This window comes from Rosa chinensis, chromosome 5 (assembly GCF_002994745.2).
Source record: "Rosa chinensis cultivar Old Blush chromosome 5, RchiOBHm-V2, whole genome shotgun sequence".
Taxonomy (NCBI): domain Eukaryota; kingdom Viridiplantae; phylum Streptophyta; class Magnoliopsida; order Rosales; family Rosaceae; genus Rosa; species Rosa chinensis.
The window spans coordinates 6,998,029-7,140,130 of record NC_037092.1 but is presented as its reverse complement, the minus strand read 5'-3'; the positions used below and the strand labels follow the sequence as shown (position 1 = coordinate 7,140,130).

At 36.7% G+C, this 142,102-nt stretch overlaps 18 protein-coding genes, 2 non-coding genes and 2 pseudogenes across 26 annotated transcripts; 6 read left to right on the top strand and 16 right to left on the bottom strand.

Moving 5' to 3' along the window:
- The first annotated feature begins 5,107 nt into the window (after positions 1-5,107).
- Positions 5,108-9,138, top strand: LOC112165241 (annotated as a pseudogene).
- Positions 9,139-9,745: 607 nt separating this feature from the next.
- LOC112167947 lies at positions 9,746-14,544 on the top strand (annotated as a pseudogene).
- A 1,553-nt stretch (positions 14,545-16,097) lies between these two features.
- LOC112166543 (protein LIGHT-DEPENDENT SHORT HYPOCOTYLS 10) lies at positions 16,098-19,559 on the bottom strand. The gene is made up of 2 exons (XM_024303416.2): positions 18,760-19,559; positions 16,098-16,327 (listed from the first exon to the last, which is right to left on the bottom strand). The coding sequence occupies exon 1, from the start codon at positions 19,348-19,350 to the stop codon at positions 18,793-18,795; it is 558 nt and encodes a 185-aa protein (XP_024159184.1). The 5' UTR covers positions 19,351-19,559; the 3' UTR covers positions 16,098-16,327; positions 18,760-18,792.
- A 14,094-nt stretch (positions 19,560-33,653) lies between these two features.
- On the top strand, positions 33,654-40,142 carry LOC112164618 (protein SCAR3). 2 transcript variants are annotated; one of them, XM_024300872.2, is made up of 9 exons: positions 33,654-34,064; positions 35,384-35,547; positions 35,796-35,919; positions 36,051-36,183; positions 36,403-36,470; positions 36,594-39,021; positions 39,136-39,234; positions 39,601-39,711; positions 39,802-40,142. In XM_024300872.2, the coding sequence occupies exons 1-9, from the start codon at positions 33,910-33,912 to the stop codon at positions 39,853-39,855; spliced, it is 3,336 nt and encodes a 1,111-aa protein (XP_024156640.1). In that variant the 5' UTR covers positions 33,654-33,909; the 3' UTR covers positions 39,856-40,142. The 2 variants fall into 2 exon arrangements, with proteins under 2 accessions (XP_024156640.1, XP_024156641.1); XM_024300873.2 differs by having other exon boundaries at positions 33,655-34,064; positions 39,139-39,234.
- Positions 40,143-43,261: 3,119 nt separating this feature from the next.
- LOC112166835 (dof zinc finger protein DOF1.5) lies at positions 43,262-44,012 on the top strand. Its single transcript, XM_024303760.2, has one exon. The coding sequence runs from the start codon at positions 43,355-43,357 to the stop codon at positions 43,874-43,876; it is 522 nt and encodes a 173-aa protein (XP_024159528.1). The 5' UTR covers positions 43,262-43,354; the 3' UTR covers positions 43,877-44,012.
- Positions 44,013-44,475: 463 nt separating this feature from the next.
- LOC112168465 (dihydroorotate dehydrogenase (quinone), mitochondrial) lies at positions 44,476-48,752 on the bottom strand. The gene is made up of 11 exons (XM_024305584.2): positions 48,394-48,752; positions 48,091-48,170; positions 47,193-47,516; positions 46,738-46,993; positions 46,278-46,358; positions 46,084-46,191; positions 45,972-46,001; positions 45,347-45,484; positions 45,160-45,197; positions 44,944-45,043; positions 44,476-44,866 (listed from the first exon to the last, which is right to left on the bottom strand). The coding sequence occupies exons 1-11, from the start codon at positions 48,538-48,540 to the stop codon at positions 44,792-44,794; spliced, it is 1,377 nt and encodes a 458-aa protein (XP_024161352.1). The 5' UTR covers positions 48,541-48,752; the 3' UTR covers positions 44,476-44,791.
- Positions 48,753-56,071: 7,319 nt separating this feature from the next.
- On the bottom strand, positions 56,072-57,032 carry LOC112203030 (olee1-like protein). The gene is made up of 2 exons (XM_024344060.2): positions 56,786-57,032; positions 56,072-56,704 (listed from the first exon to the last, which is right to left on the bottom strand). The coding sequence occupies exons 1-2, from the start codon at positions 56,946-56,948 to the stop codon at positions 56,358-56,360; spliced, it is 510 nt and encodes a 169-aa protein (XP_024199828.1). The 5' UTR covers positions 56,949-57,032; the 3' UTR covers positions 56,072-56,357.
- A 1,810-nt stretch (positions 57,033-58,842) lies between these two features.
- Positions 58,843-62,719, bottom strand: LOC112202546 (14-3-3-like protein D). Its single transcript, XM_024343555.2, has 7 exons — positions 62,551-62,719; positions 61,924-62,230; positions 61,753-61,840; positions 60,943-61,052; positions 60,651-60,799; positions 59,262-59,317; positions 58,843-59,146 (listed from the first exon to the last, which is right to left on the bottom strand). Exons 1-7 carry the CDS (start codon positions 62,612-62,614, stop codon positions 59,144-59,146), a joined length of 777 nt encoding a protein of 258 aa, XP_024199323.1. The 5' UTR covers positions 62,615-62,719; the 3' UTR covers positions 58,843-59,143.
- A 1,198-nt stretch (positions 62,720-63,917) lies between these two features.
- On the bottom strand, positions 63,918-68,315 carry LOC112202545 (putative lipase YDL109C). 4 transcript variants are annotated; one of them, XM_024343552.2, is made up of 12 exons: positions 67,983-68,315; positions 67,736-67,880; positions 67,344-67,411; positions 66,971-67,041; positions 66,603-66,845; positions 65,980-66,143; positions 65,839-65,894; positions 65,674-65,726; positions 65,311-65,479; positions 65,111-65,208; positions 64,913-65,027; positions 63,918-64,308 (listed from the first exon to the last, which is right to left on the bottom strand). In XM_024343552.2, exons 1-11 carry the CDS (start codon positions 68,146-68,148, stop codon positions 64,926-64,928), a joined length of 1,335 nt encoding a protein of 444 aa, XP_024199320.1. In that variant the 5' UTR covers positions 68,149-68,315; the 3' UTR covers positions 63,918-64,308; positions 64,913-64,925. The 4 variants fall into 4 exon arrangements, with proteins under 4 accessions (XP_024199320.1, XP_040361501.1, XP_024199319.1 ...); XM_040505567.1 differs by having other exon boundaries at positions 64,917-65,027; XM_024343551.2 differs by lacking the exon at positions 63,918-64,308 and having other exon boundaries at positions 64,788-65,027.
- Positions 68,316-69,715: 1,400 nt separating this feature from the next.
- LOC112202547 (heavy metal-associated isoprenylated plant protein 29) lies at positions 69,716-71,154 on the bottom strand. Its single transcript, XM_024343556.2, has 3 exons — positions 71,065-71,154; positions 70,791-70,866; positions 69,716-70,449 (listed from the first exon to the last, which is right to left on the bottom strand). Exons 1-3 carry the CDS (start codon positions 71,068-71,070, stop codon positions 70,031-70,033), a joined length of 501 nt encoding a protein of 166 aa, XP_024199324.1. The 5' UTR covers positions 71,071-71,154; the 3' UTR covers positions 69,716-70,030.
- A 9,262-nt stretch (positions 71,155-80,416) lies between these two features.
- LOC112203029 lies at positions 80,417-80,827 on the top strand. Its single transcript, XM_024344059.1, has one exon. The coding sequence runs from the start codon at positions 80,417-80,419 to the stop codon at positions 80,825-80,827; it is 411 nt and encodes a 136-aa protein (XP_024199827.1).
- A 1,246-nt stretch (positions 80,828-82,073) lies between these two features.
- On the bottom strand, positions 82,074-83,972 carry LOC112201821 (plant-specific TFIIB-related protein PTF2). Its single transcript, XM_024342741.2, has one exon. It carries the CDS (start codon positions 83,889-83,891, stop codon positions 82,335-82,337), a length of 1,557 nt encoding a protein of 518 aa, XP_024198509.1. The 5' UTR covers positions 83,892-83,972; the 3' UTR covers positions 82,074-82,334.
- A 569-nt stretch (positions 83,973-84,541) lies between these two features.
- Positions 84,542-87,909, bottom strand: LOC112201822 (UBP1-associated protein 2C). Of its 3 annotated transcripts, none has more exons than XM_040507297.1 (2): positions 86,743-87,909; positions 84,542-84,828 (listed from the first exon to the last, which is right to left on the bottom strand). In XM_040507297.1, the coding sequence occupies exon 1, from the start codon at positions 87,809-87,811 to the stop codon at positions 86,744-86,746; it is 1,068 nt and encodes a 355-aa protein (XP_040363231.1). In that variant the 5' UTR covers positions 87,812-87,909; the 3' UTR covers positions 84,542-84,828; position 86,743. The 3 variants fall into 3 exon arrangements, with proteins under 3 accessions (XP_040363231.1, XP_024198512.1, XP_024198510.1); XM_024342744.2 differs by having other exon boundaries at positions 84,560-85,706; XM_024342742.2 differs by having other exon boundaries at positions 84,560-85,665.
- On the bottom strand, positions 85,920-86,107 carry LOC112168571. The gene has a single exon (XR_002924332.1). It is a non-coding gene; the product is annotated as a small nucleolar RNA snoR143 (small nucleolar RNA).
- On the bottom strand, positions 86,199-86,300 carry LOC112168554. Its single transcript, XR_002924315.1, has one exon. It is a non-coding gene; the product is annotated as a small nucleolar RNA snoR103 (small nucleolar RNA).
- A 2,028-nt stretch (positions 87,910-89,937) lies between the features above and the next one.
- Positions 89,938-90,379, bottom strand: LOC112203028 (60S acidic ribosomal protein P2). The gene has a single exon (XM_024344058.2). It carries the CDS (start codon positions 90,353-90,355, stop codon positions 90,032-90,034), a length of 324 nt encoding a protein of 107 aa, XP_024199826.1. The 5' UTR covers positions 90,356-90,379; the 3' UTR covers positions 89,938-90,031.
- Positions 90,380-105,469: 15,090 nt separating this feature from the next.
- On the bottom strand, positions 105,470-107,117 carry LOC112168303 (flowering time control protein FY). The gene has a single exon (XM_024305424.2). It carries the CDS (start codon positions 106,876-106,878, stop codon positions 105,538-105,540), a length of 1,341 nt encoding a protein of 446 aa, XP_024161192.1. The 5' UTR covers positions 106,879-107,117; the 3' UTR covers positions 105,470-105,537.
- A 464-nt stretch (positions 107,118-107,581) lies between these two features.
- LOC112167329 (U-box domain-containing protein 7) lies at positions 107,582-110,908 on the bottom strand. Its single transcript, XM_024304339.2, has 2 exons — positions 110,122-110,908; positions 107,582-108,698 (listed from the first exon to the last, which is right to left on the bottom strand). The coding sequence occupies exons 1-2, from the start codon at positions 110,565-110,567 to the stop codon at positions 107,849-107,851; spliced, it is 1,296 nt and encodes a 431-aa protein (XP_024160107.1). The 5' UTR covers positions 110,568-110,908; the 3' UTR covers positions 107,582-107,848.
- A 5,569-nt stretch (positions 110,909-116,477) lies between these two features.
- On the bottom strand, positions 116,478-121,001 carry LOC112202798 (ubiquitin-like modifier-activating enzyme atg7). Its single transcript, XM_024343808.2, has 14 exons — positions 120,808-121,001; positions 120,225-120,442; positions 119,897-120,088; positions 119,760-119,814; positions 119,470-119,567; positions 119,157-119,346; positions 118,940-119,045; positions 118,714-118,858; positions 118,474-118,632; positions 118,188-118,376; positions 117,811-118,011; positions 117,606-117,721; positions 117,288-117,447; positions 116,478-116,830 (listed from the first exon to the last, which is right to left on the bottom strand). Exons 1-14 carry the CDS (start codon positions 120,944-120,946, stop codon positions 116,657-116,659), a joined length of 2,142 nt encoding a protein of 713 aa, XP_024199576.1. The 5' UTR covers positions 120,947-121,001; the 3' UTR covers positions 116,478-116,656.
- A 914-nt stretch (positions 121,002-121,915) lies between these two features.
- Positions 121,916-125,671, bottom strand: LOC112202800 (transcription factor bHLH30). Its single transcript, XM_024343809.2, has 2 exons — positions 124,817-125,671; positions 121,916-122,577 (listed from the first exon to the last, which is right to left on the bottom strand). The coding sequence occupies exons 1-2, from the start codon at positions 125,126-125,128 to the stop codon at positions 122,101-122,103; spliced, it is 789 nt and encodes a 262-aa protein (XP_024199577.1). The 5' UTR covers positions 125,129-125,671; the 3' UTR covers positions 121,916-122,100.
- Positions 125,672-130,708: 5,037 nt separating this feature from the next.
- LOC112202182 (cysteine proteinase inhibitor 1) lies at positions 130,709-131,304 on the top strand. Its single transcript, XM_024343110.2, has one exon. It carries the CDS (start codon positions 130,725-130,727, stop codon positions 131,115-131,117), a length of 393 nt encoding a protein of 130 aa, XP_024198878.1. The 5' UTR covers positions 130,709-130,724; the 3' UTR covers positions 131,118-131,304.
- A 735-nt stretch (positions 131,305-132,039) lies between these two features.
- Positions 132,040-132,465, bottom strand: LOC112203027 (KDEL-tailed cysteine endopeptidase CEP1). Its single transcript, XM_024344057.1, has one exon. It carries the CDS (start codon positions 132,463-132,465, stop codon positions 132,040-132,042), a length of 426 nt encoding a protein of 141 aa, XP_024199825.1.
- Between the last annotated feature and the right edge of the window lie 9,637 nt (positions 132,466-142,102).

Here is a 142,102-nt window from a genome sequence, read left to right as displayed (position 1 = left end):
GCCTCAAATTGAAATTACATTATTTTCTTGACCATTCTCAAATTGAAAGTGCTAACTGAAGAACATAGATCACTGATTGGAAACTACTTGACCATCAATCCATCATTTTCATTACAAAAACAAACACAAACACGAATTCGAAGCAAGAAAAATAATTCAGATTCAATCAAAAATGCACTAAACTCGCAAAATAAAAAAATAAAATAAAAAATGATCAATCCAATGGAAACTTCAACCTCAAAGCTGCGATTCAAAGAAATTCACAATTAGCAAGTTGCCATAAGTCCGACAATTCCCAACATATCACAGCCTAAATTAAGCTTCACATATGCTACTACAAGCTATCAATGCACACAGACATTAAGAAATTGCTACTGTGTCTAACATTTTCCAATTCACTTTCAATTGCATACACAATATACCAAGCAATCTAAGCTACTCTGATTCCCATTCTAAACCTCAATTAAACATCTGATTTCATATATCAAATCTTCACATCAATAACAACAAAAACACTTCAAAATTGAGTTCATCAGTAATTTTTCTGAAGCTTGATCATCATATCATACTCCAACTTCCAATAAGCAAGTCTACCCTAAAAAGTCAGATCTAAAGATGAAGTAAATATGAAGCTTAAACTTCCAGAGATGAAAGAAATGAGTGAACCTGAGGAAAGTTGGCGCTCTTAGACCAAACGCAGCTCTCTTGGCCGAGGATAGAGGCAGTGGTGAGCGAGATGAAATTGAGAGCTCAAAACGGCGACGAAGCTTCAGAGAAGAAATTGAGAGCTTAGAGCCTTCAGATATCCAAAGTCGTTACCTCGAGATTGGAGATTAAGCTTCTGGCCTCGAAGTGAGCGACGGAGAAGAAATCAACAGCCTTGGAGAGCCAGGACAAGTTGATCGACGACGGAGAAAGCGTCGTTGAAGCCGCGCACGATGAGTGGTTCGTCGGAGAACGAAGAGGAAGAGAGAGGGCTTCCTCGAGCGAGTCAGAGAGAGAGAACGATGGATTGCCATCGAGAGAGAGAGAGAGAGAGAGAGAAGAGAGAGAACGATGGATCTGGTATTTTTTATTTTATTTTAAGAGAATGGATCTGATATTCTATTTAGTTGGTTTTGACGTTTTGTTAAGTAGAAGGGTAAAATTGTCAGAGACCAAATAATTTGGGGGGAAAAGTAGCCTTATATGTACAAGAAAAACTAAGTGGCCTTATGGCTAATTAAAGTTTCAAAATTTTTCTATATAAATTTTGAGAAAAGTCAAAAATTAATGAAAGGTGACCACTAATTGGAAAATTAAAAAATTAAATTGAATACATAAAAATAAAAATAGATAGTAATTATAATAAAGTTGGGGTGATGGCACAAACTTGTAATTTGCCTGCAATTCCTTTCCCCACATCCTTCTTTCTTGCGCCGAACGCAAGCAATCAATCAGGGTTGGAAGCAGCAGCTGAAGGCTTGAAGCAACGTACTGCTGCTTTCTTGAACGAGGCAGTGAAGTCTGTGCTTGTGGGTGGGCCCAAGCCGAAAGTAGTGAAGGCCTTTGTGGAGCTTTGCAGATCCAATGAAAATTGGGATTTGCTGGGGTGTTGTGAGGACTAGTCTCTGTGGAGAGATTGCGGAGTCTTGCAGATGTTTATGTTTTTGTTGGCCCAATTTTGAATGATTATAGCTCTGTTTGGTATTCCTTGCTGATCAAGAAAGAAACGGGAAGTTATTGTGGAGCCTAATCGCGTAACCATAAATTGGGAATGGTCCATCACTAGGGTGGTTTTTCATGGGTGACTCCTTCAGTGCATTGGCCAAGAAGCTGAAGAGAAACAGTACTGGTACGTAGAATTACCGCAGAATTTTCGTTCCCCCAGGAACCTCGGCCTCTGAAAGTTCGGAAAGATGAACCTCTTAAAGTTAAAGAGCAGCAGTATTATTTCTTCTTTAAGCACATTCATGGTATCGAGACTGTGCATGTTTGCATTGTTAACTGAACTTGTTTATAGGATATTGTCAGGCCGAGCACTGCCATAATTGCTGAAACTGGAGACTCCATGGTTTAATTCCCTGCTATATATCGAGCACAACTGTTTGTAATTGTGTACATTAAGAAGTTGGTATCCAACCAGTTATATCATTTTTATTCAGGTATGAATTCAAGATGCATACTCATTTGACAAAAAAGATAAGGTGATAATTGAGTTGCATACTCCCACTTCCATACTTTGTGTCATAATAATAATTTTTTAATTTAGTACAATCTCTAGCAACAGTTGTAAATGTTTGCCAAGTGATATAATTGTGTTGCTTAGTTGAATATCAATTAACAAATATTATAAATCAGATCTTCTTCTTTTTCTTTTTTCTTTTTTGTAACTCGGTGTCATAATAATAATTTTTGAATTAAGTACAATCTCTGGCAAGAGTTGTAAGTGTTTGCCTAGTGATATAATTGTATTGCTTTTTTTTGAAACTAAACGACGACAACCTTTTTAGAACTAGTTGTTACAATAAGTAGCAAAGAGCCCATCAAGAATCGGAGGGACGCTCCCACTCTGTGAAACTTGTAGCCCCGAAACAAAGGCAATTTTAGCAAGATTATGAGCAAATATCCTATTTGATTCTCTATAAACATGTGTAAAAAAAGAACCTGCCAAGAAAGTCAAAGATGAAGAGATGTCGTCGACGACTCTACCTAGCTCTGAGGTGTCCTCCCCTTCAGCTTGCACTGCTTAATTGCACCAGACGCAAACAATCTAATTCGAACACTATAGGTGTCAACTGATAGTCCTCTGCTAGTTTACAAGCAAGGCGGCCAGCGAAGGCCTCTATATGTGTTTTCATCATAAGCCCCATCCAAGTTAGCCTTGAGCCAACCAACTGGTGGAGGGCACCAAGGTTTAACCCGGCGGCTAGCTTTGATAGTTTGTTTAGCCCGCGTAGCTTTGAAGGAATGAAACAAGGAGACAGCTTGGAAGTACACTTGAGTAACAGGATGAATCTTACCTGACCAGACTCCTTGGTTGCGTTCCTTCCATATAATTGTATTGCTTAGTTGAATATCAAACAAATATTAGAAATCAGATCATTTTTTTTTTTTGTAACTTGGTGTCATAACAATAATTTTTGAATCAAGTACAATATCTAGCAACAGTTGTAAGTGTTTGCCAAGTGATATAAAATATTATAAATCAACAAATTTTTTATTTTTTTTTTTGTAACGAACTAAACTTTGAACTCTTCTATGAAGAAGAAGGGAACAATAATTTGTACCAAAAGGAAAAATAAAACGGGTTAGTTCATCACTTTACAAACCTGACACATTTTTGATACATGTCGTCAATAACACTGTTAACCCTCGTGCCATTATTCATTTTTCAAAGGATAATATAATATCTCTCTCTCGCGGAGGGCGGTTCTTTGGAGGAGTGGCTCAAGCAGCGGAATGGCTACATTCTCAACATGCTCCAAAACAAAGTTTGCCTTATCTTCCACACCTTTCATAGCAGCAACAGTTGCCTCAACTGCCCCTGCCTCAGCAACAACCCCATCCCTGTTAGCCACTGTCTTTGGAAACCGAGTCTTCTTAGGTTTTGGCATTCCAAATAATGGCTTTTAAATATTTTTACTACCTTTAGGACGTCCCCTATTCTTAAGGGAGAAGTAAACCACCCCACTCTTGTTAGGCAAGTCAAAGCATGCATCAACATCTAGAGAAACAGAATCAACTACCTAGAAAGTTTGGGTTTCTTACCTGTCCGAGTCAAGGTATCCTGAGCCTTTCTACGGACTCCTAAGAACCGCGGCACCTCCATTAGCATATCCACCACCAATTTTTCCGGCTCAGCTAGCTTGGCATTGCTTACCACAACATCCTACCCCGGAATCACGTCCAGATCTTCCATGGAGAACAAATGTTGCATTGCAGTTGTTGGAGCCCTAGTCTCCTCCACCAAGGTCCCCACCGCACTTTGGGTCAGAACCCTAGCCTCTTTCACCTTCGAAACCTGACCTGACTTCGCTGCACTCTATCTCGCAGCCATCATAGCACCCTTACCAGCCCCCAAACTAGATGACGGTAGTGTTGAAATTCCCAGCGGCTGCATACCTCCACAAACTTAGCAGTTTGATGCACCAGAAACTGGTCACAAGCATTGCACTATGAGAGAACAAGCAGCCACAGGCACAACACAAACCTTTAAGCTTCTCATAGTGAAGGTAAACCGTGACATGCACTCCCTTATTAAACCCAAAGCTCCGGCTGCTCCACAGTCTATAACAGACATCGATCAGTGCTCGAAAACGTTCAGCTCAAGGGAAATGGATCCGCATGCAGGAATTGTCTCGTCGAGGAGCCAATCAAAATTAGGGTTTTCTCCATATACAGAAGGCAAGCCCTTAACAGTCACCCAGGTTTCCAGTGAGTGTGTAATGGAACTCCGGCAGGGTCGCCGAGCCCATCATACTCACCCAAAACCAGCATCATGTAGTCCCAAGGTCCCCCATGTAAAACCCTAGAGCACTCCTCCTTCACCTTGAATTTGAACAAGAAACGTCCATCCTCAAGCGTCGAGATTGTAAGACGAACCTTCAGCCTTTTTATCATCGCCATCGTCCCTGGGAGGCCGTGATCATCCCTTGCTTACAAAACATCATTCTTTCAACCAGATAAAAACACTCTTCCTCTACCGCCGCAGATCCCAAAAGCCCAAACTCCACAACTGCATCCTCCGTCAATGCCAATGCTGCCGTCATCTCTCCTACCATGAGAGCAAGCGACAAAGATTCAGAGAGTAGAGGGAAACCCCAGTTGCTCTCTCTACCCTAACATTAGCACGTAGGTTTTTTTTATTAGACGTTATGTGTTTGTTATATGCAATTATGGTTTTCCCACACAATTAAATCTTTCTTCTTCCTTTATTTAGGGAAAACTGTAAATGTGTCTGGCATATATTTACCTAGAAAATAAGATGGAGAAATAAAAATGGGGAAAATCTGAAAAGTAATTTTGCTCGTCGTGTATTTTTATCTAGTACGGTAAAAAAAAAATATTAATTCCGGTAGGTAAGAGTAACGCAATTGGGAAACGGACCGCGAGCCGAGCCGGTAAATTAAGCCACTAAGGTCAATAATGACATCGACAAAGCAGCTTCACGCGCTCATCCCGGCGACCTGCCTCCTACACTCGCGGCTCATTCGGCCGGCGCTCTCCTCCCACCGACGCGACCTCTCTCTTAACACCTCTCCCTCTCTCTCTCACAAAACCAACCACAACCCCAAACCCCCCAATTTCACAGCTCCGTTCCCGATGGGCGACCTAACGGAATCCTCGCTCACGCCGTCAACCACCACCCCCAATTCCTCCTCAAACCCTAGGCCCATGCCCGTCCGCGAGGACTGCTGGAGCGAAGACGCCACCTCGACTCTCATCGACTCCTGGGGCAGCCGTTACCTCGAGCTCAACCGCGGCAACCTCCGCCAGAAGGACTGGCAGGAGGTCGCCGACGCCGTCAACGCCCTCCACGGCCACACCAAGAAGACGCACCGTACGGACGTCCAGTGCAAGAATCGAATTGATACTATCAAGAAGAAGTACAAGGTCGAGAAGGCTAGGGTTTCTGGAGGATTGACCTCTTCCTGGCCTTTTTTCGATCGCCTCGACGCTCTCATCGGATCTAACGTCAAGAAGCCCTCGCCGTCGTCGCTCTCGCCTTCGCCGCCGGTCGCGGTTCCGCTGCCGCTGGCGTACCGGAAGCCTTCGCCGGCGAGGCCGGTCGTGACGGCCGTGGCTCTGCCGCAGAAGAGGTCGGCGTCCGCGGCGGCGATGAACGAGGGTTCTTCAGGATGAATTACTCGGCGGTCGCTGCTGCGGCGGCGGCGGAGAACGACGACGACGACGAAGAGGATGAGGAGGATGAGGAAGATAACGACGACGGGGATGAGGAGGCGGAGGTGGAGAGGGAGAGGGAGAGAGACAGCGACGGCGAGATTGGAGGCGGCGGAGGAGAAGGGTTGAAGAGATTGGCGAGGGCAATAGAGAGGTTTGGGGAGGTGTATCAGAGAGTGGAGGCTGAGAAGTTGAGGCAGATGGTGGAGTTGGAAAAGCAGAGAATGCAGTTTGCTAAGGACTTGGAGGTTCAGAGAATGAGGATGTTCATGGACACACAGGTCCAGCTGGAGCGGATCAAGCACGGCAAGCGACCCGGCTCTAATGGTGAGCCGAATCTGTCAGCTTTCTTCTGTATGCTATAGGATTGTTTTTGGTTTCGTCTCTGAGAATCAATTTGTTAGTTTTCGGGGTCTTGTTGGATTTATATGCTCTTGTTGAGAAGTGTTGCTGATACTTGAATAATCTATTCGCTTATAGTGATTGGACGATTTGTGGTTTGATCAATGATTTACATAACTCTGTGGTGTGGCAATTGTACACAAGTTCATTGACTAGCTATTACAGATTCAAGATACAGCTGCACTTCAACTCGGGAGATGTCTTTGTACTGATGTGAAAGGGTTTTTCATTTGAAAGCACATGTTAATTTAGAAAATCTAGCTCACCCTGCTTGAGGAACTAAAATAGGTCTGTTAGTTACCCAGTTTAGGATATACAATTCCCCTTTGCGTGGTAAGGTCGTATTTGGCTAGGTATTCAGAATGGTATTAGGAAGGATATCTTTTGCTAAAGAGCTTTACCCTACAAGCGTGGTTGTGGATTCGAGCTGCTAGAGCTGTTGTCATGCAATTGGTTTCTGACAGTGATGTTGTTCAATCATATTATAACATTTAGCTTTCAGAGTTTACCTATGGTAAAGTAGCTATTCTTAAAATAGATGCTCGGTGTGGGAAGTTGTGAAGACCTATGGACTGTGTTGGTTTTTTGTGAAAAGAAAAAACAGATAAGGTGTGTGTGTGTGTGTGTGTGTGTGTGTATATATATTATGCTTATACATACTCAAATTCTGTTAGTAAGCTCATGAAAAAAGTTCTGTTAGATGTACTTTACATAATGACTGTTTGATCATCTTATTTGTTCTTTTCTGACCGATTCTCTTTCTGGTATTTTTGTTTCCACATGATGTCTTGGTTGTTATTTATTGTCTTCGGGTTCATCTCTTGGTAGTGGGAGACTTTATGATAAATTACTTGTCCAATTTGAGACCTCTTCTCTGTTTTTCCTTCCTTTAAAGATGTTTTCTTTTTGGTATATGTAATTAGAGGTTAATTTGTGCATTGGATTGGTTATTTGGCTTGTAATTTACATGCATTCCCATTCTGGGGTCTCCTCAGATAGATACAGGCTGCATTATCCATTCCTTTCTTGGTTCCATTGCCTTGTTTGCTGTTTTACCGTTTGGCATATTTATTGTTCCATCCTCATCAATCTAAATTTATGCAAATTTTTTTTTATGTCCAGGCTCTGATAATAGGATTTCATGTTAATTTAATTGGGAGTGGTCTAATAAAAAGAAGGGCCTTGGAATGGTACTTCAACTTACTGAGTGAGATTTTAACAATCTATGTCATTGAGACATTAATATTTCTCATATGATAAATGTTGATACAAGAAAGCAGTTCTCTATCTGGGAAGTAAGACCTAAGAATGGAATTTCCCTTGCACAGTATTTTTATCAAATAGCTTATTCTATTGGAAGAATGTTTCAGAGAAAGTAGTGATAATCTGTGATAGCAAACATATGTACCCTATTGAGACTAAATTAAGGTGGCTAGGGATGGGAGTTCAGCTTGGTTACTTTATATTGAATGCTTCTCTTACATCCTCTTAGTTTTCTGGTATGATTCATTATCGCAACAAACATTAGGTTTTTGCCTCTGACTATTTCTATAACATTTGTTCATGGGATGTTAACGTCTGTAAAGTTGAGAGATTCACATAGAGTTCTATCAATTTGTAGTATGGAAGAACACGAGTTTTTCTTTGAATTCATTCATCTTTTCATCATCTCCCTCCCAGATTCTATGTGCGTGTGTCTTTGGTTAAGATTGCTATCATATTATGTTTTTCGTAAATTCTATGATTACTTAAAAGACTGCTAAATTGCTAATGCATCTAAGCAAAGAGCGTTTACTAGCCTTCAGTAGATTCTATTGCTAGGTTTGTCATATTCCACACTGCAGAAATGGTCAGTCTGTTGTATATTGATAGGTATCGAAGTAGAAATATATGTTATTCATGCATAGAGCAGCCTTGATTCTCTTAACTGCACACGGTGGATAGTGCCTTTGATAACTGTTGGTAGCTCCCATGAACAAGAGTGAACTGCTGTTATCTTCATGAGGCCGATTGACACCATAAATAGAATCCTTCTTATGTATTTAAAGCTATCTGATGTGACAACTTACAAGACATGAAGAAATGACTCGACATTGAAATAGGTCATAACTCTTATGAGTTTTTCAGACTTTTGATATTATTGCTAGCAGTAGAAAGTATTCTGAGCATGTCATTGATGTGGAGCCTCATTAAGGATTGATGTATGTGAGTAGCAATCACTTAATTAGGGAATCTTTACACTCAATATTTGCCATTAAGCTATCTGATTAGCTTGTTTATACTCTGATTTGCATTTTTTGTTCCCTTGCATTCTGTTTTCCCGTAGATTTTCTAAGATCTGTTTTATGGTTCTATTTTGCAGATATTTATAGCTAGCCATTTGCAAGAGTCCTGTAATGGTACATGCAAAGCATATGTAGTATCTTCTTGATTGAGTACATATTGTTCCAGCTGATACTGGCCTTGGAGAAAGCTTCTGGCACAACATTCCCAAGTGACTTTGGTTCTTCTTAACCTGGCTTTTGTTCCTTCTACTTGTTATTATCATGTTGGGTTTTTGGCAGTTGTACTTGGCCTCAGATTGGTCCAATGACTTTGCTTTTTCCGCTGTAATAGCTTTCTAGCTGTACTTAAGAACAAAATCTAGTTTCCTTGCAACACAGAAGAGTAGGCTAGGCAAGTGATGCATCCGGGACAGCATGGTTTCAACTTTAACATTTAGTTGGTATAACTATCCCCTTAAGTAATACCACCGATGTTAGTTCCTGTTGTTAGATGTTGCTCAAGCCTGTGATGATTTGTACATTCTCTTCCATTTCTGCTCTCTCTTGTAGCAATGGTGTTTAGAAGTTACTAATGCTTTGTGTAGTAATTGAATGATCTCCAATTTCGTCAAGTGTTTGAAGATATTTCAAAAGGGTATTCCTGGTATGAGAAAAAGAGAGCGAGATGTAGAATGAAAGGATCTACGATTCAAAGAAGTAAAGCCTACAAACCAATTTTCACTGCTCCGTCTGCCTCTGCCTCCACGTCTCGGTGATAATGACGATCACCGAATAATCTGTACACGTTTATATGGTCATTCAAAGCAGCAGATGAAAATTAAAAAAATGTGATCACAGCAATAAAAATTACCCCAAAAAAGCCTAGAAACCACACCAACATCTTCCATGTTGGTAAATTGCACCCCTCTGCTTCTCCATAGGATGATTCCAATTCTACAAAGGATATACGATAGGATATAATATTTTTATCACTCGATATTGATTTCAGAAGTTACAGCTTGGGTTCTTATACACGGAAAGTTAAATTGCAGAATCCGGATTCCAAAATTGTTGGTTTCAATCAAAACCTAGAAATGCAAGTCTCCATCAAACAATTTCCTCACAAGAAGTTTTTGAACACGTGCCCACTTCGAAACCGTACATCAAACATTTCTATAGTACTAAGACACCTTTTCATGGCTCTCAAAAACCAATTAGGCTTGGCCTTTCTCTTCACTTTGGCCCTTTGCTGCTCAGTTAGTATTTTCCCGCCAGCTTAGTGACGAGAAAACCATGCTGAAGCGGCACGAGGAGTGGGTAGCTCGACATGGACGAGTTTACAAGGATGCAGAAGAGAAGGCGAAGCGCTTTTTGATCTTCAAGATCAACGTCGAGCTCATAGAAGCTTTTAACAAACAGATGGAGTACCAAGAGTATACACTGAGGTTAAACGAATTTGGAGACCTAACTTGTTAAAAATGCTGATTGAGAATAAAAATTGCAGAGAATAATTCTCTATTTTCTCATCTATATTTAGTAGAATGTGTTACAATTATATACAAAGAAAAAGAAAATTCTAGAGGCTGAGAATTAGCTATACAATCAGCCTATAATTACAACAAGATATGACAAATTAATTGCCAGATTTGTAACCTATCAATTACAATAAAATCCCAACAATTAGTCTCATGTAATCAAGCTAATAAATCAATGATATTCATTGTGACTTTCAACGCTCCCCCTCAAGTTGGAGCATGAATGTCTAGAATGCCCAACTTGCGTGAATGTGAATGGAAAAGCGTAGCACCTAGGGGCTTGGTAAATATGTCTGCAACCTGTTGGGTAGATGGCGTATAGGCTGTTGCAATCACTCCCATTTGAATTCTTTCACGAACAACATGACAATCCATTTCAATGTGTTTAGTGCGCTCATGAAATACAAGATTTGCTGCTATATATAGAGCAGCTTGGTTGTCACAAACCAACCTTGCAGGTTTTGGATGATGTACTTGTAAATCATGAAGAAGATATTTGAACCAAGTGACTTCACAAGTAGCAAAGGCCATAGAACGATACTCTGCTTCTACTGATGAGCGAGATACAACACCTTGTTTCTTGGATTTCCAAGAGGTAAGAGAATCACAAAGGAAAATACAATAACCAGAAACTGATCTCCTTGTTGTGGGGCAACCACCCCAATTTGCATCACAATAGCCTTTTAGCTTTAAAGAACTTTGTGATGGAAACAATAAACCCTGACCTGGTGTGCCTTTTAGATATCTTAAAACTCGTAATGCTGCCTCAAAATGGGGTTTTCTAGGTTGATGCATGAATTGACTGAGGATATGAACTGAATATGTGATGTCGGGCCTTGTGACTGTGAGATAAATGAGACGACCAACCAACCTCCTATATCGTGAAGGGTCTTTGAGAATCTCTCCATGTGTTGCAGTCAATTTCAAGTTCTGCTCCATAAGAAATTTTAAGTAAACCAGCATCATCAAGAAGATCAAGAGTATATTTTCTTTGAGAGATAGCAATGCCTTTCTTAGAACGAGCAACTTCCACACCAAGAAAATATTTCAAATTTTCAAGGTCTTTGATGCGAAAGTTGTTACTCAGGAAATTTTTGAGATTATGGATGGCAGATCCATCATTCCCTGTAATGATCATGTCGTCAACATAAATCAAAACAGCTGTAAATGAATTTTCATGTAACCGAGTGAATAATGAATAATCTGCCCTTGATTGTCGAAACCCTGCATTTTGTACGGCATGTGCAAATTTTGAAAACCAATGCGAAATGCCTGTTTCAACCCATATAAATATCTGTTGAGTCGACACACCATGTTCTCCCCCAGTCGACGTAGGCCTGGAGGTGGGACCATGTAAACTTCTTCAACCAAGTCACCATGGAGGAATGCATTTTGAACATCAAGTTGATGCAATGGCCAATTGAGAACGGAGGAAATAGTTAAGAGGCATCTGACAGTATTAAGTTTGGCAACAGGAGCAAATGTCTCTTTATAATCTAGTCCTTCCTTATGAGTATACCCTTTGGCAACTAAACGGGCTTTGTAGCGTTCAATGGAGCCATCAGAGTTGTATTTGATTTTGTACACCCAATTGCATTTTTCCTCGGGGGCAAGGAGGTAAGTGTCCAAGTTTTGTTCTGTTCAAGGGCCAAAAGTTCTGCTTGCATAGCTTTCCTCTAGTTAGGATCAAGCTCAGCCTGAGAAAAGGTTTTAGGTTCGACAAGACTAGAAATACTAGCAACAAAGGAAATGTGAGATGGAGATAAAGCAGCATATGAAATCAAATGGGATAAAGGATAACGAGTACCTGACCCCGAAGAAGATGTTGACCTAGGAGCATCAGAAATAACTTGTGAGCAATGAAAATCACGGAGGAGTACTGATGGTTGATGCTCACGGGTACTACGGCGGGGCACAACTTCAGAAGGAGGTGGTGATGGGTCCAAAGGTTCATTTGGAGGAATGGTAGGTGTGAGTTCATTGGGAAGGGATTCATTTAGAGTGATGGTAGGTGTATTTGTAGGTGGAGTAGGAGGATTTGTAGTTGAAGGATCTGTGGGTGAAATGATAGTTGGAGGATCTGCAGCTGAAGTAGTGGTAGGAGGATTTGTATGTGGAGGTAGAGTGATGGTAGAAGATGGTTGAGAGACATCAGGTACAGGTAATGGTAACGTTGCATCATCGAGTAGGTCGTGTGGCATGGTGGAATAGGGAAACAGATTTTCATGAAAAACAACATCATGACTAGAAAAAATTGTTTTACATGTTAAATCATATAACCGGTAAGCCTTTTGACCCAAAGGATAGCCCACAAAAATACATTTTCTAGCTTGTGAATCAAACTTTTGAGAAGGTTTAGGGTTAGTTGCATAACATAAACAACTAAATACACGAAAATGTTGGTACTCAGGTGCTTTTTGGTAAAGTACTTCAAAAGGTAAACATTTTGAAAGAAGTAATGTGGGCAAACGATTAATAATATATGCAGCTGTTTGGACACACTCTCCCCAAAAAGTTAAAGGGAGATGTGCTTGAAAGCGCAAAGCACGGGCAACATTTAGAAGATGACGATGTTTGCGCTCAACGACACCATTTTTTTGGGGCGTTGAGGTGCAAGAATGTTGAAAAACAATTCCCAAATCATTGAAAAATGAACGCATAGAAATGAACTCAGCACCATTATCAGCACGAATCTATTTGACATTACGCTGAAATTGAGTTTTGACAAACGAAATGAAGGTTTTTAACAACCCTTGGGTTTCATATTTAAAATGCATGAGGTGAATCCAAGTGTATCTTCAAAAATCATCAATAATGGTTAAAAAACTAACGAGCACCAGTGTGAGAAGGCTCTCGGTGTGGACCTCAGATACAGCTTGAACCTGAGAATAATGGAGCACAGGTTTTGCTGTCAACTCTACATGCAAAGGAGCAAAAATGGGAAGATTTCAGAAGTGTGAGGAAGATGATGAGAGACAGCAGCATGAAGAAATTTTTCGGTTATAGTTGGGTTGATGTTGGAAACAAAACACACACGTCTGGAGCTAAAGATTGGTCTCATCCTTAGAAGAAAAAAATATATGAGAAACTTGATAGTCTTCTTATGAGATAAAGAAAGCTGGATATGTTCCAAATACAGTTCTTATTCTACATGATATGCACGACAATTCAAAGGTAGAACTTCTTCACCATCATAGTGAGAGGACAGCGATTGCATTTGCTCTGATACCATATTAAAAATGCTGATTGAGAATAAAAATTGCAGAGAATAATTCTTTATTTTCTCATCTATATTTAGTAGAATGTGTTACAATTATATACAAAGAAAAAGAAAACTCTAGAGCTGAGAATCAGCTATACAATCAGCCTATAATTACAACAAGATATGACAATATTAATTGCCAGATTTGTAACCTATCAATTACAATAAAATCCCAACAATTAGTCTCATGTAATCAAGCTAATAAATCAATGATATTCATTGTGACCTTCAACATAACTAACGAGGAGTTTCGAGGAATGCGTAATGGTTACAAGAGCCAATCCTAGTCCAACTCCCTGAAAGCTACAAGTTTTAGGTATGGAAATGTCAGTTATGTGCCTTCTTCAGTGAACTGGAGAGAAAAGGGCGCGGTGACTCCCATCAAAGACCAAGCAAAATGTGGTAAGCTTTACCAACAACCTATATATATAGGAAGGATTAAGAGATGACGTCCTTAAACTCTTAAAGTGAAGATATTTTTATTTTTAGCATGTATTTTAATAATTACACCATTCATTCTCTAGTATCCCACACACACACATATATATATTCTACAGTTAGGAATACTGTGTTATGTGACTCATGTTGTTTCAATGTTGTAGGGTGTTGTTGGGCATTTTCAGCAGTTGCAGCTACAGAAGGGATCAACTAGCTTAAAACCGGAAGCTTAATTCCTCTAGCAGAGCAAGAGCTTGGGATTGTGACACTGGAGGCAAAGATCACTGTTGTAAAGGTGGTCTAATGGATAATGCCTTCCGATTCATCCAAAGCAACAAGGGCCTAACAACTGAAGCCAATTACCCCTACCAGGGTGTTGACAGAAGTTGCAAAACTCAGAATGCTACATCCCAAGCAGCCTCCATCACTGGGCATGAGGATGTGCCTAAAAACTATGAGAATGCTCTGCTGCAGGCAGTCACCAACCTGCCTGTTTCTGTTGCCATCGATGCAAGTGGATCCGCGTTTCAGTTTTATTCGAGTACGTGGTGTGTTTACTGGAACCTGTGGTACCAACTTAGACCATGGTGTTGCCGTGGTTGGGTACGGGACTAGTAGTGATGGGACTAAGTATTGGCTGGTGAAGAATTCTTGGGGAACAGGATGGGGAGAGAGCGGATATGTAAGGATGCAAAGGGATGTTCCTGCCATGGAAGGACTCTGTGGAATTGCTATGAACGCTTCTTATCCGACCGCATGATTAACAAAATAGATGAAAATGTGATGATACATATAGTTCTCATCTCTACACTCTACATACACAAATATATATATAAAGGCCCGTTCCAAAGCGGACGTCCGCACTTCGCTAAAGTGCGGACGGCGATGCAGCGGAGGCTATCCAAGCTGCGACAGCGGCGCGCGGCTTGCAGGAGGGAGGCACGAGGCATCTCGGACGGTTCTGGGCAGCGTTCGAGGTCAGAGGAGGTCGGGGTTGCAGGTTCTGGGCAGCAACCCGACCTGCAATTGCAGGTTTTCTGGGCAGCGCTGCAACGACGTCGCCGGTGACTCCCCCGACTGCAAACCTCTCCGCGCGACCCCTGAAGTTCTTCCGGCAGCCTCTGCCTCTCCGTCGCGCCCCGAGCCGAGCTGCAGCGTCACCGTCCGCACTTTAGCGAAAGTGCGGACGTCCTCTTTAGAACGGCTCCGTGTGTGTGTGTGTGTGTGTGTATATATATATATATATATAGCGAAAGTGCGGACGTCCTCTTTGGAACGGCTCCGTGTGTGTGTGTCTATATATATATATATATATATATATATATATATATATATATATATATATATATAAATACACACACACTGTAATTAATAGAAATTCTATCTTCATACGCATGGCTTGAATATTTGTAAGGATTATGATATATATATATATATACAGTCCGTCTCAGGTGCGGACGTCCGTACCGTGCAGACGGTACGGATTTCCTGTTTTCGACCACTTTCCGGCTAGATTTTCACATCTTAACCGTTCACCTTTTAGGTCCTAATGTATAGATCACCTCTGCAAAATTTCAGCCAATTTGGTGATCGTTAAGGCATCCAAAACTGCAATTTACCATTATAAATACGAACGGTTCCGGTTCAACAGATTCGGTCCGTTCGTGTAAATTGCAGTTTTGGATGCCTTAACGATCACCAAATTGGCTGAAATTTTGTAGAGGTGATCTATACACTAGGACCTAAAAACTGAACGGTTAAGATGTAAAAATGTGGCCGGAAAGTGGTCGAAAACAGGAAATCCGTACCGAAATTTCGGTACGGACGTCCGCACCTGAGAAAATTCCTATATATATATATATATATATATATATATATATATATATATACATGCGCAAATAAATAAATACACACACACTATAATTAATAGAAATTCTATCTTCATATGCATGGCTTGAATATTTGTAAGGATTATGTACTTGCATATTAATTGTTATCATCGATGTTTCTCATATATATACTTGAACCTTGAACATTTGATCCATTCAGAAACTGAAATCGAATTATATGACTTGGTTTTGCACCAAGATCTCTCTCAGACAGATAAATAGCGCAGAAGAGCAGTATTTAATGTATGATGCTAGCTAATTAAACTGATATATATATATATATATATATATATATGCCATCAGATAACAGAAACAATACTCTTCTACCTGTTTTATGGGAGCTAGCTGTAATAGAGAGATAGACAGATATAGCATCTTGTTTACTAAGCTTTGAAAATGTCTGGGAAATTGTAACTAAAAATTAACTTACAAGAGGTAGTGTAGATTGATTGCAACTACTTAAAACTTTAAAAGTAATACAAGTAGGGTTTGAACTAGCTAGCTTGCTGTAGTACGTAGTAAAGATTATTTAGAGCTAGGCTAGCTGATATAAATCGTAACATATTTCCACATTTCCAGAGGAAGAAATACAGATTACGACCTTGCTATATATATCCATCTCATGCATCCAAATGACCTGTTATATATGTGATCCTGCAATGACACCACACAAAAATGACACAGTGTTAATGTCTTCCAACTTTCATTGCTAATTAGGATATAATAGGTGGTGGAGGACAAGAAACTGTTTATATGCTGCAAAGACTATTACGTCTATATATGCTTTAAACATCGTTGCTCGGATCCATTAATTAATTTCACTTGATCTTCCTTGGCTAGCAATTCAGCAAGTATAGAGGTCATAAATAAAATCTACATTAGTCCGGATTTGTAACTTAAGCCAAATAAAATTATGCTTCTCCTTATTGACCATGAATATATAGGAGTTGTGCCAAATTATGAAGTCGGATGATAATTGTGTTTTATAGCCAGAATTAGCTATTATGATTACAACCATTGTGATTCCTTAATCTCAAGCAAGTATGAATTCAAAAGGCTATCAGAAAATGTAAGCTTTATGAAATTATGATGTAGCATTCTCTATAGAGACATAATTAACCACTCGATCGACCATGCAAATGATGATGAGGTATCCTAATTCGGACGGTCCACAAAAGGGCGAGAACTGAAGGTATTGTAAATGATCAAACCCTATATTAAGTTTGAGAGAAAAATCAATTGTTCGAATTCATTCTCACTATTGGCTTGACCAATTCAATTATGAATTTTCTTTAACCTAAGACGGATAATACAGTGCTTATCGAAATGAATTGTGATTTGTGAAATTTTTGGAAAGAGAAAATTTCCATGAGAAAAGATATTGGATGCTAGGAAGTCTTTTATGGTTTTGGATTATTTTTGTTCGAGAAACAAAGAGTTATTTAAGCAAAATATGTCCAAGTGTCGTAGAGTTGCAACTAGACTATTTTCTTCAAGAAAGGCTGAATGATCGTCGAGAAAAACAGGTTCTATTTCAAATTCATGTCTCCTAGTCAAATAAGGTATAGGTATAAGTAATAATGTAAGCAGGAAAATATTATTAGTACTTCCATAGAGTCATTCTAGGTGTGTCGAGTTATTGAACTAAATATGTGTCTGTTAAGAAATTCAATTATCACAATCTGAGTTTCTATCTCTTAACTTGCCTCCATTGGTATGCGTTGTGATGCCAAATACTTTAAATGTCAGTTAATTTTATCAGTATTATAATTAAATCACCTATAAGTGAATAGATTTAGACAAGAAAAGTTATATATGAAGAGATTTGTAACCTTCTATATTTTTATGCAAATAGTAGTACTGAAAATCATGGACTACGCAATCAGTTCTAAACTAATGCGTGAGCAACAAATTAAACCGGCCAGTGGCTAACTGAATTGTTTAATAACCATAGAATCCTGATTGTGTAGAAAACAATAGAATAAGATCAAGATAAGTCAAATACTTTTCACAGCCCTAGCTAGCATACAATCGATGCTTATCATGCAAAGATCTTGGGACGCATTAGTGATTTAAGTAAGCAATCTACGAAAGGCAGCTGTGATATCTCTCATTCTTTAACAATATTAAACATATTCCCTATGGTTTTGGTTCCACCACCAGAAAAGGTATTATAATATATCGATCACTGCATGCATGATCCATATATCTACAAAAGAGATTGATTGCCTGATTGGGAAGAGAATCATACTGTATGTTGTTAATTTATAATAAGAACATCTCAGTCTCCTCTATATACGTACGTTAGTTCTCACTTCCTGAATATACAGCTCGCATGCAATGTACGTACGTATATATAATATATGCATACAGTATATACCTATAAATATATATATATATATATGTATATGTATGTATATCCACACTGTATATGGTCGCCCATGGGGACTGGAGAGCACCAAATCAAACAGAATCACAACCGAGCCAAAAACAAATGAAAAGAGTACGTACAACCAAGTGATGAGAAAATAATTAATTTAATTAACTATGAGGACAAAAATAGAAACAGTTTTGCCTATTGAGATCGATCGATCCATTGATCGAGAAAGAGAGATCAGAGAGAGCGAGAGAGAGAGAGAGAGCGCCAAAAAAAAAACTTAATGAATCATGGCATCAAATATATAGGGGGAGGGTCCTTATCATAGATCATATTGAAGTAAAATGTCACCAACTAAGTTCTCCATCACTCAATCTTTTATGCCTGCAGTTTAATTGAGTAGCGATTATTGAAATTAGGGTTTCTTAGGTTAGGGTTTTAGGATGAAATTGAATCTGAGTGGTATACAATACTGAATTTTACCCGTTCAGTTTGAAATTTGATCCAACTCTACTTGTTAAAAACCCATTTATTGTCTGCTTTAAGAGTATACTTTTCTGTTAGTATGAAGCTGATGAATTATTACTATAACCAGCAAGTTACCATATAAAACAGTTTTCGGAATTCAAATTAAAGCAGAAGCTAGCTGAAAACTGATTATCACTCTATATATATAGTAAGTACCTAAGTAAAAACAAAATTAAATTACCATAAATCGATCCGAAGAAGCCAAAGCAACTAATCAAGAAGTGATCTGCTTCAAACCCTTAGCCTCATCACTAATCGCCTTGAGCTGATTGTTCCTCTTCTTCTTTTTCTTCTTGTATGGAATCCCTCTCGCCTTAGCTTGGCACTCCTTCACTTCCCTCAGGTAAAGCCGAATAGCTCCGTTACCGAAAGGGTTGGTCTCCGGTGCTCCTCCGTGCTCCTCATACGCTGCCCTGAGGCGCCCGATCAGCGCGTCGAGGCTGCCCCAGGCCTGCCGGAGCGGGCAGGTGCAAGGGGCAGGAGGGTCGGGCTGCCCGAAAAAGACACAACCATGTAAGTGCACCTTGGTCTTTCCAAACTGGTCGAGGTAGCGAAGGAAGTCGAGGACGTGGTTGAACTGGCAATGGGACATGGAAACCGGAGGGGTCTGGTTCTTGAGGTACTGGCCGAAGGTGTTCCAGTCCCGGCGCTTCTGAGACTCGTAGCGGCTGAGCGGTGGAGGGTTTTGTTGCTGCTGCTGCTGATGATCGGCGTTAGTGGATCGTGAGGAGGAGGCTTCGATGGAATCTTTTCGTCTATGATCTCCAGACATGTTTGGGAAGAATTGGAGAAATGGTAGGAGGTGAAAAAAGAATGAAGACAGAGGTATGGGAAGAATAGGTTAGTGCAGTGTTGAAAGAAAAGATAGAAATCGAAATCCCATCTTTGGGTCTATTGAGAGGACATGTCGTGGGCCCTGTGAAAATGCTTTATGTTCCTCTTTTTCTATTCCTAGCTTAGCTATCTAGCTCTAAACACTCAATCCCTCTCCGCTTCTCACTTGGATCTCTCTCATTTTTATAGTGACACTATTAGCACTGAGTAGTATTATATTGTTTCTTGTTTCTTGGGAATATATAATTATAATGTGTGGTATGGTACTCATCATCCAAAACAAATCCAAGGAAAAATATGGGTAGAATAATGTTATGCCTATGCTATCATCCATGCAATGATTACTCATTTTCATCCGTAGTCAGCAATATGAATATATGATGATCATGACATAATATATATATATATATATATATGGACCCTGGTTAATTTCATATGTACAGGGAAAAGAAATAGAAGTTTACTCATTCAATAGGACAGATACACTGCTAAAACTACTTAGTATCAATAATTAGGGATCTTTTAGCTACTTCGATATATTAACATTAATGACACATGATAGAACAGTTTTACACATACATCAATGATAACTTCATGTGTCAAGTTAGTCTACCACAACTATGATATAAAAAAGGACCGATATTTATCGCGGTAGGTAGAACAGTAAGAGAATACGCGTTAGTATTTGTGACCGTTTATCTAACATAAAAACTTAATCATAATTATTATAAATTTACAAGATTTTGAGCTTCCTTACCCATTATTGTTTAAAATTTGATACTCTAGTCTCTACATAATATTGACAAGGTATCGGGGTTTTGAGAATAAAACTATTATGAATCGATTTCCACCCTTAGCTAATAGTAGTTGCACTTGGTAAGCACAAGAGCCAAAGCTAGCCTTCTATTATGGTAAAAAACAATAGTATCAGGGTTTTGAGAATCTATCTATTCACCCACGTACTAAGTTATCTTATTTTAAATTTTAACGACCAATAATACATATCCTTGTATTATTATTTTAATGTGTCTACTATTTGTTTCCCCTTGAAATTTGTGTATTTAAGTTGTTACTCGGGCAATGTTCGTTGCGGATGTCGCTGTCCTCTGCCCTTTTTCATGAACTACATGAATGGTCACAAAAAAAGTCATAGGAATATAGCTCTATATTCCTTAAATCCTGCTGTGTAAATTTTAATGTAAGCCAGGTGGTGTTTGAATAATGACAAGAATTCATGATCAAAGTGCATTATACGCTCGGAAAGTTTACGAGTTCAATTTGGAAATGGTCGAGTCTGAATAATCTCCTATGGTAAATCCAAGAGATCGAACATCAAGGCTTTTCTGGTTCTAGTGCAGTATCACTAGATGCATGTATCCAAAATGGTATAGTTCATTAAATAATTTAGAAGTCCTTTTGTTGTTAAACCCGTGTAGTAACAGAACACATCTTCTCTCTTTTCCCCAAACCCTAATTCTAATAGGCTACTTTATATCACAGAACTTGATTAGCAGCCAGAATTTCTGAATTAGGGTAGGCTTGTAAAATTAGAGTGAATGTGGAGTGAGCTAGCTGGCAATTACTTAGGCCGCGTTTGGTTCGCGAAAAGAAAAGGAAAGGAAATCAATTCCTTGCTCTATCCATAGGCATGGGAAATTGCAATTCCCAGCAATTTTCGTTTCCAGTGTTTGGAAAAACTAGGAATGTAGTCAGAATACATATTTTAGTTTCCATTGTAGGGGTAGTGTAAAAATCATACAAATAACAAGTACAGTCGGTTATATTAGCAAATAATGATTTTGAGCAGGGACAATATAGTCATATAATTTTGCAAGTGGATGGGGCCGTGGGGGAAAACTAGTTTCCTGAGGTGGGTGGAGAGGAACCAGTTTCCTCCTCTTTTTCCTTTCCTTTGGGAATAATTTTCCTTTCATTGGCCATCTCCAACACAAGAAAACACAAGAAATGAAACACTTTCCTTTCCCAATACCTAGATTCCGCGAAACAAACACAGCCTTAGTGTGTTTGCATCGGATTCTAATCATAATTGAGTGTAATCTACTGGAAGAACAGTTGATGTTATTTATTATATTAAAATTTGACGGATATCACGTTAAAAATATAGACCGAACTTATAATTTTTAACAAAGAGAAACACAGACATCACATTTGGAAGGTTTTAACATTAGAAAAGCAGTTTGGATAATTGCAATAAGATTGTTTAGAACACTGTGGAAATAAAAGGAAGAAACAGTTACTCTGCAATGATGATATGAATGCGTAGTCAATAGTAAAGAATGCAAGACATTGAAAAGAGGGGGATGACTCGAATCGTGGAGACATCTTTGAGAGGGAAATGGGACCCATCCTTAGTCTATGTTCTTGATGCAATAATTACAAATGTTGATCGGAGTCGTTCAAATAAGAATTGAATAAAAGGTTAAAAAACTCTGACTTTAGACCCTCATTTAGATCGATTAAATGCTGATATAGGTAATTAGTTTGGTTCAAAATACATAAACAATAAGAAAACATGGCTTCCAATTACGGCGTTCGGAAATTAATTTGGAGCCCTATGCTATGAATTTACCCTTTCTGGATTGGGATTTCTTCTTCCTTTTCTTCTTTCCTGGCTTTGACATGAATGATCAAAACCTTTATGGTGCAGCTTTTCAGCTTTTTGCCGATTAAGATGGTGGGTGGTGGAGTAGTAGTAGTAGTACTAAAGGCAAACAAGTTAAACTTTCTCGGCAACCAACAAGACAATTTTACATGTACAGACATGCAGACACTATTTGTTGTTTGGATGATTATATCTCTTTATGGATTTGGTGTTCGATCGATCAGGTCCCCTTATTGACAAGTTACACGCTCTTCCAAATCATTTTGCTCTTCGATCAGCTCAGTGCGCATAGATATATAGGTCTGAATTAATGACAGTGCGTAGGTCCAATGGGACCTTAATCCATCTATCAATATAAGTAAGATACTAATTGAGAAGTGTCTACCCTAATCTTTTAAATATGAGATAAAATCTGTTTCGTCCTTATATTTTGCCTCTCTCATCGTTTCAGTTCCTGACATTCTAATTTAATCTAAAAACTCTCTGACCTCATAATTTCCCTCCAATAGGTCTCTTCCGCGTCAAATTAGGAGTTTGTCTTGGGTGAAATGTCCAATATAGCCCTCTGTTATTTCTTTTTTCTTTTTTTCATTTTAATTTATTTTTTTTTCTTTTTCCTTTTTCCTTTTTAATTTCTTTTTCCTTTTTCCTTTTTAATTTCTTTTTTTTTTCCTTTTTAATTTCTTTTTTGCTTTTTCTTCTTTTTTTCTTGTTCCTTTTTAATTTTTTTTTTTTTTTTTTCTTTTCGTTATGCCTACTTTCTCCTTCCTTAACCTACCAATCCCATTCCGATCAAACTCCACAACCCATTTGTTTCTCTCCCCAAATTGAAACCAAACCCAACAAAGACCTACCTTGGCAGTGTATAGATGGACATCGAGCAAAAGTAAGAAGCTAAGAGCTGATCGATCACTTCTTCACCTTCTTTGAAGCGATCTCCCTCTGTTGTCTCTTAGCGGATCCGGCCTCGTCTCCATCGTCGCCTACACCATCTCTCAATCACAAGCAGATCCCAATCAGCTCGGAAATTCGCCGCTAAACCACTCCTCTCTTGTCTTCACAGCCTACTTCTCTCTCTCCCACTCAAATCTCACTTTCTCTCTACACATCAGGCCTCAATTTGGAAACTTTTAACTGAAAACTACCATTTTTTCAGACTCTGAGGTTTTTGGGTCTTGCTCAAAATGGTGAATTGGATTTTGGGTCTGGTTGAAATGGTGGTTTTTGATGGCGAAGTTGACCAAAACCAGAAGTGAAGAAGAAGAATAGTGATGGAAAAGAAAAATGGCCGCCGGCATGGAGAACAATAATTGGGGTTTCGGGTCGATCTGGATTGGTTTGCCGATGTGGCGCTACTGATGCAGCAGGATATGATGGTCATTAAAAAGGAAAAAGAAAAAAGAAATTAAAAAGGAAAAATAAAAAAGAAAAAAGAAAAAAAGAAATTAAATAGGAAAAAAAGAAATAACAGAGGGGTATATTGGACATTTCACCTAATGTCAACTCTTAATTTGATGCGGAAGGGACCTATTAGAGGGAAATTGTGAGATCAGAGAGTTTTTAAATTAAATTAGAATGTCAGGGACTGAAACGATGAGAGAGGCAAAGTACAGGGACTAAACAGATTTTATCCCTTTAAATATATATACCCTATATATTTGAACAACAGGTAGAAATGTTAAGATTATGGTGTGAGCCTTACATTAACAAGGAATTTATATAGAGATAGATTATATCACTTCTAAGAATTACGGTTGAATGTTTTCTATAAGTTTTGAGTTTAGGATTTGAACAATTTCAATTCTCGATTGTGGACTAGCATTTCATATTAAGATGTTGAACACGTTGTTGCTTATACATTATACAATGTATTTCATATACAAAACAATTTTGAACGACAATATTGCAATTTTCATTGATACCTGAGTTCAGAATTGACTATCATAATTTAAAGTAGAATTAAGAATGCTTAGGGCATATATAATTTCGTGGAAGAACACAAGCTATGATATATATGATCCTCAAATAATGAGAAGATCTTGTGTGGGACAACTAGGCATACATTTGTGTCTATTATTCCACCTCCCAACGTGGACAATGGGACCAAGTGTTTGCTTATTAAAGAATCACCACTACTACAGTTGCACACTATTTCACTAGATCCCATTTAAAAGGATCAATTGCCGATCGAGGAATACAAATTGAAATGTTAATGCCTGAATTGAAATGTTAATGCCTGAATTTAAACTCATATTTCTCATAAAATTGTGATAGTTTTAAACTAATAATGTTCATAAAATCAGCTGGATTAATGGCGCCCTCAGTGGAACCAGATGGATTGGCTGGTTTAATAATTTTGCAACCAAAAAATAAAATTAAAAAAAATCATGAAATCAGTTGGACTTAATAAGCTGGAATCATGAAATCAGCTAGTTTAATAATCTTATTTCATATATCTAAAACTTATCTTTGTGCCCTCAGATGGAACAATCTAATTGAATGATGAAAAATATGCCATATTAATGGTGCAAACACCAAATGCTGATGAAATGATAAATTTATAAGAGTAATTTATATGGATTTTAAATTTCAAAAATTGAGTCGATTTAAGATGACAAGTCCTAGAACTTTGTTCCTTTATCAAAGTTTGAAGATGAGACATTGACGATAGATTGACAACATAAAAAACATATATAATATGTATCATAAAGGGTCATAGAGATCAATATTGATCAATTTTGAACCATGTGATGTGTCGCATAGCGAATGTTCTTTAGTTTTTTTGGTGGCAAAGGAGACCAACATGCATGTGTTGATAATTTGATAAACTTCAAATTTAGTTTCTTTAATTTGAAAGTTTCATATGATCTAACAAAATTAAATGTCATTTGTACACACACACATATATATATGTGAACCCTCTTGTTTTTCCTTGTTATGTGGAAGAGAACTTGATGAAAAATATCTAAAACTTATCTTGGTACCTTCAATTGGAACAATCTAATTGAATGATGAAAAATATGCCACATTAATTGTGCAAACACCAAATGCTAATGAAATTGTAAATTTATAAGAGTAACATTAAAAAATCTATATATTTTAAATCTCAAAAAATGAGTCAATTTAAGTTGACAGACACACTTGATCTTTAGCTAGGTAGTTTTTACGCTTCGTTCCTTTATCAAAGTTTGAAGATGAGACATTGATGCATGAAAACATACATAATATGCATCATCAATGGTAGATCGACAACGCGTGAAAACATATATATATTATGCATCATTATAAGGGTCATTGAGATCAATATTGATCAACTTTGAACCACGTGACGTGTCGGATAACGAATGTTCTTTAGTTTTTCGGTGGCAGAGGAGACCGACATGCATGTATTGATAATTTGATAAACTTTAAATTTTAGTTTCTTTCAAAGTTTCATATAATCTAACAAAATTAAATGTCATTTGTACGGATGACCCCTCTTGTTTTTTCTTGTTTAATCGAAATTATATGGAAGAGAACTTGATGCCATACAAACAACTAGCGAATTAAAATAAATAAAAATCGATCAAGGTATATAATTAGCATCTTAGTAACATCAAACTAATTTCTTCTTTTATTTTGGATTAGATGGTAATGCTGTGAGATATCTTTAGTCGAGGAGAAGGAGCTAGGGCCACTTTAAAAGCAAAATTATGCAGTGTCGAGTCATTCAAATGGGAAAGAAGGAAAGTAGTTATTGCACTGAATCTCAGTTTGCTTTATAAGACAAAAAATCAAACTTAGTCTAGGAGGTTGATTGAGATGCTTGCTGTTCTTGCTGCTCTTCCAAATTTATATAAGCGTTACGTTAACGATGAATTATTACAATGCCCTCTTTTAATTTCTTATCAGAACGACACGTGATTCTTGTCCAAATGTCTTTGACTGGATATTAAAGTCAAAACGTACCCGAATTATTTGTCAGTTGGGTCTGCCAATTTGGTTGCCTATAGGCCAGGTACTAGGTCTGAAAGAGTTTTAGGCCAACCCATAATTGAGTTCGGCTCGGCATTAGAGGCCCAATATTTGTTAACTTCACGTCACTTTTCTGAAAAATAAAAATAAAAAAACATTGACACTATACGCTCTAAGTCTCTAATAGTCTAATGGGATGGCTGTGGTGAAATTATGGCACAGAACATTTTGAATAAAAAGTAGTTTTGTTATGATCTGATACTAATAAGTTGTGGCATATTATTTTTAATAAAAAGTTGTCTCGATGTTGTTTGGCACTTATAAGTTGTTAAGTGTTATGACACGTCAAAATATATGTCAAACGTTAACAACATCTTTTTTTATTTATTATTATTATTTTTTTATTGAAATTCTCCTATGTTATAATTTCATTGGTAGAGCATGACTTTCAAGACATGTTTCAAGTGACCGCTCACAAATCAACTATCATATTTTCTATTTCTTATAGTTTTCTAAAGTCTCAAACCGGAAAATCATAAAAAATAATAGAAAATTTGATTTTTGTGAGTGCCGTCACTTAGAACATGTCCTAAAAGACACGTTTTACATATAGTAACTATGAAATGAGACAATTTGAATGCAAAAAGTGGTTTTGACATAATTTTGCGTTTGTCGTGGCACACCATTGTGACATGTCAAACCCTATCCACACTTAATTTTATTGAAAATTTCCAATTGCATAACCCGACGATTGGTAGAGAATAATTTTTTAACATGTTCAAAGTGAAGGCCCTTAAAATTATTTAATTTTATGTTCTTATGAGTTTCTTGATTTTTCGACTTTGAAAAATCATTAAAAAAAAAAATAATAATAATAAATGAAGTATTTGAGATCTATCAATTCTACAATTGATTCAAAATTATGACTTAGGGGTGAGAAAATTTTTGGGAGAAAATAAGAACATGTCATTTTGGCCAAAATATTGTATGCTACATAATTTTTAGTATGAAATCACAGTCTCAGACAATTTTTTTATTTTTTTATTTTTTAAGAGAAAGTTTCAGCATTGATTCTCTCATAGAGTTGGAAAAACATATGACATTTTTTGGTCTGCTTAGCCTCACTTACATGGGTGGGTGTGACATGAGTATCGTTATTCTTATTAGACATGAACACCAATTACACCATTAACTTCTCATTTGACATGAACACTGATAACGTCACTTGGCATGGGTGTGGGCAATGCCCACCTTTAGCCACACACTTAACATATCAGCATGCTTTGTTGGATTTCACCAAAATCACAAACCAAACTCGCGGTACTAGGCTTCACATACTTACATTATTTAGTTACTTAATTAGTGCTAGCTTTCAAAATAAATAAGGACAATTTTTAGGTAGGGGTGAACAAGCATATTCACTCCCGTTGTCGATTAACATATTTTTACTTAATAAATTTATAATCCAACGGTCTATATTCTAAATTATCATTTAAAGATCATCTCTGTAAAAAATCAATCGAATTGGAAATCATTTAATGATCTAATTGAATCAAACAAATAGATGGTTCTAACAACACTTACTACTATTATGATGAACCGTCCATGAATTTCATAGAAATGAATAACTAAAAGGTCTTCAATTTGATTGATTTTTTTACAGAACTAATCTTTGTATTACATTAAACAACATGAATGGTTGGATTAGAAAATTATAAAGTTATTGTGCGTTAATTGCAAGAGAGGGTGACATGCTCATTCACCATAGGAGTGAACTTAAGAATTGTTCAATAACTCGACATTGACAAACTAATTAGCTAGGGAGCATTTTTGGAGAAAACAAACAAAGACCATGTGTTTAAGATTTGCCGAGGAGCCTAACCAAACTGATCGGATCTATCATATCAGAGACAAGTGCTATATGTTGACAAAAAAGAAAAGAAAAAAGACAAGTGCTATAGCTAGCTCTTGGGCAAGTACGTACTTTGAAGCAAAGCATATGATTGTCTCATTCAATGTCTTAAGGAGACCTGAATTTTACAAATCAACTTCCCTAAATTGGTTATCAAACAAAGGAAGGATTATTTTGCCAGGCCATCCATAGCCCAGTTCTGGTCATAGAATATGCATCTATGTAAAGACGAGGATGCTCAGAATTGGAGTATTTGGTGCTATATATCCTAGCGAAGATAATCATTGCAATGCCTATGTAACTATATGAAAACCCACCCGCTAAAATGGAATGCATTCTTTACAAATCAGACTCTAGGGAAGCAAATAGATATGCTAGTGGCTCATGTTTTGGCTGTGGTTTTTGTAATGGGACGTGGCATTTTGGGACTTAATTAATTATTCAGAAGAAAACCCCCTTGTTCATTATAATGGTCATATGAGCAAGCATCTTTATACTTGTCATTGATAACATAACATAACATAACATATATATATATATATATATATATATATATATATGAATTAAATACTTATTACTCCTCAAACTTTTCCCTTAAAAACAGTTTAGTTCCTCGCCTTTCAAATTAAACTGGATAGTCCTTATTCTCTCTAATTCTCACACAACAGGTCTAAAATGACTATTATACCCCTGATATCCTTTTTTAATTTTTCTCTTTTTTTTTTTTTTCTCTTTTTTTATTTATTTTTTCTGCCTCTCTCTCTCCCTCTCTCATAGATATCTTGTTCTCCTCACTACTCTCTATACTTTCACATCTCTCTCTGGCTTCGTCTCTTCGCCACAACTTCCAGCTTCAGTTCAAGCTCTTTCTGTTAAGTTTCCAGCAAAACTCAATTGGGGAGAAGATCGACAGCAAACCCAACAACCACTCCGGCGAACTGTTTATGCCCCTCTCTCTCTCTCTCTCTCTCTAAATGAAATCCCAAAATGATGGCGGCGCTGCACCTGAAGACAACGAAGTACGGGAGAGAAAGGGGAGGAGGCGGTGGGTGATGAAGGAAAGGCAGGGGGTGCACTTGAGCCAGAGGCAGCTGAGCAAGTGTGGGCCTCAAGTGGAGGACACGGGCTGGAGATAGGCCCAGGAGACCTGCTTGACGAGGCGGTTATGGATGGAGATCTCATAGCAGGAGTTAGTGGTCAAGTTGGGTGTCGGGGACTGGATGACAATGAAGGAGGAGGAGGAGGGGAGGAGGTCCTTGAGGGAGGTGTAGGACTTGAGCTTTTGAGGGACAAAAGCTCCAGGTCGAGCTCCGGCGGCCGATGGCGTGGAGTCATGAAGCAGTTTTAGGTTGGGAAGCTGCAGTTGTGGCTGGACTTATTGGTGGGAGTGGTGGAGGATGAGGAGGAGGAGAGGTGGTTGAGCTTAGTGGGGATGACGACGAAGGTGGAGATGGAATTGTGGCAACGGAGCTTCCATAAGGGGTGGAGGGGGCCCACCAAGCGCTGCGGAGTGGTAGTGAGTGGATAAACTCGAGGTTGGATACGAACTTGGAGAGAGAGAGAGAGAGAGAGAGAGAACCATAAGGAAAAAAAAAAAAAAGAGAGAGAGAGAGAAAAAAGAAAAAAAAAGAAAGAGAAAGAGAAAAAAATAAAAAAAGGAACTGAGGGGTATAATAGTCATTTTTGACCTATTGTGGATATGTTTTGTGAGAATTAGAGAGAATAAGGATTATCCAGTTTAATTTGAAAGGCGAGGGACTAAACTGTATTTTAGGAAAAAGTTTGAGGAGTAACAAGTATTTAATCCTATATATATACACACACACACGGATTTGCTCTGCTAAGGAGGTCTGTTCCTTACTTAAGGAATGGATTTTCATATTTTGACCACTTTTCGATCACATATTCACATCTTAACCGTTTAGTTTTTAGGTCTTAATGTATAGATTATCTCTGCAAATTTTCAGCCTAATTGATGATCAATAAGATATCCAAAACTGCAATTTACAATTATGAGCACGAACGGTTCAAGTTGGACAGATTTGGTTCGTTCGTGTAAATTGTAGTTTTGGATGTCTTAACGATCATCAATTTGACTGAAAATTTGCAGAGATGATCTACTCATATATACCTAAAAACTTAACAGTTAAGATGTGAATATATGATCAAAAAGTGGTTAAAATATGGAAATCCTTTCCTTAAGTTAAGTTAAGGACCTCCTTAGCATATATATATATATATATATATATATATATATATATATATATATATATATCTCAAGAGAGAGACTTCCAATCCAATCTTGAAGATATTCAAAAAAAATATTTGTAAAGCTCTAAGTCTGCAGTAGTCTGACTGTACGTTCATATGAAATTTAGTAGTGAAGTAGTGATTATCAACAAGCTGTTCCTGTCCTCTACTAAGCTTTATAACATATATCAAAGATTGCTTTCAAGTTTAAAACACTGAAGCTGGGAGATGTAGGAGTAGAGGTTTAAAACTCGTAAAACTAGTAATGAGTAATACAAGAAGACATCTCAAACAAAAAATGAATTATCAAATATTTTTACAAATCGATCAGCTTCCTAAATTGGTCATCAAATAATGAGGGAAGGAGTATTTAGTACTTTGAGTTTATAATCTATCAAAATAATTAGGAATTATTAGGTGGTCTCGGACTACCACGTGACACTGGCATATGGTGGTTCAAGCCAATAACATCACTCAAATTTCGTGGGGACCATGCAGGGGTGAAAAAATAAAAGATAAATTAAATTAAAAGACTAATAAGAAACAAACATAAATTGTATGAGTCAATAACATTAATCAAGACCACCACGTGTACTATGATTCAGGATCACATAATAATTTTCCCAAAATAATACCCCAATTATTTAATTCGATCATTAATCACTTTGGACCCGTACAACAATTTGGTATCGATCTCGGATGGTGTGTCACAACTCACAAGCTTTGGTGGTGATGAACATGACACATGACCAACACAAAAATACCGTTTCAAGAATATGTTAGGTAGGTTCACATCTTGCAGTGCAACACGTGTTTTGCTATTGCTATTTATCCATCTGTAATCTTGGTGAGAGGGCATGAATGAAAATCTGCATTTCTATTTTCTTAGTTTTCTCTAGAATTTCTCTTTGCTTCATCTCACTACTATGGCATACCATAGCTACGATCCCGGGGATCGTAACAATGTATATCTTTTGCTCCGACGAAGTATTCATTGGGCAAAGTTGTTTAACTCATATTTTAGTTATTTACTTAACAAAAGGATAACACAAAAATGATTTCTACTAGAGCACTTAGCTTTATTCTAATCGAGACTTAGAAATGAAAATAGAATCAAAGTAGTTGATGTGAATCATGCCGTTTTGCTTCACTATATATAGCTCACAATTGTGATATATATAATTAAAGTGACATTCTCAGAATCATTTAATAATCTTTGTTCTAGTGAGCTATTGTACGTAGCTAACATCCCACAAGTCCCATAAGTATACTGGTATAGTCTTCTCACCAGCAAGTCAGCATGTTGAATCTGCTAGGGGCTCCCTCCATACACTTGAATCACAAACATTCTGTCCCATCATATATATAGGGTTTGTTTTCTTCTTTATATTTCTGCAAGCTAGATATATGCATGTCTTAAATCTTAGTCACCATGTTCTAGCAGTAGCATATTGTAATCTGTACTGCAAACTTCGCTAGGTGGCGGCAGAGCCAGAGCAGTGGCGTGGAAGCCCCGCCACGAAACCGCTGCTATTGTTGGTGGCAGCGCCGTGGTTGCCCACTTGCACTGAATGTTTAAATACTAATTTAGTACGTAGTTCAATGGCATATAATAACAGCCTCCTCCATTTTAGGTATGACTTGCAAGAATTCCTAAAGCCACCTGATGGGAAAACCCCATGAATTTCTCGACTTGCAATTCATTAAAACTACTCGGGTTCCCAGATTTCCATACTGCAATAATCTTCACAGCAATGAATTGTTAAATCTTCCACTTTGATTACCCTACCAGTTGGTATTATTTTCATTTTTCTTGGGGTGGAGTGAAGGCTAACTAAGATTCTGGACTGCTGATCTAACTAAGGTCAATTCTTCACCAAATTTTACGATGGGGTGAGTCAACCGTACTCACTGACACTCTGACAGAAGATGGGGACCTTAATGTTTGTTATGCTATTGCCCTTATATTATTTGGACCGGAATCTTAGTGACGTAGCTTTTTTTTTCTTTTTGGTCTGAAGTTCTTGGCCTCTTTAGCTACATGTTTTTAATTAATTATTGGGTATTTTGCTTATGGAAAATACAGTCTATAATGGTCAATTATTAAGGGCACCACTAATTTTTTAGGGTAATAAGAACAAAGGGTTAGGTTGGTCTCAATAATGGAAAATGATGCATGAAAAGAGTAATGAGGTGAAAAAATTGATAGTCCATTAATTAATTTCATCATCATATAATCAATAATCTGCTGCCCATACAATCAACATTTAGAATATATCATTGTCTTTCATTTATCTATATCTACCTCCAATCACACAATCTTATTCCCAAACTTGCAAAGATACAAAAACCTCAAGGACCCATTACTATTCCAATTTTGCCCATGTCTAAATTTTTAAGTAAAAGAAATGCTAGTAATATTCCAACAACATTTTCCTTCAATTTTTTTTTTAGTTGGTTCATCTTCTGAGGTAATTTCAATTAGAACAATTCTTAGTTTCACCCCTAGGGTGAATGAGCAAAGTCACAATCTCTTGCGATTAACGCATAATAACTCTATAATTTTATAATCCAACCATTCATGTTGTATAACATAATATAAATATTAGCTCTGTAAAAAATCAATCAAATTGAAGACTTTTTAGTTATTCATTTCTATGAAATACATGGACGGTTCATTATAGTAGTAGTAAGTGTTGTCAGAACCATCCATTTGTTTGTTTCAATTAGATAATTAAACGATTTCTGATTCGATTGATCTTTTACACAGATGATCTTTAAATGATAATTTAAGATATAGATCGTTGAATTATAAATTTATTAAGTAAAAATATGTTAATCGACAAATGAGGTGAATATGCTCATTCACCCTAGGGGTGAACCTAAGAATTGTTCTTTCAGAAATCATTTTATTCTATCTCATGATTGTAAAAATTCAATTACATCATTCTATGTAATTGATTTCTACCCTTTTGTTAAAATAAAATTAGAATAAACAAATCATAATACTAGTATATTTTTGTAACTGCTAGCAATCTTTTCCTTTTCACATTTTTTTTTTCAGGATGTTTAGTACAATTATCTCCAAGTCAATTTTATAGTTTAACCGTTCATCTTATGTTATTACTTTTTTTCTTTGATATATAAATGAGGAATGATTAGATGGTCTTAAACTAACATGTTTGTAGTTTAAAACAATCTAAATCTTCTATGTGTCATATACACTAATACTAATTGGTCTCATTGATTTGGCCTTTTGTTCTAAATTTTGATCCCTATAATCATTCTTGAAAATAGTAAGACCGTTAGATTGAATTATAGACACGTAATACTCTAGAACTACAGAATAATTACTTCTTATAACTAACTAAATACTTTTTATATAAAATTGGGTACTTCTAGGACACCCAAGTCATTGTATGCAAACCCAAGTGCAATTCAAGTAAATATAACCCATCTCCCAGACAATGATTTCCATTTTGCAAGGAATGGCTTGCAGAGTTGGCAATGTCCCCTATTTTTCTTTCCTCTCATTCTCATCCCAAACACTCACACAAACACTCAGTCCCTCTCGGCAGTTAAGCAGCTTCAATCTCCCCACCTACTCTTTCTTCCTCTCATTTATTCACTTTCATTCATTCCTTCATTCAATGCCTGCTCTTCATTCATAAAGCTCTCACCTTTGTCTCTACCAAGCCATTAAATTCCTCAAAAGTTTTCACCTTTCTGCTCAGAAATTAAAACCCATTAGAGAAGAGATGCCTCTGGTGAGGTTTCAGGTGAGGAACGAGTATGGTCTGGGTCAGCCTCAGCTGTACAAGGAGGCTGACAGAGAAGATCCCAAGGCCGTGCTCGACGGTGTTGCCGTCGCCGGCCTCGTCGGGATCTTGCGCCAATTGGGGGATCTCGCCGAGTATGTCTTTCGTTCTTTTGCTTCTGGTTTCTTGTACATTTCGTGTGTTTCTCACTACCCTTTTGGAGTTTCTTGCTTTTTCGGTGTGGTTTGGTACTTGGGTTCAGCTCATTGTTCACTGTGTGTGCATTTTACCGTTGGGAGTTTTTGTGTTTTTGGTTTGGGATGTTTGATTCTGTTGCGGAAGTGAATGCAATTTGTGGGTTTTGGAGTTGCAGAAATTGGGTTTGTGATGGATGAAAGTTTGAGTTTATTATGTGATTGTGAGTTGAATTTCTGGTTTGCTGTTTGAGTTTCTGTTTCTTGGGATTTCTTTTGGTACTTGGGAAGGAATGAGAAAAAGAGTTGAGGAGAGGAACATGTGTAGGGTTTTAGTTTTAGTTTTGTACTGTTGGATCCTCTTAGCAGCTGTGACTCTATGAAGTGTAGTTAAGAAGGACAGAAGGAGTTCTTCTTTGTGGTAATTTAGGATATTGGAATTGAGTTGTTTCATGTAGTGGTGGTTCACTATATGTGGGGGGATTGGGGTGCCTGCAGTATGCACTTTCAAAGGTACTTGACATGAAAGAGCTCTGGATCTTATATCTGTAGGTACTGTGTTGTCCTTATAGAATACGTTGGCTTTCACTTACACGTATCAGAAACTTATAATATTGGGAAACTACTAGATTTCGTGGTAGTTTCTGTCTGTAAAGTAGAAGCTTTTATTATGGTTGTGGATCCTTAATACCTGTTGTCAATAACCTTAGGGTATTGGCCGTTTTAGGGACCCTTCATGCTGCGAGATTGGTTTCAGTATCATTTAGATTACTGGAGAGGTACTTCAGTTATATTGTGACAATGGCAGACAAAGGCACTGCTACAAAATATCACCGTGCAAGAGATGTCTCAGGTTTAATAACATTATAACATGTACAGCAAGTTCTGACCGTAATGTGCCTCTTAAGATTAATTGGCTGCTAGTTCTTCTTTTGGCTGGAGATTGATGTTAAATGTACTTAGGGAGAGCCCCTCAAGTTGGGCAAACGCCAAAACTTGTACTTCTAAAATACTACCTACTGCAGTCTTATGCTAATAAACTTTTGAGACATAAAGCATAACTGTGGATCTCTTGTTTTGGCGACCAAGTCTGAAACATAACCAGTAATATTCTCATATTGAAACATAATGATTATTCGCTAAATATTCTTTATTCCCAAGAGCTTAAACTGTTTGGAACTTTGGATATATGTGAAGAATTACTTCATATTGTAACAACTGTTCATCGTATAATATTGTCATAAAACAGTATTAACTTAGAAACAAATTTTAACGTGTAGATTTGCAGCAGAGGTTTTTCATGGCTTGCAAGAGCAAGTAACGACTACAGCTTCTAGAAGCCATAAGCTGATGGTTCGCGTTCAACACATTGAAGCTGCACTTCCTTCCCTTGAGAAGGCTGTACTTGCTCAAACAAGCCACATACATTTTGCATACACAGCTGGTATGGTTCTTGTACCTCATGTTGTAAGGTGTTTACTTTAGTACTGTGTTTTATAAATGATTTGAGACCAGGTGTTTATACTTAAGCTTGTTATAGTCCAAGACTGAATCTGCAGAATATGTGTGACATTTAAAGTAACTTCTCTTTGTTATATTTTCTTTATTGTGGAGATGGTTTTGTCTATATTCCATATGCTATTATCAATATCCTGATAATTAAATCATTAATAGATAGCAGTTACTTTGCAGGTTTAGAGTGGCATCCACGTATTCGAAGTGAAAGACATCATTTCATCTACAATGACTTGCCACGCTTTGTCATGGATTCTTATGAAGAATGTAGTGATCCTCCGCGTTTGCACTTGCTTGACAAGTATAATAAATTTCTTTTCTTTACCTATTTTTACATTATTTGGATTAGAAGCATGGTCAAGTAGTGAAGTTTAAATTTGTATTCTGACTGTTTTACATACTTACATGGTTGAACCTTCGCTTGGCATTCAGATTTGATACTGGGGGTCCAGGATCTTGTTTAAAGAGATATTCAGATCCAACATTTTTCAAAAGAGCATCAGCTATCTCTGACGAAGCAAATGCTGAAAAAATCCAAAGAGATAGGAAGGCTCAAAGAAGCAAGGTATGCAATATTGTTTTTGAATTTAGCTCAAAAGCCTCATTATTAGAGAGCACACAGATTAAATTCGTTGATAAGATCGTGTAGTGCAATAAACCATCACTGTAGTTCTCATGATGATAACTTCTGTTTCTGCTATTAAATTTTGTAATTTGTTATTGGGTTGTTACTTTAAGTACTTCCAATTTCTTTCTTGTCTGATTAAAATGTTGATATGGACAGAAAAAGAAAGGATCACAGCATAATGGAGATGTATCACGTTCTGCATCGATATCCAATTGCAGTAACAGGTATCATACAGATTCATAGTTTTATACTCGCATACAAATGTGTAGTTCATAAGATAAAATGTGACTTACGGTTCCGTCTTTGATTTGATGGAACTAAAACACTTATGATCTCTGACTCTGCAGAATGGAACCTATTTCTTCTAATGTGAATCGGCAAAGCTCGCCTTCGCAAACTGTCTCCACAACTGACATGGCGGCGTTAAAGTCTGACCTGGGAAACAATTCTAATTCTTTTGGTTCAAGAACTGAGTCAGGATATAATGAGTATGTTGCCCATTCAAGTTCCTCCCTGCAAGCCAAACAACAAGAATACAAGGATTCCCCTACTTCTGAATCGGTGCATCATGACGATACTCTTGAATCTGTTTTGCATGATGGTGAAAATGTGTTTGTAGATGGTAACTCTCCTGGAAGTTCATTACAGGACCAAGTTACCTCTGGTTCATCTTGTGGTAAATGGGATGAGAAGGCAGAAATAGTAGATCCTACAGGTCAACAGAAGTGTTTAGATGAAACTACAGCAACGCTCCCTACAATGGATGACTTGGATGCACATGAAGGGGGAGCTGGTCACATTAAGAGTATTCCGCAAAACGATTTCCTCTTTGATGGCGAAAATATTTTGGAGCCAACCTCGAGCAGGAACCAAATTGATGAAATTGAAAGTGAACCAGATGAACCAGATACTTTCATGGATGCACTTAACACCATTGAATCAGAATCCGAAAATGATCTTGATTGTCAAACAAAACGAGAAGTGAAACATGTCCCTACTTTTGTCAACAAGAAAGGACTGGATGCAGTGCATGATATTACCATGGATTGTTTGAATCCTCAAACTCCAAGGTTTGAAACTCATGCTGCAACATCTCACAGTTCCCCGGAAAGAGAAACGCAGGTGGATCTACCAAACTCAGCGTCATTAGAGAGCCCTGTCCCTGAGCAGATCCCTCAAGTAGTTATGGAACCTTCTAATTCAAACCACTCTGTAGGCTCTGATAGAACTGAAAATCTTGATGATTCAAGGTTAGAAACTGTTAATTGTGATTCAGCATCCTCTGGCTCTGGAACTACTAATGTGCAAGATAACATCATAAGCAGTTTACGTGAGCCTCAAGACTCTCCTGCTGACATTTCCAGGAATAATTCAATAAATTTCTGGACTAATGGTGGCATGTTAGGACTTGAGCCATCAAAACCTCCTGATTTCACCATGGCAAGTCCCGTAAATCCAGCTAGCAGTAGTACAGCTGAGACAATTGGTCTCTCAAATCATGCTTACAAGATTATAGTCGATGAGCATGAAATAGAACCAAGCATGTTGACTATGGATGATCGATGTAATGATAAAGGTCAAGAGGATGGTATCTCATCAGAGAAAATATCTAAGGGAGTTTCACCTATGGAATTGTATACAAAGCTTGGAAATATTGATGATTCTGATAAGAGCAATGGATTTGGCCATGCCATGGAGGATGGTTGGAAAAAAACCAACGCAATGGAACCTGGAATTGTGTTACCAGTTGCTCCATATACTAAATCTGCTTCCAATGACTTAAATCAGGAGAATGATGAAAACTCTTCTCTGGTTTTCGGACTTGGTCGTAGGTTACTTGAGAATGGTTTTGGTAGAAATGTATCGTATGACAAATTTGAGCCTGCTAGTTATTTGAATGCTGGTGAATTGGAGCAGAAAAGCGAGCACCAGAGTGTAATGAATCAATCATTTCCTGATACAGCCTTCAAAGAGCAGTCTGAGGATGGGTTTGCAGTTCATTCATCTCCTTCTTCACCACCACTTGAGCACATGAAGATATCTTTCCAACCCATAAATGGCATTGAAACTTCCAAACTAAAACTGAAATTATCTGATGGGAATCAAAGCCATGGAAGTGTAAGAGACATGTTTCAGTCATTCCAGTTGATCCCAGAACCTGCTATCCCTCTGCATGAATTTGGTTCTGATTCTGACGATGACACCTTCTGTCGATCATCTCCTTACATATCTGATGATTGTGTTAGCCATCACTCTGAGTCCAATTCTGAACAATGGGAGTCTAGTGAAACTCCGGAGAGAGAAAACCATGAACTTTATGATGCCTGGCGTGGAATCTCATCAGCGGAACACATTTCCAGCTCCCCAGAACTAGGGGAAATAGGCAGCAATGCCATTTATAGTGAAGGTGGGATCAAAAGTGTTCACTCTGAGAATGGTATGGTACAGTATCTCTCTGATCCTTTACTTGATCTTCCAAGCTTAGATGCTTTTAAACCTGTACTCCTGCAAGAACCAAAAGATGATTCTACACCAATGGATGTCCATGGTTTGAGATGTCCTGGGGAATCTACACCAGGACCACCACCTCTCCCTCCAGTGGAATGGTGCCTTTCAAAGCCCCAGTTAGATGCTACAGAAGAAAATCACGATGTATCTGAAGGTTTTAAACATGTACTTGATACAGACCTCTTGGGGTCTATCACCTTCCAGCAACCACCATTGAAGCAACAAGAAGTGAATGAAGAGCCTCTTTCTATTAAACCAAAAATCAAGGTATTGTCTAGTATAATCCAATCCTACTCATTCAAGTTATAAAAGTCATACAATTAAGAATAGTGGGGTATCAAAACTGCAAAAGAACATATAATCAAATACTTCTTATGGCAGCAGAACCAGCAGGTGAATGAACACAAAGAAGCTGATCAGGCTCTAAACAGCAAAGAGATAGACGAAAAGGACGATTTCTTACAACAAATCAGAACACAGGTCAGTCTGCCATCTCTATTGTCATTTGGTCCTTTCCAAGATCCTGAAAGTCACTTATCTGCTTATTGGAGTGTTTCTATTCATGTGTAAAATGTGCCTATGTAGATCATAAATGCACAGTTTTTGGAAATAGACATGTAGTACTCTGGATCCTTAAAGGCTTTTTATGCTTTTAGCATGTCTATGGTCATTCATTGCCATTGTTGATAAGTAGATTGTGGTAAAGCTTATGTTTTAATCAGTGCTTCACTTTTTCAATCATATTATGTCTACCTTGTTGTGACCTTGAATAAACTAGGCAAGTACAGTAAGTAATAAAGTAAACTATTGCTAATTTGTGCTCAATCTGCTGTTATGTCTTTCCAGTCATTCAACCTGAGACGCACAGTGACAGCAAAGGCAACAACTACGACACCAGGACCCGCTACCCATATCAAAGTCACTGCAATTTTGGAGAAAGCAAATGCCATCCGCCAGGTTCCCATTTGCGCTTTTCTTTTCTTCCCTTTCTTTCATTCTCTTTAACATTCATTGCAGTACAATTCATAATGTAATGAAACTTGTCAGGCTGTTGGGAGCGATGATGGGGATGATGATGATGACGATACCTGGAGTACTTAATCTGACCATGCTTGTTATGCCAGTCCATCAGAACAAATCCTCTTGTAGCCGGAGTTTACAAAGTTGGCGGTGGCTAGGTTACATATTATGTGAATAATTTCAGTTACTTCCTGTAATTAATCTTAGGGCTAGTCTTGTATTCCCGATTTCAGTAATTTTGATTGATTCCTTTAGGTAGAAAGATGAGATAAGTTGTAGGGCTGAGTATGATCGTTTATCTACATGCTTGAGGCAACCATTTATATAAAATGCCTATAATGCCTGATTATATTGTTGTTGTTCCTTGAGCTCTGGTTTGTTGATATGTTCTTCTTGCTTTGTCTGTCAAACGTAAAAACTAAAAACAGAACACACGCATTAATGGAATATGTCACTACGTGCAATTTGATTGTGTCATTTGCTTAGCAACCAAGAATCATGGAGAAAACACCTTGCATTCATATGGGTATGGAATGTTAATCAAGTCTAGTTGACCAAAACCAAATTCCTGAAGAAACTTAAAACTGGGAAATTCTGCATGCAGACTAATCAAATTGACATAGAAGCGTGAAAATTAAGTACGAATATAAATTTTTTGTACGTATAAAAATACAAGAAGGTGAAGTATGACGAACTTTATGTGAAAATTAAGTCATATTCAAAATGCAAAGCATAATTGCGATTCTAAAGTCATCAGAATATAGAACTTAAGGGACTTTTTTTTTTTCCTTTTCTGTCTTTTTCTTCTCTTTAAGACTCTAGCCTTATCAATAATATCTCTGTAACTTCTGGTATTTAATTAATCTTGTTTTGAGCTGGCATTGCAAAGCTTCCAACCGGCACACTGATTGGATTAAGAAATTTAATACTTAATTAACACATAAATTAATGAATAAAGAAGGAAAGGAAGACTTTCTTTTTCATTTGATTAGAACAACTTGATAACCAAAACCATTGACGGTACTTAGTACTTACAACTTTCCAACTCCACCCAAAATTATATGTTTTGTATTAGGGATAATATCCCAGTTAAGGATGTGATTACTGTGTGTGTGGAATGACAATGACACATAAACCAAACTGGATTCACCCATAAGTAATCGAAATAAGAGCTGCAACTTCTAAAAAACTTCTGCTAATATTCTGCTGATCTTTTGCTCTTTATTTTCACTAGGAAAAGAAGACAGTTTATTTCTAAAAGAAGGTTCTCCAACAATGAAAAGGATGCACGTAGATTACTTTGTTCTTTGCATTAAGCTTTTAACTAAAAGAGACTGGGAAAGCATCACAAAGAAAAAATGCATGCATTTCAATTTTCAAAGTAAAAGAAACCATGATATGAGGTACTTTGTCTGCATTATATTATTAGTAGAAGTGTTACAAATGAGGTTCCTTTTGCATTAACTAAATAAAGATTCCTTTATTAAAGAAATCCCATATCAGATTACTTTTTTAATTTACAAATAATTGCAAAGAACTGAAAGCAACCCCGACCTTAATAATGTCTGCAAAACTACAATGTCAAATGTCAAGCGAATGAAAAAGAAGCAACAAAAGTTAATCATCAACTCCATTTAAGATCTGAAAAGATGCCTTTGAAACAAGTGTTTAGCAATAGCATTACAAAAAAGTACGCAACTTTAATGTCAACATGTCCATGTCCATAGTTCTTCTGTCTTCTTTTCTTTGTTGATAATACTAGAAAGGCTTAGGCATGCTACTGCAAGCTCACTTTGCTGACTCCGATTGCACAAAACTCATTCAAGGCATGGGTATAGTTTTGAACTTGGGACCTTATCTGTTATCTATTAATGGTTTTTAATTGTGGAAGAAAATTCGAACTCAAAAACCTCGGATATAGCCGTAAATGCTCTTAATAATTAGAACTACGTACAATTCCTCATAAGAGCCTCATCTTTCATTCATGTCCATCTCTTTGAGAGAAAATGCTCTCAAGTACAACGTTTGAAGATAGGATCTTCAGATATATAGGAATAATAGGATCATGCGTGCGTATATTAGATGGACTCAAAATTAGTGTTGTGTCATGCAGCGTTAGGTTTGTTTCCTTATACCGAGTAAAAATTTAAAACATTCAACTCAAAATTAATTGATATTTGTTGGAGAAGTTTAAAATCGATCACATATTTTATTAAGAAACCAATTTTCAATATGTAATTCTACATGTTGATTCTCCCTAGACACAAAAGTACGAGTAGAACATGTTCTGTTCGCCCATGCCTTGCAATGGAAACCATTGTTGGCAACAGTAGCTTTGTTAGATAAACAACTTCGATTCTTCATCGATCGATCTGTCAAAAAGTCTCAGTTTCAATCTTAAAAAGTCACTAATCGATCCGCATGTAATATACTATAACTGGCCCCTTTTAATATCAAATTAGCACAATGTTTGGTAGTAGATCAATTTGCACAATAAAAGTTGAGATCGATGCATCACTATAGCCTTTTGCTCTCCATAATATGCTTTAAGACCACCTAACTAATCCCCTTTTCAAACCACTGCAAGTGGCCTAGTGATTCTTGCCTAGTTGGGTGTGCTCTCCAACCTAGATTCGAACCTCGAAGCTGTCAAAGTGGCCAGGCACTGTGCTGCAATGCACAGTTGGAGCATTTCACATGCACCGAAGAGGTTTATCTTGAGTCTAGGAAGCCTTTGAGTTTCTCTTGACAAAGTTAAAAACTAATTCCCTTTTCTCTTTTCTCAGAAAGTATTTATAAAGTGAGCTTCACCACCACTGTTTACAGTTGGGGGGCTAAAGAATAAATAAGATCAATAGTACTATATGGTAGTGACATATAATATTCCATGGTGCACCAAAAGTAAATGGCCATATGGATGGAGATTTCTCATAACATAAACAAGAAAAAGACTCTTGCTTTAGCTTTAAATCACTTTATCACTTTCTAGGGTAAGAATATGTACACAACCACAACTTTCATTAACAACTAAGAGGGCTTTTATCTCTTTATGCTCCCATCACTACTGATATTTGTCTGAGACACGTCTGAATTGGGACGTATTTTAGACTTTTTAGTGAATAATTATAATGTGTATTTGATTCTGATACATTACACCAGTTGTGTATCGTTCTACTTAATATTACTATTAGACTTACCATTCGTTAACTAAAATTATGTGTTGGAAGAGTTTAGACAAAGATTGAAAGAGATTTTGAAAATATATGCTTCCAATGAAACATCTTATATTAGTACGAAAAACTAGACTGTGATGATGTGGAGATATGATGTGTGCAAAAAGCTCATCCTCAGCTTTTTCCAAACCCACCTGCCTGGCTTCTTGGCGGCTGTCACATGGATTTTTACATGAATAATTCTTGCTTTTAAATTAAGCACTTTTATCCCATACCTGCTATATATATTCGTAACCTAAGAAGTAGCACACCACCTTCCTTAAAAACCGATACAAAGTTTGCCTCTCACATTTGAGAGCATAACACATCTCTCTCTTCGTGTCTCTGTCTCTCATTCTTAAAACTCCATGGCTGAGGTCAGCAGCGGCCAAGATGTGCCCGGAATTAAGCTGTTTGGGACAACCATTACATTGCAGAACAAACAAGTAGTACTAAAAGATGATCATCATCATCGTCAACCCAAGAAAGCCGACGACGTTCATGACCAAACGGTGGAGATGAAGAGGCCGGAGAAGATCATACCATGCCCTAGATGCAAGAGCATGGAGACCAAGTTTTGTTACTTCAATAACTACAATGTAAACCAGCCTAGACACTTCTGCAAGGGCTGTCAGAGGTACTGGACGGCCGGCGGGGCCCTACGGAACGTGCCTGTGGGAGCCGGCCGTCGGAAAACCAAGCCTCCGGGCCGGGAGTTGGCTGGTTTCCCGGAGGGTTGTTTGTATGACGCTTCAGAGGTGGTGCAACAGTTTGAGCTGGATGGGGTGGTGGAAGAATGGCACGTGGCGGCGGTACAAGGCGATTTCCGACATGTTTTTCCGGTGGTGAAGCGGCGGAGGAGTGGCCCAAGTGGTCAAACGTGCAGCTGATCATTGCCTCTTGACATTTTTCGTCCTTATATACTTTAGTAAATTTCATGAAAATGAAATTAACAATATAATGTGTTGTGTTAGCCTAATGTTAAGGGTGCATATATACAAGTGGTGAGATATGGGTATTTAGTAATCATTCAATCACATATAAATGCAAGTGAAATTGCCTTTTTTTTTCCCTTTTTTTCTGAAAGATTGCCTTTCTATATTAAATATGGTTTAAATGATTCTCTCTCTCTGTCTCTTTTAAAAAAAAAAAAAAAAAAGAGGCAAAGACCTCTTAAACTCAATCATGCAAATGAAGTCGTAGGGAAGCTAGGTTTTTCTGATTGAATTGCAGCATGAATATTATAAAGAGACCTGGATAGTTGACCGTGTTGGAAGGATAGGATCTACTTTGAAAACTTAAGAAGGGAGATATGAATTACAAGCAACCTTCTTGGTTCTTGTCAGGAAAATCTGAAAATGTTAATGTTTTTTGACCAGAAAAACTAAGATGGTAATTTGCTATTGCACATACATCTAGGTAAAACCAGGGGAAATTGTTGTCTACAATTTGTTAACTTCTCGGCCATGATGTGTTAGCACGTCTCCACCAATAATAACTGGAGCTTTTGTTAGAGAAGCTTTTAATAATAGTAATATTCAGCAACAGATTTTTTGTTTCATTTGCTACAACTAAAATCAGCATTCATATTATAGTACAAAACTACAAACAAAGGAATGCCTCTTCAATTTACTCCGAAATGATCTCTTCTAATCTCTCAAACATTCCTGACTCCCTCGTTGATCCCAAAAGAAGGATGAGAAACAATTTAAAACCATAATTTACACCATGCTATGTGAAAATTTGCTTCCTTCCTAAAGCACATTCGGCCAACTCCTGAATTTAAGTGGGGCGAAAGGGGACTGTCATCTGCAATCTGCACCAACTGCTTCAACAACGGTTTTGAAGCCATCTCTTTCTAAGCATTCGGTCAATTCAGCCTAAAGAAAGAAGAGATGAGACTAAGCACATTTTGACATCAGAAGAAATTAAGGTTCATGTGAGCATCAGAAAATACCTTTATCTGGGGAACGAGAGCAGGCCCCCCATAGGCAAACGCTGTATAAAGCTGAACAAGAGTTGCTCCAGCTCGTATTTTTCGATAAGCATCCTCGCCGCTAAATCAATGGTGTAAACAGATAAAGATTAGTATATGAAAACTAAAGTACCACTAACCCCGAATAGAGATGTCACTGAAAAAAAAAATACTAATAAAGGAATGTTCTCATCTTACCTACTAATACCCCCACACCCTACTAAAGGAATCTTCCCCTGATTGATAACAGATAACAAGTCAAAAAGTTTTGAGCTCTGATTCATATATTCAAAATGAACCAAAAAGTGCAAAATCCCAAGTTCTATGTACACTCTACCTCAGTGTAAACATCATGAATAACAAGCTATACGAAAAGCCAACATACCCTTGTCAACAGGTACATATCCTTTAAGAGTCTGGTAGAGGTATCAAATAGTGGTTTCCCACTCAAGCCACCAGCTTCAGAAGCCACTGGGTTTCTACTAACAGACTCTGGTCTTGAAACAGTTGTGTTTGATATAATCTAGAAACAAATTAAACAAATTTTTAACTCGCAATAAACAAAATTTCAAGAATAAACCCCACATACTGAAATTATAAACTCATCAGTAACATATAGAATACCCTATAGTCATCATTTCACAGCATGGGATAACGTAGCCAATTTTTCCATCTTTCTCATAAGTTGAGTAATTGGCCATTCTTCTTAACATATGCCAAAGAAAAAGCTTTTTCCTTTTTCCCCCATTTCTCAGAAATCTCAAGGGGTGATCAAAGACAACGAATTCTTGAGATGTTAATCATAAAGTATCTATTATGCAGAGAAACTTTGATTTTAATAAACCACGCGTCAACAGCAACATCTAAGCAGTAAAGAAGTCTTTTATAATTTTATTACTTCACAGAGTTGGCAGCCTAACATTGCAAAAAGCAAGTAATATTCACATTTTGATAGAGCATATATGCCAAACAAGGATAGTCATTAAGTTTCTGTTTAAAAGGAAACATACCAATCCGTCCAAGCGAAGGGCAAGGGCCACCTATATCCATACAGAAGAAAACCATGAGAGCACCATCTTAAGGGGAAAAGAAGTAATCAATTTCAAGCATATATATACATACTGCAGCAATATCTTCGAGATCTTCTTTAGACAAATCTGGAGCAATTTTCACGAGCAATGGAGGAGGGCCCTCTTCACCCCATTGCATTTCATCACGAGCAGCTTGTACCTTCATAACAGAAAGTGTTACATTTTGCACTAGTTTTGTGAACAATGATATTGAACAAAAGGAGAACCATTCTTTGAGCTCCATACCTTCTTCACAAGGTCCTTTAACTGCTTTCTTCCTTGAAGCATACGTAACCCGGGGGTGTTGGGTGATGAAACATTAATCACCTACAAAGGGATAAGCAGATAAACAGTCAAATTAACACCACAAGATTAAACTCGAGAGGTATGGAGACACCAAAGTGCTGTTTCTGGATCATTACCAAAAAACTTGAATTGCATTCTTTTGGACATAATGAAAATCTGTAAATTTCTGACTACTTCAACAGCTTTTACCAAATTACTTCACGACTGTTGAAGGGTCACTTTTTTTGTTTTCTTTGTTTTCCCTAGACTTGATTGTATGGCAGAACATCCATGTTTTGACTTAGTAACCAAAATACATGTTCAAACTATTGGGAATAAACTTGTCTTTAGTTGCAAAGCAGCACAGTATCCCTAACCAGATAAATTACTATGCAAGATGAATCAGTAGAGAAGAACCTACCAAGTAATCGGCATACTGGGACAAGGAATGAACCCCTTGTACATAATCTGAAGCAGCATCTTCGCTTGTCTTATTTTTTCCAAGATTCACGCCCAGTATGCCAGGGCCAGATTTTCCTCCAGTTTTGGCTTCATCAGCTGACGAAGATGAAGTATTTGAAGTTTCATCCAACATCCTCTTACCATGCTGGATTCCCAACCGCTTTGCAACGGCAATAATTCCTTCACTATTAAAGCCGCAACGATTGATGATAGCTCTGCATACAAAATCAAGTAGATTGATAGCACATAAGTCAGAAAAAAAAAAGTTATTAGACGTCAAATTTTCAGAATCCAAAGAACATTCACCACCTTCCAAAAGTGAAGAGAAAATTTGTGTTCACGCATGCCATATCAGAACAACAGAATAAGATTAAAAAAAGAAGAAGAAGAAGAAGAAGAAACTAATGCGCTTACCCTTCGTCACGCAATCTGAAGATACGAGGCTTTGGATTACCCTCCTGTGGAACAGGGGTTACAGAGCCAATCTCTACAAAGCCAAATCCTAAACCAAGTAAGCCATCAACAGCCTCGGCATTCTTATCAAAGCCAGCAGCTAGACCTATAGGGTTTGAGAACTTCCTTCCCCAAACTTCTAGGCCTAAATTAGGTGGATCTGGTCTCTTCTCCCTAGGAACCCAACCACGTGCTGCGGCTGAGACTCCCAGTCTATGAGCAACCTCAGGATCCAGAAGAGCAAAGAACGGATTCACAAGTTTGGTAGCTGAGAATAGCCATCCACTTCAAAATTTTGATATATCCAAAAATTAGCAACATGTATAACTAAACTTAAACTTCAATATTTTATAACAGTTAGGCCATTGAACAAACTGATAAATCAGGCTTATATATTTTCTACAAAATAAACATAAATAAGTGCACACAGGCAAAACAACAGAAACCTCAAAACATAATGAAAATCCAGATTTTTCCATCTGATAAGTATCATTACATTATCTTTTTAAATAATCAATTTAGGTGTCTTGTTAAACCCTTAGAGGCTGCACACCACACTCTCACTGATAATAACATGCATTACAGGCTATTCTCTCTTAGCATCCGAGACATCTCAAAATCAAATTACGATTCCACAATCAAGCATATTACTCCCAATGTTTCTAGGTGGCAATGGAAGTTTTAACATTATTCACCAATCACCAACAAACTCACACCACTCGGTTCTCAAGTCATCAAAAGTTTTCCTTAATCAACATGGGTTATGCTCATACTTTGTAGTGAAATACATATAACTTTTAAAGTACTTTAATTGCAAACAAAAGCAGAGAAGTTGTAGTCAAAGACATAAAAGAGGTACCAGAAAGTTGCTTCATCTACAGTGCTTGCATAAGCTCCTCCAGCAATAACCAACCCCAAGGTGGCTGCAGTAAACAACCCCTAAACAGTTCAAAACAACCACAACCCACTTCAGAAACCAAACAACACACTCAACTCTTCCACCACCAAACAGCTTTTAAAAAAAAAAAAAAACAATGAAAAGGCACCACTTTGGCGAAATGGGTTTGCATGAAACTGGAACTAACAACATTCCAATCCGATGTGATCACAAAGACGCAGCCTTTACATAAAACACAAAGAGGGGCAATGAGAGAAAACATACCCTCTTGGAAAAATGAGGGATCTTTGGAATCTTTGGAGGGTTTTGTGCAGCAGAGGAGCAATGCCTGGCAGCTCCAATTGGAGCTGTGCATGCTGTTCTTCTCAGCACAAAGTCTCTCAGTAATTTTCTTGAAGCCCTTGCCGCCATGACTTGAAATACAGAGAGAGAAATCAGAAAGGTTGGTTTGGATGATTCGAATTCAGAGAGAGAGAGAGAGAGAGATGATTATTTTGGAAGGGACAGAAGAACGGAGGGGGGGTTCACGGCTGCTGGTGACGGCGGCTTATTGAAGGAGCGGTAAATAGCATAGAGATGGGTTTTGGCTTTTTTGGCGTATGGGCAACCGGGTTTTTAGATTTTTTTTTTGTTCCTTGTTCTTTTTCCTTTTTATATACATGAAAACAAAATTATTTATATACCTTGAAAAATAAGATTGAAAAAGAAGAATCTCAAAAAGGCAAAAAGTTTTCAATGAGAAAACATGAAATTGTAGACGTGGAATCTTCCTCTACATGTGTATTATGCTCCTAATATGACTTACATAAATTTTTTTTTTTTTAAACAAGTCAATATTGTGAAAATTCATCTTCAAAACAAGTCTAAAATTTCACCATTTCGGTCCAATAGTTCAAGAAAGAACTGTTTAATTTCATCAATATTATACAAGGATAATTCTTGAAGAAAATAAGTTAAGTTATAAACTAGATATCGTTTGATGACCTAAGTATATTGAGACAAAAATAATAGAGGGTTATATATCAAATCGCTAAATGTCTTTTTATTTGACTGTTCTTTTACGGTAATGAAATTTGTAAAAGAAAGTACAAAATTAACAATTTTGTTAGTATCACATGTTGAAGTAGGTCTCCAAATTTGAATAATGTACTAGAGATTTACTCTATACAAGTCTAGAGCATATATACATGTTCATCCATTAATCATATATATGATTATCTAAATAATCACGACTATTTACTCAAGTATGCATTAAATTTGACATTGTCAATACTTGATTTGTAAGAGAAACAAGTCAAGCTCACTCACGATCTTTCGTGGTTAGATGATTCCCAAATCCTATTACAATACTCAACTTAGCTCAACTGGTTTGTACATAAAGTCATAACTTACTTTCTCTGTATAAAGTAGTGGTACATGAAGTCGCTCTTGCGACGGTGCGATCAGTACATAAGCTTGCCTGGGCCGGGTGTGAGGTGGCTGACGTCTGTACTCTGTAGTACACTTCTGATAATTTGTTGCGAGTGCAAGTCATATTGATCGATCGAGATTACTTATACAATATTCCAATATGTACGTCATTTGCTTATTATTGGCACCTCCACACCCAAACACAATACAGATCAATTACCAGAAAGGCGGGCATCACATCTATGACCAGGCAAAGAAATCCGAATCTTTTTTTTTTTTTGGTTACATGGAGGCATTAAAGCCCAAAAAGAGAGGAAAAGAAACTACTACTACTCAGTCGAGGCTGTTACAACCATCCTGGGCCTCATTATGCCATCAATTTCATCCATCAAAACTTGATTCACAGAGGGAGGGTTTGTGTCTAGTCTGCAAACTCCTAATTCGTTGTCTAAGCTATGCTTCGCTATGATGTCTCCCACCATATATTTATTTCTCTATGAATATGCTTGATGGAACAGGGCTCAAAGTGATTCATCAAGGATCTGCAGTTCCATATCAGAGTCCTTCAAGAGTGTAAATCAATATCATTACTCTGAATAAGATTTATGAGAATAGCAGAATCAGATTCCACATCCAGATGCTTAATTTGCATATCAACTGCAATTCGAAGGCCAGTCACTAGGCCCCAAGCGGCCAAGCTTCAGCTTGCAAGATTTCACCATAACCAATATATATGCTGCATAAAACCCTTGCACCAAACACCCTCATTATTTCTAATAACTCCGCCAGCATCTATCTGGCCTTTATCATTCCTAGAACCATTCACATTAAGTTTAAAGTGGTCTCTGTTAGGTTTCTTCCAACCGATCATTTCCGAATCTATGCCATTATATTAATATCCTGCAATATTAGGTGATATATATAAAGTTCCGAATCACTTTTGCTCACAGTGGCCGGCCAAGGAACACAGAACCTTTTTCTTTATGGTTAGCCATCATGCATGGAATTATAATGAAGCTCAAACTCGACCAATTAATTGATTCTCCATAAAATAAAAATGGCATTGCTATCTGCAGCTAGTACACACGTCTCGCAGGGCACGAATCTACTGAAGTTACTTGACATGCAGCTAGCCAATTGATGTAAAAAACTCGGACTAATATCGTAGCATATATAAAATTACTTGAGCATAAGTTGAAAATTAGGGCTTAGCTCTTAGGATTTGAAAGAACTCAAAGTATTGTGTTGGATCTATACTCAACACCATAAGAAAAAAATAGGAAAAAGAAAATATATCATACTATTTTACATGCATATATAAGGAAATACTTCATTGATCCGCCATCTATTAAACCAATGTGGCAAAAAATTAATCTCATTTGAGAACAATACAAAAACTAAACCAACTTTCTAGTAAAACTATACCCTCCACCTGGAGCCTGCTGGCGGCATCAGCTTGGGAGCTGTGAGCAAATTTGAGGAGGGACACGAAGCAAACGGCAGAGGCAGCAAGCCTAGTAGAACTATGTTTTGTCATTATTGTTAATTAAACGTTTGCTTATTTTTCTTGTTTTGTTGAATATCAACCAAGAGGAGGACAAGATCGAGTGCATAGCTACATGCAGACTCTATATTAGGAAAAACTTACGTACTTTTTGGAAAATTATCTGTGGCCTCAATGAGGCCTAAGATTTGTGGCCTTAATCCTAGGTGTCATGTTATGTCACCTATACACATCACCTATTTCTTGAGTAAAAAGACTATCTTATCCTTCCAAAATCTAATTGCTCTAAATTATTTTAGTTTTCATCTAAAAATAAAATATATTATTTTGATTTTTTTTTTCTTTTTCTTTTTTTCGTTATATATATAATTATATATATATATATGTTTGTGAATATATATATATATAATTCGTCAAAAAAAAAATTATATACAAATATGTGTTTGTGTGTATAAATATATATATATATATAATTATATTATATATGTATATATATGTAATTCGTACATAAATTTATAAATGTATATTCGATGTAGAATTAATTTGGTATAAATATATATATATATATATATATATTAATGTCATAATTCTAACCCACAAATTTTTTAAAAAAAATTGATTAAAAAAAAAGTCAAATTTAAAATTGATTCCACAAAAATAGAATGAAAATATATTAATATCTTAATTATAACCCATCAAATTTGGTAAATTGAAGTGATATTCAACTCTTTTAATAAATGAATTTAATAAAATTAATGGAAGATTAGTTTACCTTACACTAACAAGTTAATTAGAAAAGTCAAAAATTAAATTGGATCCACAAAAATGGAAAGAAAATGTATTGAAATCGTAATTAAAACCTATGAAATCTGGTAATTGAAGAGGTAAGAAAATATCATTAATAAATTGAATTGATAAAATTCTAGATTCTATCATTTCAAAATTTCTCGATAATTTAATATTGTCGCATCCAAACGCAACATTAGGAAGTGTTCCTTAAAGGTCAAGTGAGACTTCATTAATACAACTGTTCGTTTACTTTTACATGAAAAAACAATCATAATGTTATTAATACTATGTAGAAATTCAATGAACAATAGGTGTATAACACAGCAATAATAAAAGAAAAAGTGCAATTAGGAAGGTGTAAAATAGAAGTCATCATCCACATTAACATTAAAATCAGCTAACATGTCTTACACGAACAAATAAGTAATAAGTAACTAATAATGAGCCAGTAAAGTTTACTGGGGACTTTTCCTTAATGACATATTTACACTGAAATAGAAATCATCATCCACACTGAAATTTAAAGTCAGCTAACATGTTTTACAGTAACAAATAAGTATTAAGTAGCTAATGATGAGCTAGTAGAGTTCACTGGAGACCTTTACCTAATGGCATATTCACACTTAAATAGAAGCCATCATCTACTGAAACTGAAAGAGCTAACATGTCTTGCACGAACAAGTAAGTATTAAGTAGTCAATGATGAGCTGGTCAAGTTTACTGAGGATCTTTTTCTAATGGCATAATTACACTAAAATAGAAGTCATCATCCACATTGTCTTACAGTAACAAATAAGTACTAAGTAGCCAATAATGAGCTAGTAAAGTTCACTAGGGACCTTTTCCTAATGACATAATTATTACACTAAAATAGAAGTCATCATCCATACTGAAATTTAAAGTAAGCTAGCATGTCTTACACGAACAATAAGTACTAAGTAGCTAATAATGAGCCAGTAAAGTTTACTGGAGACCTTTCCCGAATGACATATTCACACAAAAATAGAAGTCATCATCCATTGAAACTTAAAATAAGCTAGTGTGTCTTGCACGAACAAGTAAGTACTAAGTAGCCAATAGTAAAGTTCAACAGGGAATCTTTCCCTAATAACATATTCACACTAAAATTGAAGCCATATATCATTCACGTTGAAATTGAAAGTCAGCTAAGTACTAACATGTCTTATACTAACAAAAAAGTACTAAGTAGCTAATAATGAACAAGTAGAGTTCACTGGGAACTTTTTTCTAATGACATATTTACGCTAAAATAGAAGCTATCATTCACATTTAAAAATCATTATTGTCTATTGAAAAATTTGGGATTAACAAAACAAGTATACTTTCAAAAATTAATTTCCTCATGTGCAATGTATTGTATTCCATATTAAGGAATTTCTTTTCAGATATCAACTTCCAAATCAATTTATATATCTAGGTTTTCAATCACCAGATTTTATGAGTTAAAATTACGATTTAAATACATTTTCTTTCCATTTTTGTGAATCCAATTTAATTTTTAACTTTTCAAATTAACTTATTAATGTAAGGTAACTAATCTTCCATTAATTTTATTAAATTTATTTATTAAAAGATTTAAATATTACTTCAATTTACCAGATTTTATGGATTATAATTACGATATTAATATCACACCACATTAATTCTCCATCGAAAATATATGAATTTTTTGGACGAATTATATATATATATATATATATATATATATATATATATACCAATACTTTTTTTTGAATATGTATGATGAAAAAAAATCCAAAATAATGAAAAAGAAAGAAAGGAAAAAAAACCAAACAATATTTTTTTTAGAAGAAAGTTAAAATAATTTAGAACCATTATATATTCAACAACACACACACACACACACACACACACATATATATATATATATATATATTTTTTTTTTTGACGAATTATAGATAAATATATATATATATATATATTCACAAAAATATATAAATATAAATTTTTTTAGACGAATTATATATATATAATAAAAAAAATGTATCTTTTCTAGAAGAAAGCTAAAATAATTTAGAGCCATTAGATTTTGAAAGGATAAGATAGTCTTTTTATTCAAGAATGACATGACATGATTTGACAAATTAGTGAGGTGTATAGGTGATATGACTTGACACCTAGGATTGAGACCACAAATCTTAGGCCTCATTGAGGCCCTATATCATTGCCCTTTGGGGATTTGCTTTGTGCTAGCTTTTGTTTTTTATGACCCGTTATCCAGACCTTAAATATTGATCCGTGTCCTACAGTATATTTAGCATCCAAACAATGATTTGATATTTCAGGACCCATATTTTCCATAAAAACACCCATTTTTATTTTTCCCAAGATCTTCTACATGCATTAATGTTGTTATAAACTTATATAAGTCAGTCTTATCTTTTTCTTTTTCTTTTTTAAATAAAGGGGTTTGGAACTCAGTCAGGCTAGGGGGCTCATCCCCACGCCCATATTATTATTATTTAAATTTTGCCGCATCGGGGGGGGGGGGGGGGGGGGGGGGGGGTACGTAATACCTATATCTTGAGCATGCATAATTACGTTACAATTGTCTTCATAAAGGACATCCTATAAACTCATGTAAGTCAGTCTTATCTTCTTTTGAGCTGTAAGAAATACTTTTAAGTCGGAAAAAAAAAAATCAAAAATTCACAAAAAAGATTGGAACATAGAAATGATTTTCAGTGTTGATCGAGGTGTCTTCTAGAAGTCTTGGATCAACTTCGAGAACCTTATGCAGCGAAATTAGAGAAATGAGTTTTAGTATGATCATGGCATCCGATCGACTAGTGTATCTGTTCAGTTACCTGCTTCAATCTCTCCAAGATTCATTGGATACAGCGTACAGGTGCCAATTCAGGAAAATATTATGAACAATTCTTAGGTTCACCCCTAGGGTGAATGAGCATATTCACCCAATTGTCGATTAACGCATAATAACTTTATAATTTTCTAATCCAACCATTCATGTTGTATAACTTAATACAAAGATTAGCTTTGTGAAAAATCAATCAAATTGAAGACCTTTCAGTTATTATTGATGAAGTGGTGTTAGCTCAGTGGTTAGAGCACCCACTACCTAATGACAAAGTCATGGGTTCGAGTCACCATGGGCGTAAGAGTGAAATCCTTTGATCCTCTTTAAAGAAAGAAAAAAAAAAAAAAACCTTTCAGTTATTCATTTCTATGAAATACATGGACGGTTCATCATAATGGTAGCAAGTGTTGTTAGAACCATCCATTTGTTTGATTCAATTAGATAATTAAACGATTTCTGATTCGATTGATTTTTTACAGAGATGATCTTTAAAGACTAATTTAAGATGTGGACCGTTGGATTATAAATTTATTAAATAAAAGTATGTTGATCAACAATAGAAGTGATTATGCTCATTCACACCCCTGAATCCCTGATATAAGGGTGGTCGTGTTGACACGGTTTGCAAAGAAGGTTTCCACGGGTTCATAAACCTTCGCTTCACGGCGGTTTAAGAAGCTCATGAAACTTTCAAACTTTGTGTACTATCGGTCAAGAAGCCTGATCAGTTATTGTTGCTGGAGCACTTTCACATATCCTTTCTCCAGTATCACCTTTATAGTCCTAAAATAGAAGATGAACCTGAAGAAGCTCCTAAGTCTATTCTCTCCCATTGGTGGCTGAAACAACGGCCAGTTCATTTTGGCGTCAAAACTAGAGATGCATAACCACTTTAATTATCATGGATTTTTCTGAAAATCTAAATGATTAGTCATATCTTTCATTTTATTCTCATACTCAAAGGACGGAGCTACAAGCTTCATAATTCGGCAGAACATCTAGGTTAGTTAGGGATGCTCAACAAATTGGTACGAACAAGTAACAAGGCACATGCCTGTGGCAAATCTCTTGATAATGAGCTTATTATCATTTCTTCAGAAGAATATAATCCGAAGTGTGTAAATGACACATAAATCACATGGAGCTTAAATCTGCAACAAGGTGATTCTAGAATCTATATATGATGATCTATGCATTAGAACAGAGAGCGGAATCCAAAATGTCATTACTATTGGAGTAAATGAACTTCCAAATTTCACCTTGGTTGGAGCATTTCCAGATTTTAGGTGTGGATTCTTTAAACTTTTTCCAACACTTGAGTAATGTAAATCAATATAAACTTGATTTACTGTACAGAGTTTAAAATCGCGATCATCTGCTAGTACCAAATGCATGTATAAATTAAACCATCAATTATCGGAACCAGACCAACTAATATATGTAAAAAGGAGTACTACTCAACTAGTACTATAGCTCATAAGCCACACAGAAGGCTTAGCCAGGCCGGTGTATGAAGTATGAACACTGAAAAGAAAAAATTCCCTGAACTACTACTGCATAATGAAATGAATAGGGAAATTATATGAACGCATTTATTGAATACAACTCGAACTTAGAGGGAAGATTTCTATTTCATAATGTAAGAAATGATCGACTGATAACAACTTATTCGATGTTGCCATCCGGGGTGAGTCCAAGCTCCTTGAGCACCTCAGGGCACTCAGGAGCAGCTTCCTTCTTCATGAAGCCAAGAGGGTTCGGAATGCGCACCGGTCCGGCAATTCCATTGTGTTTTGTGAGACTAATCCTCGCGCTGGTTTGTTGGTGTAAGTCGTGGTTAATCTCGTTGCAGTCCTCGTTGGGGCTGCTCACCAGGACGACCTCGCAATCCTCCTCCTCATGGTCACTATCCACTTCAATTGAGTACCTTCCTTGCTCGTTGGTCTCGGCCTCCTTGCTGTATGTTATGCTACCACTTTCGCGGTCCTTGCATTCCAACTTCACCTTTGCACCTGCCATCGAGAATGGTTGCTTGCATTGTAAGAAACTGAAGATATATTTGCTTGATTAATTTAAGCTTAATGTATACCAACCTTGTATAAGCTCGCTGATTCTGGTGATGAACTGGATGCGGCAGCTGTCACAAAAGACTACGCCTTCAACCTGGAGTGTTGTCTTGTCTTCGCTGTAAGCGTTGTTGATGAAGGACAGGAAGCAAAGGGCTGAAGCAAGGATGATAATACTAGACTTGGCCATTGTTAAATAATTACTGCTGGTTTAAAATTGCTTGGAGATCAAATCAATCAGAGGATCGAGGACTATATATTAGAGAAAGAAGGGTTCCTTTTTATAAGGGAGAAGACTACGTAGATTGTGGAATATTTGTTTTGGATTTCTGTTAGTAGTTACTAGTCTGAGGTTCCCATCTTCATACCTTCTTGTTATGTTCAAGACCTCACTATATCTATCGTAATTTTCTTACTTGTTTATATGTGGCTGAGACAATTATTTTGACTCGCTCTTTTGCTCCTTAAGTCACGATCTGCCTTAGAAAGTGTTAATGAGTAGAAAGGATTCGACTCCTCTAAAGTGAGGATTGCTTGAAGTTAGTAAATTTCATAAAATCTTAACCCTTTAGGTAATCTAATGGTTACAAGAGTCCACATCATCTTTTTATACCCTAAACCATTTAACGTTGCCGTTAATCTAACATTTTTGGTTTTTCCCGTAAACATAACAGCCTCCTCTCATGATTTGGGAAGTTTGATCGATCCTTTGTGAACTAGGGATCCAACCCCCAACTATTCTCATTTCTTCCTATCTTCCCCAAGATCAGATTTCAATTGTAATTTCAATTGCATCATGAATTTTAGGTTTTTCAGTTTTGAAATCTAGAGGCTTTCACGTGAAGACACTTTTTCAGTATTGGGGTGAATAGCAAAGGAGTTTCAACTGTCTTATTCAGTATTCAAAGAAACTGCAGAGAGTAAATAGCTGACTAGGGAATCTCCAACCTCTGCTCTTTGATGAATGGTTGCTTTATTACTCATCCAAGTTTGTTTATGGCCTTTTCAATTCTCATCGTTTATTTAATCATTGGTGAGTAAGTATTAATCATAAGCCATAAGAAACCCTCAACCATTTTAGCCTAGAGAAGAGTATAAACTGAATATAGAGGCAATATTACCTGATTTGATTTACATTCTCGTAACCTTGAATGTTTTCCATTGGAAAAATAGATAGAGCGAAACAGAAATGAATAGACGTGATGGAGTTAACGACGGTTTGCGGACAATACCAGTTAAAATTACATTAGCTGATTTGGCCACTTTAATAACCATTGGATTAATTAAATGATTAAGATTTTATGAAATTTATATAACTTCACACAATTTTCACTTTAGAGGAGCCAAATCCGAGTAGAAACTACTCATTTATTTCTAAGTCACAATCTGACTTAGAAAAGTGACTATAGACAACAGGTTTAAATATACAGGAAAAGAAGTTTCGAGTAGAAACTACTATTGGCACTCTGAACTACGGAAGAAATCATTATATACACTCCAAATTTCTTTATTTAAATTTTTTCTAGACTCACGAAATCAATAAAGAAGATCAAAGATTGAGAAGAATTAGAGGAAGACCGTAAAGATAAATGCTATGAACCACCAGAAATATAATCATGATATGAGATATATTTCTGCAAGAACACAAGCACAAATATGTTCTCCTATTAGGTCTTGTAAATTTTCTTTGTTTGAGTTTGAACATTTAAAAACTTGCAAGTTTCATTAAAAAGTTTTTATCAACACGGTATCTTAATTTTTTTACACCTGCACTCCCATGGCATCTCTCAATGTGTCAATCCACGCAAAACTCCATTTCTATTCAAAATTTTCATATTCGTTTAATCTAACCATTGGACCACTAGAGCCCTTATTTCATTTCAGGGATCAACAACCATTTTCTAATCACAGTTACTGGTGACCTAGTGCGAAAATAACTGACATGAGTTTCTTATGATCTAATATTTCCTGGGAAGTTTCCTTGGGCAAACAAGGTAGTTAATTGGGTGGATTCTTGATGTTCTATTAAATATTGGTATCATGCCTTGTGAAAAAAGAGGGATAAAAGAAGGGGGCAGCCTAAATGAACAACACCACAGTGCCACACATTCAGCAGATAACCAACTCCAAGTCTCCAACTAAATGGAGTCTCACATCCTCAACAAATAAAAGGATGATATGTGGAAGAAAAACCTTTACATTAGGTCAACAACATGGAAGGAGAACTCAGGGTTGCAAATGCTACAGTGACAGGTCAAACTACAAATGCCAAATGATACTAGAATCAAGTTTGTAAAAATCAGAAATAAAAGCAGCCTACGAGTAGACCCTGCAAGTTTTCTTCATCCATAAAGTACACAAGTCCTACCCATGGTCCATGCCGAGTCACTGCCCAAAGAAAAAAGGAAAAAAGAATGTCAAAAACCCTCTAAATATGACAAAAATGATTGCTAGATATGGCTGTAAATGAAAGAACAAAATGGTGGCTAGATAGGCAATCTACCTCTGCATCTTCACCTCCAGTTTTTGCAGAGCTGTCTGCCTTCTGCCCTTCTTCAACTGCAGCAGAATAATAAATGAATGAATTATGCAGATATCAACTCGTTAAGAAAATTTGGAGACAGGGAGAGCAGGAGCGGGAGATAGAGTCAATGGCAAGGGTAATTTGGAACAAAGTTCAACACAACCGAAGATATAAGAACAAAAGCATGATCGAACTACACAGTTCCAGACACATCTTGACAATAATATCAGACTATTTGCAGTGAACCCAAACAATATCCCAACCCCTTAATGCCACATGCATAATCTGCACTAATCCCATATACAGTGATTCCACCTCATATATGTTCCAGAATTCAGGATTACAAAGAAATTCTTTAAATAAACCTATGGCTAATAAAAAAAGATCATGTCAACCCATTAATATCAAATTCGTCCACATAATTGGCCAAATTTCTATCATACGAGGCTATTAGGAATCAAAGCACTCTGTATCTTTAACAACTCGATGTGATCTAATCAGAATGTTTATTGAAGGTCTTACTGGATCAAGCTGGGAAAGAAAAGAGACAAACCTAATAACCAATTCACATCCTTGCTACATAAAAAACAAACAATTTTGATTCTAAGTTCTACTTCTATCTATAATTACTCTTTACTTTTTAATTCTGCAACTATAATTCTTTTCTGTGCTACATAAAAACCTTATGGACAATCTTTTGGTAATCTTTTCAATTTCTAGAAGTATCTTTTGAGTTTCCTCGGATAAAGTATCAAGAATCATCTTATAGTTTGAAACCACTATCAAAATTATGTGTTGTACATAACCACGTTACATGTATGAGAAAACAAAAGACTTATATTGGTTAACTCTTCTACTGTTTCTGAACTAGGTGATACAGGCTGGAAACCCCGAGAGTATGAAAATAAACAATAATGCATACAAATGACTACTACTATTTGGGCCATCGAAATTTGCAAAAATCCAAATAGGCTGGTGTCATTTAATTGAAGACAACTACCATTATTAGGACATGTAACTACACCATACCAGTGCAACAAAAGATATGAAGTGAAATTTAGAAGCTATAAGTAACGGGATTACTCAACGAAATATGACTTTAATAGATAGGAACACATCAGACAACCATTACTCCATCTAATAAATTGTCAAAAGACACTCCCAAATTTGAAGTCACTAATAAACATCCAAGACTTGAAACAAGATACAACAAGTCCTTACTAATGCATCCGCATGAAATGACATTAATCCAGAAAGCCACCATCCTCAAGATAAAAGAAAATAAGATAAAATCCAACTTGAGAGAAACTCTACCAATACAAATGCAGAAGGTAGCATAATCTTTCTCTTATAATAACTTATAATTACCTCCATCCTCCGGAATGTCAGAGGTCCACAATGTGAGGTTGTCCCTCAAGAGTTGCATGATTAAGGTGCTGTCCTTGTATGACTCCTCACTCAAAGTATCCAGCTCGGAGATAGCTTCATCAAAGGCTTGCTTTGCAAGATGACAGGCTCTGGTAAAAGTTACCAATGTACAACCAAGTAAATTTCTTTTCTTCTACTTTTGCTTTCCGTCAACAAACAAAACATTACATTACATAAACTAGTTAAAAAGAAAAATATATAGCAGGAATATTGGTCACAATGAAACGCATACCTTTCAGGAGAATTCAAGATTTCATAGTAAAAGACAGAGAAGTTCAAGGCCAATCCCAGCCTGATGGGATGTGTGGGAGGTAAATCAGTCTCTGCTTTGCTAGAAGCTGCCTGGAAATAGATAAACAGAGAGACAGTTTGAGTGACAAATCAATTACTTGTGCATTTGGACCGCGATCTAAAAAACAGTAATGACAGTTTATGTATAGGAGGAGAAAATCAGTATAGCCATTTCAAATGCCCTCCACACTTTCTGATATGCCCACATTGAAAATATAAATATTAAGTGTCATATGTATATCCTAATCAAGGCAAACAGCCTGAAGGAAAACAAGAAATATCAGGGACCTAGATGGGATCCCGCACTCAAGGATTCATTAGTGGACTGCTTTGGCCAACAATAATAACTTTCAAAATGCACATACACACTACAGCACAATCACTAAACAGTTACGAATACCTACATACACAGGCCAAGTCTTGCAATGTAGAACTTAACCTAAGACTACACCCCAGCCCTCCAGAACTTGAAACGCCCGATCAAATCTAGGATGTGATTGTCCACTATGATAAAATCATCATATAAAGTAAAAAGAATCTGACCAATATCTTCAACACAACCTGGTGTTAGATAGTACCAACATTAGCTTTAGCTAACTATAGTTAGTTTTGGATAATATAAATCAGATATAAGTTTCTACTCTTTCCTGTTCAAGCAACCAAGAGTTCATCTTTTTGATATCTTTCTTTATCCTAGTCTCCTTTGACAAACAAACAACAGATAAACCAAATTATACATTTTCCAGCATACCTGATAAGCCTTCATTGACTGATCAGCAACCTCCTTCCTGTCATCACCAGTCTTAAACTCAGCCAAGTAGCGATAGTAATCTCCTTTCCTGCAGTCACAGAAAACAAATCACTCAAAACCCCAATCCACACACCAAAACCCCAAACAAAACCTTCTTGAAACCACACTCACATTTTGTAGAAGAACACAGTGGACTCGAAAGCCGAGCAAGACGGAAGGAGATGCTCATCAATAACCCTCATGATGTCACTGCAAATGCTGGAGAGCTCAGTCTCCACCTTGTTCCTGTACTCCTTGATACGGCTCACATTCTGCTCATTCCCTTTGCTCTCCTCCTTCTGCTCAATCGACGACAGTATCCTCCACGAAGCCCTCCGTGCTCCGATCACGTTCTTGTACCCCACAGACAGTAGATTCCGCTCCTCGATAGTCAACTCCACGTCAAGCTTCGCCACTTTCGTCATCGCCTCCACCATTTCTGCCACAAATCCAAAAGATAAAGTAAAAACACAACTTCAAAACCTCAAACCCTAACCCTAGCCTAGATTTCGCTCTAAAAATGCTCAAAAACTAAGAAATCAAATGCCTAGATCTCGATTCTCCTGCCTAACACTGTTCTTAGACCAGATTCTCATCACAAAAATCACAAAAATAAATATAAATAAAATAAATTCCAAAGCCAATTCACAGTCCGTTAAGCTCTCTGCTCTCGTTGATTTCCTCACTAAACCAAACAGATTTCACAAAAAAAAAAAAAAAAAAAAAAAACTGAGTGAGAGTGAGAGAGAAGAAGAGAACCGTCGTAGCGCTCGGCTTGCTCGGCGAGCTTGGCGGTGTAGACGTGGTTCTCTCTCTCGGCCATGGTCGATCTCAGTCACTCTGAAACTTAATTTTTGGTTATCTCTGTGAGCGCTGTCTCTCTCTCTCTCTCTCTCTTTTTCTCTACCTTCTTTCTCTTTTGTAAAAAGGTCTGGAGAAACTGTTTGGTATGAATGAGGTTGGGTGAGGAATGGGACCCAATTCCATTATGCCACGACGGGGGCCAGGGCTCCGGTTTATGTCTACGCCACGCGCCTTTTGGCGCGTGAGAGGTCATATTCGTTGAAAAGGGGAAGCGCGTGTATCGCACGAAGAGGAGAAGGATTTGTGGCGGGGTAGGAAATTGGAGGTTGGGGATTAAAGGTAGATGATACCCTTGAGGCCTTGACCATAGAAAGAATGAGCTAAATGATAACATTTTTTTTTAAAGACAAATTTTAGCCGTAGACGTATCCCTGATCTATTGTAATTGTGTAAAGAAAGTGTTTTTTTTTTTTTTTTTGTTACATGAATGCAGTTGAATTTTCAGTAATTTAGAATTTTGTTAGTATTTGACGTTTAATCCCTTTCGTATACAATCTGTTTAGTTTTAATTGGAATGAAGAATTTTGTTAGTGTTTGACGTTTAATCCCTTTCGTATACAACCTGTTTAGTTTTAATTGGAATGAATGTTGATTTTATGCCCCGCCTGATACGGTTTAACACGCGATGATACTTGATTGATTAGGTTTGAATTTTGAAACATAATGTTACAATTTAAAGTATTGACATCTTTTGAGACTGTAGTTTTGCGAGAACAATACCTTATTATTCATGTGACTTTTTTGACCACTGTGTTTGTTGGACTTACCTTTATGTTGAATTTTCTAAAGATAAACTTACGTTCATACAATTTCTAACGTACCTGAAAAAGAAGTGTGAATGCACAACATTATCACTTTACTTTTCGAGTTAATAGTTTTTTTTTTTGAAAGGGTTCGAGTTAATAGTTAACAAGGCCATGTTCACAAAACACAAATCACTTTTACAATGTGCTTGATCTTCTCGGTTGGCGGCCGGCATATCACAGTCACAAATCGTAGTCTTCCGAGTGTGGAAAGAGATTGTATTCTTCTTCAAATCAGGGAGGGGTAACCCGTTTCCTATATAATCTAGGAAAGAACAACGTGATCAACGAAATTAATTGAATTAAAATTCCCAAGATATTGAAAATATTTGATAAAATGTCGATCAGATCCAACTCATATTCATTTCATTAAAACCAACATCCAGCAGATCAAATACATAACCATCCAATTAAACAAATTTCATATTGTTAACAACTAGCTAGCCCTGGAGGGAGGGATTGATTCAGTAAAATGTTGTCATGAATTGTGGGATCATCATCCGGCTGGTCATCAAAATGCTGGAAAACCAGAAGAATAAAAGCAATGAAAATAAAAGCAGAAACAACGAGGACAAGATACAAGTTACTATATGATGAGAAATAGGCCTCGCATTCGATGGTCTCCAAAGGATTGGTATTGGTATGCTGTGCAGATTGCCCATTAACCAAAGGAAACCTGTGATCCAATTCACATTTGAACTCCAACTCCTCTTTCGATTACATGGTATTCCTAGGAGGCGATACCGAGAAATAGAGCTGGGCAACCATATTATCATCTGTAATAGCAGCAACTACTCCTTCACTATCAACCTTTGAAACATCTAGGCCGTCCACTGGTGCAGGATGATAGCTAGAAATCATGCATGAAATTTGGTTCATATATACATGCCAAAAATAGCATGATCTCATTCTATAAATCGACCAAAAATCTTAATGCATTTAATCAAAGCTCACGAACGGTGAAGTCCTCGGTGTATAAGCCCCTGGTTTTGTTTATAATGTGTAGTGATATATTAACAACTGACTCTGTCAGTAATTAAATCCACTAGTATGGGTCTGAGACATTGGAACCCTTCCAACTTCAGGGTATGGAACTGGAGAGCAGAGTCACGAATGAAACCTAAATTATTGGTACATATTGGTGCTAAACTAATAAGACCGACTTGAAACCCACAACATTCATTTATGTGCTTGATCTTTCTGCTATAACTTCTGTGCAGAATATCCCGCTCATGCATGTCTGTTTTTGTGTGGTTACACCTTTCATTTCAAACATTCGAGTATGAAAACCCATGCACCTGACTACTCTATCAACGTCTTCCCCACAAATCAAGGTTATATGAGCGAACAATGCGGTAGGTAAAAGGATGTACAATAGTGACTAACAACATGTTTCATTGATTGATCTCATAATCTCAGGTTTTTCTACATGTTATCACTATCAGTGCACTTACATACAGATTATAGCTATAAGCTGGCAGTCAATGTGGAGGATTCTTGTTGCTTTAGAGTGTCAGCAACGTGTGCAACCACTCCAGCACCAGCATTGTGAAGCCATTCATTTTTTACCTGGATTTACAAAGAGAAATCCATTTAGTCAGAATGGAGAGATGAGGCAAATCCCATGAAGAAAGATTGATTCAGAACAGTACATGAATGTTGTTGTGGGCGAAGAATGGCCAAGGTGCAGAATGAAAGCTGACATCAACTTTTTTCCATCCCAACTGTTGTAAGCCTCGTATCATTTCATCTGTTCACAATACTAAGCAAATTTTTACCCAATGCCAAGTAAAGGATTGCATTCCATCTATGTCATCATATCTTGAATATCTGCCGGCACTTATGTACATACCTTCAACAATTTCATGATATTCCAAGGTGTTCTGTTGGTTGGGTTTACTTTGGGCTGCCTCCTTCGCCTTAGCTGCTTCAGGAGGAAAATGGGGGCCGTCAGAGGAAACTGGGGGACAATACTCTACATCTACAACATGCTTGTAGCCAACCAAAGACCGGCGAGGAGGCTGCAAATAATGTTAAAAACATCAGATTGATGCATAAAATTGAAGGGTAGACTCGGTATTTGAATTAATCAAAAGCTAAAATATTTAGCTTGAGAAACATGACGGCCATGATTCCTTAAACAAATTATACTAGTTTTGGAAATAGATAGCACAACTTTACAGAAGTGACAAACTATGATTATATCAACAATCACCTTAAAAATTTCTGTCTCTCTCCTTATGGATGATGTACGCCAACCAACCATATCTGTATAATGTTAAAGAAACTGGTATAGAAAAGAGAGACTAATGAATTGAAATTTGAAAGTTTAGGCATTCATATAATTCTGCAACAAAATGAATGATAAACATGAGGATACGATCATAAGATACATTAGCATAAAGAATCCGAGATCTAAACAATCCCAATGCAGATCTGCAAAATGAAACATCAGAACCATAATATAACTTTGCCAGAAAAAGAAATGCCTAAAGTAATTAATATAAAATGCTCAACTTACACAAAATTTCCATCTTCACAATCAGATGCCATTCTCAAAAGAAGCGGTGGTTTTTCAGGTTTACCATCAGTGAGGAACAGCTGACTACCAGTTCGACCAACAACAATAGGAGCAATTGGCGCAGCCAGCTTTTCTAACAATGGTACACCTAAAAGAAATGGAAGCTGAAGAAAAAAGACAATTAAAAAATTCAAATTTAGTATGTGAAGGTTAGGTTCAAGTAGTCCCAGATACAGGACATAAACAGCTACCATAATAAAGCATGACAGAAGTGAAGATATTTAGTTAAAAATGCATTTCTATCTTCGTTTTTTTACATTCGAAGTCTCAGTATCAGTACTATGTTTAATTGTTCTCTCGATAATGTGAAATATCTGACTAACATTGTGAACAGTCCCCTAATGGATGCCCTCCAACAACTCTTGATTGTTGCACAATTAAATAACAGTGTTAACATCCTTTATCAGCAAAGTTAATCCATCTACTCATCCCTTACTAAGTTCCCTAGGTATACGGGTGTTTGTTCCAAGTCAGAATGACTTTGGAAAAAAGTAATACACCTTAGCAGAGTCCAGAATGGCATCTTACTATAGGGTAAATGTAGTTAATGAAAATAAAATTACCTGCTTTTTCCCCCTTACCCCAAGATGTGGGGTTGCCAATGTTACAAAATTGATTGGCTCCAAACCGGCAATCTTTCCTCGTCTCAAAGAGTGTGTTGCTTTTGAATTTACAAGAGGTGAATTGGGAATATCATTGGGTCTGTAAAGAACAGATATTGCGTATCTTGCAAACAAGCCCCCTAGAGAATGGGCTAAGAATGAGATTTTCTTCAGGCTATCAGTCTTTTGCACAACTTGCATGACCTGTTAATCAAAATATTCCAAGGTTATGCAAGTACGGATATTATTTCTCAACAAGCCACAGGTAACATGATTTATAATCAAAGAGTAAACTTTACAAATAGTGGCTTGTAGATTTCAAAACTCACTTCATCTGCCAGTCTCTTTCCAGCTCCATCAATCCCGGCAAAAGTTTTTGTGTACGTGTTGCATGAACTTGCTGAAATACAGTACATGTGATGTTAAAACTACCATATTAAAGAATAACAGCCAATGTTAAATTCATGCATTTGAAGACCAGGTAAGGTTATAAAGCAATCTTATAAGCTAAGATACAAGAGCTTTTCAGTCCAGATTTCTCATTGTCCTGCTTAATCTGACAGCTCTCAACCCCACCACTACCTTTTTTTGACTGATACTCTGTTTCTTACTATTCTTCTAACTTATTAATTCTACATATTTAAAACTATCATAAGCTGAAAGCAAAGTTCCACATAGTTGAAGTAAGTGAGATCAATTCACCATAGATTAAGAAGCTTCTGCCTAGACGCTTCCGTAATTCTGCTTCCACGTATGTCCAATCACTCGGGCTGCATTACTAAGAATCAGTTAACTTGATATCAATTCAGGGGAGAAAGCCAAAGAAATGCATAATCACGGATAAACAAAACCAAAGCAACAGCAATCATGCAATCCTTCAACTTATATAAATCCGAAAATTTAAACCAAGACTAACAAAATCAAACGACTCGAAGATAATCACTATCACAATTATATGCATATATTTCCAACAAACAAGACTCATCTCACTCAAGGTTTGCACATATTAGCCTCTATCTAACATTATTTCGAGATAATTTCCACTCATATAACAATTTTACAAATCTCTTTTGAGGAGTTGGAAGAAGACATACCTAGCCAATATGCCATGAACAAGTACGAGAAGATGATCAGGCTTCTTCTCCGCACTCGCAACACCTCTGGAGGAAGAAGCAAAATTCCCCTGACTGGTCATAGCGTGAGCTCTGAGTCCTTGGTTCCTCCAGCAATTATACGCCCCTGAAAACTCAAAATCAAAATCAAAACCTCAACAATTCAATCTCCTTATTTCTAAAATCAAGCAAATTTCTCAGGCAATTAACAAAATCGTACTCAATTTACCAGAAGAGAAGGCCAAATACGAAGAAGAGCAACACGACGACGAAGGCGAAGAAGACGACGACGGCGACGAACCTAGAGCTCCTCCTCCTCCATTCCGTCGATTACTGCTGCTACTGAATCTGGGCGAGTAACCACAGCGCGCGTGGATTAGAGGAGCGGAGGCCATTTATATAGGTTGCAGGTGGAAGAAGAAGAAGAAGAAGAAGATAGAGAGAGAGATCCTAATTTCTCGGTTGAATCAAAGAAGGCGAGGTCAGCATCGACGCCATACTCTTAGTTATCATCTTTGCTTTTCTGACGAGCAATCACCATAAGCAAAGCCCCCATGTCTAATGTCTTCTTCCTCAGTCACATAGGTAATTTTCTACCCTCTCTTTTTACTTTTTTTTTTTTTTTGAGAAGAAAATAGTCACTGTAATTTATCAGCAATTTAGATGAATATATCAGTTTTTAGTACACCAGACAGCCATTTTGGCACGTCCTCAAATTAAACACGGTTCTCTTTTTAATTTTTTTGATAATTCACATGGCCGGTAGTTAATTACATGCACGTAAATGTAATCAGACAGCGCACTTATTATACAGAAACGCGTTTTGTAATGCAAGAACAATGTTTAATTTGAGAACGTGCCACAATGGCTGTGTCGTGTACTAAAAACTGATATATTCATCTAAATTGCTGATAAATTACAGTGACTATTTTCTTTTCAAAAAGAAAAAAAAAATTACCTTGAGAAGTACTTGCGAAAAAAAAGGATTGTCTGTTTGTGTATGATTTGTGGAGATGGGGTTCCATATAGGTGACCAATAAATAGACATGAGGTTTTGGCTTAGAAAGGAAAGGAAGAATTTGGTTCATTGTATGTGGAAGAAACGAGTCGAGCTTAACTAAAAGATAAAAACTCGAGTTATACTTGAGTGTATTCAACTCGTAAAGTTAATGAGATGTAGTATCTGATTATAAGATAGCGTTATTCAAGTTCTTGTCTAAAATATGTTTGTATACCTATTTCAAAGCGAAATACTCAGTGGAGAGGTTAGCGAGAAGATTAAATTGATGTCTCCTTGATTCGATCGAGGTTTTTAAATTTGTGTTGGATATGTTGCAACACTACGCATGATCATGACATAAAGGAGATGAATTTCACTAATTTTTCATGGTATGCGTATGAAGGTAGCACGTCACATGTGGGTTGAGCAGTTCAAATCAAAGTAGCGCCAAAGGGAAGAAATCACTGTAGTTGTTCGTTGGGTATAGGCAGGTGATCAGCTGCTACATACATATTACAAAAGCATATATACGCATGTATACTGCAATCTTATCCCCAAGAATTATTGGCTGGGCTAAGTTTTTGGCCCGCCTAACATGCCTAAAGGCTTCTTTCTTATCAGCTTCAAAATAAAGACATAAGAAAAAAACCTATCTATGAGCTTAGTGACAAGTTGACGACATATATATTGTCTTCATGCTTGGATAAGAAAACTACAGGATATATTAGTCCGTGGAGTGCATCGAATTATAGTTGGTCGAGTTTAGTAAAGGTGAATTTGTAATTGCGTGCAATGTATAATGTGATTGATTGTATAAGGAAAACGTCTCATTTCTTAGTCTATTCATTTATATTGTGATTACTTTATCAAATTAAAAGTATTGGTACATATCACGTGAGTTGCTTTCTAGTCGGGCAAAAAAAAAAAAAAATTCTCAGAAGAAACTCACTCAAATGCTGGACTAAATTGGAAAAACCAAAATTATATACATGCCACTTCATTTATTATTGATATACATGATAATTGATCACATCCTATTACAAAAGTAATGGAGAGACTTATGAGAGGCACACACTAAATAACGCGTGTGAATCACTCAGTAGTACACGCATGAATAATTGCATATATACAACAAAACTAAATAGGAAATCAACCACTTGAACCAGGGGCAGATTTAAGGTAGACAACTAGTCCCAAGTTGAATTTCTGTCATGAAAGAGCTCCATGTATATCATGAAAGAGACTACTAAATTTACCATAACATAAGACCTATGATGTCACATAATGGAACAGGCATGAGGGTTTTCATCACTGAACACAGCAGTGTCCTGCTCATTAAACATGGTGGAGTAAGGAGGAGGCTGATAATAGCCATGCTCCTTGCCACTGTAGCCATGCTTGTAGTAATTGTACGAATAAGACGAGTAATTGGGAATCGAATTGTAGGTGGTGATCTTGTGTTTACTTTGATGATCATGATGGTGGTGGTGGTGGTGGTGTTCGTGGCCATCGCGGGGTTGATGCTGCTGGTAGTACTGAACATTAAGGTTGTGTCCATATTCAGGGTTGTAAGGGTAAGGCCAAAGCTCAGCTGTCCTTCCAGTCCTCCTCACTGCCCTTAAAACCTTCTCTTGTTTAGCCCATCCCATGACAGTCACCTTCTGCATGTTTATATCCACGTCAATATCGTCTACTCCTGTAAAATCGATAGTTGCATACAAACAATATTAGATATATCACATTAACTAAATCCATCTTATTAGATATTGTTGGTCAGTTAATACATAAGTCTACGCCCATTCAGTTTGGTCTTGGTCTTTGATTAATCTTACTCCATCGTTAAGATTCTTAGTACTCGGATGCCATACCTCGGATTTTTTACACCTTTGAATCTAGTTATATCATAAAGATCTCAACATCCAGAGCTATAGAGCTAATTAATAACCATACTGTGAGCCACAGATCCATATGGTCGATAGGAATAAAGCTGATCTGAAAAGGGAAATAGCAAAAAGAGCATTTGCAAAGTAGTTATACCTTTAAGCTTTTTGAGAGCTTTCTTTATCTTGTTCTCACAGCCAGAACAGTCCATGTGCACTTGCATCTCTACAATCTGCAGAAAATTAACCAAAACACAAACAATAGTTCAGATGCAGTACAATTTCTGCTTTTAAAGCTCTAGCTTGCTGAGTGATCGTATATTTCGACCAAGAAACAATGTTATAACTTCAGCCGTAAGTAACAATTGCATAAACCAGAAGCATGCACTCTTTTTCATAATGCAGCTAGATAGGTTAAAGCAAGTACGTACCGTCATGTTTCGAAATAAGCGGATAGCTTTGGTGATCTCTTATGAAAACTACTGCTTGAAGAACCTTTGGCTCTAAGAATGAGAAACAAAACGAGACAGCCCTCTCTATTTATAGAGACAGGCAGTGGTAGCTGTTTCTCTCTCTTTAAAGCAAAGAGACGAAGATAATGACGGCAAAATAGGCTCTATGGCTGCTTACGCAAGATCGATAAGATAGAATATTATTCTAAACCGAGTAGTCCCCACAATTATCTTTCTTCGTTTTCTAGGTCTGGTCTGAAAGAAACAGGTTGGTTTAAAGGAAGAGCTACTAGTACTACGGTTTAGAAAGTGTGCAGCAAGTTCTAAGAACTTGAAGTGCAAGGAAATAAGATATGAAGCAGCAAGACTTAACCGTGTTGATTCAAATGTGTTAAGGAAATAACAATGAATTTTCTCCTGTGATTATGTAGTCACTCTAACATTTATATATGATTGGTCAACATATAGTTTGTTTGTGAACGGCATTGATTTTTTCAAGCTTGTTTTAGCCACTGTGTGAACGCTATTATTATCATCGTCATCAATAAAAACTTGTTAACTATGGTCATCATTGTGAAAAGTCATTATATATGTGCATGTATTCCATCATTTGAAGCTAGCTAGCTAGTCATGTTTTATGACGGATCTATATAAAGAGCAAGTTGACATACTAAAATTCTTGTGATATAACCGATTAGGTATTGACCCGGTAGTATTTCTCTTCACTATGTTCAATTATTGAGTTTTTTTTTTAGTTTAAATTCTTCCAGTAAATCCAAACAAATATGTTTATGTCATAAGGCATAACAGATGCATCATACATACTAATAATCAATAATGCTAGTGAATACCATCTCTTATAGTCTTACATGTTTATACATTATACATGTGCAATGTTTGTTGTTATGGTAATAATACATGTGCAAATTATTTGTTCTGCATAAATATGAGTCCAAGGGGCCAAGGGGAAATAATTTGCTTCTTTAATTGCATGTAGGGACTAGGGACTATTAGCAAAAACAAAATAAATGTAGGGACTATATATATCTCCTTAATAACAAATCACAATTTTGATACATGGAAAAAACAATTTATTTTCTCCAATAAGTTATTCATTTGTCAGATTAGTTTTTTTTTATTTTTTTTTATAGAATGAATTTTTTTTTATTCTAAGATACTAATATTACATAAGACGGAAATAATTGGTGGTGGACATAAACTTAGGTACCTAGATACCTCAATTCATTCTCCTCTCTAGCTAAGAACAACCTCAGTTTATTTGTCGGATTAGTTTAGTAAATAAACTGATAAGGGAAAGTCTCTCAGAAAATTGACTCGATCATATCTTTACAAAACCGAACAAGGTGCATGTTCAGTATAATAGCGTTTTTGTACCTCCAAATAGCTGGCCATGTTTCGAACTTACTAGTTAATATGATAAATTCCAATCTCATATGGTGCACATCGGTTAAGTAAACTCCAATGTCATGAGATCGACATCGATGTTGCCAACAATAAGTCAATAATTACTATGGTATACGTATACCTAGATACCTGTCAAAATCAGTATTGTAATTTAACAAAGCAGTACGTCGATCAAAACTCATTAACAGAAGCAAGTATCATTACAATAATAAACCCGCGAATCAAAGGCCAGTAGTGTAGTAGGAATCTTACAGATTCCAAAAGCAAAAAGACTTTACCTCCATCGGTCTCCATCTAGGGTTCTTTCCCAGGAAAATGCAGCCAGAATATTGTAAGCCTAGTTGCTTCTTTCCAGGTCCAATTTTCCAGTCAAATGCTCTTTAAAAAAGGAGGATATCCAATAGGGATAATAAAGATTTTCCCAAATTTTCATATGCAAGAGATAATTAACATAATTCCAGAACTACTTGCTCAGCAGCAGACGACTTTTAAAACCAACCCAGACTTTCAGGATTGAAGTACGTCGTGGACAAAGACTTAAAAACTTATGTTAACCACCATATAATTTTGTCATTATATATGCCTTCCTCCAGTGCACAACTTCAGTCTACTATCTCTACTTCATCTAATTAATTGCCACATTATCATGATAACAAGGACATGATCAGCTGTACACTTGTAATTATCCTATTAGGTTGAGGATGACTACCTAAAAAATGATCTAATGGTGTGAAAGAGAGAAATCTAATTAACATATTAAAGGGCAAAGAGCAGATTAAATATTTCATTTTGGAGTTCAACATATAGTTGGTGAAAAATGCCAAACAATTACACCAATGCTAGATTGCTAGCTAATGAGGAACTAGATTATAAAAATAGCACGAGACGTTGCTTCTATTTCTTTTTTTCTTTTTTTTTGAAAACGGGTGAAGACGTTGCTGTTACGAGTAGTGCTACATACACTAAAAAATTATACAGAAAACTAATACCAAATGATGTGGTATCCTAAGTGGCATATCATCACCTTCAATTGAATAATTTCTAGCAAATCTAATTATTTTCATTTTCAAATTAGCCTAAAAATGTAAAAAATAAAAATAATATAACATCTTTATCTGGAGAAGAGACGTATGTGGTGCAATACCTCTGCTTTCTTTCATATTGTTGCTTATGTGGTTCATCCAAGACAATGTCTATGCATATTGAGATTTGAATATATAAGCCATTGTGTTGTTGCCTCAATTAGTGGCGGATTCAACCGAAAGAACTTTACATGGATTAATAGTATGATAGCTAATCCAACGGTTGGTCACTTTTCAGTGGTGTTCAAATGGAAAAAGCCTTATTTACTCGCACATAGAGTACATAAGAGGACAGTGGAGGATGATAAAGATAGGGACAAAAATTGATCAAATCTTTTTCAATGACCCAGATGGATTCATGATTGAGATATGCAATTGTGAGAATCTCAAACTCGTTCCTGCAGGTTTCTTGGGCAAAATAAAACTGCCATTTGATAGGCATAATCCTCCTGTGGATATGGTCGACAATGGTACTGATGCCAAGTGAATTTAGGCTTTTCCTTTTGATGATCTGGTTGCGAAGTTGATAGGGTATGGTAGATTTTACTGGGTTTCAATTGTGCCTCTACGAGTCTCAAGAGATCTCTTCATATTCTTTCCCCCTGAGAAACAAAGATCTCTTCATATAGTTTTTTTTAGAGTAATAGTCAATCATTTTATTAATAATAAAAATAAGAATAAGAACGATTACAACTTATAGATGTAGAGAGACTACATCAAAATCAAAAATAATAGAAACAAAACTAGATGCAACAAGGCATCGGAAGTGAAACCTAGCGAGGATAGGAAGGGATGCTAAAAAGCATTTGATGAGGCACCGAGCAGACCCGGGGCTATGTAAACCGGTACTAATAGTATGGTCAACCATGCTTCCACACAAAAATATGTGTCGAATAGAGGGTAACCTTCTATTAAGGTAACCAACGGTAGTGTGACCAACCTTGCCCACTTCACGCAAATTAATACGTTGAGTAGAGAGAAGTCTTCTACCTAAGTAGCCGAAATTGCAATTCCAGAGTGTAGCAGAAAACGAAATCCACAAAAAGTCTCCTAGATCCCAAATGCGAATCCAACCAGAAAACAAGGCCCAAACACAGGCCCAGCTTGAGTAGCCCAAATAGAGAGGAGCCCAGGCCCACTGTTGGTCACCCAAAATTTCTCTGGGCACCCAGACCTGTTCTGCTGTCAACCTCAGTCGCTGCGCCGTCAGTCCTCGCCAGAGACCCCCTTCCCAGACCTGTGCTCTCCAATCAAAGCATCGCCGCTAGCTCCAGTGGTACTCGGATCCACCGACTGGAACCAAAGCCTGCCTGCCTCGATCGCCTTGCGACTCCTCGGAGACTGGGTTGAGGGCTTTATATCAGACGGAGCATATGGTGTTGACGAATCCGGAGTTGGAATCCCAGCACTTGTAATCATGGGGGAGCAGCGAATCGCGCCTAGCTTTACTGCCCCCGGACCAGATCTATCGAACAGACCCAGCTTCAGACGTGCCCTGCACGGTCGGAGTCTGTTCACAGCCGGTGCCGTGCCAACCCAGCAAGGCGGCACAACCCCATCTTCTCTCCTCCAACCATCATCAGATAGAGGTTAGGAGCAAAAAGTATTTTGCCGGGAAGCATGCTTGCCGCGGTTGATAAGTAGGCATGATAGAAGTCGTGCGCAAAGGTAACGACGCCGAGGACGGTGCCGGAAAGGTGCTCCACCGATGATGGAGGAAGGTACAGAGAGGCCAAAAGTGGCGCTCTCCCAACCCTAGCAGAGCGCTAGGAATTTTCATAGATGCAGTTGGGCTTCTGCAGACTTGGTTACCACTCTTCATTAGTTCTACTCGAATTGATAACGAGGCTATTCAATAAGACAAACACATTAATAATTAGATAATTGCATCCAACTAACAACAACCAGATGGTTATTCCTTATTCAAAGAAATTTGACAATTAAGAAGAACTTTCTAAGAGAATTCCTCTGAAACCAAAAACAAACAAAAAAAATTAAGAGAATTGTAGCCTAAAGAAACAAATCATCTTTAAGAGAAAACATCTCTTCATATACTTACGTTTTCTTGTCAATTTTCTATTTTAATTGTTGATTTTTATTTTAAATGAAAAAGAATGAAATAAGAAGACATACTATAAATTATTAGGATTAAGATGATGATGTGGCATGTGCCACGTCATTTAGTATAAGTTTTTTGTATAACTTTTTGGGATCTCAAGCATTTTCCAGTTGTTAATCACATTAAAAACAAAATCTAATGGTTAACATAATGGGCTTAAAATTATTCAATGTTTTTGAATCAGGAAAATTGTATATTCATCACAAGTCAGAATAAGCCGTTACATACAATTCCGCTGTCATTTAAGGCTATAGACAGACAAAAAGATATATAGCGGTAGTACCCACAAGTGGTACGTACAAATAGTCCTACTTATTATATATTTAAATACGTAAAGGTAGCGGAGACCCTCATTTGGTACTACTCCAGAGGCACTAGAGATACTTAGAGTGCACATAGAGGGATGAGCCTAGGACAAACACCCCAGCCCAAAGAGGAGTGACCCACAAGGCCCAACAAGGATGACTTGACCCAAGCCCAAATTTCATCTCAGCCTCCTTGGCTACACAAGGCACAGGTGCAGCTTCGCCGGATCCCACCACTGCATCCCAACGCCTCAACTCGCGTCACCATATCCCTCGCCGCCGTCGTCACCTCGCTACATGTCGCGCTGCCACTGTCAAAACACAGTGCCGAAGCCACGACTAGCCTCCCACGATGCCCGATGCGGTGTAGATCCACCGTCAAGCCCCACCATTATCGATGACATATTGTGTATAGATTCTCACCGAGTCCAAGCCGTCGTCTGGTACTCGCAGTCAAAACCATCAGCCAAACCTTGAGCCAACACCCCTCTCTCAGAGCTCCCGAGCAAGTAGCCTTCAATCACCGGTCCGGCAGCGGCTCATTCGCGGCGAGGAGACCCCCACCGACCTCGAGCACCGCTGGATAGGCAGAAAGATGCAAACCCTAGACCCTTGGAGCAGTCCAGGTTTTTTGGAGCAATCCTGGTTTTTTGGAGCAGAAGTTTATTTGTTTATCCTAAAATTATTCATTGCTTTTTAGTAAAGCCACGAGGGCGAAGTAATATATTCATCACAAGTCAGAATAAGCCGTTACATACCCTTCCGCTGTCATTTATAGATAGACAAGAAGCTAGTGGTAGTACCCATAAATGATACGTACATATAGTCCTACTCATTGTATATTCAAATACGTAGAGAAAGCGGATATCCTCCTTTGGTACTACGCCGGAGACGCTAGAAATATAGGTTCCTAATACAAGGAAATTATTGAATTTAGACAACACTAAAAGCATAGGTTGGGCCAAGGGCAAAGCCCTAGTCCAAATTGAAGGCCCAATGGGGTATCAAAGGAGAAAGCCCAAAAAAAAAACCCAAGGCCCAAAACATCATCATCTAGGTGCGTCTGCCCGTGCACCACCAGTCTGCCCTATTCGTGCCGCGACGACCCACGCTCCAACCAAGCCGCGCCTGCTCGACTACGATGCACCACCATCCACCACACATAGCCTACTTCCCCGCACACCTCTCCAGACTCGAAAGTAGCCGCCTGGATCCTCTAGGTCATCACCGCGGCAAGCTCCTCAGAACCACGCCGTCGCTCCCCATTAGAACCCCGCCACCACCCGGATCTGCAGAGCCCCGCCGAAGCATGCCATCCTTGCACAAAGCAAAACTCACACCCAACGATGTCGTCTGGAACCTCACCACCGCCACCCATCCAAAGCCCTGAGTGAATAGTAACTCCCTTCCGGTAGCGGCCCATTAACGGCGAGGCAAACCTCACCGATTTCAAGAGCCGCCAGATAAGTGAAATTCTGAAAACTGTAACCTAGGATATGCAGAGTTTTCTTGAGAGAGTTTTGCGAAGAAAAAAAAACAGAAAATATGTAATAGCAAAATTATTCAATGTTTGGTATAATTAAATTGTGATTTATTACAAGAAAAACCTATTAAAAATATAATCTAGCAGTTAGGCTGAGCCTTTGGTATAATTAAATTGTGATTTATTACAAGAAAAACTATTTTATTAATATAATAACGTCTGTCGGGCGTGGGGCTGAGCCTCCCAGTTAGGCTGGGTTCCAAACCCCTTTCAAAAAAAAAAAAAAATATAATCTAGCATGAGAAAAAAAGTTCAGAAATTTTTTTGGCACATGAAACTCTTTTTTTTTTCCTCCAAAGTGCTTAAAATCTGGAAAATCAATAAAAATAAACTATTCTAGATTTTTCAGATCTGTCTTCCTGAACTCATGGAACACCAAAATCTCAACCATATTTAGGGTAAAACAAGCATATTTATGTCATAAGCCCGTCATGGGTAAAACAAGATTCTTAGAAGTTGCGGCGACAGAACGCAAAAATTCCACCTGGTTTTATTTTTCTAATTTTTTACTTCGGAAATTTAAAAAAAAAAAAATTCGGGTCGAAATTTTTTGAGTTTCCAGACTTTGACAATAGCTTAGAAAACATGATTTGAGGGAGGAAAGATTCTAGCCAGAATAACAATGTCCAATTTTGACTAAAAAGAATTTGTGCTATAGTACACAATTTTGGGTGAATGGTTTTGGATTTTTTTTTTTGACAAAAAATTTTGAATTTGGTTCTTACAGAATTTTTTTTTCCCCTGCATAGAGCATGTTTTCTACAGTTCTTGTAGTGCATTATACCATGAGAATTGTATTTTTCACATGCCTTATACAAGTGTTCCTCGACAATTAACAAACAAGACTTATGAGTACAAATGCAAGTGAGTTTTGACCATGTCTTCAAAATTCCTCCAGAACAATACAAAACGAATGTTAACAGATAGTGCTCTTACCTAGTTTGTTTCTTCTTCTAGTTGCAGGACTAGTTTCGTTGCTTAATGATTCTCCAGATGTTGCTCACTGAAATATTGCCTAACTTCCTTCAAGAGATTTTTTTATGACGTCTTCGAAACTTCTTCTGCTAGACAGGTAAATGTAACTCTGTCATTCTTTTAACGTACAGCTTCAAACATCAGTCAAGAATAATGTTGTTGAAAACATCCACCAAAGATCTACTAGATGGAATCTCTACTTTGTTTGAGACGTCAAAGATTTGAAATATTAATACAATAATGTGCAGCAAGGAACATAGCTACATTTGAAAGATAAAGTTAATCACTAGGATACCAAAGTGCTAAAAATTGTAAAAATAATTTAAAAATATATATGTTCGAGATTTATGAGTTCCGTCATTTAGAACACCCTTTTTTTTTCTTTGTTTTTTTTCCAGTTGGAAATTTTCAATTCTATACTCATGATGAGATTATGGTACAACACATTTGAATAATAAGTGGTCCTACTCTTGACATGGTTTGACATGTATGAACGTGATGTGAGGGTACTGTAGCATGTCACCTTGTCAACTACAATAAGCTCATCATTTGTAGAGTATAACTTTTAAAATGTGTCTGAACTCACGGAACACCAAAATTTAGAACATATATTTTTTTACGAAATTTCTTGATTATTGAATTGGAAAAATCGTAGAAAACTAACGAGACAAAAATTCTTTCAAGAGTAGCACATTCTAAGAATCATGTTCCACCAGTGTTGAAATTAAGGTGTAAGAAAATTTTAAGAACAAAGGGGCTTAACATTATTGGCACGTTTGAAATTACTATGGGGCATTGGTAGCATTTTTGACGTCAAATCTTGTGTTCTTGAAATTCTCTTGTGCCATAAGCCCACTATTGGTAAAATATGATTTTTAGAATTTGTACAAGTGACAGAACGTAAATATTCTAAATAGTTTTATTTTTATGATTTTTCTAATTTATGCACTTTGAAAAATCATAAAAAAAGATCAAGTCAAGTTTTTTAAGTTTCGTCACTTTAACAATTGTTTCAAAAGCATGATTTGAGAGTGTGAAGATTTTGGTGAGAAAATAGAAACATGTGATTTTGACAAAAAAACGTGTGCCATAGTTTTAAGTGAGAAATCATTAGCTTTAACAAAATTTTTGTTTTTGGAACAAAGTTTTGGATTTGATTCCAAAGGAATTGGGACATCATTCTATGGCCAACCACATTTTTCCATGCACTTAGCCTCACTTCCGTCGACATTTCCATTCACCTCACACTTTCCATTGCAATTCTATTTAAGATTTCCATTCATCCAGAGTTTAGAACATACTTTTTTAAAGTTTCAGCCTTAGCTATTTCCCTAAAGCCGTTTTCTCAAAATTTTCAGTCTCTAGCTAAGCAATATTGAGTTGTTCTTTTATTAAAGAGAAGTATAGTGGTCATTGGTGCTCTCCTAGTTTAGGTCGGTATAAAAATTGAGTTACAAGAGTGTAATCCTTAACACAATGTAGATTTAATAGAAAAATATGACCTCTCTCAAAATATTCCAAATTAAACCAGCCCATTATCAGAATGCAACATTGTCTTGAATGAAGAACAGAAATGGAACCCAACAAAAGCAGCAAAATGGGGTGAAGACCACAACATGCCTAGTAGCTCTAGTAACTTTTTCAGTGAATTATAAAATAATGGTGCCAAAACAATCCACTCAAGACGTACAAATGAAGACAAGGCCGGAGAAGTAACGGCTAACACTGGAGATTAGTACAATGTCGATACCATTGGTTTCTCCATTCTACTTGTCTAAGGCATGTAGTGGAGTTTGTATAAATTGACCCCTCAACCCAGAAGTACCTACAATACAACTTCACTTCTTTACTTACAACTTTAAGGAAAACAAAGATATCAGACATGGCAGAGAAGGAAGGAGGAATCGTCAAGAAGGGCCACGAAGAGGGACTGGCATTGGCAACTGCACTTCTCCAAGAGTTTGAGCTTCCACTCGGACTTTTGCCCCTCTCTGATGTGATTGAAGTCGGTTTCGTGAGGAGCACTGGCTACATGTGGATTGTCCAGAAGAAGAAGGTTGAGCACAGCTTCAAGATCATCAGTAAGCTTGTGAGTTACGACACAGAAATTAAAGGATATGTTGAAAAGAAGAGGATTAAGAAGCTCAAGGGAGTGAAGGCCAAGGAGCTCATGTTGTGGCCTCCAGTCAGTGAAATCATTGCTGATGAGCAACCCACTGGAAAGATTCACTTCAAGAGCCTTGCTGGCATCACCAAAACTTTTCCAGCTGAGGCATTTGCTGCTGGTCAGTGATGCGTGTTGATCACCAAGCAAGCCAAGGTCCAGTAGCAGCCTACATTTCATCAGTTTAAGATTTCAATTTCCCCATTTGGGGAAGCCTATTTTGTCTTTTCTTTTTCCCTTCTGTTTCGTATGGCTTTGTCATGGTAAGGTTTCTGATCGTGGTATCCTACTAGAAAAATAAAAATGCAGTTGATGATATATACCAATGAAGTGGATTTTATGCCAAATGTGATTGCAGCATGCATGCATACTTATAATTTCCTAATTCCGTCCTTGATATTGTAAGATTCGTAAAAACAGATAGCCCATCTAATCACAAGATATCTACCAAGGTATCCAAATCTTACTTATTAATTTATTATTATTCCCACAAGAATCTAGCAAATGAAAAGTTCATGAAAATATAGGATTCATGTAATGGTCAGTTGGACACAGGCCACAAATAACGAACAATTACGTCTCTTCCCAAAACTCAAATGTCGAGAAAAGAGTTTCCAAAAAGTCTGGAAACTGCTTCAACTTGGGACATCAGTTCTGATTTAGATCTAACCACCACATAAGTTTCATATTGCAAGCAAAAGGGCAAAAATCCAGCAGTTGCAGTTAAAAAAAAAAAAAAAAAACATATATATATATATATATATATATCATTTACTGCACAATGTTCCACCACATTCACAAAAAACCTCGAAGTGACTTCACAATCAATAGAATGTATGCAAATAAAGGAATGTCGATCATCAACTGAATCATAACAACCAGATCAAATCATAGAATATTAGCCACAGAAAGGGAGCAGAGGAAGAGAATTGAATTTTACCGTGTCTGCTGAAGTGTTAAAGCATATTGAAGCTTACTTAAGTAATAGGCCTTATTAAAGCAGGCGGACTTGCAATGCATTCTGTGGTTTCGTTCAACCATGTTTAGCCTTCTGAGCTGATCATCCTACTCACAGAAGAAAGACAGAAACAAATGAGCTTTGCTTGGTCATAGAAACACTTCTGTACATCATACAAAGAGAGACTAATTTCATGTACACATGCCACAAAGACGAGAGGGAAGGGAGTAAAAATGTTCCAATGAAAACACTCGATCAGCCGGAATGTTGCAATGTGTATGAATGACTAATTAAACATTTTGGTCTATTTAGACCAATCTTGTTGGAGTCCTTCATGACCAATCCCCCACAAAATAAAAGCAATGAATAAACCAGGAAACATAGAAAAACAACATCTATGTAGGACAGATAAACATATGAGACACAAGAATTTCATTTATTAATAGGTGACTATGGAGAGAAATGAATCCTTTCTCGATAAATAACTTTTGAGACAAAAGAATGGTGCCTCATTACAAGGCCGTATGTGTTACATTGCAATTCTCAATTTCAAAAACATTGTAAGAACAAGTGGTGTGACAAATTTTAACAGCATCAGACAAAAATACTCTTCAATCATGCAGTTGCCAAGGCATGGAAGCATATTGCACCATTTTCAGTTTGACCATATCAGAAACCTTACACAACTCCCGAGTTAAATACATGTAAATCTAATAAGCTATTATACCACCCCTTCTCGATCTCTTCTTCCATTACTTGATGAAGGAGGAGGGTTTCAATAATTAAATCTTCCCAATCAAGAGTATGCCTTCTCTTTCTTTTTCTTCCAGTCTGTACATCTTCAGAAATGCAAGCATCTGAATGAGCATTTGATGGATGCATAATCTTATGAATTCGCTGTTTGGCAGCATTTATCCTTTCTCTCCTCCTCTTACAGGCCTTGAGACCCTTAACATAAGATGGCGGCATAGGATCCAACCCTACATCTTTCTCCAAAATATTCTTAAGCAGAAGCTTCTTGCTTAATTCCGACTTCCCATTCCACCACTCAGTGCAATCATGGGGATCAAAATACTGCCTCTCTTCTCTTTCATGAACTGTTCCAAACCCACCAGAGGACTTAAAACTCTCCATCTCATCTAAAAATTTCGAGTAAACCATGGCTAAGCATTCATGCGAAAGCTTCATCTTATCCATCCGCCGAGAATCATCAGAAACCTTCTTCAACTTTTCAACTTCTGTTGCAGCCTCATCTGCATCACAATTCCTCCCCAAACACTCACTGACCACATCTCTCAAATCAATCCCAACACCACCCTCGGAATGCTTCTTCCCTCCAGGCTCCGACATAGACTTCTTCTCCATATACTGAATCACCGTCGGCGCATGCCTGAGAACATTTTTAACCGTAACATCCTTCCCCCAAGGCAACACCTGTGCAGCCTTCACAAGCGCCTCTAAAAGCTCCCTATACCTCAACCTACAAGTATTAACAACAGCATTGACTTCCTTAGCACAATCCTGAATACTAACACCGCCGACTCCATTCAACTCTGCCACCAGAACCAAAATCGCCACCACCATCGGAAGCGGCCGGCGGCCAGTGGTCAAGAACCACTTAATAGCACATTGTATCAAAAAAATCCCCTGCTTCTTCATCCTCTCCCTCACACTCCCCCCTAAACTCCCAAACATCCTCGAATTCTGTAACGTCCTCTCATACAATCTCACAATATCAAACTCAGGGAAATCAGGTTTTTTCAACTCGAGAAAATCAACAACACGCATAATCATCCTACCAAGCTCGTAATCGTCGCAGCCGATCGTCGACGCGACCTCGGCGATCGGCATGGACTTGCTATCCCTCCTCATAGCAACATAAGCACAAGCACCGATCAAGACATTGAACCAGTTACCTTGGCCGAACTCACCTTCGGTGATCTTGGCGATCATGGCCTTGATCTCGTCGGCGCGGGACGGCGAGAGGTTGAGGCGGAGAGTGACGTCATCGATGAGGTTCTTGGCCTCGTAGATCTTGGTTTCGCGGTAGTGGTAGTCGGTGCCCTGGCCGGAGGTGCCGAGGCGGATGAAGGTGCCGGTGGGGCCGGAGACGCCGCCGTAGACGTCGACGAAGTTGTCGAAGTCTTGGAGGTGGCCGCAGTTGGAGCAGTAGAGGCGGCCGGAGACGTCGTCGGGGGTGAAGGAGTTGGAATTGCAGGAGACGCAGATGGGCATGGTTTTGGGAGATCTGAGGCGGAAATTGAGTTTAGGGATTTGGCGGTGGTGATTTGGGTTTTGAGAATTTAAAGGTTTGGGCTTTTTGGTATTTTATACCCGTTCGTAACCTAATTCCAATAGGAAAGGGCGAAACGGCGGCGGTCCTATTTATCATTTACATTGAAGTTCAACTCCTACAGGAAATGTTCTCAGATAAAAAACACCCACATTTTTTTTTTCCTGTTGTGAGATGTTATGCTCGTGACAATTGAAAGCTTTGTGAGTAATGACAAATTTCTTGATTACGAACTATTTCTTATTTCTCGATTACAAGTTCCGTGAGTGATTACAAATTTCTTGATTATTAAGTGAAGATTGATTTTGTTCTCCATACATTGCGCAATTTGATCATGATTCTGTCTGTTTCTGTGATTTATAGAATGATGCGACTTTGCTGTACAAATGATAATGTGATCAACTGCACAAGGTTAATGTAAAGCTGGCATTATTTGACCTGGAGGTGGATGTGTTGTTCAACATAAACTCTCATTTGCTCCAAAATAGAAAACAGAACTCTTCGTCAAAGTAAGATTATCAAGCTGTAAGGGCGCTTGCGATTATGATGGATATGTTGAATTAAAAACTATCATAAAAGAGAAATTGAAAAAAAAAGAAAAGGAGAGTGCTGTATAACAAATAACTTATACATCTGATTTCATTGACATTTTTTTCTTCTTCTGTGGGTTAAACTGACATCGAACTATTCTACAGGCTAACAGTTGCTCAAGTGAAGTCATATCTTGCAACGTTATCAAGGAGCAGAAAACTCCAGGAACAGTAGGTTAGCACTACTCAACCTGACAGTCAGTCATACAGATACAAGACTATATTCACAATTACAACTCGAGGCTTCTCTCCACCACAGAATATTTGTCACACCAAACTGGGATCCAAGCTTCAGGAGGGCCGATGCATGGTGCGATTCCACCAAGATGAAGCCATAAAGAACAGAGAAGGCAACTCAAAAACCATTAGTTAGCAGCCTGAGTCATGATATATGCACAAAAGCCAACAGAAACCACAAGCATAGCATGTAATACTTTCACATCTTTCTAGTTACAAAAATCAGAGTTCTATTGAAGGATAACTCTATGTTCAATTATACAACCATCTAAAATCGAAGCAAATGGAACAATTAACAATGTGAGGATTCAATCTATGTACTTAGGTGGTAACGAGTAGCAGAAGTGAATGTGAACTCATATGAATGCTTTTCTGCCATGAGTACAAGCAGTCCAACTTCTAGGGCAATGGGGGGGCATTGAAAATAGAATCCCTGTGGACTATATGTATATGTTTGTGTGTATAATAATTTATTTATGTATAATGTATGTATCATCTAGATAAAAAGGTACAAACTATGAAGCCTCTTGAAGAAACACATGAAATAACCATGTATCACATTTAAAAACATAAGAAATAAAATTAATAATAATGCAATAACCAATTACACAAAATAGGGGAAGTATTGTCATCTACTAAGAAAATATAAAAATAATAAAATCCCTACTCCAGTAAACCATGTAACACAAAAATCATACTATCCTTTCGAATAAGTTCTACATTTAGATCAAAATAGATCACAAAACAAAGCACAACTAGAGAAGCAGATGAAGTGAAGCAGCAACAGAATCACAGCAGTCCATATAATCAATCCAAAGATTCATTGTCTGCAATCATGAAATCACCATAACCATTTAAAGCATTTGCGCCCAAGAAGCTTCTCAAGGACCTGAACCAAATACCCATCACCGTTCAAACAAGTAATCAAATCTAAACAAACCAAAAGAGAAAACTTGTAAGATTGAAACAAAGAGGGGGGGAAAAAGAAAGAAAAACAAAAAGGAAAAGTTGATAGTGCATCTGCCAACTCAAATACTGCAAACACCTTGTAAAGCAGTGATCTTACTAACTAACAAAACCCATGATCTAAAAACTTCACACGCTTTTCAAAATACATTGATGAAACTTTTTCAAATAAAAAAAAAATGTGAGATGGAATCAGTAGACAGAACGGAAAAAATACACCGCCGTCTGTGGATACCCATCCCTACGGTTGTCTGGCCGCTGCCTAATTCACAGAGATGTAAACCAGGCATTCTATGTAAGCACTGTTGTATTTAAGAGAAAGTAGAAACAGAATCATTTCCTCTAAACAAACATGACAAGTGCATAAAAATAAAAAGAGAGACAGCACCTAATACCACTATATATAAGCAAATAGCACACAAGTTGACTTAAAAAATTGAATATATGGGGGTGATACAATGTCTGTAGGTCCTTTATGAGAAATCTATTCATTGATTGCCCACCTAAAGCCTACATATAACTGTTCGTCCATATTTACAGCAGGTACACTTACTAACTGTCCCACCAAGAATTAGGACATGTTGGAGTCACATATTGATAAAAAGAAGAGAGCAAAAAGCCCAAATTTTTTTCACTAATCGATATCATAACCTCTCCTACAAACCAAATATACCAAGTGTAGTCTTCTAAACTTCAGAAAAAACACATAAAACAAAGCAACTACACAAGGATGATGAACTTGACTACTTCAGAAAAAACACATAAAACAAGGATGATGAACTTGACTTCGTAGTGAAAGAAACAACAAATTGCAAGAAAACACAATTATAAGAACTTTTCTATTCAAGCTTGGCACTTTACAACACTAAATTTGTGACACCTTCTAGTACCACAATTGACAAGTTAAACTAATGAAGGTAAACTATCTATGATTGGGAAAAAGAAAAAAAAAACATAAACATAAACATAAACATAAACAGAAACAGAAAAGAAAGATTACCTCAGTAGTAAGGTGGCGGATACATTCCTCCAGGTGGTCCTCTTGGCATTGAGGGAGCCTGATGATGCTGTGGTGGAGGAACCCCATAGCGCGAACTGTCTGGATAGACTCCATGAGGCATTCCTACAGAATTTGGAGGCAACTGTGGGGGCACCCCATACTGACTGAAACTAGTATTGTACCTAGGAACCACTGGCTCATGCCCACCAGGATAACCCGGGTACTGCCCCGGCTGAGGCTGTGGCCTAAACATGCCCGGCTGCATTTGCTGCGGAGGAGGGACGCCGGAATTATCACCGGGAGGCCCTTGAGCGCCACCGTGTTTACCCTTCTTGTTATCCACAGCTAATTTGCAAGTCACATGATGACCATCAATGTTTTTCAAAGGCTCAATGAGAGCGGCCCTGGCACCTTCTTCGGTCTTGTACACGAAGAAAGCAAAGCCCTTTGATTTTCCGGTGGCCTTATCAAACCCTAGAGGACCTTCTTCAATCTCTCCGAAAGCCGAAAACGCAGACAACAATCTCTCGGAGGAGATATCAAACGGCACAGTCCCGACGTAAATCTTCCTCGCCGAGACATCGGCGCCACCGTTGCTGCTACTGAACGGCGCCGAATGTCCGGCGGCGGCGTACTGCGTGACGGTGACTCTGCCGTCGATCTTCTTGCTCGGTTCCTTGAGCGCAATTAGGGCTTCGTCGGCGTGCTTGAAGGTGACGAATCCGTAGCCCTTGGATTTTCCGGTGGCCTTGTCGAAGATGACGATGGCCTCGTCGAGGTCGCCGAAGGCGGAGAAGACGGAGCGGAGCGAATCGGTGGTGGTGTCGCCGCCGAGGCCACGGACGAAGAGCTTGCGGAGGGTGAGGTCACGGTTGGTGACGTGGCGGAGGGATTCGAGGACGTCGGGGTGGCGAACGACGGCGTTTTCGAGGATTTCGACGAGGTGGTCGTGGGACATGGGCTGGAGGAGTTTGCGGAAGTCGTCGGGGGTTAGGGTTGTGAATTGGGAAGGCGGGGCCGTCGAAACGTCGCCGTTCTCGTCCGTCTTCCGCTTCTTTGTGAAGTCCATGGTTGGTTTTTGGTTGTGTAAAGAAGAAGAGGTTTGGGAATTTGGGGAGGACTGTGGACTGAGACGAGTTTGTGTATAAAGTATAAACCCTAGGTTATGGATTGCACCACACTTTTATTTATAGGTGTGGGATGGTAAAGGACTAGTGGGCCTTGGGGTCTAATTGAGAGAGCCCACCAGACAGTACCTCAATCAGTTCATTAGGCCCAATATTTGGATCTTCTTCTTCCTCTTTTTGGTTACATGTGGTCTTAAGCCCAAGCAAAAGCAAAACGAAGGAAGTGTGTTTTTTTTTGGGAGTCAAAGGCTAGTATGGCAACCTTAGCCATGACCATTAATGAAACCATAGAATACAAAAGAAGGGGTGACATGCATTGTCCCGTTCGGCCACACTCATCACCCGCCAGAGGGACCAAAGGCTAATGCAGGCATGGAGGCGCAGCAGGACGAGCAAATTTTCTCTCTTAGGATTGTTCTCTATTCTCTATCAGCTTGCCCCTATCACAAGCCTCACAAAGCTATCCATATCATTGTGTTTTTGTTCATATGGAAGTTGTATGTCTCTATGATACATTAAGTAGGCTTAGTTCAATTCAGAGGTAGATTTAGTTCGATACAGAATTAGATTAGTTCGATATACAAATAGAGTAGTCCTAAACTAATCTATCAATATATGGAGCTAGTCTACTTGGTGTATCGCTATATTGATCGATATACAGTGGACGAACTGTAAAACGCATTAGAACTATATATCAGCAATATTTCTTAAGCTGATATATGTGAGATGTTTTGAGTCCAAATAGTAACACATATAAATACATAAAACCTGTAATCGAAAATTGGTTTTATGATAATGATCTGTTTTGAATTTGAAATTCAAATTGTATGGTTATTTGGATCAATTCAATCAGACAAAAATATGGCAGTTACATGATAGTTCCTTGATGCCTCATTTGCCTTGTCTATATAAGGAGATTAAACAGCCTACATTGATCCCTGCAAGAACACTACACACACTCAAATAATTGTTCCATCTAACAATTGAGATAAAGAGTGGATCTTGGAGAAGCATCATGGACAATGGCACTCCATCGTGTTAGTATCACATGCTCTTATAAATCTTGCTTTAAATTTACATTTATTTTATTACAGATTATCCTTATCATTTATTATTCATGTTGCTGTTTAATAACAATCTTGTATTTGACATAGTCATTATCTTACATATGAGATTATCGTGTTATAGGATTGCAATGATTTACGCATCCTAGCTTAGGATCAGAATACTATATTAATCCTATATTTGTCATATTCATGTAAATCTGCAGACATTAGGATAGATACATTGTTGCAGTCCTAAACTAGGATGCAACTACTACATCACTTCTAATATGCCAATTATAGTATATGAGTTTTTATGTGATTATTCTGAGATATTTCATTGCAGTCATTTTGTGTAACCTCTAACACGAACCTCATGTTTGAAAAATTTTATGATTTTAACATTAAAGCTACTTGAAACTATACATATATAGGGCACTAATTCTATGAATGGAGACAGACGGTGAGGTTTAAAGTGAGAAAGTTTGGTTCCAAAATTTAAACTATTATTAGCCGGTCAAATCTGATTGACTATAGAGAAAAATTTCTCCAACTGAAATTAACGTTTTGTTTTAATTTGAGCAAAACTAGATGAATTTGAAACTATTATGACTAAGAAGCTTACCTAAATGTATGAATTCTCCATCTATCTTTGTATCTATTACAGCAAAGAGTAGACGCAAAAGCATACGATTCGAATAAGTTCTACATTTATATCACGAAACAAAGAAAAACTAGAGAATTAGCAGATGAAGTGAAGCTCAATGGAAAGACTCATTGTCTGCAATCATAGTCACCATAACCATACAGCATTCGCCCCTCAAGAAGCTTTTCTGATCAAGGACCCGAACCAAATTCCTACTCACCCTTCTAATAAATAATCAAATCTAAACAAACCAAAAGAGAAAACTTGATACTATAACAAGGTTATATAACAGAGATAACCAAAAGATTTTGTGTAGCACTAGAAAAACAAGAGAAGTACAACAGAGATTTCTATAATCTTTGGTTTTTCCTTTGATTTATTGAATACTTGAACTACAAACGAAGGAGATGTGCTAGCACTATCCCAAATTTTGAAACATAAAGGAATAACAAAACTAAGAAAGCAAATATGTTTTAGTTGTCGGGGCCAAAGAGATCGAAAAGAGGTTCATCAAAGTCGTCCTCCTCTTCTTCAACCTTCTCTTCCTTTGTCTCCTCAGAAATAGCAGGAGGAGCTGCAGCACTAGCGTCACCGCCAGAAGGCACAGATGCCAACTTCTCTTTTCCGGATGCAACTAGCTCGGTGATATTTTTTCCATTGACTTGGGACAAGAACAACTCGATTCTGTCTCCATCAACCTCAGCTCCAACTGATTCGATAAGTTTCTTCAGATCATTGGCAGAAGGATTGGTGTTCCCTCCCAATCGAGCTAGCATGTAAGCAGCAATCACCTTCATTTTGTCTAACTTTTGGTTATTTGGTTTATGGAGTACTTAAATTGTGAATTACAAACTAAGCCGACGTGCTTTATATAGAGTACTATCCCATATCTGAAAGGAAAATCAATGATCGATCCTAAAACATTAAAGAAAGCAAATCCTTTTCCTTGTAGGATAAGAAGAGGAAGGAATCCTTGACCAAGTTATTATTATTCTGGCTAGGAAAACAAAACCTAGATCAAGTAGGAAACCAAATAAAAAGTCTACAGAATCGAAATCAGGGAAATGTGAATAATGGGCTCATTCTCTTCTCCGAGTAGGAATAGAACTCCCGCTCTTTAAGATCTGGGTTCAGAACCCAATTCCGGACATGAATGAATAACCATGTCTCTTGAAAGACTAGTTATCTCCGATCAGAACCCGAACCGCTCCCCACCGGCGCCGAAGCTCCGATTGGGAGAGATAGATCGATGTGGATCACGAGATCCCGACTCATGGTGTCGATGCCAACATGTTTGTGTCACCTGAACAAGCGCTGAAGAAATGGGAGGAAGATGGAAATAAGACTCGGATGGATCAGAAGAAGAATTTAAACATTGTGAAGTTTGTATGAAGGACGAGGAACACTGGCTGGTCATTTGATTGCCCGTACTTAATTGGAGTGTATTCCAAACCCCAAGGACACACCTGTTGGCGAGTAGAATTAAAATTATCACACCTGTTTTCTAATATATAAATAAAATTTCGGGTTGTTACAGGTAGTCATCCATCTTTTGACGTGTACGGGTATCGTTTCCGGTTGCATTGCCTACCATTAATTCTTTTTGGAAATATGTGTACATAATCCTTTTGTTTTTCCAGTGTGAAAAAGTGCTCGAACTTCAATAGAAGAATCGGTTAAACCCAGGTCATCTTTCAATGCCCTGTCAATTCAACGGGACTGATTTTTGGAGGCCTCTGATTATTTACTATATACTAAAGGAGAGGTGCTGCTGTTACTTAGAACTGTTCCTAAGTGCTGTTGAAGTGACGCTTTTGCCCCTGATCCTTTCCCTCAATTACAGGCTGCCATTCTTCTCATTCGATTGCTATCGTTCTTCTAGGGCCTTCTCATGAGATCATCGGCTTTGGTGTTTCAGTACAGACAGAGACAGTGAGAGTGAGAGTGAAGAGTGGAGAGGAATAATAGAGACCCCAGTGCTCACCACGATATCAACTATTGAAGCTTCAACGTGCTAGAACTAGAAGGAAGGAGGATGACCCGTATGAGAATATGGATGCCAAAATCAACTGGGCTTTATAGCAGGCCTTCAATTTGAAGCTTGATTTCAGTGAGACTGGGGATGATTTTGTTGTTTTTCCAAGACTGATGCTCAGGTATATGTGGTTTTCCATTTTTTTTTTTTTTTACTTTGCTTTCAGTTATGATCCCCAATTTGATGGGGTTTTTTTCTCTATATTTTGCAGGTATCTTGAACAAACAACTAATGTTTTTGGTTCCTGGTAACCGTTGCTCTCTGCTCCTTCCTTTCCCATTCCCATTTAACTGAATTTTGTTTCCCAATTGCATATTTTCTATTTATTTTTTCCTGTCATCACTATGGATTATGCTTTAATTTTCATGGATTCTCAAAGAAAAAGAAAAAAGGTAGTGCTCTGGAGTTTCATTTGATTTGACACGCAAGTAGTAGAGTTGTTGAGAATTGGTTTCTACAGTTATAGCTTTTTGCTATATATGGTTAGTTGATTTTTGGAAATCAATATCAACTATAGTAGAATTGTATTGGACTGTGATCATTCAATTATGTCATAACATTATAATTGGGAATCATTCCCGGTGGCATGTTAGGCTCTGGGAGGTTAATTAATAATATGTAGTTGTTATGGCCTCATTAAGTAACTATGCTCTCGAATTGGGGGTTTTTGTTACCCATTTCTAAATACACTATATGCTGTCAGTTTAAGTTTTGATGGGTTTAGGGATGAGATGAGATGGATTATATGCCTCTGTTGACATTGTGATACAAATTTTTAACCAATGTTAAAACTTTTGCATATTTCCTCTTTAAACAAAGCGACAATCAGAAAACTATTGGAGAGAAATTAATCGGGTGCGGTTGGATTCATATATGCAAAAGCTTAAAACTTCTTTAACAATTGAGCATATTTTGCTGCTGCTTCTTTGTTAGTTATTCATATATGCCTCTGAGCATCGATTCTTCATACTATATTCATACATGCCTTTGTTCTTCTGCTGCTGCTTTGTTAGTTATTTTGCACTATCTGAATCTCTTATTTTTATTCAGGTATGTACTAGAGAAACTCAAAGACGGTTACATTGAAGGATTTATAAAAACTGGTTGCAGGTAAAACCCTCCTTTGATGCTCTTAGATATTATGGTGTTGGCTTCTCCAGTTCCGAAATCTGTTATCGATATTCATGTACAATTCTATTTTATTCTCAATGAAGATATGCAGGCTCTTTATTGTTTTTGGACCTTGGTTCATATAGTATTTTCACAATGTATTGCTTATACGTGGTATTTTGTTAGTCTATGCAGTTCTCTTTATTCTTTGTAGCTTTTACACTGTTTTATTTTGTCTTTTTTATTTATTTTTGGTAAACTACAGCTCCTACATTTTGATTGTTAGTCCCCCAACAATTTTTTCAAGGTCAGATTTGATGCCATGTTCAAGGTCCTGTCTCCCTTGAGTAGAGGAAAAAGTGACCTTTGAGCATGTTCATGTATTTTTTGGATCTGTGAAAATTTTTGTTTTTGTTTTTGTGTGAATTTATTTCGCTGACTTTTATTTCAATTTTGAATAGGTGGAGTTTAGAGAGAAGTACAAGAAGGAACATCCCAGCAACAAATCGGTCAGTACTATAAGTGAATCTCATTTCCCAGGGCTACATGCTCAATTCTCCCGACTTCTCCTTGCTGTGATTATTTTAGTCAAATTTTGAATGATTTTAATTGTTATATATCTTCTTTTACGGTATTGACCAGGTTGGTAAAACTGGTGATGGGTTTTTAGGCTTTTCTTTTTGTTAATTGCTGGAATATTCTCCAATAGTTTTTTGATTGTCGCTTTTTGGATAAAAATTATATAGGAGAGGGCTCCCTACCCGGCCAAGGCAGAGAAGAGAAAGGTTGAATAGAACAACATGGAAGTTTATAACAAGAAACAAGTAAGTGTTTCTGTTTTAATTGTTAATCTCTGGGAAATATTGGTATGATCACTGAACACTGTACAGTTGTCAAAGCAAATTGGTTTTGTAGTTCTCATACCAAATTGGTTTTAGGTACAGCGTTATGTTAGAATTTGAACTTAATGATTGTCCCCACTGAAAGGGTTAGACAAGCTAGAGGTTCATCCATGAGCTTAAAAATTGCACATTAGGTGTACGATGAAATGCCTAGCTCGCACATTTCATTATGAATGAATGGAAATAATGACACTCACATTTCAGATTATCACAACTCCTTTGTAAATGACATTGTTGTCACATAGACTTGGGATTAGCATTGAATTCACTTAAACTTATTTTCTTTTGATATTGTCATGTGCCTAATGCTTTTATCGATATTTCGATTCTGCAAATTTTACTTTATGGCTTTGGGGTGTTATAGGTTGTTTGGGGCTTTACTTTGAACAGATACAGTGTAGTGTGATTTAAGACCCTGGGTATGGACTGGCGGGACTTATAGTTAGATGCATTGATCTTAGTTTAACTTTGTGTTGCATGGCATGGATCAAGTCATAGGCAAGAGCCTGTTTTTTGGGGTTAATATGCATGTCATGTGGTGTAGTGTGATTTAAGCCCCTGGGTATGGACTGGCGGGACTTATAGTTAGATGCATTGATCTTAGTTTAACTTTGTGTTGCATGGCATGGATCAAGTCATAGGCAAGAGCCTGTTTTTGGGGTTAATATGCATGTCATGTGTGCCTGTGTGGTGCAATTTATGATTTATTTTGTTTTTGTTTGCTTTTCAAGAAACGATTTGGTGGAAGTTGTATATGTTTTTGTATTTGTAAGTTCAAGTGAATAAAAGTGGTCCTTATATATAGGTTTTCCAATTAAATTATCAGTTGATCCATATGTGAGAGTTATAATTGCTCTCCACTATTTTGACTATTAGTCTGGAATTGCATATTTTTTTGTTTTTCAATTTTTTTTTTCTGAACCCTGAAGGTAGACGTTGAACTTTGAATAAATCGAAGAATTGTTCCCAACATTGTTGCTTCACAAATACCACCCATTGGAGTGCAATTTAACTACCACTTGCATAAAAAAAAAGAAACCAGAGGAATATATCATCCCCCATTTACATACCTGGCTCACACTTAAGTTCACTATTTCCTTCCATTTTTGTTTGCAGGTAATTGTGTGATAGAGTAAAAGCTTGGTCCTTTAATGTATCTGATAGCTGCAAAGGTAAATGATCTACGTCCTTTAATATATGTAATTGCTATGGTGCATCAATGCAGGTGCAGCTAATGAAAGACTAGACAATGTGTTAGTCAATCTTACCGATCAGCGAGGAATGGTTCTTCCTTTTGAACCCCTCTCAGTTACATCTGATAAAATTAGATATGCTGTTGACATGCCATACGTACCTTCAATTCATTTTTTGGGCATTTCTTTTGAAATAAACTTGATCTAAGCAAGGCTTCAAACTCCTAAATCTGATTCTCAAAGTCTAGATCTTTTGTTGCTTTTGGTTTACTTGCGCACTGCAATTGGACCAATTTAGGAGTGGACTGCCTTCTGTGTAATAAAAAGTTTCTGGTCAAGGTAAATGTTTTGATGCCCTTGATTAGGTTTCTGTGGTTGGAGATGGTCAATTTCCCTAAGAGTTATTTGATTTAGGTCTAAAGTTGTTATCTTCATGTGTGTGTAGTTGCAAAGTATTTTAATTTTACTTGCAACTTAACCTATTGTATATACTGTCCTTCTCAATTTTTTATGTCAGTAGTTAAATATTGGCGAAAGGAGTAAGGAATCAGTAGTTGTGCTAACATGAGTTTCATTATTTAGATTTATGTTTCGCAAATTGAGATATTGAAATGGATTTGCTTCTTCTTCTTATTTAATTATGACTAAATATTTACAAAAATTCTAATTCCCCTTGCACTATTCATCGGTTTAAGTAAGCTAGCTATATTGCGTTTATGTTGCACAATTCAAACCCCTGCTCCATTTTCATACTAGAAAATGAATGCTCATCTTGAACCTGGGATCTGAACTCAAGCTATATTACAAGCTATGTTACACATTCAGGTTTCATTATTGCGTTTATATGCAATAGGAACATTAGCATAATAGTTTTAAGTATAGCCACAAGGTAATATCTTCCCCCATTTTTATCTGCAGTGCCTATATATTTACTCTTATGACAAGTTAGATCAGAAATTAGTATTGTAACAATTGACTATTTTAAGTTGTTGATAAATGTTGTTGTTGTTGTTGTTTTTTTTTTTTTTCTTTCTGAATTACGGTGTTCTGTGTACAGCAACTACTCCATAAGAATTGCTTTGTTGGATGCAAAGTCCTTTCAAAAGGTTTGTTCTGCTTCAAGTTGTCAAAAACCAAGTGAATCATGTAATTCTATTCTGTAGTTTCAAAAATCATGTAAAATAAATGGCAGGCAAGAATTCTTCCGTCATAAGTAATGCATTGGTTTCTGGCATTATTGATCGAGTGAATTTGTTAAGTGATAAGTATTTTATTTATTTAATTTTTTTGTTTTTTCTTTTCTCTCTCCTTCCTTTGTAGGTTTATGCAATCTGGCTTTTGTACAATTCTAGATAGGATAATTGTACAAATGTTTCTGATGCATGACTTACTTCATACATACTTCTGATGCTTGGAATCGAAAAGGGATACCACATTGTTTGGTCTTTTATTGGGTGTATAGATTTCTGTCTTTTATCATTTTTGAATTGAATTTTACAATAGACCAAGTACTTTTTAACACACTACTATGTTAAGATCATCTGTTGTTTTAGATGATCAAACAATAATGAAGACATTAAATGGAGTTTCTATCGCCCTACTTGAATCAAATATGAAGTATATGGTTACGATTCACATCCCGCAGCAAAGCGCGGGCATTGTTGCTAGTAACTCCTGTTTAACTATATATCTCTTAAAAGCTGTATAGAAATAATGTCTTTCTAATGCAGTTGGTAAGACCTCGATCTGCACAATTAAGAAGCATGTATTCTTTAATCATTCACATTAGTGTTGTTATCAAGAACCGTCTGGTATGAGCAATTTAAGTACTCTAAAAGCTCCTGTGATAATGTTTGATATATAAGTGGTGCAAGCTCTTTCAGAAACTATTTATAGTATGCAAGGTGCTACAACTTTACAACAAGGGTCGTTCAACCAGAAAGTTTCAAGATCAATTGCAATTTTTGGACATATATGGAAGTTGCGATGCAGTTTGGAAACCAGATTTCTTATACAACTTCTTATATGCTTCAAGATCTTCCTCAGTGAACCAAGGTGCACTATGCACAATAGAGCATCAAGAAATTCCAAAACATGCTCTTCATTGCCAAACTCATCTTTAAGCTATCGACCACAGCAATCCTGAAACATGCTTGGCTCTGTTATCTGCATAAATTAGTATATGAAGTTAGTTTTCAAGAAGCAATACCATGAACGGACAAGAATTTCAATGTATTACTATTAGAATACCACTATTCTATAATAATATACATATGTTTGATGGTTCAATTGCTCACAATTAATGTGTTTGGCTCCAAAGTCTGAAGGGGAAGAAACCATCAATTGAAGCGATTGAAAATGTGTCAGAGCGAGGGAAACGATCAGTTGAAGCAATTGAAAATGAGGAGAAAATAGCGATTAAAGTAGTTGAGAAGGAGCTGGAGAAGACGCAAGCTATTGAAGCAATTGAAAATGAAGAAGCAGAGAAGGCACAGACTACAGAAGCAGTAGTTGAGAATGAACTGGAGAAGATAGAACCTATTGGAGTTGCCAAGAATAAACCAGTGAAAGAAAATAGCAATTGAAGTAGTTGACAAAGAAGCAGACAACACACCTGAAGCTGCTGAAAATGAGTCAGAAATACAAGCTAGTGAAGCACGTGAGAAAAAAGAAGAGGAGAACTTTTGAGAAAGAATCAGAAACACAGGTTACTGAAGCATGTGAGGATAAAGAAGCAGAGTCGGTTGAAAATGAACCAAAAACACAAGCTACTGAATATTAAAGAAAAAAAAACACGCACACACAAGCATCAAATGGAACAACTTACAAGTTATAGTTCATCAAACCAAGTAATCTTGTGGAACAAACCTTCATGAATGATTGGTGTTATGTTAGTTGGAGATTAATCAATTACAGTATGTGAAGTTACTGTTAAATTGGACATTGTATGTGGAAAGTTATAGATCTTTGGTTTCTATTATAGCAAGAGTAGGAATGACATTAAGTGCCAATCAACCCCTAATGCCTTCTTAGTCTTGGTGATGAGGTCCAACTCTTAAAGCCACTGTGCAGACCTAATTCGATTTTCTCTCCAATACAGTACAGCTACTGCTACTATCACCACCATCAAGAGAGAGACAGCAACCAAAATATAGGGAGTCTGTGCCATGGTTAATTTGTTGGGTGACTTGGTCAAGGAGCCTATGGGAGAAGGATGCGTGGATTCTTTGGATTTTGCATAACATCATTTCTTCTTTTTTGTTTTTGAGAAAGATGTGCAGAGTTGCAAGCAAAGTAGCAAACTCATATACGTGCAATATTTTAAGTTTCTTCCAATATCTCATTTATTTGTGTTTCAAGCTGGCTCGTTGAATGAATTTTTCTTCATGTTTGGTTTTGACGCCACAGTAAGTATGATATATTTGATAGAAATTGTCATGCCAATCTTACATTGATATATTTGATAGAAATTGTCATGCCAATAATCTTACATTGGTGTTCACACCAAATCTTCAAGTATGGGGTACGCATGATTCATTTTTTCTGTTTTTTGGTCAATTGCGCATGATTCATTAACACCAATTCAGGGTATACGACACCTGTAAATAAGGTACGTTAATATAGTTTTCATAATCTGGACATCTGAGCCTTTTGGTTTTCTGTTAGAAGTATTTTGAAAGTTTGAATTTGTACCAAGACATGAAATTATTTAGAATGTTTCACTGATTCACTCCATCAAATACATAAGGTGGTATTGAGAACTTGAGTGTGTTAGTGTCAATGTGGTGGAGGCATGGTGTGGGGGTGGTCAATTCTAGACCTATATATCATTAGGACAATTAATTCGGTCATTAATATGGCAGTTATGAAATTAACAATAATTACGGGCATAAATATGGTAATAAGTGTGCACAATTATTAAGCGTCATAAGTGCAGCAATGATTTCATTATGAGTGCATGAGTAAATACAGTCATAAAACTTGTTGCCCAAATATGTTATTGTTTATATATATAAAGAAGGCTCGACATCCAGGTAATGCATTTCATTCTGACTTGTTTTACTACACTTGATTGGGAAATATACTAACTTAGGTATTGAGGGTTTTCTGCAGGTACCCCATCTTCGAGTCGACAGTTAAACATTAGTTAACAAGTAAGGGAAACTTCTCAATTGTTTTTTGTCAGCTCCCACTCTAGTCTGTATTTATTGGTGAATCAAAGTCCAATCGAAAATTTTCACCACCATTTGTCCTCTGCTGTGGTAATGGTGTTGTTATCGATGTAATAGTGCTGCCTAGGGAAAGAATTTTGTCTGAATTTTTAAGTTTCAAAAATTATACTTTTTGCTAACTTTTTCTTGGACAAATATTAGAAATGATCCCCTCTGGATTGCGGTCATGTTTATTCTTGCCCCTGTGGTTTTTAAAATGTCTAATTCTAGTCATGTGGTTTGCGAAACCAATTAATGTTGGTCCAATAGTTAACTTGCACTCAACTACATCAACAAAAATTGCATTTGCACATCACTTAATGGGTAATATGTCATTTCATTTTTTTTCTCTTCCAAAAAGAAAAAAAGTATCTCCAAAAAGCCTCAAAACTTCTGAAAATTCAAGCAAAGGTTGAATCGATCACAACCTTGCAACTAATTAATTGCGTGATGAAATACTTTTGGCTTGACAATGGCTCATAAACGAGACAAATTTAGTAGAGGGTCTTATGACCCATGATAGTGTAGGAGTGATCGAGTCAATGATAAAGTCAAAGCTAAGGTCAACACTCGAGTCAATGATCAGGACATGACAATTTCAGACTCCACGTGTAGGGCTGAGATTGTTTTGCAAGAAACCAATGTTGGAATTAGTTAGCCATGCTTAACAGAAATTAGTTATAATTAGGCTGCAATTAGGGATGTAATTAGTTACAGTATGTTATCGTCCTTTATATATAAAGGCATGTGTATTAGTTGTGTAATTCATTAACTTGGTTCATATACTCTCGCAAGCGTACGAATTGTTGTCAACTAAGGGAAGTATTTGAACCTTGATTATAGGGGCGGAGGGAGGCAGGGGCCCAGTGGGTCCTGTGCCCCACTCAGTTTTTGTGAAAAAAATAATATATATATATATATATATATATATATAGAGTATATTAATATTATATTACAATCTGATTTTGTTATATATTGTTAAATTAATTTTTAACTTTGGCTAACGATGATGGACTCACGTGCTCCTTTTTTGGATCTTTTTTGTGAGATAATTTGAGATGTGTTTGGTACTTTGGTACTTTGGTAATTTGAGATGTGTTTGGTACCTTGATAATTAATCATTGTAAATATTATATAATATTTACATAATATTTTTCTTTTTCAAATATTTTTAACATTAATAATATAATATTTACATAATATTTTTCTTTTTCAAATATTTTTAACATTAATAATAGAATCGGTTATAGTTAAGGACTCCTATTTCCATATCACTTATAGATTTTCAAGTCTAATACAGATACTATTTAAAAAATATTTTATTATATCAATAACATGTGTGTGTGTGTATCGTCAAGTAATGATTCTCAATATTTTCTGCTATGAACGAGTCTTCACTCGTTTACATAGTCGAATGGGTGACAAGTTTATGAAGCATAGCTTGATTTCATATATTGAGAAAAAAAAATTTATTAGTATAAATGATGAGACTATTATGCAACGATTTCAAAATATGAAATCTGGTCGAGCACAATCACCATTGTAATTGATAGAAATTACATTTAAAAATTTTGTGTATTTTTATAATATTAATTTTTTGTGCCCCAATAAATTTAAATTCCTGGCTCCGCCACTGCTTGATTATCGTACCTCGGGGATTAGGTGCTGGACCTAACCGAGGTAATTGGTGCTAGAATAACTTAAAAGCATACAATGAAAAAGATAAAAAATAAAAATAAAAAAAATATTCACAAGACACCAAGTCTCAGCAATGCTCGGTTTAGCTCACACTAAGCCTAATCAAAGCCACTAACTTATAGCCCAAATGAGTTGTGCACAATGGAAGGTAGAATTTTGTTTGGGAGTTTTGAATTGAGAATTAACTAAATTAAATGCAAACTAAAATAAAAGCAAACAACTAATTTTCAAGCAAGAAATTAAATTTGGATTTTCAGATTAATGGAAACATGGGAGTGTCTGGTGATTCACACTAACAATCTTGCAAATATCGATGCCAATTTCACAAATGCATGCATTTCCATATGTGTCGAGTCCCTTATCTAGTACGGGTTAAGGCTACTAAACCAATTATCCTTTCGATGTTTTGACTATGCCGGTTAAGGCCACAATCAACTCTCTAATTTGGGCATTACGCCGGTTAAGGCTGCAATATCTAAAATTAGAGGCCTAGAGAGTAAGAAAATAGAGACCCAAGCAAGCTTAGCTAAAATTAAGCTAGCTAATGGTCACCACACTTAAATCCTAGATGCCACAAGACTAATAAGTTGTCAATTTATCAATCTATTCATCACAATTGCCCACAACATAATTTCAAAGGTTGACAAAGCCTAGAAACATGCTTCTAAGGACCAATAAATTCGGATTTAAAGCATGTACAATGCAAATTGCATTTATTAAAAATAAAGCATCAATATTTATACAAAATGAGTTAGGGCTTCACAATCCTAACTCCCAAAATTGAACTACTCACAACCCATTGTCAAATACATCATCAAATACATAAGAAATTAAGAGTAATGATAGAGGAGAGAGGGAGCACAAGCTCTCACAATTTTGCTATAAGCAAATATGAACCCAACTTGAGATTAAGTCCCCACTCTTTACCAAGCCAAAATCTCTTTGTGGTGATGAAGCCTTGATGATGTGTAGTGAAAGTCCCTTGAGTTTCCCTTGAAAGAATGAAAATTGGTGACGAAAATTTAAAATGGGAAGAGAGAGATATGGAGGTGGGTTCTCGGTAAACAAAGAAAAGAAAAGATGGAATTGGGGGTGGTTGCGGCACTGTTGGAGAAGAGAGAGGATCTGGGTTGTGCGGCTACTATAGGGTTAGGTATATATATATATGTGTGTGTGTGTGTGTGTGTGTGCGCGCGCGCGCGTGTGCCAGAGCGCTAGGTATTTTCATCTCTTTCTCAATGGTGAAAGGTGATCAAAATATTATAATAACTATGCATGAATATTGTTGTTCAGCCATTGCTTCTCTTTTAAACTTAATAATTAATGAAAATAACTTATAGATAAAATCAGGGAAATGTCAAAAATTGTCGTGTCTGGACTACAAGAATGAAATTCTTTACGTTTTTGTTTTCTTTTCTTTTTTGTGAAGAATAGCAGTACACAAAGAAAAATTGAACCAAGGAATGATGCTAAGAACTTGTCCACTTTCTCTCACGATGTAATTGTCAGAAGCTATATATGTACAAGAAATGCAGTTTTCTTTTTCATTGAATTCATTTAGAGTCATCAATAGAACTTCTGGATGGGTCACAAGTGATGTTGAACTGTGGAAGCAGGTAGATAGCAGCCATCACCTATCCCGAATGGATATGGAATTGTGAGATTGAGTAAGGGTGCGGTTATTACCATCCTACCATTTTGTTTGATCACCCTACTTGCTCATTACACTCTACATTTTAATTTCAATTATTATATTTACTCATCTAACCCATTTCTCTTTCTAGAAATATCCTTATATGACATTTTCAATTAAAGAATATTTTTTTAGACGAAAATCTCTCATTTAATTTAGGGATATTGACCCAATGCCCAATTTTGAGTCAAGTTACTCCCACTTACTCCACTAAGATACGGGAATTGAAGGAACTTGTTTCATGTAGAGCTGTCAATGGGTCGTGTCAGGTTGGGTTTGTGTCGGGTCAAGGTATTTGTCGTGTTGCAAGATACAAATCCAAACCCAACCCATTTAATAATCGTGTCAAAAATTTAAACTCAAACCCAACTTATTTATTAAACGGGTTATCCGTTTCCAACCCGCTTAACCCATTTAACAAATATGTCGTGTTGTGTTAGACAAAATGACTCATTTAAGGGTTAATAATGCGACCCATTTAACTAAAAAAAATGCATAAATTGATTAAATTCACTAAAAACTCTACAAGACGAAGAATATAAATAATTAAATCCAATAATTATAAAGAAAAATATTTCAAATTGTCTAATCCTATGATCAAATACTCCCAATGTCCAAAATGTCAAGAAGAAGTATATCATAATCGTATTATACAGGTTCACTTCGTGTTAGCGGGTTGACCCGAGGCCAACCCATTTATTAAATGGGTCATGGCGGGTTGACCCACGGCCAACCCGCTTTTTAATCGTGCGGGTTCAACCCGTTTTATTTCTTACGGGTTTCGAGTCGTGTTATTGGGTCGTGTCGGAATTGACAGCCCTAGTTTTAGGGAAGCCGAGGATGGAGCCAGAGGAGCAGAAGTTGTTGTTCAAGGGCAATAATAATATTAATGGGAGGCAATAATAATATTATTGAGGGGCAATAATGACATTATTAGAGGGCAATAATGTTTTTATTAGGGGGCAATAATAATATTATTGGGGCGAAATAATGTTTTTATTAGGGGCTATTGGGGGCAATAATAATATCATTGGGGAGCAATAATATTCTCTCGTGACCTATGAGTTCTCCGGCGAGCTTTTTGAGGAATTCCGGCGACCGGATTCCAGCGAGCATTGACGGGACTCCAGTCAAGTCTTCATTGACTTCTCTCTAAGTGACAATAGGAGGGAGGGCAAAATTGTCTCAATAATATACAAAAAATAATAAAAGAATACTTAATTGGGTATTAGGGCAAAAAATATGTAATTTGTTGGGTAAGTGGGAAATCTTATAAAATGTTTGGGTAAGTGGGGTTAATGTAGCTCAATTTTGGGTAAATGGTCATTTTCCCTTTAATTTATACCAATAAACAAACTAAATATATTAAAGTTTTCTAATTAAATCAAAATCTGATTTACTTCTATTTTTTTAATTTTTTTTTCAATTTTAATGTTCATCTATTTTAATCCATGTTAAAAAATTAGTAAGTTAACAACTATGAGCAATGAAGAAAAGTTTTGTTTTTTTTTTTTTTTTTTTGTGTTTTTTACAAATGATATTGCAAAAATGATGAAGTTAACACTAGTAGTTTTGTAATTGAATCACGAATTACAATGAGGAGGAAACAAAAAGATTACAAAAAAAATTAATAAATTCAAATTTGGGTGATGAAGATGAAGATCAATGTTATCTAGGGTTTCTCTTTCGAGTTAGGGTTTGTGTCATGGGTTCCGACGTATTGGTTTGGATTGGGCTGCTGGTTTTGGGTTTTCAAGTCCTCTGCCGGCTTTTGGCCGAGCATTTCTACCAGCCTGTGTTGAGTTCTCCGGGGGATCCGTGGATGGCCCGCCCAATAGCTTTCTATTGTGGTTTGAACCCATCCTAGTCAATGCTGCCTTATCGGCCTTACTAACTCGATTGGCCTTCCAATTCAGCCATCGTCGTTGAATTTTTTGACTTTCAGTACCAGTGTTGTTTAATTAGTTTGTTTTCAGTGTTTTGTAATGGAGTGTGGTACTCTTCCTTACTTTTGTGGTGAGGTTTAACGAGGCCACTATGAACTTCTTGATGTAAGGTTGTACTCTCGTTTTATCAATAAAGTTTTCTATTTGATCAAAAAAAAAAAAATGTTATCTAATGAAAAACTAAGTAATCTTTGTATTTAATGAATTGGTTATGTACTTATGTATTTAGTTTCTTTACATATTTAGATTTTAGAAAATTAGTGTACTTATTAGTCATTTTGCACTTGGGTAATATAGCATTTCAATAATTCAAATATTTGTAGGGTAAACTAAGAAAATAAGGAATAGCCACACCCTTGAGTAATGGTGACAAGAATAGGACTAATTGCTTCGAGTAATGGTAACAGGAATAATAGCATTTCTTAGTTATATGTAGAAACCAATCCTTTGTGGGAAGACTGATATGCTTGCAGTGTACCTCTTATTGAACAAGGGGTTAACTAGATGATCCAATCCTATAATTTCCTGGAAGTAAATATTTGGCCGAGTATCAGAGTCGGCGTCAGCATTGCTTGGTTGCTATATGCTTATTGGACTAATTAGCTAGATCATAGACTAACTAAAAGCATCTGGGGGCCTTGGCAAATTAGATATCTGAGACAGTTGATTCAGCATTGATTCACAGCCAGTTTTCGTATGATGGGGAAAATGAACTGGTAGGTGCACAATTAGAGAAAAGGGAAAACAACTCAATTCAAAGAGAATGCATGTCATTAATAGCCCAAACTGGGGATGAAGCATACAGAATATAGCAATGTCTCATGTAACAAGAAGGAGACACGTGGCACAGGACCGCCACTATGCAAATGAATACCAACGGCAACTACTGAAGGTTGAAGACAAGGAGTGCAAACTGGAAGGTTGTTCAGGCTTTGTTATTTGAGATTACTGGCCTGGTGGTAATTGGGCTTAGGAGTGGGCTTGGTCTCAACATGAACTCGGTCTCTTTTTCCGAAGGAGTGATCTCGGTTTTCCTTTGTTTCTTCTTCTTCTTCTTCCCCCACCCCCCCCCGTCTCTCTAGATCAGACATTGTTGGTTTCCCTTTTTTTTCTTTTTCTTTTTCTTGTTTGAAGTGGCAAATGTTGATTAATTTGGTTTTTTTTTTTGGTCTGAAATTTTTTTTGCTTTGTTTAAATTGCAAATCCAACACCTGGAATAATGGTTCCTTGGTTTCGAGTAGCAATTTTTGGTTGTCCTTCATGTAATGGAAATGGAAAATTACCAGTCATGTGACCAGCAAAAGCAGAACTTCGATCACCAATACTTTGATTCTGACTGATGTTACATTGATCTCCTGGCCTATTTCTGCACCAAAACTTTGTTGTGCGATCATTGCTACCACTGCAAAGCATATGACCAATAGGATGCCATTGGAGATCCCACACACTGTTATTGTGATTGTTACTGTGTGCATTAGGAACTTCAACCTGGGGAGTTTCATGCCCAACAAGCCAATGGAAAATGGATCCATCACTACTCCCACTGACAAAATATTCTTCATGAAAAGGATGCCAAGCTATAGCAGTCACTTCATTCCGATGCCCGTGGAATGATTCAAGTTCCTTCATAGCCCTCATGTCGTAAAGCTTAATGACTTGATCCTTGGAAGCAGTTAGCAGCCAGTTACCATTTCGGCTCCACTTAACAGATTGCACCCAATTTTTGTGATCATGAAATGAACAAAGCTCTCTCCCTGTCCTAGCATCCCACAGTTTGACAACACTGTCTTTCCCACCTGAAGCTAGTAAGGACTTTGTAGGGTGCCAGTCAACACTCTTCACATTCCAACCATGGCCAGTCAATCTGAACTCTTCTTGGCACCTTTCATAATCCCAGATTTTCACATAAGTATCATCCGAACATGAACAGAACTTCAAATTAGTCCTACAAAAGCTCAAGTCCCGAACCGATTCTCGGTGAGCAGATTCATTGACTAGCACATTGTTCATGTTACTCGTCCAATACTTTATTGCTCCCCCATCATCACCAGAAATCCAATTCTCACCATCATAACTCCACACCATAGACCTGACTGCTTGATCATGAGCCAGAAAACTCAATTCATAGTTAAATGACTGACCATCCCAAAGAGTGAACTCCCCATTTTGCGACCCTGTAATGAGACGCCTCCCAGAAGGTGTCCACAAAACCCGATTAATCGGACAAGTACGGGCTCTGTAATTTGTACAAGCATGCACAAACTTTGCAGCAAAGCTCCTAGATGGGTTATCCGAATACGCAACCGGCGGCAACGAATTGATTGATGCTGCTGGTGTAGGTTGCAACACTGTTGTATCCCTTGCATCACGCTGCCGCTTTCGAGTCTGTGTGTATTGCACGACAGAGGTAGTGTAATCAACTGTCCTTGTCTGGGTCTGCTTTCTGTTTCTTATTGCACCAAAGCCATCGACATGAGGAGGAGCATGAGGACCAGCAGGGGCGTAGGGGTGGTGATGATTCTCTGGAACCATATTAAGTAGTTGAAGGAGAGAATCGACGGTTGTGATCTTCTTTGTTCTGTTGTTCTGCGCGGTTTGAGATCGTCGTCAATTGATGAGAATAAGGCCAATTGAAAGAGTAGATCGAGCCAAGAACGACGGATTAGGGTTCCGCTGCCGGAGAAATTTGGGGGTTTTCTGAGCAGGTATAAGCAATTGGTTTTTTGGAGTACTTTGAAGAACCCCTTTATAATAGAGCAGCATCCCTTAAACTAAAAGGAAAGCTAAGAGTCCTAAAACCTAAAGGAAAGCCAAATCCTAAAACATGAAGGAAAGCCAAAAATCCTAAAACATGGAGGAAAGCCAAAAATCCTAAAACATAAAGGAAAGCCACAAATCCTTGTATGTCACTTATTCTTGAAAGGAAAATAAAACCTAAACCAAGTAGGAAACTTTACAAAATCAAAATCAGAAAAATATCAAAATTGTCCAGTTTGGGTGAAGGGGAATAAAAGAATGAATATATTATCGTCATTTTCTTCACACTCCGTACAAAAATTATGAAAAGGAATGCACATACTGTCAAGTTCTATCCCTCTATATATCGGAAAAACAGTCCTGTTTTCTTGAGTGAACGGGGGTTCCTCTATATACAGAACATGAGGAGTAAATATATTCAATAGAAGTACGTTATCATCTATCAGACACTGAGAGATTGAACAACTCAACAAAGCAATGCAAAGAATTTTTGTCACTATATTCCTTATATCCCAAGCAAGGGATTATTGTTATCCATCTGGAGAAGATTTGTCCTCTTCTTCACACGATGTACAATTGTCACAAGGTACATGCACAAGACATGCAATTTTCGCTTTCAAGGAATTCAATTCATGGAGAGACCATCACATGCTTTTTATAACCAATAGCACTTCTCAAGTTCTCTATGCATGCTAATCTCTGAAATATGAGGGAGTATGTCGACTAAAACTCTGTATATCTTCACTTAGTAAGGCAAACTCTTAGAGCTTGTGCTAATAATCAAAGCCTTAATCTTAGAAGAGTCTCCAGAAGCACTCGCCCGCCGCGTTATCATCTCCATATTCTTATGTAAACTCTGTTTCACCAAATTCTTCATCATCTTCTTCCCTTGTTGAGCCTCCAGTGGATTCACAGGTGAACCGAATGCGAACCTTGCAGTCTGAGGCCCGGAATGGGGGCCCATTTTCGCTTGCCTTTCGTCCTTGAACCACTGCAACAGTTTTAGCGCTCTTTTCTGAGCTAGAGAGCTACCCAATAATGCCACTTCAAGAAGTACAGGCACAATTCCAGACTTGGCCATTTTCGCTCTTTGGTCTGAGCTTTGATGAGCTAAAATCATTAGAATGTAGCTTGAAAGTTCCTGGCATTTGGGTTTTTCATCCCATGTCAAAATTTCTATCAAACTCTCTGGGACCAGAGGACTATTTTCCATAGCCTTCTTCCCCATTAAGGTCACAACCAAGTTCCCCAATGTTGCAAGAGCTTTCTCGGAGATTTCTTTATCGGAAGACAATTTCAAGAGTGTGTCCACTACACCATTGGAGACTAAATCTCCTGCATTGTCCAACATGGTGGATAGGTTGTGAAGTGTACCCAAACATGACTGTTTGGTTTCGACATTGCTCGAATCTGACTCTAGAATGCCAACTAGAAACGGGACAATTTCCAATGAGGGCAGAGGAAATGGGGTATTTGCAAGTGAAGATAACAACATGAGCAGTTCTGCAAATCGATGCCTTGTTGGCTCATCGAGAATGTTGATGTCTTTTGGTAGTTTGGAGAAGATTCCTGCCTCAACCATGAGAGCCTTGTTCCTGAAATATTAAAGAGAAAGTTAGACATAGAAGAACAAAATACATGTCTCAGCTAGCTTTTGTCTAGCTTGAGGTTGACAATACGAATAAGTACAATGTTCGAGTCAAATAATGGTTCTGAAATGTGTCCAAATGAATAAGTGAGCTTCTGGTGGAGTTATGAAGTCAATGAGATTCGAAGGTGTAGATCGATCTGTCTGTAGTGATGTGAAGGTCAACAAAATGGGGTTTTTTATTTTGCAAAAATCAAATGGAATCTGAACAACTACAACTAGATCTTATAAGGCATTTGAAAAACTATTAGGTCTTGTCGTTTTGATTACACTGCTTCCTCTCCAACTCTTCCAACCACTCTGAAACTTTGTGGTCGGTCGACAGTCACCGCAAGCAGCGGCCTTCTCATAATTCAAGAAGCATGTGGCAACTACAATTGATTTGTATTCTAAACTGTTTATCGTTACTACGATATATTGATCAAATTTAACGATGAAGAACAATCTATAGTCTAAAGGAAAATGCCTATTAATCTAACAATTAACAACTAGTATGTTGCATTGATCTATGATACTATTTTTGGTCACTTATTCATTGATACTTCATAGATAATAACTCAACCTTTTTTTCTTTTTTATTTACAACAAAATTTATCTGTAAGTCCAATTCATAACCTCTAATTTAAAAAGAGATTATTACCGCTAGCTAGATCAAATGATTGTACCGATGATATCTCAAGTTGGGCAGTTGATTCCATGGTAGGCTGCGTATGAAAAATATGGTAAGAAATAAGCTAAGGCCTAGGGCGGTACATGCACTAGTAGTCAAGATGATTTGAAGGATAGCAACCATTCAAATATGCCCCGTTCTTAATGATTCATTTCCTCCAAAGTCCAACCACTAGATGATAAATAAGTGAATATATTCTTGCCTCTGTTCGCTAATGGACTAAAAACCCTATCCTATTGTCCCCACTTCTTAAAAATGCCAAACCTTTTTACCTATACACCTTTTTTTTCTTCTATCAATGGCTTGATCACTTGACTTGGTAAAGATTCAAATGTAAATATAAGTGATTGTTAATTTTTCTTTGATTGACTGTACACATATGCATGTCCCCATCTTTCCTAAAACATGTATATTCTAAATTACCCTACAAAGAAGAATCACTTACAAGTCAAATTTTGCCTCATTAAACTAAATTAGTTTAACACAGCTTGAGTTGTAATGGCCATTCAATAAGTGTAATCTAGCTAATAGTCACTACTTTCTAGTTCTTTACAATGTCAATCTCTAATTTAATCCAGATTCAACGATGAGTTTGTAGTTTTGTGCTATGAAATTCATCTCTTTCTAACTTTAACATTGACACTTTATTTGATAAAAAAATCATAATTTTATCTAAGAAAATTAAGGGGTTGAAACTTACGTGTAAGTTCCATTGGCAAGCTGAACCAAGGCGGAAACGGCCACTCGGCGGCGATCAACCACCTCTGACGCCGCCATGGACACCAACACTGGTATAATCCCGAGTCCACCTACCAATTTCCTCACCTTGACGTCATCCTTAGCCAACGTCCCAATCTCCTCAGCCGCCAACTCCTTCTCTTCCCAGCTCCCAAAGTGAAGCTTCTTCACCGCCCTCTGCAACCCCAAACCATCATCCTCATGATCACTACTGCTCTCCTTCACCATAACCTTGACCGGTCTCAAGCTCGACGTATTTAAGAGGTGAGGATCAGACGACGTCGTGTTCCTCTTCCGGTTACTATTCTTGGAGCGCAGGAACCTCCGGATGCGATTGAAAAAGCGAAGCTTTATATATGAATATAGCCATTTAGGAGAAGAAGAAGACGATGCAGTAGAGTCAGACATGTTTGGTGAGCTTGAGACAATTTAGGCAAAGAAAAAAAAAAGAGATCGATCGAGAAAGGGATTGAGAAACTGTGTAGGGCTTTTGTTTCTTTATATAGCTTTCTTTGCAACTCTGACTTTTTAGAGAGCTGGTGGGACAAAGAAGGAAGAACGACTTTTATGGAGGGTGATCAAAGACAGAGGGGAGCACACAGCACATGCAGGAGGGAACAGTGCTCAGTACTATTGGAACTCACAGCACATTGTTACAGACCGTGCCCGATATTTAAATGACAGGTTTATGGTCTTCTAACATTAATATATACACGATCGTAGTTCTCGGATTTTGTGTCTCGATACGAATTGAGGATATGAAAGAATGAAGCTATAACAAATAAACACTATTGCTAATAATATCGAAACATTTTGAGGACAAAAATTCATATATGTTTTCGCTAAGGTAGTAAAATAAAAAGAATATATATCGGTGCTTATGTGGTACCGTTAATAGAAGGCCACGCAAATTCCGTTACACAACACGTATATACTATATATAGAGCTTGTGTTTTGTTCTCTCGAATTTACGAGAATGCCTTCAACACCAACTCCATTATGGGGAAGTTGCCTGGATGAGATGAAAATCGGACGGCTTAGACTATTGTTGACTGTTATGCCATAGTTTCTGGGAGCGTCAGCGTCATGCATACCGTGTTAGGAATTAATTTAATTTGAATTATGCAGTTTAATTAATCTAGGGTTTGTTCTGAGATGTGAGCTTCAATTATGGCATGTGGGAATCAGGGACAGAGAGCACCTGCACTGATTTTGCTGCAGTTTCGAAATCATGGTTATACAGGTGGCAGGTATGCACGGAATTAATGGCTTTGCTGCAAATTTGATCCAGAGATCTAGTCTCCTTTGTTTAATTTTATGTTTTTTTTTTTTTTTTATCTTATATATGATCAGTACTAGTTGCGATTTTCTCACATGCTGGGTTTCATTTGCTGATTAACTTCTTCTTCTTTTTTTGTTCAATGAATAAGGAGTGAAGCTTAAAATATCTAAAAGATATTCTAAAACAGATTAAGAGCCTAAGTGGCCGTGAAAAATGTTGAGGACAGAGTGTTTGATCAATAAATAGCTATAAAGAAGAAGAAAAATGTAATTAGGCACCAAAACTAGCTAGTATATACTAGTATCTTCGTCTATTTTTGGAAAATAAAAATATGAAATTGTCATGAACACAATATTAATATATGTATGTTTTGAGTGTTTGATAAATAATCGCAAATAAATTAAGTCATTAAGATAAGTAATTGTCAAGCAAACCAAATTAATCACGACATTCACATCTCACTTAAAAAAAAAAAATTATGAATCAAGTACTTGATCAATATGTGCATATTGTAACAGACTGCATTCACATATATACACAAAGAACAGAGACCCAGTATCCAAAGGCGTAGCTACACACGGGCTCCATTGGTCCATCCCAAATTTGAAAAAACATTCATTTATAGCTTAATTTTAGTTAATAAAATTAAATATTCAAATTTCTAAAGTTATATGTTAATTTTTTTTGGGTCATATCTATGTTATTTCTTTGCTTGAAGTATTTGATTGTGTTTTATTTTCTATTCTACTTTAAGAGACATATTCGCATAAAAAGCTTGCTTTTTTTAGGTAAATTAGGTCAGAATAAGAGTTGGCTGAGAGTTATGATACAAATTCAATAATTAAAGATTTTTGATTCTATTCAAGAGCACAACTTGAGTAGATATGTTATTTTTTTTTAAACTTTTGTTATCGAATTTCTATCAAACGTTATAATGTAGATTTTTTTTATTATCAGTTAGCTATTTGATTATTTAATATGTAATTAATATATGATGTGGTTTAATTTAAGGAAAGAATAAAACATGTTACTAGTAAAACTTAGGAAAAAAAAATAATTTAAAGCATTAGTAAACTTTTATTAAAATTTTTTTTTAGCCCACCCTATTTTAAAATCCTAGCTCCGCCATTGCCAGTATCACACAAGTCTTCTGTTACTATGGCACATTGATTTTTCAAACTGGATTCTGTCCTTGGAAGTTCAAACAATGAATTAGGCACTATTGCGTCTGCCCAATTTAGCTGCAGGTGCAACATTGCCAAAGATATTCAATAGACCAAATCAAGGTCTTCAGCTGCAGCTGTCTGCATAATCTTCTTGCAAATCAAGGTCTATATTCTATATAATAGTTAGGTTATTTCCCACATCAGTTATCATGAACTGGGGAAAAAACCTATAGCCGTCCAAAATCGGGGAGAAAGTGGCTAACTCTTTGTTTAATACAGCACGTCTAGAATGGATGAGTCAAGTCCTCCAATGGCACGACTAGCTAGCTTGGCCAAATAACGGCCACCAAATTTTAATATTAAAGATGCAGAGGCCTTCCTCTACTCTCCTCGCAAAATATCAAAACAGATTTCACCATGATACATAGCATGATGTAAGCCAATACAAAAGTAACTTTAATTAGTTTCGAAGAATAATGGTAAAGGGGTACGTTGGAGACTTGGAGCTGTAATTAAATAATAGAAAATTATGGGAGAGCAGTGAATTTTAAAATAAATTTTTTATTTATTTTTGAAATGGAATATATTTTTTATTATATAAGAGGAAGTTCGTTAATCGGCTTGTTTCACAGTTTCACTTGCACACTGTCTAGACCTCTTTGCGCTTTTCTCACTGATTCAATAGGTTCTGGCTTTTTATAGTGCTTTTTCGGACAAACACCTCCTCAATTGCAGTGATCTGTTCGTAATACAATGTTGACACATTTGTTAACCTTTATGGTCCAGTAGTTGTCCAATGTCGCATCAAAACTCATATGGTAAGACGTCTATTAAAGTTCCGAGTTTCATATGCATTGATCCCTATCTTCTTTGCTTACTTATCAACAAATTGGTTTTTCCAACTTGTTTGGTGTTGGTTAGGAATGTACTTGGAACCATAGAAGTTAGTGCACCACTTAGAGTATTTGACACAATATTGATCACCATTATTGACTCCATTTTATTCAAAATGCTTGGTGGAGTCCCATTAAGAGGCCATGCATATCACATACACATATTAGAATATTAGATATATATGATCATGACGTAGAATTCCATTAACAATTTATCCATCCATTGATTGTTGAGGTCCTAAAACACACCGACTGAATTTCTCCCACGTGCAAGAGCCAAGCGCATAGCTTCATATATGGTTAAACACTTAAAGCGACGAGGGGTGGTGTTTGAGCCAAAAGTGCCAAGAAATCAGTGGGTGCTTGTATGATGTGTACCACAATCCTTCCTTTTAGCCTCAAAGTCCTTACCTTACAAAGGCATTTATGATATTTGCCAAGTGGTAAAGTTCCACTGTGTTGCCATGTGTCATGCCCACGACTTTCAATATGAAAAAAAAAATTAGTCTATATAATGCACAATTTAGAAATACTAAATTTAAATGTAAAACATTTCTCATTCTTAACATTTTTTTTTTGAAAGAAAAGTTCATTGAATTAGCGATTAAAATCGCTTAAGAGGGCATCTCAATTGAGAGCATACAAAGGCCATAAACGCCTTGGTCGTAGAGCTAAAATAGAACAAACTAGAAGATGTACTACATCAACCAATTGTCCTTGTACAATAAAACTCTGCTCTGAAACTTTTCTATAAAAACTAGCAAATTCTAAAGGTAAATCCTCATTGTCCTCAAGATAATTACCAACAACACAACCATTGTCATGACCTTGAGATTTGTAGACCCAACAATCAGAATTTGCGATTCGGGCATGCATAAGATTAGTGGACCAATCAAAACTAGACTCGACCCAGCATAAGGGACACTGCTCACCAAAGCACGCAATTGTGGTACTCACAGCATGACTATACCGAGCCTTTTTATAGAATCTAGAAGGGCTCAATCCACCTAAAAATAAACTTGGCACACCTAGAGGCATCGTCCAAGGTAACAAAGAAGTAGCCAAAGATCCACCCGGGTCCCAGATCCAGACCCATGGAAAAGTCTAGCCCAACATATATGTGGTGTTAGCCCAGCACCAGCCCATCTGGATAACCCAGATTACTCTGGGCACCCAACGCAGAGAACCCAAGCACCACCACCGGCCATCACCTGACGTGATTTGCAACCATCCCCACCACCAGAACAGGATCAGCCACCAAGTAAGAACCCAGCCACCACCATGCAAGAAAGCAGAAACTAGCGTAGCCTGATATCGACGTCGTCCCATCACCCATAGCAGCCTGCTTGTTGACCGATTTCGCCTCCACCACTTGCCGGCTAGGAGCAGCTGCACATCGATCAGAGTACCGCCAGGATCCCACAACAGCAAGAAGCCCCAGACCCGTAGGCATAGAGCACAAAACACCCAACTAATCAGATCCCTTGCCGTCGTTGGAAGATTGTTCCGTCGAAGGATGAAAGCCTTGCAGCCATAGCAAGGAGAACTCATAGGCTTGAGCGGACGCTGGAGAGAAGGCGAAGGAGGCCTCCAAAGGGGACGCCCATCGACGACGGCGCTAGGGTTTAGAGAGCTCTCACTCTCTCCCATTCTCGATTGATCTAACTTAATACTCGTTTCATTCTTAACCTTATATCACAATGGAATGTTACGTTCGAAAAAATAATATAAACACAATTCGAGTTGTTACATTAGTATTCAAGCCTTTCTTATTGCAAAGCTAGTAGAGGCGAATCCATCAAAGGTCATAATTGATGGCATTAATATTTCATTTTCTTAGCTTATCATGTAACAGTTCAAGGTGATCAATTCACATATCATTGTTGTCATATATAATTGAATTGTCTTAATAACATAATACATTGATAATTAATGCACCATTCTACCAAAATATCGTTCCATACTAATGTTTGATAAGATGAAACATTAAGTATTTAAATCAGAGTTCTGAATTCTTAATCCTTATGTTATCAAAAAAATAAGCCCCGAAATTCTTGTTACCATTGATTTTGTTTGCATCACGACAATTATTAATATCCTAGCGAGTAACTTGACGCATAGGATATACACAATAACTTTCTGCATGTGGGATAAACTGACCCTAAACCCCAAAATGGGGAGTCCACTAACGTATTAGCTCTGGTGGAAGTGTTAGTCATGTATACTGAGGTCAATTTGCAGAACCAACAACAGATGCACTACCTGCAAGGATATGATCATCACCAACGAGTCTCAAGTGTTAACCACATTTCTGTTAATGATGGTTCATGAGACTAAGTGAGACAGTAAGAGCAAATCAGAGCCAATGACTACTCAATTGTATGCTAGTCTTGGTTGTCTTGCTATGTAGACTTTAAAAGTGGCAAGACTTTGAGCTTTTTCTTTGAGAAGTACTGTTGCTTTTTCTGCTTTTGGAGCTAAATTTGAAGGTTCGTTTCAAGTTCTGGCTGGGAAGTTTTGGCATTTTAAGGTTTGAGTCGGTGGTTGTGGCACGGAACCGTGTGCTTCAAGGGCAAGAAGATAAGCTAGTTGAAGAGTTAATAAGTTCATGGTCGCCGCACCATTCAAATATTCACATGTCAAATGTCAACGGGAAGGACCAGATCGAGAAGCTAGCTGGGCCAAATCTTTTAGGCTGCCAACTTATAATGCTTTGGTATGTGCCTACAATTCTCAGGTCACATATAAGTTGACAATTTCTTTCTTTGTACGTCCTCTCAGCAATTCAAGTGAATTTCATAATTGATTTGCCATGAGCAGGAACAAAATTTATTACAACTTTCCTTTCCGTCTGTGTTTGATCTTCCCTGACAAATAAACCTAAATCTGATAGTGTGTTTCACTGTGTTTTCTCCAAGTCAATACTCTTGTAGCTTAAGAATAGTCAGAAACAGCAACATACTTCTAAAGAGCTGTAGGGTTTAGAAATGAGTATATACTTTCAAAAGAGCAGTATGGTTTACAATTAACAATTGATCCTGTTAAAAATAATATAAAGAGACCGGTAATTCCTAGGCTTCTGTACAATGTGAACGGGTTACGTAGAGTGTAAATGATTTCGAGCCCCCTCTAAAGTCTAAACAACAGGAAAGAACATTAAATTTCAACACAATCATCATCATCATTATCAATCCCATCATCCCAATCCATTTGAAATGCATGAGCTGTTTTCATCAACTCTGTTAGTCCAGTCACGTCCTCCAGATAGGTGGGATGGTTGATTGCTTGTAGTATAAATTCCGTTCCTCTTTTTCGATATTCAGACACCACCTGAAGTGATTATTTTTCAGAAATAATTAGAAATTACAGTTACAAATACGAGCATGCTCCTCACAGAACCAATAAAGAACAGAGAATTCTTCCTTTTTTTCAAGCCAACGAAGTTTTCTTCTAACTATGTCCTGGGTAAAAACATTTACTATCAGGGGCCATCAACAGCATCCCAAAAATGTTGCTCAGGCATTGCTGCTTACATAAAGATATCCTAATCTCATCCTTGCCTAACTCAATACCTAGAAAACATATTCTAGATGCAGTCCCCTAGTTTTATTGACTTACAGAAATAGAATGAGATGCCTGCTAGACTGCTACCAGGTACAAACACTGAAAACTACAAGTTTTGCTGAATCATGCAATGGTTGTAATTGCAATTCGTATTTGCACCAATTACTAAATATAAACACAATATAAGTTTTCATATAAATAGATGATTTAACGTAAAACTTACAATGCTGCAGCAAGCCGTGCAACTGTCTGAGGAGTGGCCCACAAGTGTCATCTGCGAAAACTGTCCAAGGGAACCACGGATTTGATGGGGTAAAATACCAAGAGGTTGCTCACTGCTTCCATTATTACTAGAGTTTGCAATTTCACCTTCGGCAAATATCCTGAACACATGCAGTTTAACACAAGAATTCCAGGTGAACCATTGAGAGATACCAAAAAGCAATTCTTACAGATCTTAACTATGACGACAAAAAGCTTTGCAAAACTTGAACAAACTAATAAACAATCAGATCCTTTAGGCTTAGTTTCAAGGACTTACCCATCAGGGTGATGTAGGATCCCAACTAAGAGCTCAACTGCAAGAGCTGAGGCAATAGGAGCGAGGCCTGGGCGTGTAACAGTGCATTGCTGGTCCAAGGTGCGGTTGGCAGTTGACTGCACACAGAACAAAAGGCTTATGGCTGTACTAGACACATACATCAATATGGCTGTAATATATCATATTTACTCAATCTAAAAATTACATCAATAGGTGCAACCACATCATTGCAGAAGTAGCAACCCAATCTGTGCCCTCCATTTCTATCAGTCAGTGCAAGGCTGTTCAGATCAGTGGATAAAGCATTTGCAGCTTCAGATTTTGAGTCATGGCTAGAGCTGCATGGACCTGCTCCATGGCGCATAACTAAAAAGCTGTCAAACCCAAGAGCTGCAGTTATAGTAATCTGCAAGCAAACAAATGATAATTATAACGTGATAGATAACATACATGTCAATTCGTAAACTAATCCGCATGTCCATTGTTACAGAACCACAGAAATAGATCCTCTTGATCAAGATGTGAGAACACCGTACCTAACTATACCAAGGTGAAAGCTTTTAAAGGATCAAGCCTACAAACCTTGTTAGTATTGGCACAAAGAAGAGACGGAAGCCACCGACTTTCTCTTGTATCAGTTAACAAGAATACTGCATCATGAGAATCAATTAAATCATGTAGGCGCCTACAATCATCAAGCACACTCTGCTCTTCTTGACTAGGAACAGGATGTCCAGGCATGGGTATAGCCATGACAACACCCTCTGCTTCCTGATAAAAGATCAAAGGATGCAGGGACGATATAAGAAAAGCAACAATATATTGGTTTAAGTCGTGTGTTTAAAGGACAAAGAGATCAGATAATTACCACAGCGGGAAATATTTTCTTGAGACTGTTAACTGCTGCTACAGCTTTAAATTCACCACCATTTAGACAGTCATCTAATGTATACAGGGATTGCCTCAAGGGATTAGACATAGCCACTCTGCCATTGTCAACCAATGTAATTTTCCGAACGCCCCAAGCCTGTGAGATACATAACAATTAATCATCTAATAGACAGAATCCAGAAATTTATTTGTAAGTTGCAACTTATTGAGCACTCACCATAAGCATGCGAGCAACCTGGCATCCAAGTGTACCTGCTCCAAGGAGGAGACACTTGAGAGAGGACAAGGTATTTAACTTGAGAGAAGGTAAAGCACGCCATCTCATTAGTTTCAAATTCAAATCTGCAGCAGATATGGCCAACCTGTAAAAATGTCAGAAGACACTAAGATAACAATGGACTAATAACACTACGGACAACAGAAAGACAATCCAGACAACATACCTAGTTGGATCCATAGATTTAGCAAGGCTAATACACCTGGGTATTTTTTTCCCTTTGTTAAGTTCCCACCCCACTGCATTGGGTGTATTATGAAGATCTCCCCATCCTAAACAGATAAAAGGAAAAAATCTAAGTTAACCTTTGTGCTTGCACACATTCAAACTGGAAGCGGAACTTGATCAGAAAAGGAGATGTTACCCAATTTCTGCACTTCTACCTTGTGGAACTGTAACCTGGGCTTCACCAACAAGGGACAATCCTAGATCTGCGAAACCACGAGTCTCTCTATAGCATAGAAAGTGAACAGACTTGAGATCCCATCTTAAGCAAATAAGTGCAAGCAAGTTCCGAAGCGGCCAACCAGGATTCTTTGGAAGATGGCATGGGTCGTAAAAACCAAATAGCAACTGCCAATCACATGTGAAGAGTAGCTTTAAGTCGAACAAAGTTCCAAATATAAAAAATAAATTCCAGTTTCCTATCACCTAAATTATAGCTACAGTTCAAAATCAAGAACTAAGCAGACAGACCTTGTGATCAGTAGCTCTTTGACAAGTTTCCCAATCCTTTAGATACTTAATGGTAGCATGTGAATTTGGATCAATTACAACCAAAAAGAATGGCACATCTGAATCAGATGCCTTAGGTTAGAAAGTACTATTATCCACAAGTAAACTATACTTTAGAAACCATATATCCACTGCAAATTATATAGGTATCCACAAGAAAGATATTTATGAAGACTACAATAGAAGAGCAAAAGAGATACATATATACTGCGTACATATTTATATATATAGTATAGTATATATGGACATACCTGTAGTTAAGCTTGAGTCGCGCCAGTCATTTAATACTGCTGAGACAGATTCTGCCTAAAAAAATAACCATGATCTTGATTAGATAAGCAATAACTAGCTTGCTAGTGTGGCACGGTAATAAACATGTCCTACATACCTCCTTCACGCTAAAAAATTGTGAAGCCGGTTTCAAATCAAGCAATGTTGCTGGAGGATCAAGTATCAGAGCAGGGAAGGCAAACCAGTAATGAAAACTCCATTTTTTAAGGTCTGCAAAAGAGATAAGGAGGAACCCGGAAAGTACAGAACTATCCTCCAAAGCTTTTCCATTCTGAATGTCCTCCCAAATCTGATTATAAACAAGAAGCATATATATTATTATGCAATGTCTGCATTCACTATCAGTTTTACCAAACCAGAATCATGTATCTACACCATAATTCAACTGAACACTACAATGCTGTATTATCTACTGACTTGGATACCTTTTTCGCTTCTGCTTTAATCAACTCCTGTTTGTCAAGTGCACGAAAGCCTTCTACCGTATTGGTGTTGTAAAGAATACCGGGAACGGAGCATCTATTCCTATTTCCCCGAATCACTCCTGGTTCACTCGATTCTTCATTCGAATCCGAAGGCAAAGACTCAGCTAGAAGAGTCAAATGATTTGATACCTGAGAATGTGAGCACGGCGCATAGAACCCTGCAATAGGATCACTCCACATCTCAGATTATAGCATTCATCTCTGAATTAAAACTTGAATGTTCAACTGATCAGAACTCAAAACCCAATCGAACCCAACTTAACATATACTTTTCTTTTCCACCCATAAAAATTCAAATTCTTCTGATTCTTTTTAAAGTAATAACAATTCAAGCACAGAATCAAAGAGCACCCAAAACAGTAGAACCAGGCAACTGGCTAACAATGCTATAAAATCCCAACAAAAGATTAGAACTTTCGAGAACCCACGATCCGATTAGGCCTAAAGTTTCGTTCTTTGGTGTTTCTATGATGATTGAATCAGATTATGAGAGAAAAGGAAAAGAGGGGAAAAGCGCGCGAACCAGTGATGGGAATTGGAGAGTCGTCGATGCCAAACTTGTTGAGCTTCAAAGAAGACAATCTGTGCCAGAAGCCCTCGTCGACGGAGCTCTGAAACGGTGCGAATTGAAGTATGGGTTTGCCGCTATTCTTCGCCTCCATGATTTGTCAAACCCTCTTCTTCTTCTTCTTCTGAAAGCTTTTTGTTTTGTTAGGATGAAGAGTAAGAAGAAGGGTACCACTTTTACCTTTTTACTGTTTTACTCACCAGTAACTTTGAGGCTTTAACACCTGAGACACCCAATTCAGTGATTCTCTACTTTTGCTTCCCTCCTTTTCTCTACGGGGAGACCATAACTATAAGTATTTTTTTTGGTAAAAAGCCTAAAAGTGCTTTTTTTTTAGGATAACTGAAGACACATATTTGGTTAAACTTGAGAGATCCGAAGACTTCTCATATTACATATCAATGCTCAATTATTAAAAATACTAAACTTCGAAGAATCGATGTCTCCCAAAACCTAAAATCCAAAATGAAAATGCAAGAAATAAACTCCCTACTCCTATACAACCCTAAATTAAAGTTACTGTCTTGACAAGTCCTGACGCCTAAAACCTATGTGGTGTACATCTTCACTCATCAAACCAAAAGGCAGCTTCAACTTAGCAACTGTATAGGATTAGGAGTTTAAATATTTTTATTGATGATGTGAAATCACAAAAATATAGTATTTAGACGAATATGATGAAAGTTTGATGACATGTGAGGTACATGAACATTTGGACCAAATTGTATAAAAGGTTGATGGCAAATTTGACAGAAATAAGAAAAGTACTAGTGCAGTTTAACCAAAAATAAAATAAAAAAATCAAAGGATAAAGCTTCTCTTCATCACTCTATGTTTCCATCCTGACTGAAACAGTAAAAAAAAAAATGGAAACTGAGAGAAATTCAGCCTTTTGTATAGCTTGATTTCATGCAAATAGAGGGAGACATATGAACTCAAGAGAACTTTCGGTCGTAACTCGTAAGTAACACTGTACCAGCGCTATGAAACCCTATAAAACCACACTCTAATTGTCGTCAAGGTTATTAAGTGATGAGAATATCGATACTATGCGAGACCACAATTACATAAAAGCAGCTTTGTCTTGCCTTGGTTTTATTCATTAGTGTTTTTGTTATACAGTGTATACATGTAGATATCGCAAATAGTTGATCTTCCACACATCCATGTCTAAAGATACAAATACAGAAACCCATTTTAGATCACAATATGCACATCTTCATCGCCACCATCAAAGCTTGCTCTCACTCATGAGGATGAGCTCGAGGTATCGAAGTAAGAGGTCCTTCGTCTTTTAGTTGGCAGAGTTGTTCTTGGAGAGTATTCAGGCGAGATTGAGGCCTTATCAAGGACAGAACTCAGGGCATGGTGGACAGAACTTGCAAGGAGTTGGTATGCCTCAGCATCGTTGTTTCCCTTGTTGTAGCCTGTCAAAACAAATACATTGTGCACTCGGTTTCCCAAGGTTGCCATTTCTGCCTTCACCATTTTCAAGTGAAGGGAATCAAGAGCTTCTTTTAGGTCAGAGAGAAGCTCAGAGCGGTACTCACAGCAGATGGATGCCCTCACAGATATGGTTCCATCTCCTACCCCACTGTCATAGTGTTCAACCTTTACTTCATCAGCATCAATTGGAATGAGAAAACCCTTGCTGGATTCTAGGGAATCCTTCTTCAGTTCTTTGACTTGGCGGATAACTTCAGCAAGTAATGCAGCTTTGTCCATCTATAAGTAGCAAATAGGTTAAGGTTAAAGACTCATCAATTCACAAATGCAGAAAACAGAATTTTATGATTACGATTCAGACAAGCAACTAGAGTAGAGGCTTCCGTCTAGTTTGTTTTTCTTTTTATCAAAAAAAAAAAAAAAAAAAACTGAAAACTAGAGCTTTGGTTGTATTAGCAAATAGCACGAGCTGCATAACCTTTTTTTTTCAGTAATTAATTGCCCATGGTTAGGAGTCCAGGATTATGATTACGAGAAAAGAAGATACATATGCAAGTATATAATATACATATAAAGTGACTCATTTGCAACCAGATGAAGCTGCCTACAACAGCTAGCAAGATCAGCAAGATTGTCTTCTTTTTCAATACTAAAAACATAATTAACTTATCTTAACAAAGCCGCCTAATAACCACCTAGCTAATTTCAATACAGTTACCACCTACTTTCAAGTTCTCATAAGTAGACTTAGTCTAGGTAAAACAGAACCATCCCTCCTACTTTCCTCAATTCAGAAGTATCCTTGATGACAAAATAAGTAAAGGCCAAAGAAAGCTGTAGTTAAATAAATCTCTATCTTATTAAAAAGATACTGCCTTAAGCTTGAACTTTAAAAATATAGTGGTTATTCTTTTCCCATACATCTGTTTCTAAGCCACCCAGATGTGATATAATATCATATCAAACGGTTGAGCAAGACACATGTAAGCCATAAACTAAATCCAGATGCAGACCTTCTGATTGCGTCAACCATACAGCTGGCATTGAAACCCATCATCAAATCATTATCATCAGTACATCCCAAATCACGTATGGTCGGTTACGTACTGTATGCATCGACAGCAAATCATCCCCTAAATACACTTACTGTTAAACAACCACAGGCTTATATTCTAATAAACAAATCAAAGTAGCATGAAATACTGATTAGCCTACTCATTTATAATTTATTAGAGGTGCCATTGACTCGGTACAACTATAAATTAAGTCAGAGTTTCTCAGCCAACAACAGACAGTCTCTATTTTTTTTTTTCCTTTCACGTAATGCATAGTTTGCTGTACCTAACAGATTGCAAACCCTTTTTCACTTCCTTCTTCTTCATCTATTTTAAATTCCTAGCATATGACAATGGTAGCCCTAGCTGTATGGTATGCTTAAATTATTAATTTAACTGAAAATGCAAATAACCAAACTCAGTCTCCAAGCACACAGACATTTACTGCAGATTTCATTTATCAAGTTTAAACTATGGAAGATGTTCTGCACAAACTCGAGAGTGTGATCTCTATTTTAGTTCTCATATTATATAGAACATCTTCAAGTTGACTTTTGTAACTTTCACATACAGAGTTGACTCCCAAATGCGAAAATAATACAACAGAAAACTCCCTTTGTTAACTAAAATGATGTGCATAAAAAAATAATAAACCTTTCTCTTCACATAAATTTCATAACTCAATAATAAGAGCATATGGCATTAGGAGGGTTATATTGAACTACTCCCTCAAATATTCTAGGAGCAAAATTGTAATACAGAATCCATAAACACAGAGTACCACAGGATCCTTATATAAAAGAGCTTCTAAGAATTTAGAACTCAGAATCCTTTGCTAAATATAGTTCAGAGCATGATAACTATAAAAGCGAAAACTATTAGCTCTGCCATGTAATTTGCGGATGATCAGTTCCCACAATCTTTTTAAGAAAAGCGATCATATCCATTGAAGACAGAAGAAAAGAAGGATCCCAAATAATTGATCCTTGTTTTATTTGTCGAATCTCTCTCTCTCTCATTGATCAATGTGTTATATTCTGATTCTTCATCACTAATGGAATAAAAAATGATCTCTGGATTAAGCAGAGGATCCTTTTTCATTTTTGCAACAAAAATGAGACTTTGCTCAACTAAGCTAAATACCCTATTTGATGCTAGTCTAAATTTGACATATACAGTTATTCCCTTTCCACTTCTACTCTAATTATGGGCCTCACAACACATAGAATCAAAATTTACAGACCAATTTAGTACAATCTCGCTCCCATATAATCTAATTACTTTCCCTCATCAAGAATATGCTGCACATCCTAGTAATGTTTTCCAAAGACATATATATAGTAACCAGATCAGAACCAAGAACCTTTAACATTCCAACAACTCCAACTATACTAACTAAACCAACTAGAACATATGAGTAACAAAAATTTGATTCAAACCAGAGCATGAAATAATTCACTGACCTTTTCATTGCGGGGAACAAGTCCACGAAGAGTAGAGAGATGTGCATTGATTCTCTCTCTCCTCCTCCTCTCAGCCTCACTGTGATTCTTCAAAGCCGCCAAAGCCTTGGCTTCTGAAACACCCTTCTTTCCCACTCTAGCTGGAGCTTTAACAAGCTCACCTTTCTCACTGTCCAACACCAAAGAGTGTGGAAGAAGCTGCACAGACCCGTTTGTCAAACCACCACCGGACCCATGAAGCGTAAACGGGTTGAAAAGGCTAGAATAGTCCGACCCGATTGTGGGATTTGAGTCAAAGCTATAAAACGCCATGTAAGATCCTAACCTGAGCAAAACTACTAGAACAAAGATTTAAACTTGTTTTCAACTACGAACCAAAGCAGGAGAAGAGAGGACCAGGTGGGCGAGTCGTTGGGGCGAACCAGAAGGAGAGCTTTGAGAGAGGGAAGCTTTGAGCTGTGTGGACTATGGTGTTGACTTTAGCAGAGGCAGTGGCACTTCTTGTGGGTTTGTTCATACCTTCCATTAGGGGGAAAGACAAAAAGGGTTTAAGGGGTTTTGGAGAAGGAGATCAATGAGAAAACAGCCACATTTTCTTCTTCATCATCATCTTGAAGGCTTGGGATTTCGAGGAAGGGGGGTAAAAAGAGTGAAGGAGGAGGACTTTTTGGGAAGTGGGTTCTTGGGAAAGGGACTGAAACAACGTAAAGGTGAAAGCTTTGTTGGGTTTTCGATGGAGATGAAGAAGAATAGGGAGACAGAGAGTCAAAAAGGTGAGAGCTTTTGTGTTGGATTTTGCAGAAAGGCAGAGGGATCAAATGTTTTGTGGAGTTTGAGATGGAGGGGAGGTCTCTAGAGTCCCCCCATTATATAATTACAAGTCACATTGATAGCAACAATAGTATATGAAAGTGATTGAAAATTTTTTATTCAGTTTATATTGACAGATATGATTAGTTATTTGGAATATAATTGTGTTTTACTTGTTACAGATGACAAGGCATTGCTACAAGCCTGCAACTCATCTAAAAAATAAATCAATTGCCTAACAAATCATATGAACGTAGCATCATAAGTAGTTAGCTGATTAGAATAGGACTTATAATGAAATGTCCAACCATAAATTAATCCTTGCATATGCTGATAATGTAAGATGGTAAAAATGGATTATATGGTGGTAATTATAGGAAAAACTTATGGTAGAATATATAGGTGAGAAGAGATGAATTTGTGAGCAAAAGAAGCACCATGTAGCTGCTCTTTAGCTAAGTTTGGCTTTCTTCTCTTCTTGTAAGTAATGGATATCCAAATTTATGATACCTTAGAGAATTTACGGTTATGCTAAAGAAGAGAACTCATATATACCACTTTGCTTAATTTACTTGTGATGAAGTTGTGGAAATAATATTCATTGCCAATATACAAATTTATGTTTCTCCTCAGTTCATTAATTCCGTTAGCAAATTTCATTAGAATCACATTGTGCACATTTGTTCATGTATTAGATCCACGTGGGGAATCTTCATTAAAGAAAGAAAAGCATAAGAATAATGAACTATGTCTCCAATTAAGAATGACTTGCAGAAAGATAATGCAAACATTTAATCAATAATGAGGTTTTGCTGTTTGCCTGTTTCTTTTTTAGTCAGATTGGTTAGGCTGTCCAGAAATAAAATACAGACCAAGAACAGAAAATGTTTTACATGATTTCATTTTCTTTTCTTTTCTCTTTGTCGGTTATATAAGAAAGTTAAGATATTCAAACTCCGACAGTTTAATAATAAGATAATAACCATGGTAACAACATGATTTTTGTTAAATTTTTTTTCTTGTATATCAGAGATAATCAAACATGTGATTTAGCTAGTCTAACTCAATTTGTCCACTGGCTCTTATACCGTTTGGCTAATTCCAAAGGCTTAATTTCTTTTTTCCTTCTTTTTCTTTGTTAACAAGTATACTATATGTAACAAGTAACCTCCTTTGGCGTTAGGTTAACTCGAAAGTCCACATTTGTGTGAGGCCAACAAAAGCCAATGAGTTGCCTTCATTATAGGCCAATCAGCCAATGTTTGTTGCCTTCAACTACTTAGTTTCCTTACCCCTTTGACATATCAAGATAGCGACCTTAATTTAAACAACAGAATTACAGAAATGCAACTCAACGTTTTGAGCCAATGATTTACTAGAAAGACTTTCTGTGAGAACATACATATCAAATCTCTTGCTTAGTCATCTACAACTGTATAAGTGGCCCTTACTTTACACATCAGGTTTTGTCTCATGAACTTTCCAATCATATTTTTGAATGAATATAACTTTGGATGTTTTGCTAGATTCAACTGATTTATTCAGAAACGACTAAGCTATGTATAAAATATCTGAAGTACCAACAAAGACATAAACTATTTGATTCCTAATTTTATCATACCATATTATATGAGAAGGATAAGTTCTACCAAGTAGCACTTTTTCTATTTTTTTTTTTGGGATTCAGGCTGAGGAATTGCGGAGAGAGTTGCATTATAGTTTTTTTTTATTTGGGGATTTATGGGTTTGGCAAATGGGTCAGAAATCTAATTCTTTTCTGTTTGGGTTTTCATGGGTTTTGGCAAATTAAAGTTCTGGCCTTGTGTGCTTGTGTTCTTCTGAATAGTGTTATCAAAGATGACCATGTTGCCAACCCTCAAGTTGTTTTTAGTGGATTTGTTTTACCAAGTCAGGAAGAAAATGTTTGTTTGTTTTTTTTTTTTTTTTTGAGGAGAAAAAGGAAAATTACAACTTGAAACTCCTACTACAATCAAGATTAAGATTGTCAAAATTAAATGCTGAAAGAGCAGATAAAAGCAGCTTTTCCCTCCATGTAACTAGACTATTCAAATTATGGCCTTGATTAGCAATTGCATCGGCAACAAAGTTGGTCTCTCAAGGAATGTGGCTAAATCGAATGTCGTCAAAATTGACCTCAAAGTTAAGGATATCTCTTGAACTCTTACAAAAGTTCGGAGATGCCAAGATAAGGGACCCTTTTTGCTGACGGCATCTATTAATAGTTTAGAATCCCCTTCCACAATCAATTTCTTACACTCCAGCACGAAAAGCATGGCATAGGCCATCTCTAAAGGTGTTTCCTTCGGCAATAGTTAGGCAGAACCTAACTTTCTTGACCGAGCATCAAGAAGAAAATGGTTACAATTGGGACAAGATTTGTTTTAGGAATTTAGTAGAGCAACTAAATTGTCAAAAGTTAACCTCCCTTAGATGTGAACATACATCTCACCAAAATTTTACAATAGTTGACCAATTGGAAAGGTTTCTTCTCAACTTGCATGAATATTGACTTTACATCCTGACACAGAATAACCTACCAAATATGGTTTGAACTCAGAAAGTCTAGATCAATAATCGTACGTTGCCCTGGCATTGTAGCCAACTAGCCACCATGGTGAGAGTTGATTCACACTATTACATTTGCGGTTGAAATTTGCTTTATTGCCGATATTTAAGGATTATTTTGTCACCTAGTTATTAAGATCGGAGATTGTTTTCAACAACTTAAACTCTGCAATGACCTTTATAACAAAGTAACGAACTTTCTATCCCTACATATAATCGTTTGCAGAGAGTTATTGCAATAACTAAGGGAAAACAAATTTTCTTGCATATAAAGAATTGGATCATTTCCCACAGAACCTCACTTTTGGATAGACGAGTACACGAACACATGCAATAGAATAGAGGTCTGTCTTAGTTAGAAGCGTTTTTGATAAATCCGTATTAAACGTTTTTATCAAGAAACTGAAGTAATTGGGCATCGAAACCTTATCCCACCAAATCTTATTAAGAAGCCTCAAGGCCAGGCCGCCCAGGCCTACTCACGGGGTCCCCTAGCCTTCTTCCTTTTCCAATTTCAGTCGGAAAGGTCCTCCAATGGAAACTCTAGTAGCCGCTTTTGCCTTCTCTTCCAACTTTCAGTCGGAGAGTTCCAGATCGAACAATCAAAAAATTTTAGGAACTGTTTGAGCCCAAAAGTAATTTTGGTAATATCTTTTAAAAGGACTGAGCACAGCAGGTTGACACCTGCAGTCTAAAATGAGTCTATTTGGGTTTGAGTTACAATTTCGCCCATTCCGGAGTCTGTAAGGAAAATGAGCCGTTATAAGATTCGAGTAGCAAAGACCGATTAAGAATCTTCGATTAATAATCATTCTATGGCAAGGAACAGTTGAAACCCTATTATAAATACCGGGTTTTAAGGGACAAAAAAACAACAACCTCTCAATCAACTAATCTCTTAGATATTACCCAAAGTCTCTCCGAAGCAAACGTACCTTCAACCTAGTTGAAACAAGTGAAGTAAGGGTAATGCCCTCGCAACCCAGCAAAACTAAAGTCACGCTTTAGCAAAACTCGTGTTTTCTCCTACTTCTCAGTGATTGCTCTGCGTAACCTACAACGTTAAATATCGATTCGGTGAACGCAAGAGATCACACCACAAGTCTTTATCTGTAAGGCAAAAGTCCTTTTCTGAAATGCATAGAAAAGAACCTGGTGACGAGGTTGGTGCTCTCCTCGTCCACAGCGTATGGTTTAGAAGTCATGTCAAGGGACGCCCCGACAATTACACCACACGGTGTTGGTATGCTCGCGCACTCAAAAGAGACAGTTTGCTACTGAGACTGGTTTTGGAGCCAAACCAAAACCTTAAGTCTAAGCCTCGTCCTAGCTAGTCTCTTAGATCAAGTGGAAAAGAAGAGACTTGCTTTAGAGTTTAGACAGAACAACAACGGCCAACCAAGGTCCCAATTGGGAAGAACTACTGCTTAAATGGAGCCTTCCTCACTCTTATAGAACTCGACGAAACTGAAGTTTGAGGTATTTATCACTCGCTAGCAGACTATGCAACTCCCTGTGTTTCTATATATGTGTGTTATTATGTATGTCTCAAATTGAGTGGTTTGTGGATTTTAGTGAGGAAGATCGGAAATTTTTCATGGAAGCCATGCAACCATAGACCATCGATGTGGTAAAGCGCTTGAAGGAGATAACATGCTACTGGATTAATAGTATAGATATTTTTAAGAACTTAGAATTACAGGTCATATACTATCGGGTACTATTTAATAATGGATAAAACTATATGTCATATGTGCAAAAAAATAAATAGATGAATACGAAGTTTATGATAATTTATAAAATTGAAAAACAAATTAAAGGTAGTATTGTTCATTCTAATCTAATTGTATTTTAAACAAATACTTGTTGTAAAGTTGGTAATATCGAAAGCCTAAATATCGAATTTGGTAGAAACTATTAAATACTAAAAATTTTGATTGATAATTAGTAACTCAATTTTGAAACCGAAAACTTTGATTGAAGTTGGTAATATGCTTATGAGTTGAAGTTGCCAGCTCAATTACTAGGTCATTACTAACATTCCATATTAACCTTGTGAAATTGGGTTTGGTAACAAATGCATGCAAATTAAGCTTGCTGTTAGAACATTGGAACGTTACAATTGGAAATTGGGTTTCTATATTGATACGCACGATAAAATTTCCTTGTTCCTTTATGAGTTTATGCAGTATGCAATAGCTTTCACTGAGTCATGAAATAATGGTTAATTATCTACATTTCATAGAGCTTAATAACCTGAATGGGACATTATCAAATTCACAGTCTCACACCGTAAGTGGAAAAGTAGAACTAGTTTTTTAGGGCTAGATAACGGAAGTGCTAAAACTGTTGTTGCCAAGTGGAAAGGCAACCTCTAGTTTCCGCACACGAAAATTCACAGCCTCTTAGCCACGCAGAAAATTTGAAACAGGTGGCAAGCTCGTTATTGCCTATATATAATTACTGATAATGTGCCAATGAAAGAAGAAACTGAACCAAAAAACACGAAACCATGACGAAACGTGTTTTCTCCCTCGACCTCTTTACTTTCCTCCTTCTCGCCGGCCTCTTTGCTCACCTGAGTCACCTCCTGCTCGCCGACCCCGATGACAATCCTAACTACGGCGCTTATCACCCCATTCAGGACATCCACGACCCCCATGTGATAGAGATCGCGGAGTTTGCTGTCTCCGAGCTCAACAAGGAACTACGGAAGAAGCTGGTGTTTCAGAGCGTGGTTCGAGGTGAGAGTCAGGTTGTAGCGGGACAAAATTATAAGCTTGTCGTCGCGGTCAAGGATGAGTCCTCCTACCCCACGTCCACTGTGAATTATGAGTGTGTTGTCTGGGAGAAGGTTTGGCTAAAGTTTAGGAAATTGACCTCCTTTCATGAGGTTAAAACCTAAAACTGGGTGACATATTTCACAATTAATTGGTAGTGGGGGTGTTAATTTCTTTTGCTATGATGTTATCCGTTTTAGCTGTAATAAAGAAATTGAGCCCGTTTTTTTTTTTTTAAAAAAAAAAAAAGGAAATTGAGCCTGGAACAATCCTGATGCATATGTTATATATAATTGACGGTTAGTTTTGTCTCGAGCTGAAGCTCTATTATCCATTTTTCTATTTTCTGCAAATTGATAATTTAGAGGGAACTGTGTCTCGGAGATGCTTTTGTAGAATTTTGATCACAAAACTGCACCTCCTAGCCGCAAGAACGGATAAAAGTTCCATTCTCAAATTTCGGGACCTATATACCCTAGCAATTGCTTATAATTCGAACAGTAGGACGGGAAGTTACTATCTAGCTAGCTAACTATAGTTTCCTAGCTAATATATAATTGATTTCATACCAATGTAAATGTTAACAGATAGTAGTAAAAATTTAAAGCTTTTTTACCAAATATACAGCTTTGTACACGTGTCCAAAACTATACAAGCTGCTGTTGTAACTTGTAACCTTTCATTTGATTCGATCAATACAACAGTATAGCCTCTCTATTTCCTCTGCATCTTTCTTCTTCTTCAAGCTTTCAGTAACGTCTATCAATCTCACAGATCACATAATGACAATAATTGATTATGTATTTCTTACAACATGACTATAATTGGCTGGTCATGTAATGACAAATTGACAATAACTAAAAACGTACGTTACGAGCACATGAGAAGTGAGGTTGAAAAAGGGAAACTTGCAACTGGAAATAAGTGTAGGAAACTTGATCATAGGAAAACAGCAAGCAGATTTATTTATACTCTTATTAAGTATAGGTAGGCTGGTTCAAAGAGATTAACATAACTAGTTGATCCAGCCTTGTACATAATTAGTGGTTAAACAATCGGATATAAAGGATTCCTAGCAATACCACAAAGACCTTGTGGAGCATCAACCCCTCTGCGGATTCTCATATAGCCACCCTCTCCCCAGTGCTCACCCCATGAATTTTTCACTAGCCAATACTTGATGCCATCCTCAGTCGTCCCATACCCGATGACCGTTACAGAATGGTCCGGTGATGTCCCACATTCCCCAGAGAAGACTCCACCAAAGTAAAGTCTGAACTCCCTCCCTTTGCTGTCAGCCATTGCTGAGACCGGTTGCTTAGAAACCACATTTAATAATTCTGTCTCGCTGTTAAGATCAACGTACGATGGCATAGCTTGTGATCTTGGCAGCATAGTCCCTTGTCTTGTTAGTATCACAAGTTCCTTCCTTTTCTGTGTATGGGTAATTTGATTCACTGGCAATGCCGGCATGTACGTGCTATGTAAGCAAAGGAATTTTATGCATTGTCTGCGTATACACGTTCATACCGAGCCATCCATATATAGCTCATGTTTTGTAGCAAGGAAAGCTTCATTCAATGTAGTCGCAGTCTTGGATTCATCACCCGTAGATCCCCAAGTAGTGCGCGAAAGAACTATGATGAAAATGGCAATTCTGGATTTCAGACATTCAAGTGTCAAAACCATTATGCTGAGAATTAAGCTGGAGAGAGCTGTAGGAAAAATGAGTACCAGAACTCCAGATGTAGTTTAATAGTAAGAAGCCAGGGTACATTTTACTTTCATGCGTATAATATATATATATATATATATATATATATATATATATATATACGACCGCGTTCTGAAGAGGACGTCCGCACTTTTGTTAAAGTGCGGACGGCGCTGCTGCAGCTCGGCTCGGGGTGCGACGGAGCGGCGGAGCTTGCCGGACGGACGCCACGGGTCAGACAGACGGGTCTGCAGTCGGTGGAGTCGCCGGCGACGTGGTTGCAGCCTTGCCCAGAAATCTGCAGTTGCAGGTGAGCTCGCTGCCCAGAAACCTGCAACTCTGACCTCCTCCGACCTCGAACGCTGCCCAGAACCGTCCGCCAAGCCTCCGGCCTCCGTCCGCCAAGCCCCGAGCCGCCGGCCAAGCCTGGAATGCCGCCGCTGCGTCGCCGTCCGCACTTTAGCCAAGTGCGGACGTCCGCTTCAGAACCCGCCCATGTATGTATATATATATATATATATATATATATATATATATATACAGATTCTATCCAGAGCGGAGCTCCGCTTTGAAATTAACGTGTGAAGTTCGAATTTTGGGTCACTTTTCGGTCGTACATCCACATCTCGACCGTTCAGTTTTTAGGTACTAGTGTGTAGATCATCTCTGCAAATTTTCAGCCAAATTGATGATCGTTAAGGTATCTAACTCGCTTAAACTAATGGACGGACTAAATCTGTCAACCTGAACCGTACTAGCTTTAAGGCAATTGTCAATGCCTTAACGATCATCATTTTGGCTGAAAATTTGCAGAGACGATCTATACACTAGTACCTAAAAACTGAACGGTCGAGATGTGGATATACAACCGAAAAGTGACCCAAAACTCGAACTTCACACGTTAATTTTCAAAGCGGAGCTCCGCTCTGGATTGGATCTGTATATATAATTATATATATAGACACACACACAGATCGAGGATCAGGCTGAGTATCTTTACCAACCTCGGTGTGAAGAAGAGTTTCTAACAAAAATTCATGAGAAAGTTCAATCAAATTGACTCATATACTTCATCATTAGGCGCTCATTTCCTTCCCTAGTTATACTAATGTATGAACGAGTATATCTAGTTTAAATTAAGCGAGTGTGATATGACGACAAGTCTAGAAGAATTCGTATGACCTGAGTCAGTATATCGATTTATAGGCTTATAGCTACTAGCTAGGAACGTATATCCATATAGGAAAATGATTTGTGGCCTCAATGAGGCCTAAGATTAGGCCTAAGATTTGTGGCCTCAATCCTAGGTGTCATGCTATGTCACCTACACACATCACCTATTTGCCAAATCATGCCATGTAATTCTTGAGTAAAAAGACTATCTTATCCTTCCAAAATCTAATGGCTCTAAATTATTTTGATTTTCATATAAAAATAAAATATATATTTTTTTTGTTATATATATAATTATATATATATGTTTGTGAATATATATATATATATATATATATATTTATACACACAACACATATTTGTATATAATTTTTTTTGATGAATTATATATATATATATTCACAAACATATATATATACAATTATATTATATATGTATAGATATAATTCGTACAGAAATTTATATATGTATATTCGATGTAGAATTAATATGGTATAAATATTTATATATATATATATATATATATATATTAATGTCATAATTCTAACCCACAATTTTTTTTTAAATTGATTAAAAAAAAGTCAAATTTAAAATTGATTCCACAAAAATGGAAAGAAAATATATTAATATCTTAATTATAACCCATCAAATTTGGTAAATTGAAGTAATATTCAACTTTTTTAATAAATGAATTTAATAAAATTAATGGAAGATTAGTTTACCTTACACTAACAAGTTAATTAGAAAAGTCAAAAATTAAATTGGATCTACAAAAATGGAAAGAAAATGTATTGAAATCGTAATTAAAACCTACAAAATCTGGTAATTAAAGAGTTAAGAAAATGTCATTAATAAATTGAATTGATAATATTCTAGATTCCATCATATTTCAAAATATCTCGATAATTTAATATTGTCGCATCCAAACTCAACATTAGGAAGTGTTCCTTAAAGGTCAAGTGAGACTTCATAAATACAACTGTTCGTTTATTTTTACATGAAAAAACAATCATAATGTTATTAATATGATGTAGAAATTCAATGAACAATAGGTGTATAACACAGCAATAATAAAATAAAAAGTGCAATTAAGGAAGGTGTAAAATAGAAGTCATCGTCCATATTAACATTAAAGTCAGCTAACATGTCTTACACGAACAAATAAGTAATAAGTAGCTAATAATGAGCCAGTAAAGTTTACTGGGGACTTTTCCCTAATGGCATATTTACACTGAAATAGAAATCATCATCCACACTGAAATTTAAAGTCAGCTAACATGTCTTACAGTAACAAATAAGTACTAAGTATCCAATGACAAGCCAGTAGAGTTCAATGGAGACCTTTACCTAATGACATATTCACACTTAAATAGAAGCCATCCTCTACTGAAACGGAAAGAACTAACATGTCTTGCACGAACAAGTAAGTATTAAGTAGCCAATGATGAGCTAGTAGAGTTCACTAGAGACCTTTACCTAATACATATTCACACTTAAATAGAAGCCATCATCTACTGAAACTGAAAGAGCTTACATGTTTTGCACGAACAAGTAAGTATTAAGTAGCCAATGATGAGCCGGTCAAGTTTATTGAGGATCTTTTTCTAATGGCATAATTACACTGAAATAGAAGTCATCATCCAAATTGTCTTACAGTAACAAATAAGTACTAAGTAGCCAATAATGAGCTAGTAAAGTTCACTGGGGACCTTTTCCTAATGACATAATTACACTAAAATAGAAGTCATCATCCATAATGAAATTTAAAGTTAGCTAGCATGTCTTACATGAATAATAAGTACTAAGTAGCTAATAATGAGTCATTAAAGTTTACTGGAGACCTTTTCCGAATGACATATTCACACTAAAATAGAAGCCATCATCCATTGAAACTTAAAATAAGCTAGTGTGTCTTGCACGAACAAGTAAGTACTAAGTAGCCAATAGTAAAGTTCAACGGGGAATCTTTCCCTAATAACATATTCACACTAAAATTGAAGCCATATATCATTCACGTTGAAATTGAAAGTCAGCTGAGTACTAACATGTCTTATACGAACAAAAAAGTACTAAGTAGCTAATAATGAACAAGTAGAGTTCACTGAGAATTTTTTTTCTAATGACATATTTGCACTAAAATAGAAGCTATCATTCACATTTAAAAATCATTATTGTCTATTGAAAAATTTAGGATCAACAAAACAAGTATACTTTCAAAAATTAATTTCCTCATGTGCAATATATTGTATTCCGTATTAAGCAATTTCTTTTCAGATATCAACTTCCCAATAAATTTAGATATCTAGGTTTTCTATCACCAGATTTTATGAGTTAAAATTACAATTTAAATACATTTTCTTTCCATTTTTGTGAATCCAATTTAATTTTTGACTTTTCCAATTAACTTGTTAATGTAAGGTAACTAATCTTCCATTAATTTTATTAAATTTATTTATTAAAAGATTTAAATATTACTTCAATTTACCAGATTTCATGGATTTTAATTACGATATTAATATATATATACACACACACACCACATTAATTCTCCATCCAAAATATATAAATTTTTTGGACGAATCATATATATATATATATATGTATATGTATATAAATATATACACACACCCATACTTTTTTTTTGAATATGTATAATGAAAAAAAAAATCCAAAATAATGAAAAATAAAGAAAGGAAAAAAAACCAAACAATATTTTTTTAGAAGGAAGTCAAAATAATTTAGAGCCGTTATATATTCAACAACATATATATATATATATATATATATTTTGACGAATTATAGATAAATATATATATATATTCACAAAAATATATAAATATAATTTTTTTTAGACGAATTATATATATATATAAAATAAAATAATAATAATAATAATAATAATGTATTTTTCTAGAAGAAATCTAAAATAATTTAGAGCCATTAGATTTTGAAATGATAAGATAGTCTTTTTATTCAAGAATGACATGACATGATTTGACAAATTAGTGAGGTGTATAGATGACATGGCTTGACACCTAGGATTGAGGCCACAAATCTTTAATGAGGCCCTATATCATTGCCCTATCTATATATTCAAAGGGTAGTGATATAGGGCCTCAATAAGGCCTAAGATTTGTGGCCTCAATTTTATGTGTCAAGTCATGTCACACCTCACTAATTTGTCAAATTATGTCATGTCATTTTTGAATAAAAAGACTATCTTATCATTTCAAAATCTAATGGCTCTAAATTATTTTAGCTTTCTTCTAGAAAAGATACATTATTTTATTTTTTTTTCTTTTTCTTTTTTATTATATATATAATTCGTCTAAAAAAATTTTATATTTATATATTTTTGTGAATATATATATATATATATTTATCTATAATTCGTCAATATATATATATATATGTTGTTGAATATATAACGGCTCTAAATTATTTTGACTTTCTTCTAAAAAAAATATTACTTGGTTTTTTTTCCTTTCTTTCTTTTTCATTATTTTGGATTTGTTTTCATTATACATATTAAAAAAAAAAGTATGGGTGTGTATATATATATATATATATATATATATAATTCGTCCAAAAAATTTATATATTTTGGATGGAGAATTAATGTGGTGTGTATATATATATTAATATCGTAATTATAATCCATGAAATCTGGTAAATTGAAGTAATATTTAAAGCTTTTAATAAATAAATTTAATAAAATTAATGGAAGATTAGTTACCTTACATTAACAAGTTAATTTGAAAAGTCAAAAATTAAATTGGATTCACAGAAATGGAAAGAAAATGTATTTAAATCGTAATTTTAACTCATAAAATCTGGTGATTGAAAACCTAGATATCTAAATTGATTGGGAAGTTGATATCTGAAAAGAAATTGCTTAATATGGAATACAATATATTGCACATGAGGAAATTAATTTTTGAAAGTCTACTTGTTTTGTTGATCCGAAATTTTTCAATAGACAATAATGATTTTTAAATGTGAATGATAGCTTCTACATAGTGTAAATATGTCAGTAGAAAAAAGTTCCCAGTGAACTCTACTTGTTCATTATTAGCTACTTAGTACTTTTTTGTTCGTATAAGACATGTTAGTACTTAGTTGACTTTCAATTTCAACGTGAATGATATATGGCTTCAATTTTAGTGTGAATATGTTATTAGGGAAAGATTCCCAGTTGAACTTTACTATTGGTTACTTAGTACTTACTTGTTCGTGCAAGACACACTAGCTTATTTTAAGTTTTAATGGATGATGACTTCAATTTTAGTGTGAATATGCCATTCGGGAAAGGTCTCCAGTAAACTTTATTAGCTCATTGTTAGCTACTTGGTACTTATTATTCGTGTAAGACATGCTAGCTAACTTTAGATTTCAGTATGGATGATGACTTCTATTTTAGTGTAATTATGTCATTAGGAAAAGGTCTCCAATGAACTTTACTAGCTCTTTATTGGCTACTTAGTACTTATTTGTTACTGTAAGACAATGTGGATGATGACTTCTATTTTAGTATAATTATGCCATTAGAAAAAGATCCTCAGTAAACTTGACCTGCTCATCATTGGCTACTTAATACTTACTTGTTCGTGCAAGACATGTTAGCTCTTTCAGTTTCAGTAGATGATGGCTTCTATTTAAGTGTGAATATGCAATTAGGTAAAAGTCTCTAGTGAACTCTACTAGCTCATCATTGGCTACTTAATACTTACTTGTTCGTGCAAGACATGTTAGTTCTTTCAGTTTCAGTAGATGATGGCTTCTATTTAAGTGTGAATATGCCATTAGGTAAAGGTCTCCAGTGAACTCTACTGGCTCGTCATTGGATACTTAGTACTTATTTGTTACTGTAAGACATGTTAGCTGACTTTAAATTTCAGGGTGGATGATGATTTCTATTTCAGTGTAAATATGCCATTAGGGAAAAATCCTCAGTAAACTTTACTGGCTCATTATTAGCTACTTATCACTTATTTGTTTGTGTAAGACATGTTAGCTGACTTTAATGTTAATGTGGACGATGACTTCTATTTTACACCTTCCTTAATTGCACTTTTTCTTTGATTATTGCTGTGTTATACACCTATTGTTCATTGAATTTCTACATAGTATTAATAACATTATGATTATTTTTTCATGTAAAAATAAACGAACAGTTGTATTAATGAAGTCTCACTTGACCTTTAAGGAACACTTCCTAATGTTGAGTTTGGATACGACAATATTAAATTATCGAGAAATTTTGAAATGATGGAATCTAGAATTTTATTAATTCAATTTATTAATGATATTTTCTTACGTCTTCAATTACCAGATTTCATAGGTTTTAATTACGATTTCAATACATTTTATTTCCATTTTTGTGGATCCAATTTAATTTTTGACTTTTCTAATTAACTTATTAGTGTAAGGTAAACTAATCTTCCATTAATTTTATTAAATTCATTTATTAAAAGAGTTGAATATTACTTCAATTTACCAAATTTGATGGGTTATAATTAAGATATTAATATATTTTCTTTCCATTTGTGTGGAATCAATTTTAAATTTGACTTTTTTTTTAATCAATTTTTTTTAAAAAAATTTGTGGGTTAGAATTATGACATTAATATATATATATATATATATATATATTTATACCATATTAATTCTACATCGAATATACATATATAAATTTCTGTACGAATTATATATATACATATATAATATAATTATATACACACACACACACACAAACACATATTTGTATATAATTTTTTTTTTTACGAATTATAAATATATATATATATATATATTCACAAACATATATATATATATATAATTATATATACAGATCCTATCCAGAGCGGAGCTCCTCTTTGAAAATTAACGTGTGAAGTTCTAGTTTTTGGTCACTTTTCGGTCGCATATCCACATCTCGATCGTTCAGTTTTTAGGTACTAGTGTATAGATTGTCTCTGCAAATTTTCAGCCAAAATGATGATCATTAAGGCATTGATAATTGCCTTAAAGCTAGTACGGTTCAGGTTGACAGATTTAGTCCGTCCATTGGTTTAAGCGAGTTAGATACCTTAACGATCATCAATTTGGCTGAAAATTTGCAGAGATGATCTATACACTAGCACCTAAAAACTGAACGGTCGAGATATGGATATGAGACCGAAAAGTGACCTAAAACTCGAACTTCACACGTTAATTTCATAGCGGAGCTCCGCTCTGGATAGGATCTGATTATATATATTCACAAACATATATATATATATATATATACTTATATATATAACGAAAAAAAAGAAAAAGAAAAAGAAAACTAAAATAATATATTTTATTTTTAGATGAAAACCAAAATAATTTTGAGCCATTAGATTTTGGAAGGATAAATTAGTCTTTTTACTCAAGAATTACATGACATGATTTAGCAAATAGGTGATGTGTGTAGGTGACATGACATGACACCTAGGATTGAGACCACAAATCTTAGGCCTCATTGAGCCCACAAATCATTTTCCATATTCAAATTAATATTCATATAAGTATGTACGGGTAGGTTTTGATGCAAAATTTTTGTGTCATTTCTCCAATATGTGGTATATACAACTTTTTGACTCACTACTATACCTTTAAATTGTAATGTCAATATGGTATCTTGACAAGCTTAATTGAATCAAAAACACACAATAAAGAAAAAAATGTCATCATGAAACGACAACACTTTAAATTATCCACTCACTAAATTATTTAAGACTTCATCACCTTTTTTATAATAAGGTTTCATTAATTAACTAGTTAATAAAATAGTCAATAACACTCCCATAGATCAAAGTGCACTTAAAACTCATTGTATGTGGTAGAATAGTGAGATCTAATATGACACTTTACTATGGCTGCAACTATTGCCACCCTACTAACTATTTTATTCACTCTATATTCTCTTCTCACCCTACACATATTTTCTTAATTTCTTGTTTACCCATTTGCAGTACCCAAAATACCATTTTTCAATGTAGGGCTTAACTCGAATTCTTTTTCTATTTGGCTTCCTCTGCATCTCTCTCAATTGTTTTTGGCTTCTTCCTCATTACTCTCAGTCGATCTCATGAAGTCCTAGTCAATCATAACTGGATTTAACGATGCATGAAAATATTAAAAATGAAGTTTAATTAAATATGTATTATGTAGGGGTACATAATAAGAAAAACTTATTGTAATTTTTAATTGGATATTGTCCTTTATTATAATTTCATATTAAGATATTTTAGTATTTAATAAATCAGAAACTTATAGGGTGAACAAAATAGTTGATAGGGTAACAATAGCCGCACCCCTTTATTATTTAAGTGTTGCCATTATGTACGTACATAGTATACCATATAATGGGAAAGTCATGTGTAAATTATTATGTTTAATCTCCTCCCATATATTAATACGGACAATTTGTAGGTTCACCTCTTGGGTGAATAAGCATATTCATCCCCATTGTAGATTAACGCATGATAACTTTATAATTTTTTAATCTAACCATTCATGTTGTATAACGTAATATAAAAATTAGCTCTGTAAAAAATCAAACAAATTGAAGACCTTTTAGTTATTCATTTCTATGAATTACATGGACGGTTTATCATAATAGTAGTAAGTGTACGTTGTTAGAACAATTCATTTGTTTGATTCAAGTAGATAATTAAACAATTTCCGATTCGATTGATTTTTTACAGAGATGATATTTGAAGGCTAATTTAAAATATGGACTGTTAGATTATAAATTTATTAAATAAAAGTATGTTAATCAACAATGGAGGTGAATATGCTCGTGGTGTGTGAACCTAAAAGTTGTCCTATTAATGCCTATTGTGTAATTAATAAACGTATTAATAAAATTATAAATTGATTAACGTAGGATCGAAATATGGAACTTGGGAGGTCATTGTTTTTTTTTCTCTAGTCACTAAGAATCCAAGACCACTAACTAATGAGGTAAGAACCCCCGATTCTTTTCCTGTTCCGGTTCATCCAGACATGGCCGGAGTTATGTAAGGCGGCAAATCACTTGCTAGTTCATGTTTCAAGAGATTCCCCTATTACTGGTTATTCTAACATTTAACTCTGTTTGATTTCAGGAATACTTATCTGCTTTAACTGTTAGATATTCACTTGGAAGGATAATGTTGCAGGCTCAATTCAATTGAACTGCATCCAGTTTATGAT

Coding starts and splice junctions, on each gene's coding strand:
- LOC112166543 (XM_024303416.2), bottom strand. CDS start 19,350: ATGTCTGGAGATCATAGACGAAAAGATTCCATCGAAGCCTCCTCCTCA.
- LOC112164618 (XM_024300872.2), top strand. CDS start 33,910: ATGCCTCTGGTGAGGTTTCAGGTGAGGAACGAGTATGGTCTGGGTCAG. Junction 35,548..35,795: donor ACATTTTGCATACACAGCTG/GTATGGTTCTTG, acceptor GTTACTTTGCAG/GTTTAGAGTGGCATCCACGT. Junction 36,184..36,402: donor GGAAGGCTCAAAGAAGCAAG/GTATGCAATATT, acceptor TGATATGGACAG/AAAAAGAAAGGATCACAGCA.
- LOC112166835 (XM_024303760.2), top strand. CDS start 43,355: ATGGCTGAGGTCAGCAGCGGCCAAGATGTGCCCGGAATTAAGCTGTTT.
- LOC112168465 (XM_024305584.2), bottom strand. CDS start 48,540: ATGGCGGCAAGGGCTTCAAGAAAATTACTGAGAGACTTTGTGCTGAGA. Junction 47,517..48,090: donor GTAGATGAAGCAACTTTCTG/GTACCTCTTTTA, acceptor AAAATTTTGAAG/TGGATGGCTATTCTCAGCTA. Junction 46,994..47,192: donor TTCAGATTGCGTGACGAAGG/GTAAGCGCATTA, acceptor TTTTGTATGCAG/AGCTATCATCAATCGTTGCG.
- LOC112203030 (XM_024344060.2), bottom strand. CDS start 56,948: ATGGCCAAGTCTAGTATTATCATCCTTGCTTCAGCCCTTTGCTTCCTG. Junction 56,705..56,785: donor AATCAGCGAGCTTATACAAG/GTTGGTATACAT, acceptor TCTCGATGGCAG/GTGCAAAGGTGAAGTTGGAA.
- LOC112202546 (XM_024343555.2), bottom strand. CDS start 62,614: ATGGCCGAGAGAGAGAACCACGTCTACACCGCCAAGCTCGCCGAGCAA. Junction 62,231..62,550: donor GCAAGCCGAGCGCTACGACG/GTTCTCTTCTTC, acceptor GATTTGTGGCAG/AAATGGTGGAGGCGATGACG. Junction 61,053..61,752: donor AGTCAATGAAGGCTTATCAG/GTATGCTGGAAA, acceptor ATCTATTTCCAG/GCAGCTTCTAGCAAAGCAGA.
- LOC112202545 (XM_024343552.2), bottom strand. CDS start 68,148: ATGGCCTCCGCTCCTCTAATCCACGCGCGCTGTGGTTACTCGCCCAGA. Junction 66,144..66,602: donor GGGTAAGGGGGAAAAAGCAG/GTAATTTTATTT, acceptor TTTTTTCTTCAG/CTTCCATTTCTTTTAGGTGT. Junction 65,895..65,979: donor TGTGAAGATGGAAATTTTGT/GTAAGTTGAGCA, acceptor TTCATTTTGCAG/ATCTGCATTGGGATTGTTTA.
- LOC112202547 (XM_024343556.2), bottom strand. Junction 70,450..70,790: donor AGCTCTCAAAAAGCTTAAAG/GTATAACTACTT, acceptor TCGATTTTACAG/GAGTAGACGATATTGACGTG.
- LOC112203029 (XM_024344059.1), top strand. CDS start 80,417: ATGGCAGAGAAGGAAGGAGGAATCGTCAAGAAGGGCCACGAAGAGGGA.
- LOC112201821 (XM_024342741.2), bottom strand. CDS start 83,891: ATGCCCATCTGCGTCTCCTGCAATTCCAACTCCTTCACCCCCGACGAC.
- LOC112201822 (XM_040507297.1), bottom strand. CDS start 87,811: ATGGACTTCACAAAGAAGCGGAAGACGGACGAGAACGGCGACGTTTCG.
- LOC112203028 (XM_024344058.2), bottom strand. CDS start 90,355: ATGAAGGTGATTGCTGCTTACATGCTAGCTCGATTGGGAGGGAACACC.
- LOC112168303 (XM_024305424.2), bottom strand. CDS start 106,878: ATGGTTCCAGAGAATCATCACCACCCCTACGCCCCTGCTGGTCCTCAT.
- LOC112167329 (XM_024304339.2), bottom strand. CDS start 110,567: ATGTCTGACTCTACTGCATCGTCTTCTTCTTCTCCTAAATGGCTATAT. Junction 108,699..110,121: donor CTTGCCAATGGAACTTACAC/GTAAGTTTCAAC, acceptor TTAATATTTCAG/GAACAAGGCTCTCATGGTTG.
- LOC112202798 (XM_024343808.2), bottom strand. CDS start 120,946: ATGGAGGCGAAGAATAGCGGCAAACCCATACTTCAATTCGCACCGTTT. Junction 120,443..120,807: donor CTCTCCAATTCCCATCACTG/GTTCGCGCGCTT, acceptor ATCCTATTGCAG/GGTTCTATGCGCCGTGCTCA. Junction 118,859..118,939: donor AAATCTATGGATCCAACTAG/GTATGTTGTCTG, acceptor ACATTTTTACAG/GTTGGCCATATCTGCTGCAG.
- LOC112202800 (XM_024343809.2), bottom strand. CDS start 125,128: ATGGCGTTTTATAGCTTTGACTCAAATCCCACAATCGGGTCGGACTAT. Junction 122,578..124,816: donor TTGTTCCCCGCAATGAAAAG/GTCAGTGAATTA, acceptor TGCTACTTATAG/ATGGACAAAGCTGCATTACT.
- LOC112202182 (XM_024343110.2), top strand. CDS start 130,725: ATGACGAAACGTGTTTTCTCCCTCGACCTCTTTACTTTCCTCCTTCTC.
- LOC112203027 (XM_024344057.1), bottom strand. CDS start 132,465: ATGCCGGCATTGCCAGTGAATCAAATTACCCATACACAGAAAAGGAAG.